Consider the following 108,986-nt stretch of genomic DNA (forward strand, 5'->3'; position numbering starts at 1 on the left):
CTTCTGATATTAAGGCGCATCTGCTCTCCAGTCTCTCCCTTTTAAACCTCCATGATGTTTAACACTTTCTTACGTTCCTCTATTACTTTCTGAATGTGTATAGCCCACAAAACCCTCCCATCAAGCCACACAGCAATAAATTTGAATTGCTTGACTCTTTTTAATTCTTAATCACACGACTTCAGTATAACTAATCTCTTTTCCGAGAGCCAATCCTTATCCGAGTCTTATTCACAAAACATTTAAATCCCCATTTATGAGACCACTCTTCAACTTATGATATTGCTCCTTTCAATTTTTTGACAATAAACTCTAAATTCCTTCCTCGCTTCCACATTGCTCTACTCCATCATCTGCAGAGAGCAAATATCGCATCCCACCTTGTACATTCTTCAGTTCATCATCAGTGAAAATATAAAGGGGCTCACTACACTCCGCTGTGGTGGTCCCTTTCCCACTGTATACCTCTCAGAACTTTCCCTATCCTTACTTGTATTTTTCTTTCTCAAAGAAAATCCTTTATCCATCTGTAATTTCTACCTGTAATACCCATTTCCCTCATTTTAAATAGTAGACCAGATACCCACATCATGTCATATGCTTACTTGATATAAAAAAATACAGCTACAACACTGTCTTTGTTTATTTGGGCTTTTCTAATTTAATGTTCTAAACATGAAACTGAATCCATGGTGCCTCTTTCTCTCTTAAAACTTTTTTGATACTGTGACGTATATCCTTTATTATCTTTACAGTATACATCTTTAATTAATAATTTTCTAGTTTATTTTGCAAATTTTAGATGTTAGCATAATTTCTTGGTTTTGTATCATCTTTCCCTGATTTGTGTGTTGGCACTACTACTGCTTTCTTACAACTTTATATTAATTAAACTCTGTTGTACAACTCTAATAAAACCTCTTTAGATGACTCACTAAGATGATTTATCACTGTTTAACAAATCTGATCTTTTACTGGTGCTGATAACTTGGATTTCCAAAGGGATTTTTTCAACATTTTAAAAGCTTTATTTCAACACTTGATTGCTTCATCACATTCCTTCGTCCACAACGGTACAATCTTCTTTTTGTTTTTGCCTCCCTAAAATGGCACAACAGACAGAGAAATTAAAATCTTTAACTTCAACATATAAATCAGGGTTCTCAAGTTTTCAAGTTTGCTCGGAGTGAGATTCGGGCGGGGCAGGGGCCGGGCCGTGTGCGCGGCGGGGTTTCTTTGGTTTTTTTTACACTAAATTCTGCTATATTTTAAAATAAATTGTTTTAGGTAGGCCTATGCAAAGTATCAACAAAGTGTAAGTGTTTGTGGCAGATTTTGATGCTTGATGACTGATATTGGGGGCTCCCATTTAAAGCACAGCCATTTTCACAGTCATGATGGATGACAGAGTTCTATTCAGAGCCAACGTGTTCCTGGTCTTGGTTTTATTGAGCCCCACCATGGAAAAAACCCTCTCTGCATCAGCATTTCAGTGTGGCAGAACTAATACCAGTTTGGCAATTGTAGATAGCCTTGGGAATCTGTTCATACCAGTCACCTTTGAAAAAAATTAACCATGGAAGCCTAATTACACTCCTACATATTTTTCATTTTTCATTAAGTTGCTCATGTCAAAGGGTGTGTGCTGAATATTTAGACCTACTACTCCAACGAACACTTTAATCGGCAGGTACTGGGCTTTTACAAGGAGTAAGAAAACTATAGTAACTAATAAAAGATTCAAATAAATGAAGATATGACCTGCTGATGATCCTGACGGTTCTCTTCCACCTCCAGCTCGTCTACAACTTCTGCACGCATTCAGAGCATAATAGGTTATGTCCGCTGTGCATTCATGGAACGTGTGCTTGCAGCTGAAAGCTATTTCAGACCTCACCCGGCAACAAGAAATTCTCTTTTCTGATTGGCTGAGAAATTCTATTTTGTGATTTGCCGATGGGTTGCTAAATCAAGACAGCTGTACCAGAGCTATAGTTCTGAGCTGTAGGAGCGCACAGTAACCTGCCATTGACTCGTTTATAGTATCGGCCATTAGAATTTCTGTGCGACGAAGTTGATCATTTCTCAGCGTGAGAAATGGCATGTGTGGCGTGTGAGCGTGTGAACTTGTTGAAATGCGTGTGTCTCACGCTCATTGCGTGAGACTTGAGAGCCCTGTATAAATCCATTTTTTTGCAATTCCTGGTCACTAATAAGCCAAAATGTTTCCCAATCAGCACTACTGAAACACCACATCAGCACTCCTCCTGTGTCACACTGTTCTATAAACCAGATTTAACCACAATAACTCTTGTTCCATTTCCATCATTTGAACAAACTAAATTTTCCCTTTCCATTAATTCTACAATATACTGTCCCATTTTCATCATTATAGTTACCCCATAACGTGCTTTGAGTGTTAAAATCTCCACACTAAATCATGCTTACCCTCGAAATTAACATCAAGTTCATCAAGTTTAAGCCATGTTTCCTGAATACAAATGATATCTGGTTTCTTATTTAGATTTTTGATGAATCCTTTAATTTTTTTGCACATTTGCTATTAAACTTCGAGCATTCCATAGAGTTTTCAGCACAACTTTTAAAAGGCAGTGCCTGAAATACCAAACGCAGGGTACACAAGTTACCCACCGTGACGACATTCCGCTTCCTGTGTTTTGACTCGTCGTCTTGGCGCGAGACTTGTTCGAGTTGTCTGATTTCGGCAGGTAAACACCAGCTTTACACAAGTGGATAAGTTTTTTAAAAATAACTTTCTTAACTGACTGCTGTAGGGGACGGCACCTGGAGCGTAACATTATCTGAAGGTTTGTTGTTTGTTTCCTGTAGAAGTTCATTAACGCGGTCAGTGCTGCTGTGAGCTAACAGCTGCGGTGCATTAGCTGAGTTAACCCGCTGTCTTTTACAGGCTGGCATGAAGGATTGTTATAGGCACAGCCGCTAAATAAATTGTCACAGTTATAGACATATGATACCATTAGTCAACACATTTAACTGCGATTATTTGCCTTTGTGTGTGACCTAACCCCCTACTTAGTATAGTTTATAGTGGGAAATAAAAGTATGTGTATTTTTGGTGCACATTAAAAAAATAAATAAAACCCTATTTTAATTTTTTTTTTTAAAGGATTGATTCATGAAATTGTGTTAGAATTATAGCAGACAGCAATACACAGCGCGTGTTTTCATGAAACATGGTGTGTTCTCAAGGCCTTCTTGTTCTTGTTATTCAAAGGTCCCCTGAAGTTGACTGATTAGGTTGAACCTCCTCCCCTTCATTCTGGCGGATGCTGTGTAAACTTGTTCAAGATGAACTGCGAACTTTTGGCAACGTGCAGTGCTCTTGGTTATCTGGAGGGGGACACCTATCACAAGGAGGCTGATTGCTTGGGTAAGTGTCTTTTTTAAAAAAAAAATAAATAACAGAAATTGAAAAAAGAAGCCATCCTTTAACAGTTGTCTGTTTGGCGCAGAGAGTGTGAAGGACTTGATCCGGTATTTACGTCATGAGGACGACACCCGTGATGTGCGTCAGCAGCTGGGCGATAGCCAGATTATCCAGAATGACCTTCTGCCTATTATTGTTCAGTATAAACAAGAAAAAGCCTTGTTCGATGCCTGCATCAGGTATGAACAGAAATGGAAGCTGTATTTTTGAGATAAAAACCTGTTCTCATGAATGCTTTAAAGATGTTATATTGTAGATAAATTGTAATAATATTGTTGGAGTGAGGGAAATATGATATTGTGTTTTTTGTTACACTGAGGTTTTGTGAACATATATGGATGTTTTCTGTTAAACAGTAGCAGTTGGTAATGGGAATAATTGAATATTTTGACTCGTCTGTGTTCCTCTCCAGACTCATGGTTAATCTTACTCAGCCCGCCATGCTGTGTTTTGGTAAAGTCCCAGATGACCCAGTCTTTAGGCATCACTTTATACAAGTTACATCTCATCTACAAGCCTATAAAGAGGTATTTCAATCACATTCGTGGAGTGAATATGTCTGGATTGGATACGTTCTTCCATTTAAAACAAAAAAAAAAACCTGTAACTTTGTCCTGTTTATTTTCAGGCCTTTGCCAGCGAGGGGGTGTTTGGCATTTTAAGCGAGACCTTGTACAACCTTCTACAACTTGTGAGTCTTTCACTTAGAGCAGACATATTTGTGTTCATCTCGCTATCTTTCAGTAAATGATTCTATTTTTTTTTTCTCTGCTTTTCTTAACGTGGCTGCCTTCGGTCAGGACTGGGAGCAGAGAGAAGAAGAAGACAATCTACTGATAGAGAGGATTTTGCTGCTCGTCAGGAATGTGCTGCACGTGCCCGCAGACCCCTGTGAAGAGAAGGTTTGACTAAATGAGATTCTGCCATTTCCCAGTGTGTGCTTTGCACTATTCCTTTTACCGCTCTCTGAGATTTAATGCCTCGTCGCCCAATCTTCGGTCTTCTCTGTGGTTGTAGAAGGTGGATGATGATGCCAGTGTCCACGACAGGGTGCTGTGGGCCATTCACATGAGCGGTTTTGATGACCTGGTCAAGTTCCTCGCATCAGCCCAGAGTGAGCAGCAGTGGAGTATGCATGTGTTGGAAATAATCTCCCTCATGTTCAGAGACCAGGTTAGACTGAGGAACATTTTTGGCATACCGCATACAGACGTCTGGTTGTTCTATCCTGGAGCTGCCTTGGTTTTGTTTCACAGACACCAGAAGGTTTGGTGAGCGCCGGTAATGCTCGTTCAGCAGAAGAAAAGCAGAGGGACTCCCAGGAGCTGGAGGCACTGAGGCAGAAGGAGCATGCAGAGAAACGCTCTCGAACCTTACAAAGAGGAAACAGGTATAGACAAGCAGGTCGTCTTTTGTGTCTAGGCTGACAGCACAGTGCGCTGGATGTCAGGCGTGCTCTTCCTCCTGTCCACAGATGGAAAGCGGATTCAGTTTCACTGTATTCATACAGCAAATTTCATTTTCCTAGAATCAATTAGATTAATTGGAAGCGAGTCAGTGCTATTATATTAGACTGATTGCAGTAAACGTTTTGAGGGATGTCTCAACATCCTAAAATGTAAGAGGAGACTTGTAGAAGGAGCCATTATACACAGAAGCACCCTTTGCTCAGGTCTCATATCCTCAAATTGTTGTCATGGAGGTTGTTTTTCATAAAAACCACAGCAGCCACATTTATGGAATATATCCCAGATAAAAAAAAAAGCAAAAGCAAAGAGTGCTCACACTGAATGCTAACTTAATTTAGGCTTTTAAATATCACAATTCGTTAAGAACATTGTGTCCATGTACTGTGTGCATATTTATTTATTTATTTTAAACCAGTTTTTGTGTTGGATGTGTTTTTCAGACATTCTCGCTTTGGCGGGTCATATGTTGTTCAAGGCCTCAAGGCGATTGGGGATAAAGATGTGGTCTATCACAGAAATCTTCTCAACGTAAGTTGTGCCCCTTCCAAAGCTCATCCCTAATGAGAAGAAATCTTAGTAGGAGTAGTGCTAACAACATTATTGTGTTTGCTTTTTTCGTTTTCGTAGTTCAGAAATTACACTCATGACATTGGCAAAGCGGTGAGGCGTGTTCCCAAGAGGAATCGAAGGATCCAGGAATGTGAGGACAAACGGCGCTCAGCCCTAAACGTTCGACTCTTCCTGCGAGACTTTTGCGTGGACTTCTTGGAAAACTGCTATAATCGACTCATGTATCTTGTTAAGGTCAGCCAGAACAGCATGAATGACTTTGATTTATTTACTTTTCCTTTGCATCTTAGACTCATTTAGAGTCTTAATGCACCGAGCATGACGCAAACAGAAAAAGTCAATCTTGTTCATTCGGCAACATACAAAGAAGTGTTGCACAACCCAAACTGCCCTCGTTGGAGTGAGCAGATGATTGTTGATCTATTTTAGCAGGCAGTAAAATGCATTACAGACTCACCTCACCGTTGAGTCATTCAATGAGTGGGAGACAGTCAAATCCGGCTTAAATGATAGAAATGGAGGAGCGAAGATGTGTCATTGTGTTTGATTCGGGACTTTTCTGACCTCATGAACTCAAAAGGAGCATGCAGTTCTTTTTTTCTGTGCCTGAAATTTCAATATATAAAAACATAATAGAATAGTGTCTGTATTTGTGACGAGGGAGAATGGGCTTCTCTTTTGTATTTCCACATCTTCTCGACAGGAAAATCTGATTCGCGAGCAGACGCAGCAGCACGACGAGACCTATTATCTGTGGGCGCTCAGCTTTTTCATGGCATTCAACCGTGGCAACGGTTTCCGTGCCGACTTGGTTTCCGAGACCATGTCGATCCGTACTTTTCATTTTATTGAACGCAACATAACCAACTACTACGAGATGCTGCTGACGGACCGCAAAGAAGCCACGTCCTGGTCCCGAAGGTAAGGTCGGCAGTTCATAGGCAACAAGCAAGCTGGGCCCCGATGCTTTTGTAATTCCCTCATGTTCATATCATTTGTTCTCTTTAGGATGCACTTGGCACTGAAGGCGTATCAAGAACTGCTGCTAACTGTGAACGAGATGGACCGCTCGCACGATGAAAGCATTCGGCAGAGTTCTAATGTTGTTAAAAGTAATAATTGGCAGACTTTGATTAAGATTATCGGCTGTAGTTGGGTTTTTTCAGTTGGATATGGGTCATTTCCGAAAATGTTTACACTTACCATCTGCTTTAGGTAACATATTCTACATGATGGAGTATAGGGAGATTTTCCTGACTTTACTGAGAAAATATGATGAAACCAAGCAGCCTCACTCCTACCTTAAGGACTTGGTGGAGTCAACGCACCTCTTCTTGCGCATGTTAGAACGCTTCTGCAAAGGTCGGAAAAACTTAATTGTGCAGGTGAGTTCTACTGTTTTCTTTGTAGGCGTGCGTCTTTTTTCTTTTGACCCTCGTTGAATTGTTGATATCTTTTGCTCTTTTGACTCTGCAGAGGAAGAGGGTGAAGCGGAAGAAGTCTCGCGGCAAAAAAACCCAATCTGTTGCAGAAACTAGTCCAGAGTTGCTGGAGGATACCTGGAAGATTGTGGAGGAGGAGCTCAGGGCTACGGGGTTTCATGTAAGTGTGAGAACCAGCCTCAAGGGGGAGCCGGGGCCTATCTTTGGCGGAGGACAGACTGTGCACAAGAGGTCTTGAGTGTCCCAAAAGACTGCGATGAACTGGTGCTAGAATTAAGTTGTCTGTGATTCACAGTCAAAAGGGACATATTTACAAACACTGAATGGTATCTTTTGGGCTTTTATCTGCAGTTGTCAGAGTCTTTAACTGAAAGTATCGTACCTTTTGATGCCACATCTGAAACCCCTCTGGAGGAGCAGCGTACAGAGGCTATGGTGCGAGTGCAAGACGCTCTGCTCGCTCGAATGGGACCAGAAGCTCTGGGGCTGCTGCGTGCCGCCAGGTCAGTTAGACAAATGGATATTGTCATGGTTTTCAAAACAACAAACCACCGTTTAGCCGCTGTAGGGTTGGCATAAAGTAAAGTTGAGTGAATTGTTATGACCTGTGTTTATGGGTTATATATTTTTTTCCTATCAGTACATAGTGAGGTGATGCAGACATTTTCTTTTTTTAAATGAAAAACCAGTTTTTATGATATATTCTGTAAAATGTGGCACCAGTGATGAAAGTTCAACTAAACCCTAAAGATATTCTGTTTGAGTTGATACAAAGACAGCAATAAGCTGATTACAAATAACTTGAACATCTTATGATCCAAAGTTTTGCAAATGAGTTAAAAAAAAAAAAATAAATCATACTTGTCGAGTTATCTAATTGGAGAATGATTTCTTGTTGTCCTGCTAAGGGAGGTGTGGCCGGAGGGCGACGTGTTTGGTTCAGCTGATGTCGAACCTGAGGAGGAGCTGGAACTCCTTAAGCAGATCCTTCATGCCAACCTGCCAAGTGGGTTGTTAAACGTATCTCTAATTGTTTGGGTTTTTTTTTTTCACCGCACCTATGCAACATTTTGACGTCAACTTTTAATTTTAGGACCGACTCCTGAGACTTTGGTGGAGGAGGAAGATGATGGGGCGGAGTTAGAGGAGGAAGAGATGGAGTCTGTTCAGGTTTCTGAACTGGAGTTCAACTTTCTAGACTTCATCAAGAAGTGAGGAAAATAGCCAGTGTGACTTATGCCTCATCTTTTTATAAAGACTCGCAAGACAATAGCATCCGAGTTGGTTTACAAACATGTTTTGGAGCCTTTGCCTTCTTCTTTTTGGCCTTGATAGGTTTGCCAACCCCAGCATTGTGCATCCATATCTTCTCCTGTTGAAATCCTATTCAAAAAACACACCCCACACAAACCACTGCATAGCTCGAATGCTACACCGCATAGCCGTTGACCTGAAAATGGACGCCCTGCTTTTCCAGCTCTCAATCTTCCACCTTTTCAACAAAATCCTGAGCGACCCTGCGGCAGCTGCCTACAAGGTAGTTATGACACGAGAGAAAAGCATGTTGCTGACACTAAAGCTTGCTGTTCATTATACGTAAGCACTTACTCCTTTTTTTTTTTTCCACTTCCCTTTCACAGGAACTAGTGACCTTTGCCAAGTATGTGATGAACCGTTTCTTTTCAGTGGCAGCACAAAACAACAAGGCATACGTTGAACTGCTTTTCTGGAAAAATGTGGGGGCCGTGCGTGAGATGACTGAAGGCTACAGCAAAGATGGGTGGGTGCGCTCGTTTGTTGCGGTGTGCGGTGACGCGTGCCTCGTTACGCTCACTGCTGTTACAGGTTAAAGATGCATTAGTGTTTATGTCTCCAGTTTAAAGTCATCACCTTTCATTGTCTTAAACATGTCAGAGAGGGAAAGAAGCCAACGTGGACTGAGGAGGAGGAAGAGGAGTTGCGTAAACTCTACATGGAGCATCGGGATTCTGAAGGTTCGCTTTACACTTGTTTGCACGTTTTCTTACTGCTGTGTTATCGGTGAAAACATCCAGCTGCACACTGTGAACCGAGACGTTGAGATGCTGTCGTTGAGGGTTGGTTTTTGTGCTCAGTGCCAGACATAGTGGAGACTCTGCTGCCGTTGCTCAGCAACAGCGACCGCACTCGGCGACATGTAGTCACACAACTGGTGCATATGGGTCTTGTGGACAACGCAAAAGAGCTGAAGAAACAGAAGTATGTACCCGTACTGTGCATGAATACATCGCATATGGCAATATACAAACCCCGCATTTCCAAAAAGGTTGGGAAGGTTTCTAAAAAAATACGAGAAAAATTAAAATCTGTGATTTGTTTGTTTGAACCTTTGTTTAACAGAGATTAAACCAAAGAAGTTATTTTCAGTGTCTTCACTGACCAGCTTTATTATATCAACAAATTATAAACATATTTGAAAGCTGATTCCAGCAACGCGCTCGAAAAAAGAAAAGAGAAAGTTGGGATAGAGGCATTTTTAACATTGTTATAATTACACTTTTTAATCAAGAGGGAACTGAATTTGAATGATTTCTGCAGTTTTACAAGAATTTGGGTCGATTCCTGCTGAATACAAGAATTCTGCTGTTATGTTGTCCTACTTTTTCAATGGAAGACAGATGGGGGCAGCAGGTAGGCTAGTCTCTGGCTGGTCTTTCTCGTGTTTGGGACACAGAACCAGAAAACTAGAACCCAAAAGTAGCTGAAACATGGACTCATCTGACCTCAGAACAACGAGTCCAACGTCTTTCTGCCCGTCTGAGACGAACTTGAGCCCAGCGATTTCAGCTGCGTTTTTGCACAGTTGATGGTCGGCTTCATTCTTGCGTAACACAGTTTCAGGTTACATTTCTGGATGAAGCAGCTGACTGTGTTGAATGAAACATTCAACAGTGGCTTCCATCCTTGGCCTTTACCCACTGAAAATTCCCTGGACTCGTTGAGTCATTTCACTGTAGATTCAGCATTGTGCACGTTATGCATGTGCATCCTCTGACTGAGTTTGGTACAAAGTCGTGAACCACAACCCATCCTTGCTTTGCGAGAGTAAGCCTCTGGCGGGGGCTCTGATCGTACCCACTCCTGACACCCTCACCTGTCGCCAATCAATCTGCTGAATGCAGCACCTTATGTTTCAGCTGTGGGATATTCTATAAACTTAGTGGTCAGTGAAGAGACTCGGTTTAATTTCTTTTCACTTCCCAACTTTTCTGGCAATAAAGTTTGTGTTTGAATATTATGAAGACTGTTAATAAAGCAATTTTTGTTTTGCCTATTTGAAGGAAAGGTACTCGAATTGTTCTGTGGACTGAGGAGCAGGAGGAAGAACTCCAGATGCTCTTTGAAGAGTACAAAGACTCTGACGGTACTGGGAGCAATGTTATCATGGTTCGAATACGTGATAAATAAACTGACCCTTCGCTGCCTGTCTCTCTGTTGCAGTTTCTGTGCAAGAATCCCAATTACTTGTCTGTTGTGATGGGACCTCTAACAAATTATGTGTCTACAGATGTGCTGGGTAACATCTTGAAGAAGATTACAGCCAAGCGGTCTCGTGCACGTGTGGTGGACAAGCTGCTCAGTATGGGCTTGGTGTCCGAGAGACGAGAACTTTATAAGAAGAGAAGCCGCAGCGCTCAGGGGAAGAAGTCTGGAGATGGAATGGTAGAGTCACTGCAGACTTATCTTGTAGATGAAGATCCTTACCACACCTATCTCACCTTTATACCTAAATCAACCTGAAATCAAAATACAGTCAAACTATTTGAGAAAATACTGTATATATGGTTAAAGAAATTGTGATTCTATAGTAAATATATTTTCTTTTGCAGACTGAAGAAGAGTTTCTTGCTGAACTAACCCAAGAACTCCCAGATGATTCTGTGGACATGGATGATGAAGATGAGTCTGAAGAGAGTGAGGGAGATGAAGATGAGCAGAGTGAAAGATCACAAAATGGTGGAAAGAAGAGCCAAAGCTTTAACCTCACAGTAGAGAGGAGAGCTGATCTAGGTGCCATGGTGCGTGCTCTACAAAAAGAAGGTGAGCCAAAGGCCTAAATATCAGATTAGTCTAGATGGAGACAGTCAGACTAATATGATAAATTCACATATTATACATTACATGGATTAAACTGTATTTCCCCAAGTATCAGTTTCATCTGCTAGACGAATTCCAAAATTACCCCTCATGCTCTTGTAGGATCAGTTACATAGTTTTTTTTAAATCGTGTTTTTTTTTTTTTTTTTTTTTTTTTTTTCTTAATAAAAGGTATGTCTGGACCCTTGTTGTGGCTGCAGAATTGTCTGAACAGAACTGCAAGTGATCGTGATGAAGATGGTGAGCAAGACTGTGGAAAGATTCTGTTCCCAAAGCCTTTTGTGTGTTATTACTCCATTGCTATCCTGTTCATTTTGGGAGGGCTCTCTTAGAAACTTGGTGCATGTGGGAAAAAAAATATTCATTTGTTGTTCATAAAATTTTGATCCATTTCCCAGGTGTGTCCCAACCTGTTCCACTGGTGCCTCTGGCTGAGGCGAGTGAAGAAGCGATGGAAAACAAGAGCTTTCAGAGGCTGTTGCGCAAACTGGGGATACGGCCTCCTGCTGATGAACAAGTGCGTGTGGCAAAGCCTTAGCACGTGTGGCTTTCAAGCCTTTCGTTGCAGGAGTGCATGAACAGACTATGTGTGTAAGGCATCACAGAACGCGTCTAACCTGCGGCGCTGTTGTCACTCTGTGACACCGACTTGATGTGTAGGAGCACACACTGATGTGGGTCTGAGCCCCCTCTGTGTGGCTTGTGTGAATTACCAAAGAAGAACAGCAGCAGGTTAACGAGGACGTCTTTTTATGCACCCATAAGGCGCAAACAGTCTGTGAAATGGGATGTTGTTTGCGTTTCCATCTGTTCATACAATGTGGGTGATATTTCATTACCATTTCAGCACTGGAGCCCTTTGTCTTGCTGTTTTTGCTGTAATTTGAGACCACGTTGGCTGAAATATCAGTTTGGACTAATGTATATCAAAGAACCAACTTTGTAATCTAAAGATTTGCAGCTGATTTATTTGTACTTCTCTGTAATTAGGAGACCTTCTGGAGGATCCCAGCAGAGATCAGTCCATCTCAGCTCTGGAGTGCAGCTGCGGCTCTGACACCAAGAGAGGACGAGTCTGAAAATGCTGAGGAGCAAGATGGGCTCAGGGACCCAACAGAAGAACAGCAGCAGCAAGAGGAGGAGGAGGAGGGGGAGGAGGTCTCAGGTGAACACAGGGCTCAGGCTCTGAGAGCTCTTCTGCTCGCACGCAAGAGGAAACGCCACACCGTCATGGATACAGGTATGTGTGGGAGTTTAGGCTTCAAGTGCCTCGTACAACAACATTTAATTACAGCTTTCTTAATAGCTTAGCATTAAGTTACATAGTGCATGTAAAACTTGCCTCTTATAAAAGCCTGCTTTATCCTAAAAGAGAACATTATGGTATCTATGGTAGCTATGTTGAAACTTCAGTTTCCTGGGATTCAAACAGACCGAATATGAGAGAAGCCTTGGACAGAAAAGGTAATCCTGTGATGCGTCTGAAATCGCTGAGGAAACGAGCAACTGAAAAAAGCAGCAACTCAAAACCATAAGGTTAAATATGGAAAGGCCATTTGAGCTGTCTTATGGGGGTGTCGTAGATTGTGATAAAAGGATGCTTGTGCTCCTGTGAAGCAAAGACAGGGGATTAATAACGGTCTTTAATGGACTTTTGGAAATAGAAAAACAAAATAAACATAAATACAGACAGGAGTTACACAGAGCTCCCTCAGGTTGCGTGGAAGTAAAAGCTCTGGAGGTCTGCTGAAACTATTTAATGCCAAACACTCCAAAGAAATAAGACCATGCACCAGCTCTTTTGTATACATGGATCCCATTTAGCGGGTGCTTATTTTTTCTTTTTTTTTTTTTTTAACCACTTTGGTGAGCAATTTATTGGCACCGTTTCTTTTTTATGGTTGATAAGTTCTGCCAATCTACGTAAGCAGGCATCGTCAAGCAGCATTTAAGATGAAACTTCTTTAAAAGTTTGGCCTCTGCTGAATAACTAAATGAATTTGATAACTTTATTCACATCTTCTTTGTTGTTGTTGTTGTTTTTTAAGCTCCTGTGTCAGATTTGACTCCTGCCGATGCTACAGACAGTGTAACCGAGAGGTGAGGTGTCGCCTTATGAATTTATTTATCAGGAAAACAACAACAGAGACCCCCCTGACTTTTCTTTATTCTTCACATGTGCATGTCCACAACAGGTCCCAGGAGAAGACCTCAAATAAAAGAAGCAGAAGCAGACTTTTGGATGACGATGAGGATGAGGAGCAGGAGAAAGGTATTGTGCTCCTGCTGTGATTTTAATGTTACTTTGATGATTACAGACAAAAGACTTTTGACCCGCCTTTGACCAAAGTTATGAAACTTAATCTCACACTTCTTTTTTTCCCCCAGGATTTACATTTTAGCCAAGACCAGTAACTGGTCAATAACTGCGTTTCATGATGGTAGAATGGAACATTTGACTTGTATATTGATGTTTTCACAGGGGATGACTCCAGCCCTGTGAAGGATGTGGATACAAATGGTGACGCAGATTCAGACGGGGAGGATATTTCTGCTCCTGTTAAACGAAGGCGGAAGATGGTCTTAATTGATGAAGAGGAGGAAGAGGATTAAAGATGGTGCTTAATGGACTGGAGACAAGGAAGTCCCTCGTGTTACTCAGAAGGATCTGCTTTTCTCTGGAGGTCTACAGTCCAGAGCAGAAAGTTCAGACAGAATAACAAACAACTCAAAGTCATAGGACGTTTGTCCTCGCTCTGTGAATACATAGATCCTATCGAGCAAATTAATTTGGTTATCCCTTTACTAGATAATTCACTGCTGTATTTGGTTAGTTATGATGAATTAGTTCTGCCAGTCGTCTGGTTCATTTGTTTTGTGTTTGTTCTTATTTAGAGCTTTTCCAACATCATGTTCCCAGTGCAAACGTTGCACAACAGGCCCCTCATCAACCAAATGATTCCATCTCTTATTTGAAAAGGTGCTCTGTCCGTAAAAATAATTTTGTTTGTTGGTTTGACGTCATTGTGATTTTTCAGCACACTCCGTGGATACTGATCAATAAAACAGTTCAGCTGTCACAACACAGAAGTGGCTTTGGTTGTTTTTGTTGTCACCTTGATGCACCGCACACTTTTAACACTAGAGGGCACATATGTTATCACCATTGTAAATCATGTGTTGTATTTAAGAAATGTAGACTCTTATTGAAGTGTTTATTTTACAGTATGTAGATGTGTTAATTTATTTGATGAGTGTTTTAGATCTTCTGAAGTAACGAGAAACGCCGCACAAAGTGAGACCAGATGAACGTCTCAGTCTTTTTCCTCCGTTTAAAAACTGGCATTAAAAAAAAAAAAAGATGTATTTAGATGACTGAGAGACTGTCTTGCACCTATGAGTCCTGTATCATGTGCAAGTCTGCAGTCACTGCCTGTAGTCATCAGCATTTTTTTTTCCAGCTGTGTAGGAGGTGGTCTTTTGTCTTCACATCTGGACCACGTTAGTAACTTCCTGTCACAGCATCTGCTCTGCCCCCATCCCAGAGACCCAAAAAGCAGATCTGACAACCTGCAAATACTGCTGTGAGGTGAGTGCAGTGATGTTTCCCGTTCACTCTGTGTGTGTGTGTGTGTGTGTAGTTCATGAATTTACAAGGTTAAAGGTACATCACTTTTTCTGCACTGAGAAATGACTCCTTGAATTAAAGTCAAAGCATTCAGCGACGGTTTGTATAATAAACAGAAGTGACTCATGGTTTTGTGAGCAGCAATGCAGGAGGCTGTATTGCTTACATGTGATCAACAGATGTACTGTTATGGTCATTAAATCAACTTTTCAGTAAATAGAGGCTGTACAAATGCAGCATTCATTTAGACATGTTCTTTTTTTCAGTCAGAGGCCAGATGAGAGTTTGAAGTTTGTACATTTTCCCCAGCAATTGTCTACACATAGAAACTGCTTCAATTCTGATCATATTGAAACTTTAAGCTTAACAGTTGGTTATGGAAATTAAATTAGTTGTTCATCCCTTTAAATGTCCTTAAAAGTGGTATTCAAAGTTTAATCAAACCACGTGGTGCTTGTAACACCTTATATTTTAGAAAGGCGCTTAAGAAAGATATTCAAAGCAACACATGGAGGTAAATCCCTGCAAAGGTTGTGTGAAGGAAGTTCCAAAAAAGACACCTCCAGAGATTCTCACTTACTTTAGGTTGACTTGGGGCACAGTCTAATGTTTGGGTAAACTGTACTTTTCAACTCAGGAAATACACTGTTTAGTTGAATCACATAATTTGTACGGAAATGACTCTCTTTCTGAGCAACTTGTCTGGATACGGGAAATAAATAGCAATGAGTTGCACCAATACACGTGGATTTAGTTTTTAAACGTCAACGAGAAAACCCTTCTTCCCGGGTAGTTACTGAGAAAAGATGTGCTCCTATAAAAGTTAACGACAGCTCACTGCTGAATGTACCAGCTCAATCCTTTGGGCCATGTGTCTTAAAAACTTAATAACGAGTTTGTAAGCGTGCAGAAATGTTCAATTCTTGTATGTGTACTTGTACAATTCAAGTTCTTCCTAATAAATTCATGTTTGATAGCTCATATTGATATAAACTGATGAGCTACAAAGACTGCAGCACCAATGACAACCTGCCAACCCAAAATGTAAGTAGTGACTTATAAAGCCACTGTAAATGTTTGTTGACATTTTTATCACAACTTATTAAGTTTATTAAGTCATGTATCATTGTTATGTATTGAAAACACAGTTCAATATAATACAATATGTTTAGAAAGTACAGCTATACTTTCAATAGGAAAAACGACACTTTTGTAAATGCGATAAATGTAGTTACAGGTTAATTGCACCTTTGGCGGATTGATATATATGATTGAATTTGCACTTGAACAGTAAAGAAGTTGTTCACTGTATCTTGGGATTCAATTCATCATTTATTGCTGTTAATGTAAGTGAAGAAACATAACGAGCATTATATTCTGAATTATAACAGTAAGATTTAGTCCGTGTGAATGCAGATTTAAGCTAGCCTGGCATTGTTTAGCTATTGCTTGTCGTGAATAAACGTTATGCTTAGATGGCTGCTGTGTTTCATATAAGTTCACTATTGTTTGTTTTATGTTAAACTGGTGGTAAAAAAAAAAAAAAAATCAGCTTGTTGGACTGTCTGGTGTAGTGATACGGCTGGTTGTTTGAAGCTGGGCCCCCCTCCCCAACCCTCGGACTTCCAACGGCCCAACTGCCGACGCTGGATGGAGATAGAGGGGAGGATTACCCCGGGGCGGGGGGAGAGAGGGAAAAGTTTTTCTCTTTTGTTTTTTTTCATAGAGCCATTTACTTCAGCGAGGAGAAGAGGAAAGTTGGGTCGGGGTGGGGGGGATTCACGTTAAGATTTTCCAGAGAGGTTTAGTTTGACTCGTGTCGAGTCATGGACGGGAAGTTGAACGGTTAATTTAAAGTTCTCAGAGGCAGCGGAGAATAGAAACAAGCCAACCTTCCTCACATCTGCCGGCAGTCACAGCCAGTCTGACTAAAAGATTTGCATGAAGCAGGGACAGGAACAAAACGATGCCGCCGCTGTCGGTCCAGAGGAGCTCGTGAGTTAGTGAAGAGCCCTGGGATAAGTTGAGATAAAAACCGGTTTTCCCTGGTACCCTAGCGCTGCTTTTGTGCTTTTTGAATGGTGGGCTGTTTTTCCTGCCTGACAGGGCCGATTGTCAACGGGAGACGTTGCAGCTGCCGAACACAGCCTCGTCGGTAAGTCGTCTCTAACAAAGTAAAGTTAAAAAAAAAAAAAACACGTACACATGTCTCTGCGTCCGCGGTGTAAATGTCTACAAAATCGAGGCTGTTCTTTGCTCTTAAATGCCAATGTTGGGATAATCTAGTGTCGGCGAACATATGAATTCGGTTAACAAATGCGAGGAAACGATTACCTCCTCTGCCATTAGTGATGATTGATTTCAGATGAATGATCCCATTCCAGATCTGACTCATCAATGCCAAACTCTACAGCTGGAAATGTTTCTCATAACACGTAGCCGTCCTGCACAAACCGTTTTACTCCCGAGGCACACAATGCAACTTGTCCTTCAGCCTTCGAGGGCATAATGATCCAGGATCATAAAGGCTGTATTCATGAGCACTTAACCAGGCATTTAGACCATGGTTCTGCAGAGATGTGTATTCATGTTAGTCACGCAGACGTTGTCCAAGATCACAAAAAGCCTATCCTTCAGCTCTTAAATACAAGTATTAGAAAGTATTCACTGCTCATTTGTGGGTTGTTTTTGCTTTTTGTTTTTGTTTCCAAGTCAGTATGCAAGTGTCTACAAGTCTACAAGTGGTATTGACTAAAAATGTTGCTGTATATGAGCATAACTATGTGGACACGTCTGTCATCCTCCTTGTGGCTCGTGTAGCTTTCAGAAAGCCCTACCCTGTGGTTCTGCTGTGGGATCAAGGGTGGGAATGCCTCTTGGATTTTTTTGGGCTGTGTGATGACAGCCTACAGATCCTGTCTTTACTGGGCCGCTTTCAGTTTGTAGTTACAGCCACTCGATGTAGAGCACCCCCACCACCATCTACATGACCTACTCTGTGAGCCTGCACCAGATGGTTTTGCCCCTTTGAAAAGGCAAAGAGGAAGCCCTTCCTTGCTTTAGGCGAAAAGAGAAGACAGGAAAGGAGACATGAAAAACAGAGCTTAATGGGAGTTGGGCTGTTCAAGTTGTTTTTACGTGTGCCTTTTAATTACCATGGGAGCAAAGGTCTTAGTTTTGTCCTACAGTGCGCCAACAACATGTTAAAGAATCTCTTTTCTTAGATTGTTGATAACACAAAATGACAACAGAACACACCATGACCCATACGAGAGAGTTGAAATTTCCAATTAATGGGAGAAAATGGTAGTTTTCAAGTGTGGCTCATAGTTGTGTTTTTATCTGCTTCAGACACAGGGAGTGTTTTCCTTAAACGCAACCACCAATAACCACACGCTAAGCTTTGAGTCTCAGCTTGTGGTACCTTAATGAAAGTGTTGACTGGATGGACTTCTTATTGAATGCATCTCTTTTGCTAAAGATGGAAACATCTAGTTTTAGCTTCAGCTGACATCTGCAGTTAAAAATGACGAGTCTTTTATTACTCCTTGTGACTATTTTGAGCTTATATTAAATTGTGGTTAGTTTTGAGCAATCAATGGGAGCCAATGACAGGATGCTTCTCAGTTTCTCCTCTGTTGTTAGTTTGTGTTCATAAAGACGTTCATACATCACAAACACATATGCACTTTTACTGTGACGCTGTTGAGTTGAGTGCACTTCAGAAGTCCTCAGGCCGGTTGGGTTCGCATGTGACCATGGGGCCAACCATTTCCTCCTGCGTCTGCATGTAGTACGTCCTGCACGTGGACCGATCTATACACTGGAGAATGATTGCTGTCATGAATATGAGTATTGTTGTGGAGGAACTACAGCATATGTGTTCATCTTGTTGTTGAGGTTAATCTTAGCTGCCTGCTCTGCTCGGAAAGTGCATCTCGAGTGTGTTGCTTTGATGGTTCATCTCTAAATACTTCACTGGAGTACTGAGTGCGATGCTCAAGAAAACCACAACAAAGCCACAGTCCAATTCTGTATATGAATATAGATATTTTCATATCAATGCTAGTTTCAGAGTACTTTCTGAGTGATGTTACATACGGGTACTGTATCGGGTTACAATCAATCGGGTTTGTCGAATACTGCTTTGATCAGGTAAAGTGTAACTCAAGTTCAATGTTTTATTGGACTTAACCAAACTCCGGGTATCCTTGCTTCTTTTCTTTAAATGGCCGATGCCTATCTGTGTGAGTTTGGGTCACACTGTCGACTCCCGGGTGCAAGAAAAGCCCTTTTGTCACATGGGAACCACAGTGAAAGCCATGGCCATAAATCTGAAACATCCATCCATAGACTACTTATCCTTCTCTAAACATTGGTTCGATGACAGGGTGTTCAGTTGGCTTGGAAAATGAAGGACATGCATGATATTTTAGGTTCGTGAGTCGCTGTAGGAGGTACAATTACTGCAGACTAGAATTTTACAAAGAGGGTTAGCTCCAAATGATAGAGCTGCTGTGGGAGACATATATGGGCACTGCATTGGAGGTCTGAACCACCGCTGCTGTGTGTATGTCTGACTGCTCCTCTGCCATAGCACGCATAGTTTCTCTGCAAATGATCAGTTTAACCACTGGCCTGTTCCTTGGACACCAACTCCATTTGTACAAAACAAACAAACTAAAAAAGATTGAAAAGTGTTGATATAAAGTTTGCTCTTCTTCTGCACTGATTGTGAATTTGCTCTGTTGCTGTTACATTGGGAGGGGGTGATGAATGTGCCGGTTTTCTCGCCCGAGGACACCTCTGCATAATTGGTGTTTACATTTCGGCTCTTTCCTCCAACCTGCTCATCGACAGCACATGATGTCTCATACACAGAGCTGCACTGTTGCACTCTCACTACCATGTGAACCGTGCCCACTAAATGCTCTTCTCCACCACAGAACCCTAATGGAGCGTTATAGAACGGCCCCACCTTGCAGAACACACTGCGCACTCCTCCCTGCATGGCTGAATCACAACTATAACTTACTGCAGCTCGTGTGTGGATGGAATTTCGCTGTGTGAAAAAGCACATGCGATGTATGGCACGCACTTATGCAACAACAACATGTGACTCTCCTTCAAAAGGTTCCTCGTTGTGTTATCTGCTTTTTTTTTTTTTTTTGCCCCCTTTTCAGTAGCTGTCTGAAGATGAAAGACTTCTATTGTTAGGAAGAGACGAGATTATGAAAGAAAACAAGGTTAGATATTGTTCAGATATAGACATGAGTGGACAGAGATACAAAAGAGTTAATTTTGCATTTAAATCAATCATAGATTCAGACAGAATTTGGGAGAGTTTTGGCTCAGAGTTGCTCAGGGTGTGTTTCGTCTGCCAGCGGTTGATAAGCGTGAGTGGGGAAAAGTCGATCTGAATTAACAAATAAAATAACTTAATGGGCCTTAAACGCTTTTTAAGGCCTCGGGATTCCAAGTTCCCATTATGTTTGTTGTTGCACATTATCAGCTCGGATACGATTGCATGGAGCTCAAATTCAGAGTAAATGTTGAAGAGAAGCAAATTCTTTAAACAGTCAAAGTCTGGTAAATGTGAAAACTGGCTATCATCTGGTGCTTTGTTCATTATGCAAGTTGTTACAGTACACAAACATGGCATGATCCCCTGCACACAAAATCCCCTCTCAGCCTCAGTCACATAAGCACAGGCATTTGTGACACAATGGTGAGTGTTACAAAGTAAAGTAAAGTAACCTGGGAGCCAAATAGATTACAAGCTTATTTTCAATGTATCACAACGCCGCTTGTGCTCCTGATGCCTTATAGAGAAGTTGAAATGAAGAATGATATTTTCTAAAGCTGCCTTCTAAGTGTCAGTCTGATATTCTTGTCGGAGGTTTTTCTTTTGTTTGTTTGTTTTGTTCAGCTTCGGTGTTGTTAATCGGAGGCTTCGTCTCTGTCTCTGTTCCGTGTCACAATCACAGGGGTCAGTTCCTGCTGAAACGTGATGTTCCACTTCCTCATCTGGTGCTCAGTTTCCTGCTATGGAACGGCAGGAAACTTAGTAGCTGCGCGTTTGATGTCTTGTTCGCCATGGTTCTGAGTAAAAGCAGTTATTGTGACGATGTGCTCAGATTTACGCGTGTCTACGCTTTTAGGCTAAACAAAATAAGGCGTCATTGCACTGTGACAGATGAAATAATTCCCACAGTTCCTGTTTTTTTGTCCCGGGCTGGTCAGCCTTGCAGCTGGTTGGGGTGTTCAGTTTAAGGTAAAGGCACGGGTTGGACTTCAGTGCATCCCACATTCTCGGTGAGGTCTTTAAAGCAAAGTGGTCAGACAGCTAAGTCGTAACACGGCAGGTTTTCGGCTCCTCAGCTGGTCCCAGCTGTCATGTCAGGGGAGCTCTCGCAGAATCCTTGGCTGTGATCACACAGCACCCACTCCTTGATTAAACACACCCAAATTAGCTATGTAGGGAACTTACAGTCAGCCTTGCATGTTCCTTGGCAGCTGAGCACTCGGCTCAGCCCCCTCCCGCAGTACAAGTGTACTGAAGGCCAAGATAATATTCCAATAGCTCACTTTTAACTTGCTTGAGTTTCTGGTTGTCATCTCTTAACTAGATTTAGATTAAATCTTATTTCTTGTTTTTTGAATAACAAGATTTACCCTTTACCAGAACTGTATTGAAATCAGTCTTTACTCATCTTTACTCAGAACATTTATGGTGAAGATATCAGCAGACTAATATTGCCTTTACTCCCCTTATAGTATGACAATCACCGCCTCATTGTTTGAAAGTTTACTTTAGTTGACTTGCATTGAATTTGTTGCCAGGCAACTTCAGTTTGCAGAAACGTCTGAATTGGGAGGTTTTTGGGGCCTCCAGGGAGCTCGGCCAGATAGTTGTGCTTTTAGGCAGGAGCCCTCCCCACCCCAGTCACTCACCAGCTCGCTGAAGGCAAATACTTGGCACCCATCTCAAAGCAAACAACTGGGGATGTAGCAGCTTCCTTGCCGCTCTCAGCCATCTTTATGTGGTCTCCTTTTTCATCCGCATGGTTTCCTCCGAGTGCCACTAGAGGTCACAGCATGGGCCTCGGAGTCTTTGTTTTGCCCCATAATGGCTCTATTCTCCCACTGCAGCATTGACTTCCAAACCTGCCAGACATAGGACACCATTGTGAGGAGGGGAGGTAACATGAGGCAGAGACATGGGAGTATATGTGTGCAGCGTTAAATAAGATTACTGTTAAAACAGTGCTGAAACTTTAACTAGCTCACACTTCCAAAGCTCCCTTTACTGCCAATAAAAACACTTTTTATAATTGCAGTATGCTCTGTGATCAAATACGAGGACTCAGTTTTTTAAATTTTTTTTATTTTTTTCGTGATACAACTTAATGTAGTTAGCCGACCACACTTTGTGGGTGTGTAATGACAGTGGTTGTAAATAATAAGCTACACTGTGATGCAAGATGTCTACTTTATTATCTGACCCCAAATATTAGTAGGAAGTTGTATTACAGTGTCAAGGACTCGGATGCTGTGTAGATTTGGTTAATTATCTCTTTATACCAAGAAAATCTAGACCCAGAGTGGCAGAAGCTCACTTGACAGGTGAATATGAAGCTCTGTGCTGGTTTGTGACTCAAGCTGTGTGCACGCACGGGGGTAGAAATGTGCATACGCATTCATTTTTGTCAGATTTGTAAAGGTGTGAGTAAGTATGGTTCTCTCGTATGAATCCCAATCATAAAGAAACTATGCGCACAGGCACGAACCTGATTTTCACTCCCCTCATTTTGCCATTGACATAATTGAGACACCCATCTGCACCCCAACCAAGCAGACATGATAATAAAAGTAACAGTAAAGAAGAGGCTCAGTTTTACTGCGGACAAAACTTCTAGAAAAAAAACACCTGAAATCAAAAAAACTTAACAACGAGCTCTGTGAGTTCAGAGCAAAGGAAAGAGGTGGAAAAAAAGTAATGGTTGGTTTATAAAGAAGCGGGCAAAAAGTGCATGGGCTCGTACATTTTCAATCTAACAGATGAACAAACAGCCTGTGCAGTATACGACCTGTGTGAAGATGCACAGACGGATCACGGTGTGTTTGCTGTTTTCCTAAACAGCCCCGTGGAAGTCTCATCAGAGAAGCCTTCCACATCCATTACACCCAACGCACGTCTGCAGTTATTTATAGCACCTACAGTTGCTACAGTAAATCAGATGCACATTGTGAAAGCTGACGATGTGAAACAAAATCAGAGAATAATCCCAATCACACTTTTTCCATGTAGGCGAAAAACTTTACCACAGGAATATGCGAGGTGCTCATTCTGTCTTTCTGAAGACCAGTTTGGGAGCAGGAGAAAGGCGTGCACATCTGGCACCAGGTGTCGTATTGGACAAAGGCCAACTGGGGTGAAATGCGATGAGATAAGCCAGCAGCTATTAACACGATCACATTCGTCATTTACTAAAAGTCAACGTGTTATGTGTTGGTTCGTTTGGTCCAGTTTTACATTTCATACTTTAGCTTCGGAGAAACTCTCGGTGCTTCTCATATGACTACAGATTACGGCGCTTTAGTTTATTCTCTTTTAAATCATATTCAGAGTCACAATGGGGTGCATTACCTCAGCTAAAAAACTTTCCTCAGAATGTTAGATGTATGTACGCACACACCTTCTTTCTGTCATATTGCTGTTTACTTGCTCCACCCGCTAACCACCATGTTGCCCACAGCACTTTGTTCAGGTTTCCTCATGACTTGTTTTCATCAGTGTGAACCCTTTTGCTGCACCCTCTCCATGGCTCATGTTAGGACAGTTTGCATAATAATGTATGCATTAATAAACCCTTGTTTTTATGTTTGTGAGTTTTATTTTTATTTATTTTCTTAAAGTTCTACATAACGTCAGTTCTGTCTCGTCTTTCGGTGAAGAATTTCAGTTTTCCCTGATAGAGACACTAAAGAGCTGCGAGTGGCTGAAGGAGAAAACAGAGCTTTGCAATGGTCTCATTTTTTCCACGTAAAGTCATTCATGGGCAGGACACACAAATTACACAGTCCTGTGTCCGAGTGAGAGAGGAAAAAAGGCAAGACAATTGTGTGTCATTTTAGTGTATATATAAAAAAGAAAAAGACCAAAACAATTTAGGTTGGGCAAACTTTGAGGTAAAGAAGGAGCGGTAGAGGATGGAAGAGAAGGGAGAGACGCTGGCAGTTATTAAGCACAAAAGGCAGGGCCGACTGTTCCTGACTGTTTGTCTCAAGCAGACAATGTGAATAAGTTGTAATTCGATCTCAGTTGCGGTGAGCTCATACAGGAGGCCTGCCAGCAGCCTCGGAGAGAGCAGTCCACCCATATGTCTTTAGCCCTGCTGCAGCCCTCTGTGGCTGCCTCCTGGCCTGCCAGCTTAAGTATCATATAATCGTTCAAGAGTGCTAGTGATTGCACGTCCGCTGAAACAGAAATCATAAAGAAGAAAGGGCAAAGAAGTAAGTGGAGGTGAAACAAAAAGGAAACATTAAGTGATTTCATCTGCAAATGCATTGATACTTTTCTGCAGTGAAGAATTGATGCTAAATGAGAACAAAAAGCTCACGTTTTACCTATAAGCTGATAAAACCCACTCAGTGAAATGTCACAGAGGCACGTGGTTTTCACAGGAGGGTAAAGGTCACGATCCCGACCTCTTCAAAGGGAACAGAGCGTGCACACGGATTTTAGTGAATGAATATGTTTGTTTTGTTTTGTTTTTAGGTCACACGGACAGCTGCACATACAAGAAGTCACAGCTGATCTGAAGATTTCACACTTCACCCCTGCCTCCGTGTGCCTGTGTTCTCTGTGTTAACCAGGATAAAGGTATTTTACTTCTTACTTGACCAGGATTTGGCCACGCTTCCTTGTTTTTCTTCTAAACTTTTGCTTTTCTCTCACAGTCGGCCGTCCTGCACAGATGGACTTGAGATAATACCGACTGAAGTTCTACCCTCATCCCGAACTTCAGCCAGTCCCAGAGCCTCCAACATTCAACCAGAATGACTGATCCCACTGCGCTGGGCCCCGAAGGGGAGGGGGCAGGCACAGCTAATGTTGATATCTGTAGTTTGGAAATAGAGAGAAAATACGATGTCATCCCTGCCGTCATCTCCTCCATGTGTTGCCTTTTTGGCATCATCTACTGCTTCTTTGGTGAGGACCCCTGCCAGCTCACACACATTGCCTCTGAGTGAACTGCAATCTGCACTGACATAAGACGCCATCAGAATATCACACATTCAGACAGTGTACACATGTGCTAACAGATGTAGTCTGACGTCCTTGATTGTGCTGCCATGGTCCCTGATTCCTTATTTTGAATCTCTCTTGTGCCTCTTCCCTCTAGGTTACCGCTGTTTCAAAGCTGTCATGTTCCTTTCTGGTCTTATGTTCGGTTCAGTCATCATTTTCCTGCTGTGCCACAAGGAGCACGTGCTGGACACCCAACTGAGTGTGGAGGCCAGCGCAGGTATCGGCCTCGGCATCGGGCTCCTCTGTGGCCTGGTCACCATGTTGGTGCGCAGTGTGGGCCTCTTCATGACGGGCCTGCTGCTGGGACTCCTTCTGGCTCTGGCGGGCCTGCTGGTCACCAACCAGTTCTACACTCCCACCACAGTCTGGGTGCCCCTGGGCAGTCTGCTGGGAACAGGCATGCTGTTTGCCGTGCTGACACTGCAGTGGCAGAAGATCTTCACCATGGTCTCTACTGCTGTGTTCGGAGCAGCCATCATGACAGTGTGTGCTGATTATTTTGTGGAGATGCTGGTGTTGGCCACGCACGTGTATGACTGCCTGCGCCTCACACCCGGGACTGAACTCTGCTGGTACAGCTGGGTCATTCTGGGCATCTGGCCCGCTCTCAGCCTTATCGGTGTGCTGGTGCAGTGGAAACTGACGGATGACAGCTTCTCACACACTGAGGGTAAGGATGATACACAGCTCGATTCAGCTCATAATCATGCATCATCATCTGTGAAAATGGATGGAGGCAGTGGGTTAGCCTAGGCACGTGTTGCCGGGTCACTTGTTTTTATTGATGATGTGAGAGAAGACAGAAGCAGTTAGATAAATTGTGAAGTGCATTGGGATATACTGCCCGACTCGTTATGAATTCTCGACTTCTCCTGGTCAGCTAAAATCTCTTCTGTGGTCAGGAAGATAAAGAAGTGCCAACATTTCTTAAGACTTCCCTGCAAAAACAGATTTAAGGGAGAAAGTAAGCATGACACTAGAAAGGAATCGTTTTGTTGGTCTGATCAATACCGGACTTTTTAAATTCTATAAACACGTTAGTCCAAAGCTCTCAAAGCCAGACTAACACGCGCAGCTAATGCAGTCGACGGTCAGATCCCTCCTGCATGTGTACGCTCAACGAGACTCTAAAACACTGTAGTCACTAAAAGCATTTCCAAACTGCTGTCTGCTCTTACAAAATCCTGATTTTTATAACCGCAGCGTCATCAGACAAAATCACCATTCAGCCTCCTACAGAGAAAGTTACAAGCTGTGCCTTACTTGTGCCTTGTTTGTTGTTAATACAATCATTGTAAATATTTAAAAAAAAATTGAGCTACTTGACTAATTTGAATTTCCCCCATTGGGGGATGAATAAAGTATTTTTCTATTCTATTCTTACATTTTGTAAAAGCCGTTGCAGTGTCGGACACACTTTGCATGTATACTGGGACAAAGATAAGATAGTCCAGTTAAATGCCCCGCCTGTACCCATGCTGACTGCCAGTGACCTTTTACAGAACTGTTGGAGAGAGTTTTAACCTGCCAGCTGCTCAGTAGCAAATCAGAGAGCAGCACAAAGAGTAATTAAGATGACAGTAAAAAAAAGATCACTGGCTGCAGATCTCGCCAGCTCCCTGTGCCTTGGCAGAGCTAAAAAAGTAATAACATACTCTTCCCATTCTAGTCACAAACTGTTCACTCGACCGCCCTCTGGCAGACGGTGCAGGAGCACTGAAACTAGAACAGACTGGAGAACAGTTTCTCTCCTGAGTCAGCAGAGCTCTGAACTCTTCTAATGAGCACTGGCACAGATCAATAAGATTCCTTTCATTATTTCAAGTATTTATTAGTCTGTAAAACTATTGGCATCTTGAATATTGATTGTGTCGTTTCAGCCATTCGCTGTGTTTTGGAGTGTGTTTGCACACTTTATATTTCATTGCACCACTGATTGCACAGTGGCAGTAAAAAGGCTTTCTAAATACCAAAAATTCTATCACTCCTGAATTGGTCTATTTCTAAAAAAAGGGTGACCACTGCTATTTCGCTAAATGATCTATCGATGCATTTGAGAAACAGCTTTGTTTTTTAACTTGTGGAGTTAAAGAACTCTGCTGGTATTTTTCGCTGGCGCTCAGAAAAACAATCGTTGCCATGTGGACACAAATGTTTCAGTGATGATTTCACAGGCATATTTTGAATCAGACTTCTGCTCCCCCCCCTCCCTCCGTCTCACAGTTGTCATCAGTCGGAGACAGAAGAGAGTCCAGCTGATGCGGATTCGAGAGAAGGACGCCAAGAAGCGACAGCAGGCAGGTGGGCAGGAAGGCACGTACCGCCGTAAACCCACCCCAGTCAAACGTTACGCTGGGGATCTGCTGGCACCGGTCAGTGTCACCCAACACAGCGTGTGCCGTAGTGTTTTGATAGCATCAGTTATTCAGACGAGTACGAGTGAAAGCTCAAAAAGTGGAGATTTGTCTCTCGATAGTACAACGTGGAAACCATCATTTGGGTGTCTTACTCTGCTCTCCCCGTCTGTTTGTCCTTCTCAGAGCTACCTACAAAGTTTGCGGGACAGGCAGATGGGCACAGGCACTTCCCTTAGCAGCCTCGGCACCACGGACCAAACCACGATCGACATGTACTACGACACCGGCTCCACGGTTCCCCTCACAGTCACAACTCCGGTCGTCAGGGTCTGAGCACCACAGAGATGACAAAGGGGCTATTTTGTGCTCTTTGGTTCTCCGACTGTCTTCCTAACTGAGTAGAACTTATTAACAGTCTGAAGGTTTCACTGCCGTGAAACAGATTTGGAGCCAGGACGGTTTTCTCCTCAGTGAGTCCTCGGGGCTCATTGAACAGATTCCTGTTTAATGATGCTAAAACCACTGCAACCACTCGTTGTTTCTCAGAGAAACAACGGAAGACAGATACTAACAAAGTAAGGCCACCCATTCACCACTGACCGCGCGTTAGATACATAAGAGCAAGTATGAGCCTCAGAAACGGAGGGATTTGTGTTTTGGTGTTTGACATTACATGTACTGTACTTCAAGAGTTAGTCATTGCCATGAAGTGTTGTGTTATTACCTGTCTTAGTTTGTAACGGTGTGGTCAGAGGATTTGAAGAAGTTCGTCATTAATGCAACTTTGGCGTGTTGTTTTTAAATAGAAATGTTGTGAGAAAGTAAAGTATGACGTGCGGACACCGTGGAGTTTGACAAAGTGAAGCAAAAACGTAAATGTTACAGATAGATGAATATATTTAAAAGTTCTGCGCAGGAGCCTCCAACAGGATCTGCATTAGCAGCACCTCAGACCTGTTCTTGCTTTTGCCATCGAGCTCTCGTCAGAATACCATCTACGAAAGGATTTAGCCTCTTGTGTATGCTTGTGGAGTAATCTTCTTCTTTTTCCTTGTTATATATAATTTATGTAATGAGCAAGTATCTGATAGTGTTTTAAAAAGGACAAAAAACAAAGCATGTTTGTTGTTAATTTGTAGGTTTTTGAATCCTTTTCCATTTGATTTTGGAATCTTACAGGAGCCGCAACTTTGTCGAGTGAATATGTAAATACGTGTTGATAGAATTTTCACAGATAAATAAATTTGATAAAAAAAACAGCTAAGTCGAGTGTTTAGTAAGCTCTGCTTCACTGTTTGTCTCCTCAGGCTCTTAGCAACACTGGCAGCCTTACTCGCTGGATTTTTCATAGGCAGTAAGGAGGTCATGGGGAGGATTTCCCCCTGCCATTGGTTGGTGTTGCCATGGTGCCTCCACAGCACAATGCAGGACAGACCAGCCTTTGATCACAGCCCCTGTTAAATATTTTTCAATTTTTTTTTTTTCTCTAATTGAATGCAAGTTGTTTTAATTTGACAGAGACAGGAGTCTTAATTGTTCAAATGTCTTTAGTTATAGAAAATATTTTCACAAAAATATGAGACCACAAGTCCATGTCGCGTGGTCTCTCACAGACAAATCATTCACTACATGGTGTCAGTGTGCACTGGACTTGCTTAAGAAGCTGGTTAAACAAAACTGAACAATAAGCGTTCGCTCCTTTCATCATATTACATCATACTGCAACGATTGCGACACATAATCTAAGACACATGTCAAAGAAAATTAACACAGAGGGCCTTGATTTCTCCCCATGATCAAACTTACGCTTGCACAAGTCAGCAGACAAAAGAGAGCCACACAAACACAGCTCGAGAGGTGAAGCCTCACAGAAATCCACCTGCTCTGGAGGACATGGGCTGCAATGAGATCCAGTGAAATGAAATCAGTTCTTTATCGTGGTCAGTGCTGATACACAAATCAATCACGGCTGTTGAGGCTGCGTGCTTGTCAATGGCCTTGAGGTGGAACCAGCGCCCCTGCCTCGGACCTCCTGGTGTCTGCCGCCCCCTGGTGGTTGCACTCTAGCATCGCATCCAGCGCTCCTTCTTGCTCTGCGGGTATCCTTTGTCAACTTTCAGCAGCTCATTCACTCGCCAGTACTCATCCCCCCTGAAGACGAAGATCTTGCCATTGTTCCAGGTGAGGGCTGCGTCAGGATTGGATGGCACTCCGGAGAAGAGCATGCTGAGCGGTTTGGGGTAGAAAGTTAAGTCGTTGTACTTCAGCTCATCAAACTGCCAGTGCTCTGATCCCTGCAAACAGGGAGCAAAAAAAAACAGCATTTGTTCAGGAATGATCATAGATGTAAACAGGTTTAGTTTAAGGGTTAGTTGGAATGCCACATCTCTCCATAGATACCTTAATGAAGACCAGCTTCTTGTTCTTCTGCAGGTACAAGGCTGCACTGATGTTAGGTGGGATCCTTTTCACCTGTTTGGGGTAGCCGAGGTCAAGCATGAATCTTGTATACCTCCACACTTTACTGCCTGTGACCAGAGAGAGTTCCAACCTTTGACTTTCAGGGAAGACAGCCGCAGAACAGAAGGAGCCCTGCTGCACCGCAGCTTTACCAAACCAAAATTACTCTACCTTTAAAGAAGTATGTCTTGTTGGTTCTTTGAGAGTGCACCGCAGCATTAAGCTTTCCAGGGAGTTCCCTCCACAGTCTGCTGATTCTTATTGGCGTGTTATGTCCCAGGTCGGAGATGGTCCAGACATAATCCCCACTAAAAGCAAAGGTTTTCTCCCATGGACCTGGTTTAACGAATGTTGATATGTCGATGCTCGAAATTGTAAAAACTTCACGAAAAAAAGACTTGAAAATCGACAAATAACGATTGCAAGAAACTGGATCTCCTTGGAATCGATTCCACCTTTTAGACCAATGATTTGCTTCCTTTGCTGTTTTAAAAAAATTGCCTTTCACAGATTTTATATCAGGAAACAAACACCTCTAACGTGAGTTCATATCATTTTGTCTACCCTCTGTAAAACACGTGTGTTTATGCTCATGGTGCATTTTGATAAGCTATAATGCATGCAGGTAGGCCAGCTGCTCGGACAACAGTTCAGTACAAACGTACCTAATATAATGGCATCGAGCACAGCGGTGCAGGGATCAGGGATACTCTCACTTCCATCGCTGCTTTCGGTGGGAAACAGCCTGTCTGGAGTTGTTGGGGTAACTACAGGGCTGGAGGTGCGTTTCCCTGCAACAACATCAACGAAACCAGTAAAGACCAAATCAACGTTTTTCTTAATCTAACTACACATGACAGTTGTTTTCACAGCAGACAAGTACAGTTGTCATGATCAAACTACACATTTAGTTAACCTCAGAAACACTGAAGTTAGTTGCTCTGATGGTTTATCCATTACATACTTTGAATGTGTTACCGTGTTACTTAGTTTGTCTCTGAGAGACTATTGATAATTAAGAGTGTCTTGACCTTCTACGGCTGAACCTTACAGAGTTTGGCAGACACTTAAACAAGGAACGAGCAGCTTTTCTCTCTGTCACTACTTGACCAATCACGGCAAACTGGCCATTTTTGGGGCCTTAACGGGCTAAAACTGACCGTTTTAGGCAGAAGGTGAATACAGAGGCCGCAGTGTGCAATATGAAAAACCTTTTGTTTTTCTTTTCTAAGATTAAAGCATGTAATGGTTTTACACTTGGAGATGGCCAAAATAACTTGTGAAAAAAAAAAAAGGCCAATGTAAACCTGTCTTTTGAACATCTGTACCACAGTTTCTTTAATCATAACCACAGTCAGGAATCATTAAACTACATTCTAACTTGTTGAGCGGCAGTGACATTAAAGCCTTATAATGAGGTTTATCTGCTGGAAAACATGCAAGCTTTATGTGTTATGGCGAGTCAGAAGTACCAGTCCAGTCTCTGAACCATTTGATGCCCCCACCGTATAATGCCTGGATGCCTTTCACGTCATCTGAATGCAGCCTGAAGTTGGAACGATAACCAGTGTAGACGGGAGCCATCAGAGCGGTTCTGAACTGAGAGTGGCCCAGACCGAGAGCGTGGCCTACCTCATGGGCAGCTACAATACGCAGATTAGTGCCTAAATATGACCCCTCAGTCCAGAACTCATCCTCATCAAAATGAACAATACCAGATTCTGGTGACTCAGCATGAGCCAGAACGTGACCTGAAAGGAGTGCAGATACACAGCAATGATGAGATGATCCAGAGGCACTGTGGACAGTTCAGTGAAAAAAGATCAGGTTATTTAGAATGGAAACAAACCCCGGCCATCAAACGGGACAGAGCAGAAGCCATCTTTCTTGTGAAAGGAGATTCTTATGTCTGCTCTGCCGTAGTCCACTTCTCTGAAAGTCAGCGCTGCCACATCACTCCAGTACTTGAAGGCAGAACGGATGGCCGCCCCCACCTCAGATTTTAACATGTCAGGTGTGTAGTTGTAGATGCGGTAGGTCAGAATCTTTTTTCTCCAACGACCTGAGAGTGAGAGAGAAGAATCCTTTCTTTCCAAGTCACCATCACAAAAAGTTTTAGAAATGTATTTTTGAGAAAACATCGAGACTGTTACACATCTCACAAATCTCTGGCCATGTTGGGATTCCTAAGAACCACTGCAGCCTCTGCAGCTGTGCTTTCCAGTGGTAAACATTACTTTCAGAAGCTGGCTTAGTTTTTATTTATTTTTTGTTTTGTTTTGTTTGGACGTTGCTGCATTTAGAGATCAAATCATTTATCTACAGCATTAATGGTTCTTGATCTTGTAGCCTGGTATTGTAACAACAGGCTGTTTATCAGATCTATCCTCTCTGCCAATTTGTGACATCTTCTCCCACCGTTGTTGATTAAAACAACAGTTTCTCTCGGCTTTAAAGCATGAGCAAAACACAAAAGCCAGTTTCTCATTGCAAGTAAAATTACATCTTTCTGAAAGTAAACCAAACAATCTACTCAACAGTAATGACATAGATAATCGCGGCTTCATCTTAAAGCTAAATTTCTGGAGTAAACTTAGATATTTGTATATCAAAATCACTGATATCTCAATTTTGGCACGCACCCATCACTCTGTACTTGTGTAATTTCTTGTTAAAAGGATCCTCCAAACCACAGCGGGGCTGTCTCATCACCTCCAGGGTAGCTTCTTCTAACTCTCCAGTAGGGGGCAGATCATTCACCCTCTGGAAGACTCTGACAAGACAAGAGCCAATCAAACATATGAAAACTGATTTTCTTTAAAAAAAAAAAAAAAACTAACCATGTCCTCTGTAGGATGTTTCTCTCAAGCAGAATTATCTAATAGTTGCTGTGGCCTAAACTTAACCAGCCAAAGATAATGTCACCTGAGCGCTTCAATGACCTCCTCCAGATAATGAGGATCCTGTGGATCAGCGGGGTCATTCAGGTAGCCATACTGCCTCAAATATGCCTGCACATGTGGACACAAACAAATCGTTTGTGCGTTTGAAGGCATAGTTTAACTTATTTAGTATACATTAAAGTGTCTGACAGTTGAGATTTAAAAAAAAAGAAAAAAAAGATTGAAAGCAAGTGTTCGAGCACAAGTGGCAATCTTACCTTGGCTTCATTTAATTCTGCCCATTGCACCACTGCACTCCGTGCTGCTTTGAGGCTGAGCACCAGCAGCACCATCATCAGCCCTAAATAGTTCATCATCAAATTTTCATGGACAGATTCTGTCCCGGATATCCACAGCTGGTGCTTTACAGCCTGAGAAGTGCTCAGCAGAGTCTCACAGCAGACTTCTTTGTGTTCTGGGCTCCCCCAGCAGTTTTAACTCAGGCGTGCATGAGTCAGCCCTGTGGCTACGATGATCCACCTCTGAAGAATGAGAATTACAAGAGCAGCCAGTTGACCTCAGCCCACATGTCTGTTAAATTGTACAGCTGTTCAGGGAAGATGTGGGGCTTCTGCTGCACTATACGCAGTTTATAAAGTCAAGCTGACAGTAGTAAGTTTCAGTTCAGCTTCATTAAAAACGGTACTAGGGAGGATACTCCCCTGACAGTATAATTTCCTTGCTTCTCTTCAGGATCAGAGGCATTCTGTTGTGTTCTGGTGTAAATACACTACAGGATGTCCTGTGTATCTCAGCGTAAGTATGGGTCTAAACAACAAGAGGAGCCTTCTGTGTTCACATTCCTACCCCCCAAAACAAATATTTATGTTTTTAACAAAATTCTGTTCAATAAAGTGTGCTGCTGAGCATTTGCAGTGTGTGGGAGCCCAGCAGTGATACCTTTCAAACACAACCCACCACAGACAGTTGGCTGTGCAGTTCTTGAGAAAATCTTCTACTATCAAAATGCATATTTATCATCATTAAAGCGGTATTCATCTGTACTCTGCAGCACGGTGCATGTGCACTAAAGTTTAAATACAAACATGATAAAATGGACAAAGTAAAGCTGCTCACAAGGAGCCCACAAATAAAAACCACCCACCCGTACTATACATGCGCTCAGTAAGTTTCATGCACTAGTCTTGACATGTTTCCAGTTGCTGTTGCTTGTAGCTGTTTCGGGCAAGACATTAATGCCCTTAAGAGAAATAATAGGCTCGCGGCACGCTAGCTGTCTCGCATCAAAGTTAGCAATTAGTTCACATAATCTAACTGCTAACACCACATAAACAAAAGCCCTTTTCTTCTCTAAATATAGGACTTGATGGACCAAAAAAAAGAGCAAGTATGAGTTGAGTATATTTTTTTTCCCAGGGGACTTTCTGGCAGCTGTAATTGATTTATAACAGGTGAGCTATGAGACAGTAATAACTCTGTCGCATAACTCGATGTGCTGATGCATTTTGTCTGTTTTTCAAGAACTGCATGTCGGAGTTTAGGGTATTAAAGTAGCGTGACTTCATTAGCACTCATCTGCTATCACCAGCACATTTTGTTACTATTTTCATCAGAGGAAGTCAGCTTTAGGTTCGATACTGAACTCATTGTTGATCAATGTAGGGAAGTTTGCAGCTGCTCAAAACAACAAGCCAAGTCAAGTGTACATGTGTGTAAAAAAAAAAAAAAAAAAAAAAAAAAAAAAAAAAAGACTTAGACACGACAGACAGCCGTTTACAATCCTGGTGCAAATGTTTAAAAAAAAGTATTAGGCAGTTAAACAGCAGGTCTAAAGATGTTAGTATGTATAATAGATGTTAAAGTATATGTAACTAGGCTTTAGCATTTATTTGCTTAAGCACTGGCACTGTCATACTATGATTTTTCATAGAAAGTCATCTCCCAGGTTCCACATCCATCAGCGGATTACGATTCATCACGCTGAAAAAGCCCAAATGTGTGAGTCTGTATTTCCCACCAATGTGACATTTCTCTGTAGATGCTGACTTAGAGAGAAGTCAACTTGTATTAGTCACTTTTGGGACAGATTACTTGCCAATTTAAATAAAAAAAATAGTACAATAAGCAGGAACAAGCAAGAAGTGGGAGTACAGGATGCTTTATTCTGGGAAAGGCTGCTTTTGGCATTGTTACGTAGCACGTATAAGAGAGTTTTATTGCTCATAAGAGATGTTACTGATCACTTTTGGGTCATTTCTCCTACGACTAAATGAGTGGTACATAACTTTATGGTTTTGTTTTTGAAACTAACAGGATACATGAACTCAAACTGCCTTCTTCGTAATTCATGAGTCAGAAACAGATGCACCCCCAGATTCTAATGAAACATATATCTGCTTTTATCACATTTGATCTTCTTCAAGTCGCAAAAAAGCAAAGTGCAGGTAAACATGTGGAAATTAGAAATCCCATTCATCATGACGACAACTTAATTACATCCACGTAGTTTCTATCGTATGTCCAACCAGTTTGATCCTTAGGGGGACATCTGTGAAAAAATAATCTTTCACGGTTCTTTCTGCTTGCCCATCAAACATTTTCCAGGAGGCTGTTTTGAGTCATTTTATATCCTGTTTACATGTCCAGTTGTTTGAAAAGCTTGCTAAAGCCAAAAAATAACAAAGCGTAGAATATTGATCATGTCATTATCATTATAGACTTAAGTGTGTGGTATAAGCATTTCTTTGTCCGGTGAAACCTACTCCCTGCTTTTTAAAATGTGCAAATCTCATGTCAATGTCAGCTCGCAAAACCACTGTAACACCCCTGTGAGCATCATCTTTTTGGCTTTTTAATGTCAAGAGAAAAAAAGGTCTTGTAGAGCCGTTTGTTGTCATAATCTGGTTTATTTGGCTTGTGCACTTTTACTTAATATGCAACTATAAAACATACAATCTCTTCTTCTCTTTAGAAATGTGCATGTCTCTTTCAAAGAGAAAAAGGTACTTCTGGAAAAATATATTCTTTGAATGAATGTATGAAAAGCTGGATATGATCTTAACATATTCAATAGAGCACTTTAAGAACTTAATCATTAAAAAAAAAAACCTTTAAATCAACATCAAAGAGAAACAAGATGACATTTAGTTGCCCTCCATCCAATGCAAAAACTGCAGTCATCATTCTGCACCTGATCTGATGACAAAACAAGAGTTAATCTAAGAAGTGCTGTGTGGCACTGACGCTTCATCAGCTTTTGCACCAAGCAGCAAATAATCAGCAGAGGTAAGTCAGTCTAAAATTGGAATTCTTCATTCATCAACAGGATATTCAGAATACACAGTGTAATCTATGAGCACGCCGCAGGGCTGCTCAACTTTAAGGCAGTTCAGCAGCTGACTGTAGAAATAATGGAAAGATTTCACAATATTATGAGTGAATGCACACATTTCATTTGCATTAATACTGTAAATATGACTTTATATAGAACGACAGTTCTGCTTCCCTTCCTAATCTTTAGCTTCTAGAGATGTCCTGAAGCAACAGCAGGTAAAAGCACAAATGCCTGCAACAACCCCTCTGCACATCCTACAGATTCCCCATCCAGCCTCACATAAAAACCTTCGGAAACATCAGCAGGTGAGACGATGTATGAATGTGTCCACAAATATTCTGGAGATTTGCAGCTGCTGTGTGAGTGTGCGAGTTTGTGCTTTCTGCATAGCTGCGTGATGCTTTCCGCTCACTCTCCTCTATTGGGGATATGTGCAGATACATGCCGTAATTACATGAACACAATAAGGCGTGTCATCTGCTTCCTGCACCTCCTCCTTTACAGAATAACCTCCCACTGTTTGGGAGGTTATTGGCAGACGCTTTCATCCAAAGCGACTTACAAATGAGGATATAACACTACAGCTAACATTAAGCTACAAAGAAGGAAAACCACAAGTCAGGCTCTGTCAGAGGTGACAGTGTCGAGATAAGAGAGGCATAGAGGGAAGCACAGAAAGAGAAAGTGCAGCAGAGGGGGTGGGGACGTGCTGGAGAAGGAGATGCTCTCTGAAGGTCTTTGAGAGTTTCTTGAAGATAGACCGGGACCACCGCTAGACGACAATCCTTTGACAACCGGAGTGACCGAGTTGTGACATAAGCCTTTGCGAGAGCCGTTCCATTAAGCACTTTGTAGGCTAACATCAGTCACGTGTGCTCTTTTAGGCCGATCGAACACCAGACGCGTTCTGGACCATCCGCAGAGGTTTCACAGCACAGACCAGTTAGGAGGTCGTTGCAGTAGTCAGGGCGAGAGATGACCATAGCCTGCACCGGGAGCTGGGTGGCGTACTTTCTTTTGTACTTACTTTCTCTTGTTGGTGTATAAAAACGGCATTAAAAATCATCACACACTTTGCAATTTTTCCCTAAATCCCCCCTTTTTTTTGTCTCTGCAAAATACAACAAAGAGAGACACCTGGGACGCACCAGGCCACAACTGTGGTGAATTACAGCCCAGGGATCTGTGCTGTACCATAAACACAGCCGAGTGTCATGCAGTAGTGTTTTACTTCATATTACCCAACAATAGATCAGGAGACCAGCACAGAGGCTGAAAGCTCACCGCTGATGTTCGGAGTGAAAGACACGGCTGCAGATGCAAAAGAGCTCCTATTAATTCAGGTTATCCAGGTTGATTGCCGTCTCAGAAACTGTTCTGAGTGAACAGTCAGTTCAACTACTTGAAAACTGGCCTTTATTTCAAGTAATACCTCTCTACTTAGCTTATAGCTCAACAGCATGCATTTTATTTCCAGTATCTCTTTATTAATTTCTTCTTTGAAATAAAACTGCATGTTAGTCATAAAATTAGCTTAAGGCGACTGACATACCAAATGTTCATTAACAACGACTACAAAAACAGTTTCGGTCTCACAAAGGTACAAAATTAACTGAACCACTTCTTCACTTTAGACTATGTGTAAGCGACAAAAGCAGATGCAACCAAATCTTTTAAATCTCACAACAGAATTGCATAAATAAGTCAAAGCTACTTTCTGAAAATACCTCAGGTTATTGAGCAACTCCACAAATAAACGGATTCCTTCTTCTGTTGACACATGTCGAAAACAAGTTTCATTCCACGATGACTCAGTTTGAGGCAGAAATATTTTTCAGGTCTGGAGGTGAAGTCTATTCCTCGCCCTCATCCTCATCCTCTCTGACCCTCACCCTCACTCTGTGCCAGGCATTACTAAGGACGCCCCTCAGGTTCCAGATGGGAGCAATCGTGTCCGGCTGCATGTTGTAACTGTTGTCAACTGCCTTGCATATAATCTCCAGCTCTTGAACCTCAGCTGGAAAAGGAGCAGACACCTCCCACAGCTTCCAGGCCCAGGCTCGCCCCGGTGGAGGCGAAGGCTCGGGACTCTGTCCCTTGTCGCTGCTCCTCAGCTGGGCCACCTGCCACGTCTTTCCTCCATCCACAGAAACATCTACACGTACCACCTCTCTGCCCCCACCGCTCCACGCGTAGCCCTTCACCGTCAACGTTTCGTCACTGCGATCGAGCACGGCGCCCTCTGCTGGTGTGGTGATGGCAGACTGAATGGGCAGCTCCTGGATGGCTGGAGCAGATTTGAAGTCCACCGTGTCCCAGTCTGTCCCGGGGGAGAACCCTTTGTAGTCGTTCTGCTGCCAGTGGCTGCTGCTCTCCTCTGCACTCACTATGATCTTACCCAGCCACTTCACATTGCGTGCTCCCACTACGCCTGGTACTACAACCCGCACTGGGAAGCCATGGTCAGGGGGAATATCCTCGCCATTCATCTCATAAGCCAGAAGCACATCTCCTTCCTCGCTGACTGCCTTGTTCAGAGGAATTGACGCACCATAAGTGGTCCCGGTCACATCTTTATCCAGTCCCTCAAACTGGACATGGCAAGCCCACTGGGCTACATCTGGCCCATAGCCAGCAGCCAGCAGCACATCCCTGAGCCTCGCACCACTCCATTTGGCATTACTGATGGCGGCTATGCCCCAATTCAGCCCTTTCACCTGTTTCACCTTGTTCATCTCACTTCGACGGTTGCCTGCACACTGCAGCGTAGCGGCGATCGTGTGCTTGGGGAACCGGGTCTTCAAGTCTTCTAAAGACAGTGTCAGCACTCCTCCTGGTAGTCCCTCCACATGTAGCTGATATGAAGCCAGGTCCACCTGAGGAACAGGCAGGTGGTTTCTTTTGAAGAATAGAGCAGAGGGAGTGATGTAGCTGTCCGAGACGATCTCAGGAGGTGGCTCAGCATTGAAGGGCTTGAGGCTGTTGATGCGCAGGGCGGGGTGACGCTCTGGGTCAGAGGAGTAGGGGTCAGATGATTTAACAGACTGCTGCTTCTTCAAGTCTTCTAAGTTCAGCACACCAACCTTGTGTTAACCACAAAAACAAAGGTTTTATTAAACAAAACGGGACTAACCGCACATGCAGCATCATGTATCATAGGCTGAACCAGTCTCTTCATCTAAACAAGCCAGTAAGGTTTGTTGCAGCATATATGATCATCTGTGCTCATAGTTAGAAGGCACTACAGGTCTTAATGGGTTAAACTGATAGAAAAAACTTAAGTCAAGCCTTTTTTTCCAATGACCACATGAGGGTCAGGACAAGGAAGACAGCACATGAAACAAGTTGATTTAAGGAGATATCACCTCCATACAATGATGATACAAGTTCAAATTCATCTATTTCTCAAAGACAGGGCAGTGTGACTGTGTGACTATCAAATAGAAGTCAATGGTGGATGATATTTAGGGTTATTTTGTCATTTCTTGCAACATACACGTTTTGCCTCATCCATGTGTTGGACACAAGGCACAAAACCATTTCTGAAACACTCCACAGATAAAATTCAACTTCACATTCACTGGCTGAACTGCTTTAAAACAAGGTTTCTGTGAGTGGAAAAACAAACCCAAAATGCATGTAATCGCTGGACCAATTAATTTTTTATATAGTTCCTAATGTTTCAGTTCAAAATAAACTTTTATCCAACCTTATATTCTGAGAGGATTTCCAGCACATGTTCCTGATTGTGCACAGCATACAGTGACCAAAAGGGTTCAAGGGAACCTCCAGCTGCCAGCAGGATTTTATCCCCACCAGGGTGCATCGCCACAAACTCAGTGATGTCATAGACACCACCTTTGTAAGTGACCCACACCCCGTCTTCCAGAGAGCGGTGCTTTGCGATTTCCTCCTGGCTGATGATGGGAAGAGGGGAGCTCTTCTCCCTGGTCTGCATACTAACATCTTCCCGCTCAGCCTGCACAGGAGAGGCAACAGCAACTTTTGTCATCCATCAAATAGCAATAATGAAAGAAAAAAACATTATTCAGATAATCACAAATTTTCATTTTTAATATGTAAACCTGCATACGGCCAACCTTTACAGTACAGCCCTGTACTTGAACAAAGTCCCTACGACTGTCAAGCAGGGAAGATAAACAATCTAAAACTTCATTTACATTTAAGCTAATAATTGAAACCTTTCAACCAGCTCAAACTGACAATCCACACAACTTTGAGTCCAGAGGCCTCAGATTTAACTGTGCTAACAGTAAGCGTTAGTCAGCCAAATGGCCTTTAGTGTTATGTAATTCTTTAAAAAGTTCCTGTGTAAATGGACTAAGATAAGGACTCAAACAAAGAAAATATCTGTATGTAACCGTGCCAGATTGCTGCAATTTAAGATCTAACAGAAGACATCAAATGAACCCTCAACTCTCATCTGTATGTTTAAAATGTAAAATTGCAGTGGGCACCTATACTCATTGTGTTTGGGCTTGTCCTAAAATTCAAGCATATTGGGTGGATATTTTGCAAGATCTGAAAAATATATTTGGTGTTGTGTTACACATGGACCCTCTCTCTTTAATCCTGGGTTACCCCAGTCAAGGTACTATTGTGGATACCAACTCTACCAGACTCTATAATATCCTCACATATGCAGCAAGGAAGAACATCTTCTTGTCTTGGATAAGCGACAAACCCCCCACTATATCGAACTGGCACAAGATAATAATGGAATGTTTTCCTCTTGAGTACCTGACCTGTCTGCTTCACTCTTCAGGGGGACAGTTTGTGGACATTTGGACCCCATATCTCCACTTTTCTAACTTTACGGTGGCTTCAATGCTCTCGAGTGTCGTCCTTGGCTAGCCCTTGGCTCTTTACTTGTGTCTTGCCCATAATAATGTATTTACGACCTGGTCATTTCTATTATTTTTTTTTATTATTATTTTTTTTTCTATAGGGAAGAGGTCTCCTTTTCACTGTATTGGTTGGGTGAAGGTGAAATGCAAATGTGTACTGTCTAGAACAATGTTGTACTGAGTGATGTTATTGTTTTATTGTTGTGTTTATGTTAATGTATAAAAAGCACAATAAACATATTTGAGAAAAAAAAAAAGTTCCTGGAAGCTTCTGAAGGAATGAGAGACAACAACCAGAGGGGACAGTGAGCTAATTCAGTACTGTGCAAAAGTCTTGAGCCACAACTCATTTATTTTAGATGTATAGTGGATGTTAAGATAGACAGATAGACAGATGTACAGATAGACAAACAAATGGATGCACATAGCAACAGGCTGCTGATAAAGAGCTTAAAAAATCATTTAAAATAGTTATGAGTAGAGTTTGGTGCCTTTTTATGGTCGAATGATTCATTGGTCAGTGTTGAAAACGGTCAGGTACAAGGACGAGACTGACAATGAGTAAAATAAGCTATAAGGAAGATCCTTAAAAACTAAATGCATAAAAGTGAGGACCGACTCAAGACCTTTGCACAGCACTGTCCATGAGTCACAACCATTCCTACTGTTAAACAGACACTGCAGCCTTATCGTGTAAATCATTGTTATATTTAAATCGAGGACATCAAGACTCTGCTGAGTTAAGTTTATGTTTTCTCATTTCAACCTACTTATTTGGTTGGAAAATAGTTTCTATATATTCTATATATAACCGCAATATAAAAGGCAAATATATCATATACTGTCTTAAAGATCTAATCTCTTCCTAACCTTCTGCTGGTGGAGGCCATAAGCAAGTACAGCCCCTGTACCAGCCAGCAGCCCTGCCAGACCATAACTGAAGCTGGAGCTGGTGATGACACGCTGATACGATCTCTGGTCCTCACTGCTGCTGCTGCTGCAGAGACGAACTGCACACGATGTTGCAGCAGGTGCCACCCGAAGTCTGAGAGAAGAAAAGCAGCCAATGAGAAACTGAGCTCACAGCGTATAGAATGTAGGGGTGGGCGATATGGGCAAAAAAAAATATCTCGATATTTTTTAGGATTTTCACGATAAAGATATTTTGACGATATTTAAAAAAAAAATTAAAACTTGCGTTAAGATCACAATAAAATGAACACAAGCATGCAAGTCTAAGCACACATGGCCGGTACAGTGAAACTGCGAATGGCTCATTAAATCAGTTATGGTTCCTTTGATCGCTCTACCGTTACTTGGATAACTGTGGCAATTCTAGAGCTAATACATGCAAAACGAGCGCTGACCTTCGGGGATGCGTGCATTTATCAGACCCAAAACCCATGCGGGGTGCCTCTCGGGGTGCCCCGGCCGCTTTGGTGACTCTAGATAACCTCGAGCCGTTTCTCAGGCTACTTCTCACTCGGTAATTCCAGCTCCAATAGCGTATCTTAAAGTTGCTGCAGTTAAAAAGCTCGTAGTTGAATCACGATCGAGCTGACGGTCCGCCGCGAGGCGAGCTACCGTCTGTCCCAGCCCCTGCCTCTTGGCGCCCCCTCGATGCTCTTAGCTGAGTGTCCCGCGGGGTCGAAGCTTTACTTTGAAAAAATTAGTGTTCAAAGCAGGGCGTGACGCCGTGGTAAGGGCAGAGGACCACTGGCGCCGCACTTTATTGATTTTTGGCGATTGAAAAAAAAAAAAAAAAAAAAAAAAAACTATATCTCGATATTGCAAAATTACTCATCGTCAAAACAACATTCACGATAATTTCGCAAACAATACATATCGCCCACCCCTAATAGAATGTTACCAAGTACGAACACAAGATACCCAAAACAATACTATGACGAACAATACTGTACCTTTCAGGGTTGAGAGGTCCAAATCGAGTCAGGCGGGTACAGCGTCTGAGAAGCAGCATTGCATTGGTGTTCTAGGAAGATATTAACAAACAAAGCACATAGTTCATCTTTTGAACTGAAATATAACTCAGAATTAAAGTGAAATATCTCCAGTAAGCTCAAATGGATTTTAAACATCGTCTACAGCGATCCACTCCAGATCGTTCTTCATAAAAGATCTAGAAACTCTTTATAAGCATCCACAGGCTACAGAAGCTCGAGGATGAACAAAATTAGTATAACGACTACGAGCCTGGTTTAAAAAGGTATGCGCCAGTTTGTCTCGTGCAGCAAACGCATCACAGAAGACACCAAACATTTGTCTGACAGCAAATGTTCATATTTTTATTTTAGGATTTAGAAACAATGACTTACAATCATTCTTGCATGCGTTTTAAAACAGCACCCCAGGGAATGTGGAAGTTGTACAGGATCCACAGTCTTAATGTCTGAAATGTGGGATAAAAGGTCACTGCAAACACGGCGTTCTTATCTTGAATTTGTACCGTTCATAGTTGATGCGTTTCTCAGTAAATCTTCTCAACCCTTACAGCAAATGCGTTCTTGTTAATTTACAAACTGAACCTGTAAACCTTTGACTCCTACTCAGCAGACCAACCAGCTGTTACTTCAATCTGCAAAATGAGCCAACCGGCTGAGGGGGAGTGAGCAGGAAAGAGGAGGAGGCTCCAGCTTCAGTTGACTGAATTACATTCAAGACCATTTACAATAAACACAGGCTGGTTGTCATGTGTAAAACAAGAACATATTAACGTGGAACAATTTCATTTTATGTGGCTTGTGACACGTATTTAGGTTATGACTCAATAATTTTTCCACCCTGCAGAGGCTCAAAAGTCTTTAAACCTGAGCTAAATTCATTGGGGATGGGCTGAGGAAAGATTAATCATTTTTTTAAATAATAAAACTTCATAGATCCATTTTATCAGGAGGAGCAGAATATGAAAATCCTAAGCACAAACGCTGCAAATTGAATTACTTCCTGCTAATGACAGATAATGTCTACAGGAGCTCTGCTTTATCAGTCATTTGCACCTCTTTTATCAGTGTCTGCAACGATAATGAAGGTTGTTAACGATTATCTTGAAGCAACTTTAACTGAGACTGCATACCTGCTGCTGCTTTCCTACTTCAATTCACTAATTTTAAAAGTGAAACTGTCATCGCCTCCTGAGCCTCACCACATTTCTACCGAGGAATTACTTTCCTTTCTGATGTAAGCATGATCATTTCCAGCCTTTTAGCCATTTGTTACCACAGCTGGATTAATAAAAAAAAAAAAAAAGAATCGACACCTGTCTTACTCAAAATTGTGCTGGGATAAAATTAAATTGCTCTTTTAATAAAACAAACCTGAGACCATCATTTATTTCTCAACAACACCTAATGTTTAAGTACACCGAAACCTTTAAATCTAACAGGATGATGCAGGATTAACCGAATGCTTTAAAGGATAAGACCGGTTTTTTGACATTGGGCCCTTGATTTCACATTATAACATGATGTTCTACTCACCCCTGCTTGTTGTTGAACATTTGGAGCTGTTCCGAAGATATTCGCGAGGCGTCTGGCTGCTCTCTTGAGATATTCGGCCATGAAACGGTTTCCTATGGGCAAGCTTATACAGGCACAAACTACGCTGTTTATAATTTATTAATTACTCTACACTAGCACTGATAACGTGGAGGTGCGTCGCTTACTTAAAAAAATCCGGGTTACTAATTTTGAATTTTAGCCGAATGAATAAATAGGCAGCAGGTCTGTGGGCTGTCTGTGGCAGCAGCACGACGAGGACGTCATAACACCCACTTTACGACGAAAAAAACAAAATTACAATAACCCGGATTTTTTTAAGTAAGCGACGCACCTCCACGTTATCAGTGCTAGTGTAGAGTAATTAATAAATTATAAACAGCATAGTTTGTGCCTGTATAAGCTTGCCCATAGGAAACCGTTTCATGGCCGAATATCTCAAGAGAGCAGCCAGACGCCTCGCGAATATCTTCGGAACAGCTCCAAATGTTCAACAACAAGCAGGGGTGAGTAGAACATCATGTTATAATGTGAAATCAAGGGCCCAATGTCAAAAAACCGGTCTTATCCTTTAAGCTCTTTGGGATAATTTTCTAACTTTTGCTTTCCCTCCGACTCACAAATGACTGGGCTGCACGATAAGACAGAGGAAATGACACCTTGAGGCACTTGAGTTGCGATTACTGTTGCAGGCATAGGACAACATAGCTGTCACTGTGTTCGTCACTGCAGCACACACTGCTGCCTTACAGTCAGGTCAGAATAGGATGACTGTATGTGAAAAAAGGCAAAACACCTTTGGAGCGGGATAGGAAACCAAGTTCTGTTCTGTGTTCTGAGGGATAAAGATGCAATCAAAGCTTTGGATGGACGCAAACGTCTGTGGTGGGACGTAATGTCTTGATCAGGCTATGCTCTTTAACATATAAAAACGGGAATATGAATGGAATATCTCATGTGCAACAGCTGCTTTGGCTGTTATGATTCCAGCTGTCACAACAGTTTATAACGGGCTGTTTAGATAATTTGTTAATATCGAAGTCACTCAGTTTTCTATTGGTGACAAGTTTCTCTCACCTTACAGAACCACAGTGGGTTAAAACAGTACCACAACAAGGCAGTACAGATTCACCTTCTATTGCAACTATAGTGGGAGCTGTTTCAGCTTTCCAAAACAGGCCGAGAAGCTGAAGCTGTGCTACACACTGTGGCATTTCTATCTTGATAAAGTTGGACTGAACAATCATTTTAAGAGTGTCTGAAGAGACTATTCTAATGGTGACAGTTTGTTATGTGCTAGACCAGAATACTAACTCCTCAAGATTGAGGGGAGTGCTAAAATAATATGATGCAGGGCAACGCAAAAATATACACTGTAGACTCCCTGATCCAACTCCAGCTGTTACATTTACCCATATCTTTTATGCATGTCTCTTGCATTTGATAGATTGTCTGATACCATCTCATTACACCACGATAATCTCAGGCAAAAACTTCATAATTAGGAGTCAGGGTTGCTTCTACAAAACACCTTCAGAATAAAGAAAAGGAAAACATTTAATGGATACTTTTAACTGTTCATTGAACAGTAAAGTTCAGAAAACCAGAAACGAAAGAAACGGTCTTCAGTAAAATGTTTTAAGGCGATTTATCCACAAAGATTTACCCGGGGGATTTTCCAAGCAATATCACAAAAGTTTTTCTTTCCAAAATGAGTAAAATAACATTTTTAAATACATAATTTGCAATGGGTTTGTTCATCATGATCATAGTCTACATTTGGCAAGTATGTTACTTTAAAAACATATATTTTACTGTTAAAATGAAAAACATAATAGATACAATAAAAAGAATAAAAGGTAAGGATTTCAAAATGGGTTTTATCCTATGTTCAGATTTCTGTTTGGAAATATTTGCTAGTTTTATTTAGCATATTTAGCTAAATATCACGCCTAATTTCAGAGAACTATCACTTTACTCACATATATGGTGCTTATGCGGATGTATTTCAGATAAGCTCATTTATAAATGCATCCGTGTGTGTGTGTGTGTGTGTGTGTACACACTTGAGCGATGGGCCGAAAGAGTCTGGAGTTATTACGATAACAAGCCACAGCTGCATAGTACTGATTATTATTTAGTCATTTGGCCTCGATACAACTTTCCAGAATCTGTTGACATTTGCGTAAACAACGTGAGTCTTGTGACTACCATCTTCTCTAGAACATTTTATATTAACTATGGCCACACAAAAACAGCTTCATAATACTTGTCGGAGGCTTCGTTGGTGTTTACAGAACAAGTGTAAGCTAGCTACACCATCTGTACACCATCATCCACCTGGCTAACTAAGCTAACATTAAAGTAAGCCCCCTTACCCGCTGTTTAAAGTATGGTTACAAACCTTAATGTTCGCTCAACCAAATCGGTGTACTCACATCTCCTGAGTCCGTCAGTGGTGTGTTTGTACCCAAATGTACTCCACGGTGCACGAGCGAAATGAGGTCTCTCAGAGGCTGTGAACGTTTGACAAACACCGCGCGGCACGTTCAACACAGCTACTGCCGCTCTCAGACCACCCGCAATGGCATGTGGTGCAAATCACAGTGCGCAGGAGAAACGTGGCAGGTTAGCCCCAAAATGATAAAGCCAAACAATTGTTTCGAACATATAGTATGCTTTAATAAGGATTGTTGTATATTCTGGCTTTATTCATTCGAAGAAACAGAGTACATCTTAATAAATGTGAAGGCTACATCCCAAATTCTATTTTGCCAGGTTGTGGAAAATCCCTTTGACTCGTAGTACACTTTCATATGTTGAAAATAGCAAAATATCTGGAACAATTAAACTTTCACCAAATGTAGACATTTTTAAATCCAGGTTAAAGACATTTCTGTTCTCATGTGTCTATGCATGAAATATCTTTTAACTAATCTAGACTGTTGCTTGTCTTTAAATTCATCTAAATGATTTTATTTGTTTCTCTTTATATTCTTTTATGTATTTTTAATGCTTCCTGCACTCCCTGCTGCAATGCTTTTATTTTATGTAAAGCACTTTGAATTCTTTGTACATGAAATGTGTTATACAAATAAATTTGATATGATTTTGATTTGAACAAACTCCGTTCCAGATATTTACAGAAACATGGTTTTCAAAAAACGATAAATGTAATGTCAACAATTACAGCTTTTTACCACTACTAATAACTACTTGCGAATGGGACATTTAAATATTCAGATGTGCACTAACAAAGACTGGATACACACAAGCTGAACGTCTCCTGCAGTAATCAGTTATACTTGAAAAAGCACAGGCTAAACTGTTTAATGTAGAGGGGTACTGCTTAAGGTACATTTTATTACTTGTCTACCCAAGACTACCTAGTCTAGGCTTTCATTCACCAAACAGACTGCAGCAAAAAGCTTAACTTTCTTTACACCTGTAGCTGAGATGAACACAAATGACACAAAGTGGTCCCAAAGAGGTGTCTTATATGTTAAAATTCACAGTCCAGCATCACCGTGAGCCCAAACCTAAGGCGTTTTGAGGCCAGTCATGCTGAAAAGTTAGTGACCTGAAATGAAAAACACTTTAAAGGAAAAGAATGACAAGTATGTGTCCACATGTAACCGCTGTTGTGTAAACGGTGGCTCAGTGCTGCTTGTTTCCATTGTTTAAACTTAGCCATTGTAAGCAGTGCCATGTTTGATGAATCCAGTCAAAACAGGACAGAGGACTGTTCTGTTCTGCACGTATATAAAGGACCTTTTTAACCTTGTTTAGGTTCTACAAAGTGCTTTGCCATGTTTTTTTTATCCACCCTCTCACACAAACACTCATACTGCACTTCTTATATACATATCTACTCTGTATACAGTATTTAAAGCTTTTCTGTACAGTCACACACGATGAACGTATCACGGTAAAAAGAAGGGCAAGGTGTCTTGCTCAAGGACAATTCGACATGTGGACATGTCATGTGGACACGTTGAAGGTTGAACTGACGAGCTTGTGGTTGGAAAAACACTCAAGCTGCTGAGCCAAACTGCACTGTTGCTATGGCAACAAGTGTTTCTCAAGACTGCATTGTCTGTGTTTTGATATAAAGTCTTCAAGTATGTTTTACAAAAGCCCTGTTACGAATCTTACCTGTAAAAGGGATTGTTTGTCTATGTTGCAACACATGCCGTCAAGTTTTTTTTTTTCTTCCAAGCGGCTGAGCAAATGTTTGCTTTCTCCTGGACAAAGATAGGAGAAGTGACACAGCTACCGTGCAATTAGTGTTAATTTTCCCTGTGACCGACCGGCTCCTTGTACAGGATGTACCCTGCCTCTCACCCGATGACGGCCGGGAAAGGCACCAGCCCCTGAATAGGATGAAGTGGGTGTGGGAAATTAATGAATAAATTATCGTTGATTTGCCTGATTCAGTGAGGGGATTTTAGCTTCTCTCAACCAAAAAAAAACTCTCGGCCCAAAAATATTCACTCTTTTATTAAAAAACAAAACAAAGAATTAGTACATTTATTGTCACTCTGCTTTTCTCTCACTGCCCATGTACACCTGACATGTCTTACATCTGACATTGTCTCTTTCTCAGGAGGTCACTGTGGCCTGGTGTTACAGCACTCGTCCCCTCTTTCAGATGGCCGCCCTTCCTGAGTCTGGTTCTGCCAGAGGATTCTTCCTGTTAAAAAGACTTTCCACGTCCCCTCCTGCGTACTAAGGACAGCAGATTGAATTGAAGAGAAGTTCCAATGCACTCTGTTGGTTTCCTTAGCTAGACACCATCCCAAAGGTGTTTGGGAAAACTAACAGCAGGGATATTTCTTTCAGAGTAGAGGAAAAAGAATAATTAGATTAAGACAGAATCGCAATTATCTGTTGTGCTCATCATTATACATATTGGTGCGCATCCTGTTAGTGTTGTTGCTCAGCACTTTGGCTTTTCCTTTGGTCCCTGTACAAAAGAAGGAAAATAGATGTTGTCAGTGTTATCAGTTCAGTCAGCTTGAGACACTGAGGTTGGGCCAGTTACCCAATAACCCTAAACCGTGTCCTATCAAGTTAATAGAGCAGAGGTACATGTTTTTCAGGTTGCTTTATAAAGCTGAGCTAGATAGGACCAATAGTGAAAACAGGACCGTAGGAATGAAACCATGAATGAATTTATTATTGAGTCATCTGAGGGATGGAAATAGATGAGGAACATTAAGTCTTTCGCTGAGAAGGAACCCAGGCAGTGGGACGCTTTTGTTCCATGACGCCCTGGTTTCTGTAAAAAAAAAAAGGGGGAAGAAGAGGAGAAAAAGAGAGTGGAAGGAAAGGATTGGGGGTGGGGTGCTGACACAAATGGAGTGGCTGGAAGAGATTAGACACACCAAGAGCGACCAGACAGCCGAGGGAAATTGATTACATGAGGCGAGATCTTTGTTGGTGACACTTATTTTTAAAAAAAGGGGATTTCTGGGGGAACGTGTCAAACTGAGGAATAAAGGGAAACATTGGAGTGACTCCTCTGGCATGTTCAATACTCTGTGAAAGCAGCAGAACGTCCTGACGCTCACTGAAACGTTCCAGAGACAAAAACATTCCCCAGGCTACTCCATAAGGGACAGATGGGGAGAGAACGCTTCGAAATATAAACAGGGCAAATATCAAGGCAGCCCTCAAAACTTTATCCAGACACTATAGATGAAAAGATTATAAACATGGTATGTCCATGATATTTTGTCTGTGCACTGTAAATCTATCAGTTTCAAGACCCTTCCCGTGAAGTTCTAACCAGGTCGAGTTGATGGTTGAACTACACGTATTTGTATCATTTTCGTTTGGTGACACACAGAAATTTCCGTCTCAGTTTCTTCTTTGCTTTCCAGCTTCTGTAAAAGAGGTTCTAGCTCTATTAGATTCTCGGTCCATTGCGCTACACACAGTGGTTTATTCAGTTGGGTGTGTTACATTAATCTACTGTTTAAAGGTCCCTGCTGTGGAGTTTTATTTTTGTTAGACAAGAGTTTAACATCCATCCATTTTCTATACCCACTTAATCCAATTTAGGGTTGAATGCTGAAATTAAAATCTTTACTCCTCTCGCACTATGTAATAAAACCTAGAGTTACAACCCTGCTGTCTGTTCCTGTTGTCCCTTTAGCACTATCTACAGGCACAGTGTGTACAGTCAGCTGTATATGTGACCTCTAATCAGGTCCCGTTCCTCATACATAAGATAACTTAATTACAGTGTTGCTGACCTGACACAAGTCTGGATTTTCTGTTTTACCAAACCGGTTTAAAATGAATCCGCAACAAGATGAAGAAACAAATACTTTAGCCCAAAACTCTGCAAGCCTACTTATAGTAAGCTGAAACATGTATCATATTTATCCTTTAAAGGTTACTTAGGCTTCCACTGGAAATGTACTGGTGTGCACTGGCATTACTTGTGGTCAAACCGCACTAACTGGTAACACCTGTTTAGCAAACATTGTGGAGCTAAATGTAAAACAAATATCCACACTGCTAATGCAAGAGCACACGTGACACAACACCTCTGTCCAGGAATCTGTTGCGAGCGTAACATACGATCACGCTATTGGTAAATCGAGTGAATAATGATCACGTTCTCAGCTCATCTCAGTTAATACAGGATTTACATGCTAACCCTTCTACATCAAAAGTGTTAGCAGCAGATCGGCCGGAAGTGGGTCATCCACTAATTAGAAAATATGTGCTTCATATTTTGACTGTTCTAATTCTCATGTCACAATGGTTTTGGACCCCTTGGTATCACTGGTATGTTTGTACTGTATACAATAGAGGCGGTTTCATTTTCTTAAGGTGACAGTAAACAGTGTTGAATTTGTATGAATGGGCAAATGTGATTTAAAGTGTAAAGTGCTTTGTGCGGTCAGTATTATTAAGTAGGCTATAAAACATTTAACTTTAGCCATGTATTATTCTGAACAATTTATAGCATATTGGTTTTAAAACAAAACAAAACACACAACTCAGGACTGCAGAGGCAAAACATTCATACAAATGTACTGAAACATCAGGCCAACAGGGTTAAAGGGTAAAAACTTACCAAAGAAATAAGAAAAACGGACATTTAAATGTTTTGAGAGTCCCGGTCAGTACACAGTGGACAGTAGATGCTTCTGTTACCCTTTTCTTATTCCTCACTCATCAATTTGCTTGGAAAACAAAATGTGGAAATGAATGTTTCGCCATGTACGAATCTCACTAAATGTGTAGAATTAGTCCTGATATTTCACATTTTCACAAAAATCCCATGTATGTTGCATTTGATGCAGGATCTGTAGTGCCTCCCACTAGTTTTGTTAACTCATTAAGACCTGAACACAAGTAGAAGTACACTCAAATGTCGCTTTAGGTTCTTATGTTTATATGCAGGACAGAATGTTTCGATCGTAACCTCCAAAAGAACTAAATGAAACCGTATTCCGTATACAAGTTTAATATGTTGAAAAAGCTTCCCTAAAGGATTTAAATACAATGTTCTGAAAAACTGGAAAAAAAACAAGGCAATACCACAAGTGTCTACGTTACAACTTGAAATATCCACACACAACGCAAAAGCTGTTACCATTTTGTTCTGGGACTTAGCGGGCGTCTGTTTAAGATTCACATTTCAGGTTCATGTATAACGGGTCTAATGTCAGTCCAGTTCTTGGTGGCAGTGTGGCCCCACACAGGGCGCCTAGATCCACACGCTGGGATCCACACGCCTGGATCCACACGCTGGGATCCACACGCTGGGATCCACAGGCCGATTCTTCTGCTGGATGGCTGACATTCACTGCTGTGTCATCTTGGCGGCTTCGGCTTTTATTAGTGAGATGAGCTCCAGGTTTATTAGAAACACAAAACGAAGACCTGCAATCTGAAGAAAACGGGTACAGATTTTAAAGTATGACAAAGTTTGTTTCATTTGAATTTTTGTCCGACTCGGTTAGCACCCTCCACCCACCTCCACTACTGAGTTGTTGTTTAGTTTCCACTTGTTGCCCGACAGGACCGGTCTACCGTCAATGTAGATGGGCCGTCTGCCCTCATTAGCAATGAAGAAGTCTCCATTATTTTTCAGTTTAATGACTCCTGTCAACACAAATGGCAAATACAACCTGATTAAACATGAGCGGTTGGTAATAAGTAGTTTCTTCATGACATCGATAACATTGAAAAGCTCCTGCCATAGAGATAACACACAGATATTGCTCCCCAAGTGGCAACATTCGTGTTTTCTTTACACAGGTGTGGATACGTCAAACCGTATATTAATGTTTATCTGATGGCCAAATTCAAATGTTCTGACTGGAAGTGCAATTTGTGCAATTACAAATAAAAACAGAAATAGACAAACAGAAATAGACGTGGCTGTCTCTCAGATTAAACATCACAACATTAAATAAACACATTAAAACACTCAAATGGAATATATTCGGGTGTTGGAAACTCTCCCGATGGTTGCCAGTAACCAACATCAGATTGTTTTGATTTTGTTAAAACACCTTGTTTTCTTGATATTTTCCAGGCAGGCCCCTCTAGTGACAGATCTACATCCACCTGCTTGTCCTTTGTCGCTCTCCCCAGTGTGATCTGTATAAACAGAATTGTGGCGATAATTAGCATCTCAGCGAAAATTCGTCTGTTGCAGTTAAACTCTGTTTGATTTTGTTCTCACCTCTCTCGATCTCATGAGGTATCGCACCATTCTTCCCCGTAACGCTGCCAGTGTCTGGTTGTCAAAGTCGGGCATGCTCATCCCTGGTGCCAAAGTACAAACGACACAAAGATGAGTTCCACAAATTTCAATTCCTCAATGCAAATATATATATGTATAAAAAATGCTTCTTAAGTTAACACACCCGTGATGCTGTCAACGAGAACCTGCCATCGAGGCAGCTCCTGCTCCAGCTGCCTGATTTCCTTTTTCTGGTGACGATCTGAAATCATCAGCTCTGAAAGGAGACGACAAAGTAAACCAGAGGCCGTATTCCAGAAAAAAAATAAAATAAATAAATCAGTTTTTCACTCTCAGTAAGAGGTCTGACTCAGCCCAATCAGAGCGTATTAAAGCAGACGCCAAATTTCGAGTCCAGTTTTGACCTTCGACCACAAACATCAAATGAATTCATCCTTGACCCAAAGTCAAGATTTGAATTTTAACAACGAGCGACCCAAAACACAACGTGACTGTCACCAGAGGGACGGCAAGAAGAATCACAGCTCTTCCTCAACAACAAATCAAAACCTTTGACATACTTTAGCTTTGACTTTCATTCGGAAAACAAAACAAAATTAAGCTTCTGAGCTTCATACTCCATTCACAAAGGACACAACCATTGTCACTCAAGCTGTGCGTGTCAAAGTGCAGTAAAAGGGTTTGCTCAAAATCTAAATTCTTACCATGCTCCAACACCTCATCTCTACTTTCCCTGTGTTAAAGAAATAGAAAACATTAGTGCTCAAGAGTCAGGGAGAATTGGCGTATAAACATACACGAATGTGAACAGAGGTAGGCTTACTTTAACTTCACATCATCAACCATCTGCTCAGCATCAGAGAAGTTGAGGACTTGGTCACCTTTAGGGAGGGGCTGTACTGCAAAGGACAATCGGTCGACAACGCTGTTAAATATGGTGCGTTATTATTGTGTCCAAAATAATATGATAACAGACAAGTTAACATGCTGTGTGTTTTTGTTTTCAACTGCAAAATAAATCAAGCCGCTTTGAAATGTTTGAGGATTTTAATGTGAACGCAGCTCACCGCTCTGATCATCCAGTAGGTAGTACTGTTTGAGCAGCTGCCAGTGCACCAACAGACTCTTGGGCGTGCGAGAAGGGTGAAAGACACCGGGGTGTTTGCTCAGAAGCTCCTGAAATATGTCCAGTTTGGGCTGACTAGTCTGTTTGAATAAAAAAATATTACACAAACCCTTCGTGAACAAAGCGACACAGTGCAGAAATGAAAAACGTGCGCTATGTGCCACGGGCTGCTAAACAAATGAGCACATGACGAACCTCCAACACAGCACCTACAAACAGTTGCTTTCCATAACTATGAACCACAATGTCTCAATAAATCAGGCATTGAAAACTTAACCTTAACTAGTCTTATACTTCCATAAAAGACAGATTCCTGGGGTATTACGTCCCTTACCGAACCAATCTTGGCCAGCAGCGACTGCTCAGCTTGACCGAAGAGGGCTTTGCTTTGGATTGCTGCGATTGCTTCCGGGTGAAGCTGCCGCATGGCCTGCCACGCCAGCCTGAACATACGGACGAGACAAAACCAGAGATGTGTTTTCACGAAGATTGAAGAACAGAGGCGTAATGAATGTAAAAAATAAATAAATAGTCTCTTACTTTGAGATGACGGGATCATACAGCAAAGCGTACCACCTCTCCTTAATTTCCCGCAAAGTGAAGCGACAACTGAACTTGACACCCAGATGAACCGACGTTAGGTCAGTAGTCTGAGGAAAAATACACACACACACACACACACACACACACACACACACACACACGGGTTAGCTCATTAGATCACAAACTGACCAAAAGAAAAAAAAGAGCCACAAAAGTGAACTAGTCACGTGAATTAAGAACAAGGTGCACATGTTTTAGCAATGACCTCAAGCTTTTCTTTCCTGTTGCTCACCTGTAACACAGCATTTATTAGTAGTAGATCATCAGTAGGCTTCCATCGTCCCAAGTCTTTAGTAATATGTAAAGGCTGCTTGCTTTTCTTCACTCTTTTGGCCATAGGTGCAGGGTTTATGACCATTGTGAGAGGGGGTGTGAGAGCACTTCCTGTTTTTGTCACCTGACAAGGAAAGAAATATAATACAAAAAAATCCATCAATGTATTCCTCTGTCCTATGAGAGTTTATCACATTTCTGCCTAAAGATCCTTTAAGAATCAGGATTATCTTTTGGGTCTTGTATACCTTTTTTTTCTCACTAGATGAAGGTTCACTTCCCGAACAGCGGACAGGCTCTATGACAGGGGGGCCTTTGACTCTACTGGATGACTTCACAAGACTGCTCTCCACAAGCTCATCATCAAACTTCTTTCTCTTTATTGACCTTATTGTGTAAGGACATTATTGTGTCGACATGTATACAGCAGATCTTTAATATTTGTTGATTATCCACATAAATACAAAGTATGTGAAGCAACATATTTTCATGTTTTACTTTTATTTTATACCTATGCTAGTTGGAAGGGTTAAATATACAAAGGCTTATGAATCAAACCTGGATGAACTTCTCCGCTTGGGTACACCACTGCCAAAGGGTTGTGTTGCCGTCCTTTTCACATCTTTTACACCAAGTGACTCCTCGTCCTCTGACCGACTCTGAACGCCAGCTACTCCCATCGGCGCACCAACCACATGATCACCAGCCTGCATCTCTTCATTCACACGAGGAAGAACATAAGGAAATAGTTCAAATGTAAGAAAATAGACCCTACACATCGGTTGATGAGGACTAGACTATTTTTAATGACCCTCAATGAAAATTTAACTTAGACATAATTAATTTATTTTTAAAAAGTCTCCTTCTCAGTCGATAATAAACTTTGTTAATGTAAACACAATTTCAGTTAAGATGAGTTAGAAACATACAATAATAATTTTATAATTTCGTAATAATAAGACTTTCGTAATAATCAGCATGATGGATTTAAGTCTCAGGCAAAACCATGTTATGCTTTATCTTTGTACCTTTGTTTACATGTATTGTTAACACAGGGCCTCTCATTTTTTGAATATATAGTATGGCTTGGAGTTTTCAATTAATAACTGCAGCAAGCTATATCATGATCACAGACAATAACCCACTACAGTGTGTGTGGCTAGACGATGTAGATTTGTCAAAATAATGTAGGTTTAAGTGGCTAGCTAACGTTAGCTTAGCTAACACAGCCAACTTGCGATTGCTAACGTTGGGTAACTAAGGAGCTAATACAACTAGCCTACGACTCACCTTTATTGGTTATTTTCTTTCGTTGTGGTGTAAGATTGGTTTATTTGGGTTTAAAATAATTTACTTTTGCCTATTAGCAATACTAAGTTGCCTCAAAAACATGTCTAACTCAAATATTTCACGTCCACCTTATTAGCATTAGCCCCTCGGCTACATAGTTGTTTTCTTCCTGTGTGGTTTGGTCGCTGTAGGAAAACAGCCTTTACGGCGCACTACTGCCGCCATCTGGACTGGAATAATACAAACCTGGGTCTTCTTAACCACTGTATTGCCTTAAAATCTTCTATTTACAAAAAATTACTTGGGTTTAAAACAGTATTCATATCATAAGACCTAGAGTCATTGTTATTAAAGGTTGAATAGTTTTAAGATATGTTCGGGGCATTTATTTCGTCAAACTCATTTTTTAGAGACATATTTTTCGTAATTTTGCCCTTATGTCAAGGAAAAAGTAGCCAAGATGTGGTTGTGAGGGGAGTATGGTTTGAAGCTTCAACTGAAAGAGTTTGAAAATATATATGTAATTAATCTTTAAGGGATTGTTGCCAGTTTACTGACTCCATTTTCACAGTTTCCAGTCATTTTGAATTTGTCAAAAAAAAGAAAAAGTTGGTTTAATGGCCGGCTGTTGCCTCAGTATTTCAAAACAGTACAAAGAGATCTGAGGATTAGTCGAAGTGTTTGATTTGCATTTGGTAGCTGCGAATGGGAAATCCTGATATACGTTTAAAAAAGGAGTCAATGTAATTTACGGATGCCATCATTAGGCTTTAAAGATAAAGCTGACCAATCTAAAAGACAGCAGAAACTAACACATTGTGGCATCAATTCCATGCCCTTCAAGCTGGAACTGATAAGCATTTGCTGTGCATTGGTGCTGTGTGAAAGTACAGAGCCTTGCATGGGGAGTCAAACCTGATCTATTACTGATACGCCTCTGAGCCAGCAATGGAGGCAGTAAAAGAGGTGAAACGGGCTGGAGATGAACATGTGGCTGACTGACAGAGGAGAGTTAGAAGTCACTGAGTCACTGGTGATGGAGTAACAGCTGATAGAAGTAACTGTGTAACTTCTGAGATGCGGAGAGCTATAAAGTCTGTTTCTTACTCACCCCAAAAGCTGCTCAGTTGATGATTGTTTAAAAAAAAAAGCACACACTGCAAAAGCAACCCACACGCTTCGTTAGGCAAAAAAAAAGGAATATTCTCAAAATATCTGAGATAGTCACATGGTGACCTTAACCCAACAGATCATCTTTTCATCTCCCTGAAATGATTTCCATCCAATTATCAAAATGAGTCCTTAAATTACAGTTTTGAGCCTGTGAAAATGGAAAGGCTTAACAAACAAACTATTTTCCTTTTCAAATTCCCATGAATTAAAGCTGAAAAATCTATACTTCAGTCACATCTTGATTGCTTCATATGTGCAGAGGTGAAATTACAAAACTTTTGAAAAAAAATACCCATGTACCCGTCAGCGTGTGAAAATCAAAGATTTTAAAAGTTTCAAATCAATTCTTTATCTCATCACACCTTCCAATAAACCAAAAAAAACACAGGGAGAGGTACTGTTGGACTCAGTTTCACAGTCCTAATGGGAGGGGATTTATTGTATTTCATGCTTAAAAGACCACGTCTCACTTTTTTTTTCATTTCCTCAACAGGAATCTAAAACCTTGCCAGTACAGTTTTATGGTATTCAGAGTCTCCTTAGAAATGTACACAGTATAGGGTAATAAAACCAGCATTACTCTAAAATCCAGTAGTATTTGTCCCTTGTTTGTTCACCAACATCTATGCCACTGGAATATTGCGAACAGGAGAGAGGGATGTGAGAGAGAGAGTTCAATATATGTAGGGAAACAACAAACGCGTGTCATGATTTCACACAAAAATGACTCACTGCCTCATCATTGGTAATGATCAGTGAAGATTGTGTGCATGTGTTTAATCTCTTTCCGGCATCTGAAGGCCTGAGGAAGTTTGAGAACCCCCCCCCCACACACACACACACAAACACTCCTCTCTAGTGAAATACTTATGAGTTCTCTAACTCCTTATTTCTTGCATATTAAACATCTTACAAGCACAGCACACACATCAAATACACGTGACTGCAACAATAAATGTTTCAAGGCCAAAACAGCATGAGCTCCTGCATATTAGATCAGTGTTCCAAATTTGCGGAACAAGTTGCAAAGCAGAAAGTGGATCCAAACATTCACCCACAGTTGCTGCACCACAGCTGTGTGCCAGGTGGTTATTCATTGGTATGAAAGTGATGGTAAAAGTGATGGCATCCATTTTCTATACCCACTTAAAGGCGGGGTAGGGGATTTTTTTTCTGGAAAATTTTTTTAGATATTGCTTGAAATACTCTTCACACCCCCATTGCAACCAATTAATTAAAAGTTTTGACACAAATATGAAAAGTTTTAGTGGCCTCTAGAACGTACAATCTAGGAAAAACAGTATCCAATCATACTGAACGGACCGTTAACGATGATTGGATTCTGATGCCGTCTATCAAACTGCAATCTGCTCCTCCCTCCCCCTCCTTCCCCCTGTGCGCGTACCCTGCTCCGTGAACGTCCAGAAGCTTGGCAGGAAGCTAAACTAGAGCCAGCTTGGCTAGCACCTAGCATTATTAAACGTATAGTTAGCATAAACTAAATACGGCAACGATCGATGCTTGCTGTCAGAACAGCGCTCGTGCGCGTTCATGTACTCTAGAGGCGTGCCTTCGGGGGGAAAGTGAAGAAAAGGGTTGGGACTTTTTACCTGTGTATTTTCAAAATGCAGCTTCGCTGGACTCAAAATCCAGGATCTCCTACCCTACCTTTAAATAAAAAAAAGAAATTACACTTTTTTTTTTTTTTTTAAAGTTTGATCGGCTTAGGACCTAATCTGATGCAGCTGATGGTGTTACAGCAGACTCAAATGCAGAGTGTGCAAGAGGGAATCAAATAAAGAAACGGGTGACATCAATAATGAAAACATGATTCTCCCGGCTTGGCCCAAAATAAACCGACAAACAGGCAGAAAAAACAATTCAAAACCAATTTTATTGACAAAAAAAAAAAAAAGTAAAGGCTTTAAAGTGCGTTAAATTAGAATAAATACATTTTTCACATCCTTAACCTTTGGAAAAATAATGCACCATCGCTAAAAGTAAGTTTCATTGTAAAAAGAAAATGTATATGCCGATGGCCCAGCGCTGCGCTGAAGAACTGAATAAAATATCTACACCGAATCATAAAGATTGAGAATATCTATGTCTGAAATGTCATTGGCACAAGATATTCCTACACAGAAATATTCAGAATAGCTGCCTGTTTTTAAAATACCAGTAGTACTACTTTGCCCCATAAACACCTTATAAAGCACACCTGCATCATCATATCGAACATCAAATCTACAACAGGTGTCTCCGTGCACCGGTCCGAGGCCCTCCTAATATTCTGCATCTTACTATCCTGGACATATAAAGAAAAGATTTTTTTTTTTTTTTTTAAATCAAAAGTTCACATGACCTGAACAAAGAGGAAACTGCTGGTGCCGAAGATCACAATCTAGAATCAGATCCAAGAGTGGATTTCTAGATTCACGAATAATCTGCTTTGAACACTTGTTTCATCGCAAATTCCAACCAATGCAACATTGTTCGACACATTTTAGTGCTTTAACTAAAAGTTATGGAGGGGTCTTGTTTGTCACTAGATCAAATTCGTTGTCACAACTCTTTCAGTAAGAACTGCTTCCCCGATGAGCCGTCAGCCCTCATCTTTCTTCCATTATCGCTTCTCATATCAGCCAGCACTCACTGGGCCACAGAGGAGGAGGCCGTTGCTCTTAACTGTGTCAAAGTTTGAAGACCCGCTCTTACGTGAGCCACCAGCCGGCTCACGGTTGGTGTGATAACACTGTCCGCTAGATCTCCTCATGGCCCAGAGGGGACCAGTGTTCACTCGTGTAACTGTCCAGCTCAGGAGAGTAGGTCATCGTTCAATAAACTGGAGGCTAATGGCATTTTCAGGAACTAGAAGAGTGCGTGTCATCGGCTTCACGGAAACTCCCTCTGGGTCCGGCTTCACATCGAACTCTATCAGCATCTAATGAAAGCAGAGTAAACGGATTAGCAACAGAGCCGCTAAAAATAAAGAAATAACACAAGTGCAGGGTAGTGACTGGGAAATCCCTGGACAACATAAGCCAATTCATTCATTAGGAGCTGGATTTGCATAATTACTTAAAGCCCTTTCTTTCAGTTTGACATTGTTCCAAGATAAAGCTCTGCAAGAGGACTTGTAGAAAACACAGCACGAAATCCTTTAAGCTGCAGTCTGCAGGATTTGTTGTTGTCATACGTAAAGTCCTAATTTTTGGCATTTTAAGAGTTTACATGATCTATCAGAACGCTTGAAGTTGAAAACGGTGACCTCCGTAGTCGCTAAAATGCAAGAAATGCTTATTTTTTAACCGAAAAATAAAAAGTTATTCAACTTCCTGTCCCGCCCCATCAAAACACATGAGAACTCGTGCACGTCTAAGTGCACGCCAGATGCGCGTACACGACCTCATTCATCAACTCACCTGTCATTTGCGATCATGGAAGACACAGTAAGTAGACTAGCCCGCAATGAAGTTCAATAGTCTAGATAAATAAGCGTGGGGACGAGCCTACCTTGTATCGCGCGTGCACAATCGGTGATTGACAGCCAGCAGAGCCCAGCTCGTAAACCTGATTGGTTACCTTTTACCGGTCCGGTCTGCAATTTTGTAAACAAACCTGCTGGCTTTGGAGGGACCTAGCGGGACATATGGGGGACCTAGAGAACTCATTTTTTTTGTATTGGGGTATTTAATGTACTACTTTCAGAATCCCCGGACAGTTCCAGGCATTATGCTTGAAAAAGAGTTGCAGACTGCAGCTTTAACTGAACCACTGTGTAAATGACTTGCACCTGAATGTGACAGTTGCATTGCCTGCATCTTATACATTTTCATGGCTAATACTGCTCTTACCTAAAAAGATTATCTGCTGAATAGACAATGCTTAGAGAAGCTGTGCAACGTTTCAGCCGTTTTTTTAGGTGAATCATATGTCAAATACCTGTTCTCAAAGGTTGAAAATAAATAATTCGACAAAGCCAAGTCAACTCACCCGGGAAAGAGCGAGGTAGAGCTCCAGCTCAGCAATACGACGACCTATGCAGCTGCGTTTTCCCACGCCAAAGGGCACAGAGGCATACGGATGATAAGCCTGGTCTTTCTTGAACCAGCGAGAGGGCTGGAAGGCGTGCGGGTTTGGAAACACTGCGGGGTCCCGTGATGTTGCAAAGTGGCATAAGGTAATCAGAGTCTGGAAGGGAAGAATTTGTGGTCAAATGCGTGTTGAATGCATACAAAAGGAGCCAAGTGTCCATCAAAGTGACAGGATTTGAGTCTAAATAGTTCTTGACTACCAGAAACATGCAGGAAGAATGGTGTTAAGACTCACATTTTTGGGGATTAGGTAGCCTCCAACCTGGATATCTTTGTCTGTGATGACCCTTGCATTAGCAGGAATAACTGGGTACAACCTGAAACCCAAAAAAGTTCAGTGTCAGCCTAAACTAAATTTGGAGACTCTGAATTTAAAAAAAAAAAAAAAAAAAAAAAAAAAAAACAATCTCCAAACAGCTGAAACCCTTTGACTTATACCTGAGAACCTCTTTGACTGTGGCCTTAAGGAGAGGCATGCGGGCCACATCTGCAGCCTCCGGTATCCTTCGACCCTCCAGCACACTCAGCACCTCCTTCCTGAGCGAGTCCTGCACCTCTGGGTGACGGGACAGCTCATATAACGACCAGGACAGAGTGCTGGAGATCTGAAACAACACATAGGAGGTTTTAACTGGCTGTTGGACTGAAAGAAGAACCCAGCGAAGAAGCTGACAGAAAGTAGACTCATTCCTACCGTGTCGACTCCCGCAAGAAGCAGCTCTGTGACGTTGCTGTAGACAGTCTTCATGGGCAGCCCCGTCTGTGACAGGAAGTAGGTGAGATAATGACCCTCCACCTTCTCTCCTCTTGCAATCTTCTCCGCTTCGGCAGCCACACGCTGGTCAATGTGACCTTTTGCTACAGACACAAGGAGATCAGAGGCCATGATGAAAAAGATGACTTAAGCCGACTGACACAAACACATTAACTGCCATGTTCAGGACTTCTGGCTCATTTTAGGCCAGATGATCTTGTAGTGCGTGAGGGTTAAAGACTTTAATTCCGCTGCTACCCGATCTCGGGTGATTATTTTAAACATGTTTGATGTCTCAGATCTGCATAAGACTTGTGAGAGCGGTCAGGATGACATCGCACAGCTGAGTGAAAACCCCCAAAAGCCACTGAGAAGAGATGAGCTTGGAAGAAGAATCTGAAAACAGCATGTTCCACCTAAATGTTTGTTTGGTTCCATAAAGTAGTTTAAACTTAATACATTCATACTTTTTTTAAGATTGTGCTTTTTAAATGTAGTTTGTCACCAAATCAATCTTGAATCGTAACTACAAAGGGTTTTGTTAAAAAAAAAAGAAGAAAAAAACTAATTGTGAACACAATTGTCACTCAAATCAGGTACGCGGCCATTTCCTACAACACTGAAACCAATCTCAAGCCTCACAGTCGCTGAGGAAAACCTACCAAAATCGAACATGTAGTCCCAACACTGACAAAAGACATTCCAGGGCTTAGGGAACAGCTGATGCAGCCAGCTCGGCATGGCCATGGTAAGAAGCGTCATTACAAACATGGTGTTGATCGACCGGATGAAACGCTCCGTCTCTTCGGGTACAACAGGAGCCAGGCAACCGATTCTGGTTTCAAACAACACTGAAGAAATACCTGTCAGACACAAGAAGAGGTGAAGAAGATGAGTAAACTGGAAGCTCTGGGTGCAAAATAGGTTAAAAACAGGCTTGAAGTCAAATCAAATTTTTCAGGTATCCCACCAACAAAGCCCATCAACACAACAGGTGAGGATGAAGTTAAACAATAAAGGGTATCTTCTCCGTCTCCGCAGGACAAAGGGTGCTCGTTGTTGAGCTTGCCGGGCATTGAAGGGCATGTATGTGTTATCATGCCGGTAAAATAGCATAGTTTTCCTGCATGTAGTTGGCCTAATTACCAATGATTACACCTTGTAGTGATGCGTAATGTTACTGCTCCCGAGACAACATGAAACCTTACCCTCAAGGCCGAAGCGATAGAACTCGCTGGCGATGTCGGTAACGAGGCCATGAGGCTGTCTGCAATGGCGAAGTTTGGCAATGAGGTCACTGACGACAGTGTTCAGGGTTTTATCGTAAGCTTCCACCACCTTCGGTCGGAGCATGTGCTTCCCCAGGAGACTCCTCACTGCCTGCCACTCCTCCCCCTCGCTACACACACACACACACACACAGGGTAAGTTAATAGTGGTATATAGATTTGGATAAGCATCTAAATGCAGATAAAACAGGATTTATACACTCATCTTCAACACCGGACTGGTATATGGTAAGAGAGTAAATAAATAACTAGAAAAAGCTGTTCCTGCGAAACAGCAGTGAGAATGCTGATAAACTGAACATGCAAAAAAGCTGGAAAAAGTTCAATTTCAGTAGAAAACCAGTAGCTGAAGTCTTGGTTGAAGGAGGTTGAAGGTAAAAAGACAATAGGGGAACGCTTTGAAACTGCTGGAAAAACTGCAGAAGACGTGAAGGGTTCATAACAACAGAAGGATTTCAAGCAGAATGAAAATAAGTGAAAATTGGAACCTTAAATTGAATTGTAAAAGTGGGAAAGTGACAGCTGGAGACCATTTCAACACAGAGATGAACTGTTCACATGAAAAAGTTCAAAAGGTTAAATGGAGCACCACAACACTGATCTTAAATGGGAAACACACAGAGAAGAAAGAAATGGTTTCATTCAAAGCAGCTAATTTGAACAATGGCCTGGAATGAAATGGGTTCACATTTTGGTTCAGGGAGAAATGAGTCTAGTACTGAATAAGTCCAACATGAAGTAAAGCAAAGCACACAAACAGTGAGGCTGTGAACTTCTGAGCCTCTCAGGGAGATGCTTCTGTCTGTTATAGAGTCTCATGTGAAAAGAAACCCAAAAGAATTGACACGGTGTCCCTCAGTGTGACATGGCTCAAGTGGTAGGAAACAGTTCAGAGCAGTGTCCATCAGGTTTAAAAGGTAGAAACACATTTCAGCAAGTAAAATGGAAAAAAGCACCAGGGATAGAGGAACGCGCTGATGTAGTTTTTATTTCAATCGACTGCAAGACGTGGGAACGATTAAAAAAAAAAAAAAAAAAAAAACACATGACATTTCTGTTCTCCAAAAATCTGTCCAAAAGTTAACACTGCAGACAATGGAGAGCTTTGAGGTGTTTCTCTTGCTTGTGAGGCTCATAGCTCAAATTCTGCAAGTCTCAGCTCTTTGGTTGTCACATTGGCTGAAAGAGGACAAATATTCCTACGTTTTGATGGTAACATTATGCCTGTGGGTTAAAAATTATGGACACAGAGACAGGTTAAACCCTTTTTTTCTGAAGAATCTTTCTGTGCTCTGCCTCATATCTACACATGACATACATTGTAATCACAGAAATCACCAAAAAAAATTTACAATAATTTTAAACTGATATTTCAAAGTTGGCTGAATATTTGAAAAAGCTGCATCATTCAGTAATAGCTGAATGTCTTGTGAACCATTTGAAAGTTTGAATGGCGTCTCTAGCTGAAAGCTGAAGTATTTAGGTTTCAAAGAGGAGGACGTTTTTGAAGGATTTTAAAGACTTTACATTCATTTCAATGACGGGAAAATTTGAATAAAAGTTTAATATTTAAAAAATTTAGAAATTCCAAAAGTCATAGCAGGGATCTCCCGAAAGAGCTGAACGTTTTGATATACAAATGGATGAAATCGCCGAAAAACGGGCGGAATAAGAGAAACAACTGAATCAGCATTCTCCCAAATAAGCCTTGTGTTTCAAGTCTGGCTATCCTATCATTTACATGGAAGAATCCTCATCTGTGTCGGACTGCCTCCTTCAGTTCATTCCACTGAAGTGAACGAGCAGATTATATCACTGGCTGTTCATCATCTTCAGTTCAACACTGAGGGAACCTCTGGTGTTTAATCACCAGAACCAATCAGGGGAAGGAAAAAAAAGAGGATAGAGATAGAGGAGATTAGACACGTTCAAAAAGGTGCACTATACTCACGATGTTAAAAGTCCGCAGTGATGTCCCCTGAGCGTCCTGTAGTCTTTCCAGGAGGACAGGTTGGAGCGCATGGGGTGCTGACCCTCCTGCCTCAGGACCTGCTCTATGAGCGCTGGATCAGCCACATGAACAGTCAGAATGGGGCCAAAGCTTGCCTTCCACATGGGGCCATATCGATTCACTCCTTCCACCTGGGGCACGAGACAAAGACTTGTTAAACCCTTCCTTGCAGGCTATATAAAGACTATAGTTCTCATATTCAGTATGCTGAGTCCATAACTTTGAAGCTCAAAAGAGGATACCTTAAAGCTTTGCAAGAAACTGACTTGCACCGAAGATGCACGAGCTCAGACTAAAATGGAAAGCTCGCACACCAAGTGGGCTTTAATAAAATAACGAGTTTTGACCAGACCAAATAAACACACATCATATGGTCCAAAATTCTTACTTGTGCATATGGTCTAACAGTGTTTAATGGAACTTGTGTGTGTATGAAACATATCCGACATGACTTGTCATTCAGCCCTAAATGCATTTAAAAAAAAAAAAAAAAAAAAACACGAGGAGAAGTTCAGATAAAAGTGTTTTGACTTGTGTCCATCTAAAATGCAACGTGTGTAGCCACTTTGTAACTTCACCTCCTTACCTGCAGCTCGTGCAGCCGTGACAGACCCCCCCTGGCTAATAAATCCCAGACAAAGCTGGGGAGTGACGGTCCGGGCATGTCGCCCAGAGTCTTCAGCGCCTTCTGCTTGCCGGCCGCCGGCCCGGCTGCTGCGCTCTCAGCCCACCTGTCCATCCACTTGAGCAGGGGGAGGGCACTCCGGCCGGTTACTCGAAGAGCTTGCTGCAGCATCCTTGTCACAAAGATCATGGAGCGCTGTTCGAACGCGAAAGCTACGGATGCCGGTGCTCATTTTGTTACCGCGGCTGGAGGCTGTATTTATAACGCACGACCTGTTCCTCGAATCCTCGGGGAAAAAAAGCTGCAAATTTTCTGATTTTGGGCCAATCATGGGTGTAAAGGCTCGCCAGGTCCCGCCCCGCCAAGATGGAACTACTAAGGCGTGAGTTGGGAGGGTGTGTCCAATCAGAGGGCTGAGCTGCGACCATCCCAAAGATAGCACACGTGAAAATCCTGGATAAATAAGACATGACTGGTGTATGGACTCAGGCTTATCTTTATCTCCTCCGAGAAGCACTTTGCCCTCCAATAATCCTTTAAATTGACACTTTTCGGGTGATCCCCTCCAAAGTCATTGTTACTTGAGGTTTCATTTTTCTGAAAGGTGGTAATCTGGTCTATTTGTGGCAAGAAGTGTGTTTCATCCTACAGACAAGAAAAGTACAAATCAGGCTGTTGATCCAATAACTAAAAGTGGCATAAATATCATTATTAAGCCAGTGTTTAAAACACAACTGAATTTCTTTAAAATATATATATATATAGCTTCCCTCTGTCTTCACCAGATCTGATTGTGCTTTGTTTACCCAGCAGCAATGACCAATTATTTTTGCTGACTTGGTGGTTTCCACGTGAGAGAAAAAAAAATCCTGACCTGATTCTGTTTGAACTGGAATTTGTCCAAAGCGCAGTATGTGTGAAGTAACAGCCCTGAAGTTGTAGGCTACTCAGAATCTGCTCTGACATTTGAGGTTGCATTAACTGTAGGCTTTAACTAGAAACCTTATTTCAGAGAAACACAGAGGACTGACTGCCAGCTACAGGAATAAAGACTGTTCAGGTTGGAGGACAGGGATGTGTTTGCTGCAGTTAATATACAACTCACAGAGTTTCACTTAAGCATTATGGTACCTTCAAACACATTAAATGCCTACAAGACATGCTTCTTCTTTTATTTCTTTTCTCCTTATTAAATGGCAAAAAGAAAAAGAAAAAAAAAGCTTGTGGCATTGATATTTGCAAATCAGAAGTTAAACAGATAAAAAGCTGATCATTATGTAGTGAATAGGCTACATTCAGGTAAATTCATAAACATTTTCCTGTGATATCTTAAGACAACCAATGCAAAGCCTCAGTGAAAGTTGACCCTTTCAAAGAAAGACCACAAAATACATGTGGATTCCCATACAGTTACACAATGCAGTAAAATCCGAAACAAACAGGTACATGGGTGACATTTTGTGCATCAAAAATAGTTGAACATCCTTTAATTTCAGTATAACTCTAAAATGGTATTCTAAAAGTAATGTGCTGTAGGACTGTTTAAAGCATTGTAGTTCTGCCGTGATGTCTGCGTGGAAACCCTCTGAGATTTAAACTTTATGATTGAATAACCACGCTTTAAGCAACCTTTTAACCACGTTAAATCATACGTTATAAACATAACAATGAAAGCCAAGTGCTACAGGGCATAAGGAATGTATATAAAAATGTACAAACTGAAGGAAGAAGAAATATGGGTTGACGCCTTAAAAATTGAGCCCGGCAGCCCAACAAGAGATCATTCTTGAAAGCCATGACATTTTTCCTGAAAAATGATCTGCGGTATCCGCAACCTGCAAGTTAACCTGCATATCACTCTTGAAGTAGTTGCTACTTTTTTTTTAATCTACAGGTCTGTTGCCCTGTGATGTTTGGACTGTCATGAATGGATAAGGTGATTAAAACAGTGATTAAGAGACATCTAATCCACAGATGTCCAGCAAGCGTGCTGCTAGGTTAAAGGGTCACTTCTGACCGGATATATGACATCTAGATTTTGAGCAGTTAGTTACTTCTCTAGCATCAGAATGCATTATGGAGCATTGCAAGTAGAACACGTACAGTGACAAACATACAAAGTGGTGTTTTTTTTTTTTTATTTTACAAAGGAGAGTTTTTGTATGTCCAGGACATTGCTGTTGCGTTTGACTGAGCTGCTTTGCCATCATATTACAGGGCAGCTGGCAGGATCCACAAGGGCACGATGCTTTAATGCTCAGCGGTCTGCAGGTCTGATGCTTGGAATTGTAGCAACAATGCGTCACAAGATCAGGCACACGATTAGTAAGCCGATTTGCTTGGTTGGTGCCTCTGCTGTCAATTGAAAAAGTTGAACTGCTCTCAACATTCCGCTTGCTATGTTACCTGTGATACATGTGAATCCGTCCTCATGACGTCACCTGTTAGTCCAGTCAAAAAAAGTGGTATGCAAACAATTGTGCGGTTTCACGAGATTTTTTTTTTAGAGGGGAACAGAGGAGGGAAATACCCCTTTTTATAGATACCCCGACTTCAGGTGTCCTTAGCCTATGACTTTGTGTTTTGAAGAAATTTTCTAAGTCAATTCCATGTGTCAGGAGGCTATAATAGTCAGAAAAAATATCACTTATTTTACTGGAGGTTGGTCTTGTTAGTATGACTTTCTCTACTTTTCCCCCTTTTAACACAGATCTCTATGTAGCTGTAACGATGTTTTAGATGTTTCCGCAGTTTCCTTTTTGTCAAGTTAAAAAGTTGAAAATAAGTTGATTTTGCTAAGTTATTTTCCTATAACATGGAGTTTTGCTTTTGGCTTTTGACATTACAGCTGCGAGAAAACTCATGCACAAAGTATGCGACAGCAACAAGATGAAGATATAACAAAGTAAGTTAATCCACTTTCCGATCACAAGTTATGCTGGATAAACGTGCAACATGGAGCAGGATAAATCTGGCATCTCAGAAAACTAATGGACACGTGGACTTCCCAAGTTAAACACAGACAGTTATCTTGAAGAATAAAAGATAAATGCTGACCTCTGAAATATTCTTGAACACATCAACAACTTTTTAGACAAGGTCACTGATGCCTTGACAGGTTCTGGTCTTACACAACACTGCAAACAAATCTCAACTCTCAAATATTTTTTCATCAGTGGCTATGGGAGAAATAGGGGGATAAGTATGATTATGAATTTTTAAAAGAATGGCTTCTTTGTGCTGTTGTGCATTGGTGCAGCCCCGCTGAACATTGCGCTATAGGGTGCGGTGAGGTTAGCCTCAGAGGGATTTCCCCTTACCGTATTGGCCATGTGCCCAATAGGGAGGCTGCTCTACCCCCAGACAAGTGAGTTAAAGTTCACGTCTGAAGTCTGCGTGTCTGAGTAGCAAGAGAAGAGTGCCTTTGTACACATATGGATGTGCACATGTGTACTCAGGTGCACATGAATGACGGGGTGTCAAACAGGATTCCTCACTCAGCAGCCTTGTTAGGATGGTGCTTTTATGGAGAAGGGGCTTCCTCTGGGAACCCCTACACTTGATGCAGTGTTTGAATAGATATGCTTGATACATCATCACCAATATACAGTAAAAAACATTGAATCAGTGGTTTTCATTGTCTTTTCTGATCAGAGAACACAGTCTCATGGCAGTTTGTGAAACATAATCAGGGCACTCTTCCACATAATGCATAGAGGAATGTTTCAAGTTTGAGAGAGCAACAAAGGTGGAATGAAACACCTCAAATAGGGTTTTAGTCTTTTTTTTTCTGGCCCTGTACTAATTGGTCAGTCACTCCTTTCTTATTCCCAGGAAATCAAAGCTCTTGGCATCTCTGAGATGTGTATTCAATGCAGGTATTCAATGCCCAATGTCACTGCTGCCGCAAATTCAGATGCTGACAGAATTGGAATAAGAATTGTGGCAATTCCACCAATGATCTTCAGCGCAGAAGGGGGCCGTAGTCTACTTAATTTTTTCAGCAGGGCAAACTGGAGAGCAAGTCTTTGCCATTATCACACTATTGCCCTTTGCTCATCATAGAAGAGTGTGTAGTTTGTGTTATTTATAGTACAGAAAAGACAGAAAGAGGCTGAGATGAAAAATGATGATTCTATAACCTTCACTAGAGGCTACATCTCCGCAAAGCTACTCCCAGTCAGCTCATACATTTCATGGTCCCTCTTGCTGTGCTTAAAATGCTCTAATTAAGTGAGGATAATGACATTGGACACTTTCATAAAACTTTTGAGGAGTGTAGCAGTTGCACGCAGATCGTCTGCAGGTCAGACTGGGCTATCTGCCTGAACCCACTATTAACTGGAAAAGCTCTAAGTGCTTATGTGTCCACATTGGGTCAGTCACTTATGATTGATTTAGGTCTGCTATTCTTCAGAAATGTGTTATTAACAGTAAAAGATTTTGGTCTCTCTATGTGAACCCAGAGGAGATGCCTAAAGTGTTGTACCGTAGGCAGAAGAAGATAAAAGTGAAATGGGTTTAATTGAAAGGACTAATCTTGAAGAATCATCTCTGATTATTACACTTGAAAAATGCTGACACAAAAATTTTAAGTTGGAATTAAACGCCGTGACCCAGAGAAAACTGATGAAGGTGTTTCGTTGGTTGATGCAAACTCATTATCAAAAAGAAAGGTGTCCAGAATGTTGCCTTAGCCCAACAGAGCTCAGTACCAGCTTTGAGTAACTGTCATGTTGTGTTTAGGGAGGACCCAGTTGCAGACACAGACGGGAGGCAAAACGTGACGTTAAAGGGTTTATTTTCCAAGATAAACAAAAGGCGCAGCAAAGCTGGAGTAAAGAAAAACTAAACTGAACATGAAACTAAGAAAATAACAAAACAGACTTAAATACTTGCGGTGGGGACTTACCGGGAAAAACCAGGGACCAGGGAAAGTGTGACCATAGAGGCGAGGAACGCAGACTAGGATTTCAGATCGGGGACCAAGACCAAGACCAAGACCAACTGAGGAGAGGGAGAGAGATGGCACAGGGGGCGAGAGAGAGCACACTAACAAAGAATACACAAGGAGAAATAAAACATAACTGAATACTTATGAACAGAACTAAGGTGAATCAAAGACTGAGTCTAAATACAGAAAACACTAAGAGTAACGAATAAAAACAACACCAACAACCAAGTCAAAAAACCTTACCAAAAACCCAGATCCTGACAGTAACTGTGGTTACGTCTCCGATAATGTAGAAATCCCATCTTATGTCCCAAAATCTTCACGTAAAAAAAACAAACAAACAAAAACGAGAGGCAATGTGAAGATGTTCATTGAAACAAACAATGGAAAATGTACCCCTTTAATGTTGGGGCAGCATATAACTTAACATTTCCAGATGTCTTGGGTGATGATATAATATTGCCGTGACTCGGATCTAGGCAAGAAACAGGTGAGGCTGTTCAGGCTTTGAGTACGTTACCATTTTACATTTATGAGATTGAAGTTGAGCCACATAGATAGTGCAATTCAGGTAGGCAGAGAAACTTTAGCATACTGTTATGTCTTTCTCAGTGCTATAACAACCGGATGTACCGCTAGGTTTCAGGATTCCTGATGATACTGTTTAGTTGCAGCACCAGGACCAAAGACTGGTGCTCTCAGAAAGTCCATGAAACACAAAAAAGCTTCTGTTTACATGTTAACACTTTTTACACACAATATGCATCAGTGAAACAGTTGGTTGTTCCATTTGTAGCTCGATAGCTTATTCTTCTCACCTAAGGAATAATACAATTTTGGCTTGTATTTAATGTTGTTTCCACTGGCCTAGTGTGTAGAAATGTTGTGCATTTTTGCAGGACCTGCCCTCGGTGTCAGAGAACTTCAGCCCAGAGTCCCCACAACAGATCTCCTCCAGCTTCTAACAGTTATCAACTCACCTTTGGGACACATTGTTATTGTGAGGCTGATAGAAAGACATGAATCAGATAACAAATTCATGCTGGGTTTTATGAAATAGAGAAAGTATGCAGACTTGTTCCTTTTAAAACCGATAAAGGCTAGGACTTTAGGGACCTTTGCCTTGCTCAACTTTTTAAGGGGTGGGTTTTCCTCATGAAATACTGACTGATCAAGGTAGAAACTTTATGTTTAAACTGCTCAGAATGTGTACCAGCTGCTGTGGATCGGAGGACTAACATCTTATCATCTTCAAGCAAATGGACAAACATAGATTCAATCAAACTTTGAAGCTAATGCGACGCAGGTTTGTTGATGACACTGGCTCAGACAGGGACCAGTGGCTTCCCTATCTTCTTTTTGCATATGTTTATGCATTCGGCAGACACTTTTATCCAAAGCGACTTATCCCAGGTAGGCAAGGGGTCTTGCCTAAGGACCCCTACTAGAGGTAGTCCCTTTCATGCGGGTGGATCAGGATTCAAGCCCTGGTTACCCCACATGACAGGCGGCCATCTTACCACTACACTATCCAGTGCACATGAGGTGAGGGGACTCCTAATTATATCTTAAAAATATGAGGGTGACAAAGAGCCTTTCATTATTTATTATGTCTTCAAGATGAGGAAGGACTTGGACAGGATTAGCCCTCATCAAAAACAGCAAATCCAGTATGACAGAGCTACTTAGGTGATGGTGTTTTATCCTAACCAGAATTTGCTTTTATCTAAGTACCAGGGGCTCCATTAAGTGAGAACTTAGGTCTTAACATTTACAGAAAGTTTTTTCCATGGCAGAGGTGTATTACCAGGATTCTCCACATCAGCTGTAGGAATAGTTCCTAAAACTGTAAAAAAAAAAAAAAAGGAAACTGTGCTGCTTTTCAGGAGTACAGCAGACAAAGATGTGGAGGAACAGTACTTGCCTCTTTCATCAACCTCTTCTCTCAGTCTGTTCCACCTATCTCAACAAGAACAGTTGCAGGTGAGAGCCCTCTATTTTCCGAATGGTTTTCATGAAAACTGTACTGATATGATATCACATTAAGGAGGATGCTGTAAAGAATATGTGCCATAGGATTCCAGAGCATCTTGTTGGTGCCCTTATTACAGAAACTGAGCCGATGCTTTCCCTTAGCATGATTGAAATTCCTAGAGTGATTGGTGTAATCTCAAAATAATGTTCCTCGACATAAAATTGTGCCTTTGAATATTGCATAATCTACAGCAGGATAGATGAACAATTTACAGTAAATGATACAGTAATGATTCAGAGAATCATTATGGAATTCCTATGATCCTCTGCACCTCAGATGGCACTCCTTTAAAATCCGACATGATTCTGTAGTGGAAATCACTGCACGGGCTCAGGGATACGTCCACAAATCTCACTCTCTGGTCTCTGAACACGGCTCACTGTGCCATCTACAAAGGCAGGTTAAAGCAAATGTTTTTCATGAAACTGAAAAATGCCTCACTTTTAACTTTTGATATTTTTTCAAGGTTCCATTGTAAATAAGATATTGGGCTGCACGATTGTGTGGTGGTTAGCACTGTCGCTTCACGGCTGGGGCCTTCCTATGTGGAGTTTGCATGCTTTCCCTTCTTATGTGTGGTTTCCCTACAGGTACTTTGGCTTCCTACCACAGTCCAAAACATGCATGTTAGGTTAATTTTCTATTCCATAAATACTTTAGGAGCGACTGCAAGCATATGTGGTTATTTATCTTGTTTGTCTCTGTCGTGGACTGGTGGTATGCAGGTCAATCCATCCCACCGTGGCTGCCGGGATAGCCCCCCTCTCTCCATGACCCTGAAATGGATAAAGTGGCTATGGAAAGATGAATTTTACACTGCACCCCAACCTTTATGGAACTGGGATTGAATATCCCGATCACATGAAACTGAACTGAAGATTCTTGCCATAGCATTTGGAGCCTCGTACGATCAGGCACCTGTTCACATCAAAGAGCCACTGGACCCGTTTGATAGAGGGAGGAATCTGACATCCCCTTATCAGTGTTAGTTGGTTGCTTCTCGCTGAAGACTCAAAACAAAATATGTCATAATATCTGTTGACACTTTGAAAATGCAGCTTATGAGCCATTTGTTTGACTTGCTTTTGTTCAATTAGTCTTATCTTGCCTCATGCTTTTATCTGGTTATCTGCATTTAACGTATTTCACAGCTCTGCGGCATCTGCTGTTAAAAGATGCAACATCAGTAAACTGATGTTGACGTTTCTGGGCTTTGCTGCTCAGACACACACCAAATGCTATCAGTGAGCTGAAGAGCTGCGCTGTGCTGTGCAAGGAATAGCTTTTGCCAAATGCCCAACAGCTGCCTAAGAACACACAGGATATGAGGATGTGGTAATGAAAAATAATTTAAAAAAAAAGAGCAATGAAATGACTTAATAATGACTTTTTTTGGCACGCATGTGGAAATTTGAACAGACTGAGCAGATAAAAGAAAAAAAACACAGGCTTTCATGTCTTGAATATAAAATAGGTGTTTAAGGTGTGGTAAAGGGCATCTGGTGAATTAAGAGCACATGTGGACACCAGATGTTCCTTACATATGAGAGAGGGGTTTTCATTCAGGCGCTATATGATGTATGTCCACCACAGTGACTGCTTACATGTGAGGGATAATGATCGGCCTTTTATTGGTGGGCTGTATGCAACACACACACCTACTGTGCATAGGAGTGACCACAAAAGTCCATGAATACCCCTTGTCGGAAACGTGGAACTCTGGACAGAAAACCATCCAACATGGGCCTGATTGTGACTCAGCTGTTTGTAGGAGTTTGATTATATCATAACATCCCATCACATCTGATGGATAAAGCTTTACATCGTCAAGTGATTCTCGTCTTCCACATTCTCTCCAATATTTTACAAAAGTTTTACAATTACACACCTTGTTTACTTTGTGTAGATGTGGTATGGCTATAAAACCTCCTGTAGCTATACTGCTCACTCACTTTGGATTTGCTTATTTTCTTTCTCTTCACTGAGAGGTCATAGCTGATTCAAGGCATATGACATGTTTTTTTGTTTTTTTTTACAAACTGCTTCTACATTTTGGTGTTTTTACGTCCTTTTTGTTGTCCCCCTATTGTCCCCCTATATCGAACCATTTAGTTTTTTCTTTTAACAAACTTTTATACGTATTACATTTCAAATAGCATTTTCTAACAAGGTAACTTCTATTCTCATAGCTCCACATAGCTCCACAAAGAGCAAATGGAGTGTGCTCTTTGTGTGCCCAAACCTGACGACTAATCCTCCTGGGGAGCACAAAGATGCTGAAAATGATGTTGGCAGTGATGTGACACTGGCTCTAAACTGAATGTTTTAAGGATTGTCACAATCCGTAAGTGGCAACTCTCGAAGCCACTGAGAAACACAGCGACCTACGTGTCAAACCGATAAACAAATAGGACAAATTCACCACCCTGGCATTGCTGCAAGTGTGAAAAAAAAAAAAATCAGTAAATGAACTGATGAAATAAAACAAAAATCTCACAGAGAAGAATGCATTTATTGCCGTTTCACCTACAAGCTCAGCAGCATTTATAGTCATCGAACAAAAGTCATATAGAGACTCTCAAAAAGATGACTGATGACGATTTTGGCACATAAGTTTTGGTCTTGTGCACGCTTACTTAAATACTGAAGCAATCATGATGTCATGAGCAGCAGGTGTAAACAGTTACTGAGAAGGCTGCAGCTGCTGCCCACATTAAAAATAATTGCTGGTGTCCATCAGCAGCAGAGTTTACTTTGAAAAGTTCTAACAGAGCGCGTTTCCTACGTTTCATAACTCGCATGTGGTGACTTGATACAGCAGGACTGGCAAAAAATAAAAAAATCGGTCCAAACGTACCATGCAATGCAGTTATTCATACTGTGTACATGATATTCTGAAATATTTTGATTTTAATCTTTGAATTTTCACAGAATTTGTTTCACTAAACGCAAGCTGATCGTTGCTAAATGAATCTTGTGTGGTGCTATTGTCTTCCGTAATTCAGTATATCCTTCGTGCTCATTTTTCTTTCAAAAAGTCAACAAGTCATACCTGAGTACCTGACCACTCTGCTTTTAAGCCTCGAAGTGTATCACAAATCTTACAAAAAAAAAAGGATTGTTTTCTCAAAGTTTCCTGATAGTTTTCTGTCTGCTCCTAGAGGTTTTTGTGGCTGCTGTACCTTCACTCGAAGGTCTAAGCTTCACTCTGAAGAGCCTGAACCCATAAGGCTGTTGTATGGGCATGCTTTGCAACATCAATTTTAGTGTGAAAGCCAGACATGGTTGAACATGGAACTTACACAAGACTGATGCAGACCAAACTGAACATGGGCTTTTAAAGAGGAGTCCAGCAAACCTTTGTAATTTCAGGAGTTTATAACAAGTGAGTTTGAATTGTGCACGAGTCTAACTGTGTGTATGTGTGCGTGTAAAAGCCATATGGGACATATAATTTATTCAAAGAAGAGACATTTTATGTGTCACCCTTCAGTTAAGATTACTTTTTAAGGACAGTACAGGCTGTTCCTCCATCTGCTTTTGACACTCACATTTAAGAGCACACAACCTCTGGTGACAAGTGAGTGCAGCTCTGCAACAACCTTAAAGAAAACAAAAGCCTTTGAACACTGCGAATCATCTACTTTCAAAGCTTTCAGTGTTCAACTTTCCCCCTAATACAATGAATTGGATACAATGCTATCTGGAAGTCAAAGGGCCAAGATAAATGATAAGTTGTATCAGCTTTGAGTTGTGATATCCGTGTCCTTCAGTGATCCATATGATTACAGATAATTACTTTCTTTACTCGAATATATACCAAAAACTAATTAAGACAGTGACAAACATTGTGATGTTTGACTTTTTTATTTGACTTCTACTTTCAACAAATGCAGTGACGCAACATTTGATACCCTGTCACGGTATGAAAAATGTGACATTTGTTTGCTTGACAAGGTGGGCACAGAGCTCCTTTACAACACCTAAACCACGAGTCTCTTAGCAGGACTAAACACACATTATCAGTGTTACTGCCTATAGCAATATACTGAGCTTGGACAACCTTATCAAAATCGCCGATGCTTGTACTGTCTGTAAGCTTCTCCCCCTCTTTGTGCTTTTTTTAGAGCAAAAAAAAAAATCAACTGCTTGTATAACACCTGTAAACAGTACTGCATGTGGACCATCAGCTATTTCAAGAAGAGGAACTCAGATATGGAAGCGTCTGCCTACATCTAACACACACCGCGAGACTTATCGTTCATTCGGAATCGATTTCAAATCATGCTTGTTGACAACCACATGTGTGAACATACTCAATTATTTACTCTGATACCCAAAGCATGCTTTGTGTTGTTAGCGAGTCCTCGTTTCCCTTTATCTCATGCTATGTTATGTGTACTGACATTCCTGTTTTTATGTGTTCTAGATGACTTTTGTGGCTGTAGTCAGCTCTGCCCAGAGGCCGCAGTGAAAAATCAGCCAAATGGCCAAACTGGTACGTTATCACAAAAGTTGATCAATGTGCCAGTCCCTGTAATGTTAGACCATACACACTGCACAGTTACACTTGAGTCGAGCTATGGTTACCTGCTTTTGTTTTTGATTTGTTTCGATTTTGTCAGATGATGCTGTGATTATGTGATCAGGATTTTATTAGAGCAGAGCAGCAGTGGGGAAATGCTTTATATGAACACGAGTTGACACGTAGTCATTGATGGGCTGATTTTTAAATCACAATTTATGACGTGTTTAGTCTTCTTAAAAAAAGAAGCGGAAAAATATGTGAATGAGAGCAGCTTTTCTACAAAGCAAAATTGAGCGTATACATGCAGGGCTAAATTGAACCACAACCACATAATCTGAGTGTGAAAAAAAATCCAGTTTCTGTTGAACTTACACAATAATTCTTAATTCAATAATTTTTGTAGACAAGCACTCAGTAGCAGCGTGCCCCAGGTGTTCGCCCAGCCGCCAAACTCCCCAGATACAAATCTGATGGCAAAAGCGGGAAGACAATTCCAACCCAACATCCACAGGGTCTAAAAGATCCACTCCAGGACATCCTCAGATGTTGGTCCACGCCCGACCAGGCAGAGGTCTCTTGGTGGCACGAAAAGCAGCTACTCGATCTTGGGTGGTTGGTCATTATGTTACGGCTGATTTGTGTATAAATGGGTAAACAAATTAGAACTTCAACGACTCAACAGGAGTTAGATGGGTCGGACATAATACCCTGATGGAATGTTACTCCGTAAATGAAAACAGTGCAAGTGCAAACACAGGAAAGGAAACATACACATATAATGTAGATAAAGAGGAAACCATATGATATGGTGTAGCCATAAAAAACTGCAAAAAACCCTGCAAACTCGAGTTGAAGTGAGCACTAAATGTGATTTCATTGTTACGTCTAGTCTTGGCCCCAATCTCGTCTTGAATTTCTCATACTGAATATAGACCAGTTTTAGCCAAAGCAGTTTAGTCTTTATCGTTACTTAAGTAGAGGTGTCTAATCAGTTAAGGCTTAAGAGTCAGGAAAGACCTGCCGCTGAATGCCAGCATGCAGGATGAGTTGCTCTGATGTGGTGGTGTAAATCCCCTGCCAGTGTTGTTAATGAGGGAAGGAAAGAGATGGGATTTGCTTTGAAAGTACTGCAACTCAGTCTGTTTTTTGCCAAGCCTGAGGTAGCAGGGCAGACATCCAACTGGAGATGTCAAGCCGGCAGCACATACGTGTCTCTACCTGAGTATTAGGAAGGAAAATAAAGAGAATTTAGAGCCGGGGACTTGGCACAAAAGGCAGGAGATGTTGTGTTACATAACTGAGTGCAGAAACAAGAGCAGCATAACCCATCACACTCTTAAGTGGAAACAAATCTAAACACGGTCAGTTGTACATTTAGGATGCGAACAGTGAGTGCTCACATCCAGACATCCTCTTGACACCGTGTGTTTGAGTCTGGTGGTTGAAAGTATAAAAAATTTGCTAAAGTCTGGGAGGATGAAGATTGTGTTGGACAGAGAGATTTAAATGAGTACACTTGCATGTTTTAAAGTCTTTATCGCTAATTTAGTGAATAGAAAAAAACACATTTCCAGAAGGCTAAAAATGAAAAAAAAAAAAAAAGCTTAATATTTTAAGTGAGGTTGGCGAATTGTTTTTGTTCTGTACAACTACAAATAAAAAAACGAAACAGTTAATTATGCAAAGAAGATTCGACCTCACAGTTTATCTTGATGGAACTGTAGCTTGTTCGCAGACGTCATTGGGAAAGGACAGGTGATGCAAATTCAAAAGCTTTATGAGTACTTACTCTTTAAATCTTGTCTGAAGCTGCTAAAGCACTATGAAACTTAAAATAAATGATGCCATCAAAGCAGAAGTGGGCTACATGAAGATGTTTACTGGTGGCTCTTTCCTCATTTCATGGTTGTTATTAAGGAGCTGCAGTTGGAACACAGACGGTCAAACTGATTATTGCAAAAGACCTACGAGAAGATTTATCAGACTGTATAGTGTTAGTTCACTCTTATACTGTGCAGCCTCACATGCACAAATATCCCACTCAGACTCACGAGATGGAAACCTCCCCTGTGCTATCACCTATTCGGCGCTATTCAGGGTTAGAAGTTTGCAAATTGACATTTAAACATGTCTGAAGCGGCTTAAAACAAAATTGGTGGAGTCTAAATAGGTAAAATAGATCTATCTGGCAACAGTTAACAAAGATAGCTTCAGAAAAAAAAGAGGGTGTACATGTCCCGAGAGGATCATCCATTCCACTGTTAAGAATGGGGGTGGATCAATCACACCTTGTGTCACGATGAACAGCTGACTGGCACTGGGGAGAATGGATTCAGTTAAGTACTAGTATATTTTTTAGCAAACACCGCACTGTCTGCAAAAAAAGTTAAAGATGAAGACAGGATGGCTTCCATGACAGGAAAACGATCCTAAACAAGCCTGAAAGTCCACAACGGACTAACTCAAGCCAAAGGTTTTGCAACAATGTCCCTAACTTCATTGAAAATCTGTGGACACAACTCAAAAGCTCAGTTTCCTGTAAGATGGCCCAAAGATCTTACAGAATAAGAAAGTTTTAGTAGAAATAAAAGGGCAAAAACTGAGCTGGCCACAAAGTCACAAAGGACCAGAAATAGCATAGTTGCATACTTATGCAACAAAAGAAGAAAAGACACACCTGAGTCTTGCCAGAACCCAAAAATATAGATATTCCAAAAAGTCAGACTATATCCAGATGTGTTGACAGATAGCTTTAAGCTAAAGAATAACATTCAGTATGACACACATCGACCAAGTAATTAGTTTTAACGCATCTTTATGTAACTTGAGGAGTAAAATACTATAAGTGGGGTATTTTTGATTTAGTTCTGCAAACAACAGTGGGGAGCTGCCTCTGTCAACGCATTCACAGAGGATTACCCTTTGACCTCAATAACATTCTGACATGCAAATGTAACGCATTTTTAGTGAATGAAGCAAAGGGGAACAGCTAAGCCACTTTACTGGTGCTTCCAAATGCTCATCATGAAGTGTCTTTTTTCTTTGATTCTCCTGCAGAGCATTTAATTAAAGTCTTGTCTGATGACCTGACGGTACTAAAATGTTAAATGATGTACTTTGGCAGGCTGAAAGGGTTTTGTTGCCGCGTGGCAATAAGTGAGAACAGAGGAGCAGCTCCCCATCGACACCTCGGATTTCATGGACTAAATAAACTTCACTCTAGAAAAAGAATCATGCGAGTATGAGCTGTATTTAGCAGATCATATGTGAACTTGTGAAAAATAAGTTCAGCTTTGTTTTGCATCTGTGTCCATCATCTGCTTAATATTGCGCCAACTAAGATCTGACCAATCAGGGATGTGGGATATCCGAGGGTGTCCTCTGGGCCCGGTGTGTTGACAGGCGAGGCCCCTGTAGATCGGGCTTGTTTCAGCATATTCTGTGAATGCTTTGTCGGATTGAAATTTAGGGAGTTCAGAGGCCAAGTCAGTGCCTTGAGCTTCTTGTTGGGTCCCTCAAGAAGTTTCTGTTCAGCTGGGGGAAGCTGCTGCACGCCGCCAGAGAATCCTTAATACTGTTGGCACAGGAAGGATATTTGATCTGCACCTAATTTTACATGGGTTGTACTTATTAAAGTAATATCCACATAAATGGCCATATGAAGTTTCAGAGGACAACGCTGTGCTGTAACAAGAGGATCATGACATTCCCCTCACCTGTGAGATATTGTGGCAGGATCTATGGATGTGCGAAGCAAATAAGTAACCGTACTACGTTGGAAAAATTGAATATGCTTTCATTGAAGTGGGATGTGTCTAAATGTGACCTGGCTTTTAATACTGTAAATAATCCCGTTTCGCTGAGGGAAAGTGAGTCTACAACACAATCTAAAAATCTCTGAAGGTTAACCACATTGGAAAATATCATAAAATCACAACATATTCTGAAATGACAAATTCAGAAAAAGATACGTGAAAAGTGGAAAAAGAAAGTTAAATTATTTCAAGCTATTACAGTTTGAGCGCTTCAATTACTCTCTGTGTGCTAAGCTCAGGTTTTCCAGTGTCTGGGTTTCGATCATTAAAGCGTGTGCTGTCCTGTTCATAATTACCACAGCCTGAAGCACCAAAAGGGCTTTCAGACCTGCGCCGTCCCGTTTCAGAGCTCCTGACAGACTGAAATACCAACCTGTAATATACAGCTAACATCGTAAAATTGCCACGTAATATGCCCGTGCTGTGTAGTGACACCACAAAGGCCAAAACAGCGTTACTGCATATCATCACATGGACATTTTAGTCGTTTTAAACTGTTTGCAATTCATAACAAAAGGACCGAGATCTTGTTTCATAACAGCTGCGTGGCTTACTCAGCGGAACTTAACCATGTCAGTTCGAAGTCAAAACGAGCCTCTAAAAACACCTCACAAGCGTGGCATGAAAAGAAATTCTTTTATGAATGACTTACTAATCTTGAAAGCTGAGGAATGACATATGCATATCACAAGAAAAAGCTAAAAAAAAGAAAGAAAAATCTTCCATTTACTAAAAAAAGAGAAGAAGAAGAAATAAAAAAAAAAGATTCAATGTTCATCTTCTGGGTAATTAACAAAAACAAAGTCCAGGTTCACTGAGCAGCATTTTCCTCCATGAACTGATGACTAAAGCTGTCATTTTCACCACGCTCCACAGCGTTTGGTCTCATTGTGGGTCTTCGATCCTCCGGAAAACTGCGAGGAAATTCTTCCCTCCGTTTCTTTGCACTTTCTTCCCTTCCTCCGTACACGTACCCAAACGACTTGTGATGATGTCATCCACCTGCCAAAGTACAATTAAAGTCTTAATTACACTGAGGAATGGAGAGGAAATTGAATACAAAATTAGAAGTTAATTTATCCAGCACTGTCTCACTCATATATTAACAATGAATTAAATGTTAGGAATGCTTCAAAGAAGCAGCAATATTTGTGAAAATACATCTATTGTCCTTCTCAAATTAAGATGACAATATTTATTGGTAGTCACATTAGCTAGAGATTAACTTAGAAATGCATATTAACTGAACAGACACTGCCATGTAAACAGCATTTTCTGATTACTTTAACCTAAATAAGGACTTATTTAGAGTTAGCAATAATTGAATTAAGCTGCGCAGAGGACACTGATCTTAGTCGCATCATGTACACACGTATACACCCTAATTCTACTATTACTTCCTACCGAAGTAGAAGCACATTGCTGCTTACATGCAGGCTCTCGGTTCCAGCAGAGTCAGCACAGACACAAAAAGAGACCAGATTTTGGGGCGAGGGGAGAAACCAGAGTGAAGCTCTCTGATATAAGGCTTAAAACAGGTGCAAACATTGTACCGGTGGAGGAGGGGACGTAATGTGAGCATGAGTCACAAATCAGAAGATGCTCTGTAACACACGAATGGGAACACGAATGAAATATCCTCTATACAACTCATGTACACATCATAATCAGAATGCCGTCTCATTCAAAGAAAGGCCAACGGTCAAAACATTGCCGTCTGTGTCAACACAGCTGCTCTGTGGATTTTGCCCTCTCTGTTTAATGTCCCATTGAGTCGCTGTGTGAAAAGATCATGTACATTGGTGTTTGACAGTCTGTGAACCTTTCTTTTCTCTGCACAAATATGACCTGAAACTTTATCAAACACCAGGCCCCAAAAAGTCGATAAAGAGACTAAACAAATAAGACAAAAAGTCAAACTTTCTTATCTTTTTTTTTTTTATGTACAGAAGATCGAATACCACATATCAAAGAATAGCTGAGGAGGTATATAAACCTCTTGCGAAGCCGTGCATTGGAAAGGGAAATTTGTCTTATTACATATATCTAATCGACGGGATCAAGTGTGAAAGGGCGCCCTATAATTCAAAGAAAGCCTGAGATTCACAACATATACCATCTTTGTGAAAGTGGGTACGATGGTGCAAATGACGGAAATAAGAGACGTGAAAGAGTTATTGATGCTCATCAGGCTGGAAAAAGACTACAAAACTCTCTTTAAGAGTTTGTTCTTCACAAATTTACAGTGAGCAAGATGCGGTGCAAGTGGAGGACATTCAAGACCACCGTTACCCTCCCCAGGAGTCAAGCAGCAAAGACCACTCCAAGAGCAATGTGTGCAACAGTCCACAATCACCGAAAAAAATAATACCATTTCCCACGGAAGAGTTTCAAGGAGAAAGCCTAAGTTAGCATTTCTGCTCACCTGCAGTTTGCTAAAGATCACAAAAGGCCGTGACAAATGAAACCAAAATAGAACTTTTAGATTTAACTAAGAAGATTTTGGAGAAAACACTGCCTTCTAGCACAAGATGATCCCATTTGTGAGATATGGTGGTGATAGTATCATGGTCTGGGCCTATTTCGCAGGATCTACGCCTAAACAACAGTGACCGATGAATTCTGAATTATAACGGTGAACATTAAAGGAAAATATAGAGAAATATGTCCCAAGATGAATAGCAACAGAGCAGGTCACTCAAAAGATAACATATACTGAGGAATGGTTAAAGAGCAATAAAAGTCAAAAGTCCTGACCTAAACCCAACAGAAATATTGTGGCTGGACCTGAAGTGAGGAGTTCATGTAAGGACACCAACAAAAAAGCCAGAGTTGAAACGGTTCTGTAGAGAGGGACGGGCTAAAATTCCTCTCAACTGAGGTGCAGAGCTGATAAATAATTACTTGAATTGTTTAGTTGTTAATCTGTTGCTGCACAAGGGAGTCAGACCAGTTACTGAAAGCAAAGGTTCGCTGTCAATAATGTTCTTCAAAAGAAGAAACACACAGAATAAAATAAAGACCCACAGGTTGTGTCATATGGAATACCATCCAACTCAACAAATGAAATAATAAAAACTTCAAAAGAAGTACACAAATAGACCTGAAACAAATTAATCAAATAAATGTGAAATTACAGTATTGATAAAGCACAATAAATGCTCTTTTCTTTTGGATGTTTGTTTATTTCAGGTGACTGAAATTTTTTGTCATTTTTATTTGACTCAGATAACCTCACTCCCATTAAAAACAGCAGCAGTCAAAATTGCTCATGGACAAAATACTTAACTCTATCACATCATTTCTGACTTTTTCAGGGCTGCGCAAACACAAAAATCCAATCATCAATTCAGATTTTAAAATCAGATTTGTGTCTCTTAAGTTTGAGGTCCAAGATTGGATACATTTATATGAAGGAAACTCAAAAAGCCGCAATCCATGCAGCTTTTTGACCATTCAGCACAACTACAGCACCTCTAACAATAGCCGCTAAAATAGAAAAAGCTAGCTTTCCAACTTTCCTGCTGCTTCTCAGTCTGTCCCTATAAAGCTGGAACAAAGGTCAGCCATCCTCTTGAGCTAAATATCATGAATTTGATTTGATATATTTAATTTCAGGCTACGTGCCCACAACAACGCTCTGAAGCATAAACGCAGATGTCCGTTTTTTTCCTCCACAATTTATCTGCGTTCTCACGAGCGTCTTGGGGTGGATATCTGTCTATCCATGGGAACAGGGAAAACGTATAAAACTCGCAGTTTGCCGATGTAGTATGCACGCCCCGGACGTAGGTGGCAGTAGCAACAATACCTTTGGTATTGTTATATGAGTTATATATATTAATAAATATGAGAAATGCCTGTTTTGTGGCTACTTCCTCCACGTCAGTTGGAAGAAAATGGCGAACCGCGGCAGCAACAACAGTACGCCTTCAAACTTTGTTTGGACAGATGATGAGGTCCAGTTGCTCCTGAACACGACACTGAACTACAAAGCCAGGAAGGCAGTGGATAATGTGGATTGGGAGAGTGTCCAAAATAAATATAGTGAGATATGTGAGTCGTTAATGGAGAACTACCCACTTAACGTGTGGAAAAAACGCACTTCTGCGTTTTGAACTGTTCCTACGGCGACGAGAGGTTGGATCGTTTTCAACATCTCCACTCTGGAGGGCGTTTGCGTTTTCTCCGTTTTGAACTCCTAAAAACGCCGTCGCCGTGTGCAAGATAGGCACATCTGTCGAAATGTTCTGCGTTTATCTGTCGTTACCGTTGTCGTGGGCACGTAGCCTCAGACTCATTCTGAGGGTAAATCTAAACTCCAGAGCCCCCTCACGAATATGACGTGGTCTGCTGTCGTTGAGACAAATGATGCACACCAAGAACTATGCAGTGCCCCAGCATGCATAGCAAGGCTCCTGTAGTTCTGATAGGGAACCATCAAATATGATCTGTACTGAATAAGAATTAAATCAGATCTGAATAATGTGGCTGGTGATGTGAAGAAAGCCCATGTTTACTTTTTCATGGATCCCTATTTGAATATGAAATACATAAATACAGCATTCTTAATTTTATTGTACGGTAAAATCTATGACAATAAGAGCTTTTCTTTTATGTTTCATCCCTTAATAAATGTCCCATGACATGAAAAAAGTTATCCCTTTAAAAATCTATTTCTTAAGGTCTCACATTTTATTGCATTTGGAATTAAAATCATTGCTCCCCTTTTCCTCCCATTTTCGTATGAGCTGCAGTATGCATTTTTAAATCCCAATTATTTTTATATTTTTAATGCTCCTGATCCGACAAATGTGTTTCTTGTAGAAAACTAAGCTGTGATCTTTCTTTATTTTTGCTATGACCTCCCCTCTTTTCATTGGGTTATTTAACCCGTTCACATTCAGACACCACTTGTTGGTTAAGTTGGCTATGTTGCATCTCCTCCATTCTTTAGGTTGTCCCCTTCTCTCCCACCGACACCTGTAACTCGAACAACAATGTGAACTCCAACTCCAAAACAATGCTTCTGATAACAACGGGCCTCTTTAATCACGCCCGTATACCACATCCTTCTCTCCACCCTAGAGGGAATGGGTGTCTCTGGCTCTGCACTCTCCATGTTCTCATCCTACCTGACAGGTCGCTCCTACCAGGTAACACTGAGAGGGTCTGTGTCGAAGCCACGTAGGCTCACCACTGGGGTGCCGCAAGGTTCCGTCTTGGGTCCTTTTCTTTTCTCCTTCTACACATCATCTCTTGGTTCCATCATCCACTCCCATAACTGTTCCTACCACTGCTACGCAGACGACACCCAGCTGATTCTGTCTTTTCCCCCTTCTGACACCCAAGTGGAGGCACGCATTGGTGCGTGCCTGGCAGACATCTCGGGGTGGATGTCGATGCACCACCTTAAGCTCAACCTGGACAAGACTGAGCTGGTGTTTCTCCCGGGGAAGGGCTGCCCGTTCCGAGATCTGGCCATCACCATGGATGACTCCGTGGTGACGTCAACTCGGACTGTGAGGAATATGGGCGTGACCCTGGACGATCAACTGTCGTTCTCGGCAAACATTGCATCAGTGACCCGTTCCTGCCGATTCCTCCTCTACAACATCCGGAGGATTCGGCCCTTCCTCACCGACAAGGCAGCACAGGTGCTCATCCAGGCTCTGGGCATCTCCCGCCCGGACTACTGCAACTCCCTCCTTGCTGGCGCCCCGGCTTCTGCCATCAGACCACTGGAGCTGGTTCAGAAAGCTGCTGCTCGTCTGGTGTTCAACTTCCCCAAGTTCTCCCACACGACTCCCCTTCTCCGCTCTCTACACTGGCTCCCTGTAGCTGCTCGCATCCAGTTTAAGACTCTGGTGCTCGCCTACAGGGCAGTGGAAGGAACAGCTCCTTCATACCTCCAGGCTATGGTCAAGCCCTACACCCCCGCCCGACCACTTCGCTCTGCGGCCACCAGGCGCCTGGCTGCCCCGTCACTCAGGGGTCCCTGCGCACGATCGACACGGTCACGGCTTTTCTCTGTTCTGGCACCCCGATGGTGGAACGATCTCCCGACTGATATCAGGACAGCTGAGTCGCTGCTCATCTTTCACCGCAGGCTGAAAACCCACCTCTTCAGGAAAACACTACCCAGATCCGCCCTCTTAGGACATCAGCTGTTTCGTCCTAGCTTCTTATGCACTTATTTGTTTCCTAAATTGTCTTCCCATTTGTCTAGGTACCTAACTGACTGCACTTACTCTAGCACTAGTTATGCTCTTAGCTGTTTGGTTTTGGAAGGAAATACACTTATGATTTCTTGTGACCTGAAGTTCTTTTGCCTACCGATGTGGAACTTTGGATAAAAGCATCTGCAAAGTGACCGTAATGTAATGTAATGTAATCCCTGTTGGAAGTAGAGGGGAAGGTCCCCCACTGATGGCAGGGCCCCTCACAAGAGGTGAATAGAGGTCCTGCATGGAGTCCCCCTTGCCTAGTCGTGTCCAACATTTCTCTGCATTCCCACTCTACCAGTCTAACTAGAACGTATGAAAAGCCTAGTAGTGGGAGGCAAGCCATAGCCTAGCATATAAACTGCAATTATAAATATCTACACATTCATAGGATTTTGTTGTTTCATAATTAATTTCATAGGTTTATTCATTTCACTGACATTTCAATTTATCCAAGTACTTACTTGTTTAAATTAGACAGAAACAGGATTCCAAATCAGAAATCAATTTAATTTTCAGCCCTTAGGGCAAAATGACACATATCTAAAAGCAACATGGGGTAAACTAATGGGCTTCATCTTAAGTACGGAGACCTGAGAGAAAAAAAACAGAGTAAACACAATGATGAAAGGCTCCACACGAACATACCAGTTCTTCATCTGCAACACGTGTAAACAGTGGATGTTCGGTGAAGTGCTTCACCATCCAGAGGTGGACTTCCTCCACATCTGTTATGGTGTACACCAAACCCTGACATGATCAGACAAACACATGGAGGTTATTAACAAGAAAAAACAAAACTTGGCAAACCTTTGATGCCATCTAACACAGATCCATTTATCATTCTCAAAGTAAACTTTTCCATAATTGAAAGGAAGAAAATAAAAACCCTAAAAAGAACTAGTTTTCCCCCCCATCTAAATGACTACTTTTTTTGCAGTGCAAGAGTTGACGGTTTCGTCATCTCTCGGGTGAAATTCGTGTAAATTGACGAAAATAGCCTAAAGACAACACAGAGGTGAATCACCTGTGTCGATATGGTTTACTTTGACTGACTGAGATAAAATGACTAGAAAAAGGATTTCTTAGAAAATGCAACATAGCACAGATTTCCACACTTGTGCGTTTCAGCACGTATATGGCTTTTTTTTTTTTACCTTTTCATTTTTTCCTCCCCCAGGCAGGCTGGGATGATAATGAAAGATTGTGTCTCCAACATATAATTCAAATTAATCACTGCTGTTTAATCATTCCTACTTATTGTTTTGGGTGCTGTCTGACCATATTTTTTAGATTTAAATCATAGTTGCTCCTCAACAATATGGCATAAACGGTCTCTATAAATTACCAGATTCCTGACAGCCTCCCGACCCACCAGCGAACCGTGGCCGAGCGCCAGTGCTGAAGCCCCACGTAGAGCTTAAACACACACAAACTCACGCAGCTATGCGTACAGAAATGCATCAATGCACTAACATTATAGGAAAGACACGGACACACACACAAAAAAAAGTCTCAATCAGACACAGGGCTTCCATTGTTCCCTCCAAACCTCCATCATCGTTTATGCTTTTGTTCAAGTGTCCCAGCTCTGCACTGACAGCTCAGACACGCAGGGGCTGGGAGAGTACAGACGTCAACCAGCCGCAGGCCAAAAATTGAGGTTGCTCAATTTGATTTCAATGAATTCATGGATTACTGCACATTGGAATTGACTGATAAAACGGGAGAGAGGTTGGAATTTCTTCAGTTCAAGAACTTTAGGGCTGTGAACTGACAAAATAGGTGTTGACTTAACTGTGATTGGGTAAAAAGAGCTCTGTCCATACAATCTTGATCTTAATGTGAACATTGGGTGCATTGAAAGCCAGTCACATGTTATTAGTCGATTCCATCAGAAAAAACATGTATGAGCCACACTTCTGCGCTGAGTGAGAGGCAGTAAACTTAGCACTTTGTGGTTTATTCTGATAAACTCTTAACATTGCACGATGGATGTGGGCGTTCACGAGGGTTCAATTCTAATTGTAGGCCTACACAGTTCTCCTTATAAAGCTGCCCTACTTCTTCCAGTGGTCCGCGAGTTTCCTCTATGGCTTATGTTTTCTCCAGCTGATCCTAATTGAATTGTGATTTAAGATAATAAGGAAAACAAACGCCTGTCTACATTCTCACAAAGAGGAACCATCAGTGCAGGACTTCATCACTCAGGCAGGCAAGAGGCCAAAAGTCACCGAAATGTACAGAGACTGAACCATTTAGCCAAAACTCGGTTTCCTCAAGGCAAGCGTGGAGGGAACTGTGCACTGAATACCACCCAATTAATATAATCCCTGCAGTCCAACGTTGTGACGGCAGCATCACTCTGTGGGGACGTTTCTCTGAGAATGGAGCAGCGAGACTAGTCGGCATAGATGAAAGGTGGATGCTGCAAACTGTAGCGCCATCCTGGGTAAAAACCTTTTCCACAGTTCTCAGGGTCTCACAATGGAGCGAAGACTTACATTTCAATAAAACAACCACCATGAAAACACAGCAGTGGCTTCAAGAAAACTAAAGTCTTGGAATGACTCGATTAGGATTTCTGCCAAGCGGGAAGAAAGAAGCTTCGAGAGAAAAAGGTGTGTCAAGCTTGTAAGATTATTCTCAAGAAGACCTGGGGTTGCCTTTGTGGTCATAAGGTGCTTTCTGCAGGGAGAATCTCATCGTTCTTATAGCCGTTGTAGCCAGTTTCTCCCCTTTTTGTGTATGCACCACAGGAGCTACGGCCAATCTCAGGCCATCGAACTCATTTAACAGGAACTGGGAACTAAGTGCTGCACACCGATTGGCTGAAAATATGAATGCGGCATTGCCCTTATACACAACAGTCCATAATGTTAGCCAGTAAAAAAGCCAACAGAAAATACAGATAAATGGGCAGACAGTGAAGCTTCTGGGTTATTGAAAGAAAAAAAAAAAAAACGCTTGAAGGTAGGTTGATCTTTATTGAGCTCCTCGGCCACTCTAAATGCACCTACGTGGCCCTCTCTGGAGGCGCCTAGCTCTCGCCATTATCATAAACAAGCTCATTCTAACTATCAACAATATTCATATGAACCAGTCAACAAGGCACACGATGTAATTAGGACATGTCATGACATTCCTCTCCCACATTAACAAGTGATTTTTTGAGAAAAGATTTCAACTAATAAAAAACAATTATCAAAGTCTTTGCCGATAAAACATCTGTTAATCATTTCAGGAACAAGTATCACTCATACGTACCCCGATTCTCAGTGTGTAGGCATATTCTGCTAATAAAGTGGGACTGATGATCCTCCATTTATGCTTAGTCTTCTTAAAGTGAGGGTCGGGGAAGAGGAAGAACATCTTACTGAGCTAAAAGACAGCAAAAAAGGAAACAGTCAGTCAACCAACTAAACACAGATAAAAAGAAAAGATACAATTTAAAAACTCCAGTTAGTTTTTTTGTTTTACATCAGACGAAAAATTTAAATTCAAACAGAAAACGCATCAGATACACATTCTAAGCTCAGCCATTATGCGTTACAACATATTGAAGGGCTGAAGAGCCTGCATTAACATTAAATTTACACACAATAAGGTCTGCACTCTAAATGTGGCCTCCGTAATATTCCGCGGTTGGTTGTTAAACACTGTGGATTGCAAAACTGGAATTTCCCTCCTTCATTTTTGTTTTTCCCCCATAAAGTTCCCCACATCTCTGTCTTTGACAAGAGCACAAATACAGACTCCATTGATATCAGTCTGGCTGATTTTTGAGGAAAAAAAAACAAAAAAAAAAATCACTCCAGTCACTTTTTATTAGTTAAAATAAATAACATCTGGTATAGACAGAAAGATTGGGGGGGGGGGGTATAATCACTGGGGACGGCTACAGCCTCAGGGGCTCCTTTCGCTGCTGATGGAAGATGGAAAAAGCTCAAGACTTTAAATTATTTTTGGGTTACAAAACGAACCAGGAAGAAGAAAAAAAAAAAGTGTTTGAGGTCTTTAGAATCTGCTGGTTCAACACGTGCGATGCGTCGCGCATGCGAGATGGACTGGGACGACACTTTGAGCATTCGTCTGGGTGGTCTTTCCTTATTTCTTTTTGCACAAACTATGAGCTGTGTAGGCCACAGCGAGCGGCAGCAGATGTTCGTTCAATGTTAAACCAACAAGATTTGATGACTGATTTATAGCTTCTTAAAGTTAAAAAAAAAAAAAAAAAAATCAAGCTCAACTTCCACTTCCAATAAATGCAGAGTTCTCCTTGGGCACTCCTCATCTCAGCTTGGCACAAAGCCTTCACCTCACATGTACAAATAATAGTCGTAGCATTTAGAATGATCTTAAACAGCATTGTAAAATCTAAGAATAAAGACGGAATTAAAGCATGTGTTTGTGTTTTGTTTTTTTTATATGAAACACCTATGTGATTTGTATTCCATAAATATATCACTTTTACAGCTTTTCCTTGCGTTAATTTCCTTGTTGATACCCATTCGGGGCATTTGAGGTGATTTTTTGACACCTAAATTAACCCTGCAACACAGTGTAATCTCGTGCAAGTTTCAACAAGTCATAGATTACCGCGGTTAATTGGAACGAATAAATTGTGTCTTGCACTGCTCAATGCTCAGCTCATGCGATGCCGTGTGTGCGTGTATGTGCGTGCGTGCGTGCGTGCCTGTATGTGTGTGTGTGTGTGTGTGTGTGTGTGTGTGTGTGTGTGTCAATGAATGCATTGTTATGAAATCCTTGGATCTATTGAGAAAATGAACCTGGAGGGTTCTGCCAGTCAAGAGACCAAGTTTACATGCTTTGCTCTTTCCACAGTTTTAAAGTAAAACCCTTTATTCTTCTGACAGGTGTGTAGACATGTACTGTACTAAACAACAACACAAAACAACTGAACAATAAGACGAGCAATTCAATCTCAGAGGTTAGTTATAAAAGCTAGCTTGTAAAGTTTGTTATTGCAACTGCTGACGATGCCCAAATGTGACCCGACTGACGGATCAGGATTAGCTTTTGGACAGTAAAGCCAGACACCCGTGTGGCAGGTGCTATAAAATACTGCAGCACTACTAAATCGTAGGCAAAGGTGACATGACTCCTCCTTGAGCTTCGAAAACTTGGAGCCATCATTTTTTAGAAAAGCAAACGACATTGGAGCTCCAGTGTGCATTATTTAGGGGAATCCATCAGCAGGAACACAACATATTATAAAGTCTTAATAAGGAATGAGCTCTTCAACTGAAACTACTTTTCAAAATCATGATTATTCAAACTTTTTTTTTAAAACTTTTAAACGACGATCCCACCAACACCACGACACATAAGCGTAAACGCGCGATTATTTTGCCATCACGTTCTCCAGCGCCGCCATGCTGTTATCAATATTGTGATAAATGTGGCATACTTGTCACAAAGTCGTTCATACATCAGGAAAAAAACAAAAACAAAATGAGCCCTGAGCGTTTCGCTTTCAAATGACATGCTAGCTTTGCCTGGATGAGTTTGTACTGAACGATACGTTTGTGGCTGCAGTCTTTAGCTTAGCATCGGTTCCTCTTTTTGGAGCACCATCAGCGTCTTAAGTCCACAACGCCAGCCTGACATGGATGAAGGAATCTTCTGCTGTTGTTTTCATGGCAGTTGGCAAAACGCTCTGTGCTTTACCACCACCTTGTGGTGGTAGTGCCTAAGCTTTTCCTACATGCTTAAAGGGATAGTTCGCCTCTTTTGACATGAAGCTGTATGACATCCCATGTTAGCAATATCATTCATGAACATTGACTTACCCCCCGCTGCGTCCTGTGAGCCGAGTTCCAGGCGAGTTTTGGCGCTAACGAAGGTAGTCCGGCTAGTTGGTTGGGGCTAAACAAATAAAGCGTCTTGCTTCTCAAAACAATATGCGTTCAAAAGAGTAATACATTTGCATCACAAAATCGTTTTGCATGAAAAAGTCAGACCTCGCATCACTTGCCGCTATTTTTGCCTCCCTTGATATCAATGCGTCCAATGTAAACTGTGCAGACCGAAGAGCAGACCGAGCACTCCCCTGCTTCCGAGCAGTAAACACCGTAACAGGTGCGGCTATCGCTAGGTGGCTGGACGCATTGATATGAAGGCAAAAATAGCGCCAAGCGATGTGAGGTCTAACTTTTTCATGCAAAACGATTTTGATGCAAATGTATTACTCTTTTGAACGCATATTGTTTTGAGAAGCAAGACGCTTTATTTGTTTAGCCCCAGCCAACTAGCCGGACTACCTTCGTCAATGCTAAAACGAGGCCGGAACTCGGCTCACAGGACGCAGCAGGGGGTAAGTCAATGTTCATAAATGATATTGCTAATATGGGATGTCATACAGCTTCATGTCAAAAGAGGCGAACTATCCCTTTAAAATGGTAGAATCAGGTGCGACACTCCACGCGCAAGATTTGATCAATCCTGTGAATATTTGAATATTGGATGAAAGGGGGAATGTCACCAAGAGGACAAGAAATTCAACATCAATCTCTTTCCTCACCCAGGTGGATGATGAATTGTAGCAAGTCATCACATTTTATTCCTAAAGCTTTGCTAGTGTGTTGAATGGAACCTTTTTTCACCTCGGCAATTCAACCACGAACAAGAAATACTTGCGTTATACAGCAACAAACACACAGATTCAAACCCACCTGTCCTTTGAAAAAGAAGTTAGGGAGGTACTTCATTGCATTGCTACGAAGGCAGGCGATGTTCTGGTAGCTTCCTGGATTAGAGGAACGCAGTGACTGGATACGGTCTTGAACATAATCTGAGACTTTCACCCTGATCTCCAAACCGAGGATGAGTTTATCTGGGAAGAGTGGAGATAACTCCACTGGATTGGAGAGTAAGTGAAGATGTTGAGACACAAACATCCTGTTGATACAGAGCACAGAGAATACTACAAGTCTCCAGATCAATGACCCAGTTACCTAAAAGGCCTCCGTATCCACATCCTATGTCTGCAAACTCGACTCGGGGGGTCTCTTTCTCAGACACATTGCCAGTTATGGACTCTGGATAAAGTTTGGACCAGTCCATTTCCTCAGGACACACCGGGCTGAGGAGAAAGAAACAGTAAATTGCTGTAAAATTCTTAATGAAACAATCTCCTACTGAAAAAAAGAGTCCTTGGTGCAAACAGCTGAAAACGGCACGCATCGAGCAACCTACACAGATACACAAACAACAAGAGCTCAAACATTTGGATCGGGTCATTTGGATTGACTGCTGACAGTATTCTGAACTTTTTAGGGAAAAAATTCCAATCCTTCCTGTTAAGAAATTTAAAAGTCAAGCTCATTCAACATGAAACCCTCAGTGACTTTTATTGGACACAGAGTAAGTAAGATAAATTAGGCCTTAAAAGCTCAACGGACTGTTGGAAACTTCAGAAGTCAGAGGGTATGCTCTCTCCAATACATCTGACAACCTTTGAAGGTCCAATTCTTTTGAGGGAGTTAGTCCAAATTCAGCATTTAACTTCAACGCTTCACGTTGAACTGACACGACGTCTTCACTGTTGAAGAAGGTGGGAAGGCAGAACTGATTCAAACTACCAGGCAGGAAAAAGACTTTTGTTGTGAGTAATTTAGAGAGTTTGGAAAATATGCCTAAAATAAACAACTTTTTAAAAGCAGACAGACAGATAAGATGTTAGAATGGAAAAAATAACGGATCCATGTACATCTCCATGTAGCAATAACTCTGTGTGTAATATCTATAGGCTAAATCAATCTTTAATAACTTGAGTCCTCATATAGAACGTTTGTTTAAATATCTAATTTTACATCTGCATTTTCATCATTGTTTGTATATTAATTACTGCTGGCCAATTTTTTATATTGAAAACTGGTAATAAACGAATAATACCAAAGCAAACTTTGTGACTTTCCTAACGTAATTAAACAAGTCTGCTGAAAAATCACATGTACGCTTTTACTACTCTGACTGCATGACGTAGAAAATGGAAACACGAGTATTTTTGTTTTTTTCTTGTCGACTTTGTAAATGCATAGATTGGCTGGCTGACTGTAACCCTGACACACATCGACACAAAGTTAATACTGAGAGGTCTGGCGTGTAAAACTCTTGTCACATGGACATCACTCACTATTCAAACGTGTGGTGCGCCATCGGGTTTGAATGGGCTCGTTGTCTGTAGTAACGCTTCTGCGGCATTGACGAGCTCATTTCGGACTGAAATGCGGACGTTACTCCCGACGACATTTTCTGTGTCTCCTAACTGTATAACAATGACAAATATACGCCGATTGACATTTGTTTCTACTTTATCTTGCTCACGCTGCGAGGCGCGCAGAAATGACGTCATTATCAAGCGCGCTCTCTGGGTTGCCAGGTTCGTTGAAGTCAGTGCCAGTGAGGAATTAGGATAGAATACAAATAAAATACGAGGATGACGACTATAATATCAAATCAAAACGATTATGTATCTGATTATGTATGTAGAAATATTTACAGCGGTGATCCACAGTATTATTATCTGCCACACTGCAGAAATGACTAAGCTGTATTATATTTATTTAGTATATTTTGCATATGCGTTAGACAAAATTTTTGTACAAGTCATTAAACTATTCCAGATTATAATGATATTCTCCATTCTGTTATAATCATTAAATTTTTAATGAACTTATAATGGAAGCAATGATGTTGCCAAAGAAGATCATGCATACCACAAAAGCAAAAACAGGAAAGTACACTTTGATTTGTTCTAAAAATGTACAGGTGGAAACTTTCCAAAGGTTTAGATGCCAAAAACGGTTTTCACTAAGTGATATATGAAATGTAACTGTGGCAGCTCTAATACTCAATCCACTTTGTCAAGATCCTGGTGACATAATTGCCCTTGTGTACATGCTGTCTAAGTGACATGTTTCTGTGTAAAGATATACAGAAGATTGCTGTTAATTCAATTCATATGTTGTTGTTGTCACATTTGGTGTGTGGATTTTTTAGATAGCCGACTGTTTTTGCAGCACACATGTGACTAAATCATATCCTTTTGTTCCTTTCAAAATACAACAACACACAAACTTTTGTCCTTCAATCAACGTAATTTTATTATAAATATTATCTTAACACATTCCAAGCAATTTTGTAACTTTCCAATTTTTAATTGGGCTTTTAAATGTCTCACCGATAAGTTGAGAGTTGAAAAAAGCTCAAATAACCAGATCATGGCAAAAGCCTCATGAATGTATGTGCGTGTGTTTGTGATTGAATTTTGTTTTTATTTTTTATGGGTACCAAAACCCAACAAGACACCGACTTATGGGGACCTTTTTAACACATTGGGATCAAGTTATGGTACATGTAGGAGTAGGAGCATGACTATTTTCACAATCAATTCTTTTTTTCTTTTTAACAAAGCAGAATAAAAACCTGCTCAGTTACATTTTGAAACAGTAGTCATGGTGGTAAAAATGGTTATATGCTGTAAGAATCAAAGCTTATTTCCCCAACAGTGTATTTTCTTTTAATACAACAATCTCCCTTTCACAAATCTCAGTGATACTCAGTCCTTATAGCTTCGGGAGAATCTGAGAACAAAATAGGAGATTATACTGTAGGTCCAGGTAGTGTTTGTATGGCACGTTAGGACATTTTTGTACTAAACCCCAATCATTACTTTTACATCCTCGTCAAAGACTGCAGCAGTTGTGTCTGTATAGCTCAGCCTCATACAGTTGTCACTCTCATGACCACCTCCTGGTTGGTACCGTGCAGGTTGGTGGATCTTAGCTGGCTGAGGATGTGCAAAATAGTGTAGCCACAGTGATGGTTGAGAATAGTTCTGACATGGCGACTCATCCTCTGGCCGCTGTCTGAGGCGGTGATGGAAGAGTTCCTCTCTACACGACCAGCAGCTTTACAGCTGGAACTGATGTGGTCACCTAAATCCTTGGCTTTTTCATAATTCAGCACTTTCCACTTCTGGTTCACTGCCCGCCAGCGCTTAAAGATCCGGTAAACAGATGATCCTTCATGGATTATAAGGCCTGGGTGTTAAGGATAAAAGATTTGGAGAGGTTGAAGCAGGAAATAGTGTTACAACAAGCAAACAATTGTTTGTTCAAGTAGAATCAGAGAGATCTAAAAGGTACAGAAGGAACAGAATGTACTTGGATTATATACTTGTTTTGGGATGAAGGAATTTCAGAGACCAAACACACTAAAACAAACGTGTTAATGGACCGTGACATAAACTGTATTGAATTGTGGAGTTAGACTGATAAAAAAAACATTGTTTCTTGACTGTCGTACTATCATTGTCCTCAGCGACACGGTGGATACATACTTGGCATGACTTCTCCCCTAATACTTGCTTTTGTATTTTCTTTTTTTCGCCCAGTATGTTCTTTAGTTGCAGAGAATTCTTCTTTTCCATAGACGACACACTTGAGCAGCCTGAAATGCATCATTTGTAGTTTAGGCTTTTACTTGTCTATTTTACAGCGATCACATTTGCATAACTCTGCCTAGTTTGTCCAGTTTGGCACACCTCGAACAAATGATAAGTAGCTCCCTTCCACGTCCCCATTTTTGACCAATAGGAGGAGGACGCTAGCCTGGCTCTCACGCAGACCCTTAGTGCTTCGTGCATCTTCGTTACACTTCGTGAGAACCAGGTTAGGAGGACGCAGCGCTTTGGGAAATAAATAGCTTGTTCGAAGATAATGAAAAAGCAAATATTCTCATTTTCACATGATTCTACAGTAATAAACATACATAAACCACAAAAACTACACTGACTTTCTGCCAATGAATCACCCTAAATCTTAGACACTGAAACTTTAAGGCATGTCGGGATGTCTTCCTAAACCTAACCAAGTGGTTTAGCTGCTCAAACGTCACTAAGTCTTAAAGAGCCAAAAGTACATTTTAGCCGGGTTTCCATTCTCTTGTGGAACAAATCTAAAGTGTTCTTTTGAAAAGCTGTGAAAATAGGTTTCGAAGCAGATGCGTTTCTTTCATCTCTGAAATATCTGGGATATTACATCATATCTGGGTAGACTCCAGTCAGTCACATGAGTTTATTGTTGGCCCGTCTCAGACTGGAAACATCTGGTGAGTCACGTCATTGTAATGTTTGCCAGTTCATATGTGATCTGCCAAGTTGTTTCAATTCCCCTTAATGAGTATCAAGTCTGTGTTGAAACTGACAAAAAAACACTCTTAAAGCGATACAATGTAACTTCTCAAAAAGCCCACTCTGGAGCTCCCCCTACAGGCTTGGAGGTAATGTACGGTTACACTGTCGTAAATACAACACCCTTTCGCTTTCACGTTTCACGTTTGTTGACGAACCGGTGAGGAGTCAGAAGGTGCAAACTATGTCGACCGAGAAGGTAAGAGTAATCAAATGTACCTGGGAGCGTGAGAGGGGTCTATTTGTTTTTGCGGTATGTGTGCCAGAAAGCAAGTCGAAGTACTTACGCTCAGCTCCCGGGGCGGTCCAGCAAAGTTACATAGTACAGTTTTTCCAACTCAGACCCCCGAAGGGCATAGGAGACAGGCCAATCGTAATATTAAAACTCATTCTAGCCGCACAATTTTTTTCAAGCTGTATTTTAAGGTAGAAATGTTACATAGTATTGCTTTAAGCCAGAACGTAATTTCTTTCTGCCCGTTAGTGAAAGATTTTTTTTTTTATTCTTGTCGTATCCATTTGCCTTTTCTTATCCACATCTTCTAAATCAAAAATCAAAATTGTAAATCAAAAATGACAATGGAAACCCATCTAATGACTGAAACTGAGTGAAATAAAATGTAGAAGGTGATGAGGTTTGAAAAGTACTGGTTTTCCATTCCCTCGGTTTTTACAACCTACTAATGAAGACATCGTTTCACCTCTTAAAATGTCATGCCATTTCTACCCTATGCTAACAAAATTAATTATTTTTATTTTCATACTGTGACAATTTCAAAAATCGCTGTGAGATAAAGTTGGAAATAATTCAAAATGGCAGCAAAAAAGTTTACATCTTACCTATACAAACTATGTCCATAAAGCCGTACATGCCGTAGCATATCTGGAACAGAAGGTCCTGCCGCTGCCACTTGGCTGAGGGGCTAAGAGATGACCACACCAACCAAGAGACACTCGCAATGAGGAATAGAGAGCCCAGGATTATGGCTGCGATCTGCACCTTTTCAATCACAGTCAGAGAGATGGCCTGCCACTGCATACAGTTAGAGTGAGACACAGAAATCCACAGATGCTTTCTCTTAGCTCTAGATTGTGAAATGTGTTTTGATCATATCATATGTGTATGTATGGTTTATCACAGTCTGACAAATGTGCCTATACCTCTGAAGACCACCAAGTTTCCATAGAAAACATATGTCTTTGTTAGCAGAACTTCACTCTTTTTTTTAATGGTTTAACTACCACAACCTCACGGAGAGTTTGCCGGCCAGCACCGTACACTAATCTCAACATAAATTTACGGAACATTTATGCAAATTAGGAAAAGTTAATTTACATATACATACTTCTGATAATTGTTTTTGTGGCCGCTCAAATTCTTTATTTTTCACTTAAACTACCATTGACCAGAGAGTTATGTAATGGCAGATTTGACTGCTGCCAAATTCAGGCATCATCCAGATGGAAGGTTACTGAGGGAGCCTTATGTGTGAAGAATTTCCCTTTAACACCTTTCGCAGCCAGAAATCATTGGACGACTTCATATATATAGACTGTGTAAAAATGATTGGCGTATTTGGAGTGGAAGTGCCTTTAACCTGCTTTTATTTTATGGACAGCGGGGGGAAAGTTGTACCTCAAATGATGTACTTTAGAGAGGAGCTTTAGTGATATGTATGGTCGGTACTACTTCCATAGGGGTGTCGTTATGTAAATCAGAGAGTGGGCCCGAGGATATCTTCAGACTACCGTTGCTTGGCAGCTTTATGTCTGTTTGTTATCTCTGTTGATTTGATTTGTTGTGCGAACGCATTGCATACGTCTTTGTGCTGATCTAATAAAACGCAGCATACACGTCCATTTGTTGCCCATGTGTACATCCGCAACCAGTTGTAATCCGCCATGAGAGACAATCACCTTACTTCTCACAATGTTTTTTTGACCCCCATAAACATTTTGTCATTGAGTTTACGATTTAAATCAGCAGTTTTACATATTCTTGGTTAAAAGCTTTAAAGTGGAAGTCCACAAACCTTGAGGTGATGTCACAGTGGTTATGTCCACCTTGTATATAAAGTGTCACAAAGTTTGGTTGTATTACTCAGCGTTTCAAAACATGCAGCATCTTATAGCTTTGATCCTGGAATCATGTATCGTACATCTCTTTCTTATTTGTTTTGTTTGCTTGGTCATGTGAAGCTTCCCACTAAGGATCAGTGTGATGACTGGACAAAGTCTGAAATGACTCAGCAGCTGCACTAATGTAAACACTGCGTGGCCTCTATTGTATACCATTACATTTACCTCATGATGCGTAACCCACAAAGCCACTCAAATCTGGCAAAATAAGGTTTGTCCATGGCTTTCTGCTCTAAGTCTAAAATTAAGGACAATATTCAACTTTTAAATTCCAGGAAGAATTTCTTTCACAATTATCATCGAAGACTCAGAGAGTAACAAATACCACTTTCAGTGTACCTGCAGTGGATTTTTGGTGCTGATGGCCAGGACCTGATACTTGAAGTAGCAAATCTCACAGCTCCAGGAGCCCCTCTCACTGATCCAGCGGATAAGGCAGGACTGGTGAGTACAGCGCACAGAGCCGTTACAGCGACAAGGGCTCAACAGCTCCCCCTGCAGGACACAAAAAGTAGCTGCATGAGACACGCATTGACAGAGGCTGCTGTATTGTCTGTTAAAGCTGTCAGTGAATTGATTTTTGAAAATATAATACAGTCCTGACAAATCTGACAAAGACATTGTTTGAGGGTATTTTAAACAAGGACTTGTTTGTGTCGTGCGAATGCAAATATAATGCAGACATCATCATATCAATTAATTCCTTTCAGTTTTTTATCTTACCTGGAAATTTTATTATTCAGATCAGTCATATCAACATGAGACGTACGAGACAATGTTTGACAGTAGTTTGAGGCCTTAACTTTACAACTGTAAATATAATTTGGTTTTATGACAGTTGTACAATCAAAGTTAAGGTTCAGCCAGTGAGCTCTTCTGGTTCTTCTGAGGTCGTGTTGTGTGAGTCTTCTTTAGTAGCAGGTGTGTTTTATTTAAACAACTATCTGACAGAATTCAATTTAAAGTTGCCACACAAGTGTATCCATATGTAACTAATAAATAAAAGAACTCTTTGAATTTCTTTGCATTCCAAAAATATGCATTATTCACTACCTGCACATGCAACCTCACAGTGATGAATGATCCATCAGTGGCGAACAGGATCCTGTAACACCAGCCTCTATTTTCAGAAACCTTAGATATCGTCGACTCTTCATCTTCTTTTTGACAGGCCCCTAACTAACACTCACAAAGGGTCCTATCTGGTGCAGCTTTACTGTCATTTCCTACTGCTTTGAACATTGTTTGTCTTTCTGTGCAGCTATTTTTCTGACAGCTCTTGATGCTTTGTTATAATTTGAGTTGAAGTAATCACGTGTACTGAAAATAGCTTGTGAGTCCTACAAAATCAGTAAAGCTAAGATACTAAGCACACAACAAGTAAGGGTTGCACAGTATGAAGGGGCACATATGCCATATTTGCACATATTTATGCAATATGAATATTCAAGGAATAGCTCCAAAAACATGTTTTTTGGACCAAATAGTCTACTAACTCATCTAACTCTACTGGCTTGCCTGCTGTGGAATATTTGAAGATTTTTGGAACGTGATCAGCGCCTAAAAATTATCTTAATTTTTGGAGGTTGTTTCCAATGGTCTAATATGGCTTATAAAAGTAAGCGCTGCTCGCAGGATATTAAACGCAAGAAGAATGCATAGTTACCCTCTGACTTGAAAGGAAAACATAACTATTTTCTTTTCTTTAGATGTCATCTACTACCAATCAAAGGATGTAATCTTCCTCAGTATGTGATATTCTTGGAACATGATACTATCAGCTGCTCAACACCTTCATCTGAAAACCGTTTGCCTCGCTCATGCAACTTCTCTTCAGCATCTAAAGAAATCACGGAACATCTGGTGCTGGTTTATGCTGCCAATATGAAGCTCCCTGAGGCTATTGGACTGACAACTGTCTCATCTGTTTCACTGTATTTTCTGTCTGTCTCAAGATGATGTGCAAGATATTTAATCATTTACTGTACTGGAGGGGGAAATGAAAAACTTTAGGGACTTGTAGTAAAGTCCGATTCTTCGAGGTTGTCTTCATTCTGTGGATTTGACATGATCAGACCCTCACATGGTGGGCAAGGTTATATGGCATAAATGTTTTAGAATATTTCTTTTTCCTTAACTTCCACTGTGTCCACCTCCTTTGTTCTCTTTCACGGAAATAGAGACACCTGAGTTGTACTTTATGTGACCTCTCTGTAGTCTGGAGGAATGATTAAAGGTTTGATCACTTGAGGTTTAAAGTCAAGGGACACAAGAGTCCTTGAGCCAAATTAATAAACACATAATATCTTCTTCATTCAAATCCCTATGAATAACTATAGTAAGCATCAGTAAAAACTTTCTTAAATGTCAAGGAATACTTTTGTAACCTTTCATTTATGACTGCTGGACTTTACTGCACAGTACATTTCAAACCCCTGCTTCTCCGCAGCCCATCCTTAATTGTGCTCTTTGTCTGCCCACTGCTACCTTCCAATGGTATAATTCAGTAGTTACTCTGGATCTTTACTTCAAAGTCAGAGCAAAACTGATGGGCACTTACAGATACTTGACCCACATTCACATTGATGAATTTGATGTGATATTTAATATGTGTTTTCTTAAAGGAGAAGTGTGTAGGATTTTGTGACATCGTGTGGTGAAGTGGTAGATTGCAACCAAGCAACTGAAAACCCCTGCCTTACTCTATCCAAACCTGTAAGGGAATCTACAGTGACCCCAAAACGGCCATGAAAATAGGGTAATGACTCGCTTTACAGCCAATAATTAGTTGATCCATTCTGGGTTACCATGGTAACATGATGGCGCAATGTGACCCACAGCGTCTTTAGATATAAACTGCTTATCCCAAGGTGCCTAAAACCATTTTATCTTAACAATTTCACACAAATAAAAATATAATTATGACTATCATGTCACATTAACATTACTCAAAGATCTTCCTAAATGTTACATACTGGAACTTGAAAAGGAAACATTATATAGAGTTTGCATTTTCAGAAAAGTCGAAGTCTGTAAAAAGGTCTCATGCTGCTGTAATATATATGATGAAGTTGCTTTTCCTGGCCCCACAGGGAGCAGTGTGATGTCATCTGAGTGATGTCACTTACTACAATAGCTCCTGGTGGCTTAAGGCTGTATCCATTTAACATTTGCAACTAGCTAGCTAGCCTTACACATCCGAATCTTAATCTGTGCTCAGAAAACAGGGCTTGACACCCTCTTGGAAGCAGAAGTCTTGGTAGCCCAGCCTTCTTCAGTTTAGACTAGTGGTTCTCAACCTCGTGCCAACCCCCCTCAGAATAATCTAATAATGAGAATCTTTGGTTTAAAGTCTGTTTAATTGGAAGTCCAGGGAATTTACGGAAGTGGAAAATTGAACTGTTGGATTTCATATTAGAAACTGAAAACAGATCCATTGGTGGGTAACGTGAATGTTTTGTTCCAAATCCTCAATGTGGAGATATAACGTTCAACAAAATATCTCAAAATCAATCATCTTGTGGTCGTTTGAGTGAGGTGTTTTTTTTCTTTCTCTCTCATTTCAATGATGGCATACCTTTCTGTTTATGCAGTACAATAGTGAATTTGGTCGGGTGACCTGCTTGTGAACTCTTACTCGTGGATTGTAACCAACCTGGGTCCCTCCAACAGACTACACAGAGCCAAAACACCCATTAAGAAAGGAACACGGAGCAACTGCAAACATCTTGAATGTATTTCAAGTCTGTGACAGTTGTGTCTCTCTGTGATCTCTGTTGGTGTTCATTTTCTTCCTTGCATTAGTAATCCCTACCTTGTTGGTTTTTCTGGTTATCTTTAAACTCCGTCTTGATGTTTTGTGTAATTTCATGGGTGTCATTTTGTCATCATTTTGATAGTCTTTGTTGTGGTTTGGTTTAGTAATGACTACAGAAGAGCTATTTTCACACAGAAAACTTTCTCTATTTCAAGCACAGAAACCACATCAACACTTTGATGTCATAACTTTACCTTTTCTGGCCCCTGGAAGCAGATCCGGCACTGAGGCGTCCGCATCCCACTCTCTGAGAGACTCGGTAGAGAAGCTGCATCCAGGCCTCCTCCCTGGAATTTGGTCTCTTCCTTATCCTCAAAAGCCAAACTGCGTGGCCGGGGGTCAGACCCATAATACTCCTCCTCATCATCCCGCTGAGAGCAACTCATCTGTGGCCAACCACAGCCTCCAATAGCAAGCCCTCTCATCCTTGTCTGTGTGTCCGTGCCTGTGCCTGTGTCAGTCCTCCTGCTTGATTCAGAACGCATCAGTAACAACACCTGAAGTTCACTGAAAAACATCCAGATCCGATACTTGAACATACTTTAGCAGCTTTAAAACTCAGGCTCCACTGCTTTGTGAAACAAAAAGAGCCTTCTGCTTGGCTTTGATATCCCCTTCTCCATCACATATGCACCACATATAATTTAAAAATTATTATTATTATTATTATTATTATTATTATTATTATTATTATTATTATTTTATTATGTAGCCATTTAAGCAGTTGATTCAACTAAACAGTTTGCATCCAGTTAAAATAAGGATTTCTGTTAAGAAAGCATGCGCAGCACATGATAGGCTATTAGATCAGCCCATAGCTCTTTGCATATCCTGTTGTTATAGCATGTGCACCGCATTCCGGCCAATAGGGAAAGATTATTTTCTCATGGACAGAGACGTTTTTTTTTTTTTTTGTCGGGATTCAATGGAGGCTGGGAGCTGTTTGGTGTGAGCCACAAAAATTAAAGTCAATGTGTTCCATCAGCATCTTTTCATCTGTGCTCTTTACCCAGCTGCTGGTATCCGAAGGTCCAAACGGGTCCTCTTGACGTTTTAAACGATGAGCAGGAACTGTCCAAGCTTTGCCACAAAATGTTTCCCTCCTCAAGTGGAAAAGCAACTAGGGTGTCTGGTATTAAATCATATAAACAACCAAGTCCTTTATGTATGACTTTCTCATTCAACCACAGAGGAGATTAAATCAAAAGAGGTGATAAACATGTACCCTTTGTTGTCTCGTGGTGGCACCCATCAGTTCACCGCTGTTTCCTCTTTTCTTCTTGGCTGTAGCCTTAGCCTATAGTCTTTTAGCCTATAGTCTTTTTTTCCCCTATTTTTTTTAGCCGGTAGATCGAGCGGGGTTCGTCCCACACCTTTTGTCCCAGCAGCTCCGATAGCCCGATTTCAAAGTTACAATCCGGTGGTGTTTTATGACAGCAATTAAGGTGAAGCAAAATCAAATTGACGGGCTATTTAGAAAAAGAAAAAAAAATCAATTTCACATCAACTTGTAATGTCACTTCTTCCCCCAACCATCTCTGCACCACAAATCAATAAGAAGAGCGGGTAGATACCAGATATGGATTCCTGCAAACACAAAATGAACCGACAACAAACTACAACTGCCTCTTACTGGTCGCTCAAAACAACCGCACATCACATCTTCACCAGTTCCTTTAAAGGCCTCCGGTAATCAGCGGGACAACAAAGTGCCTCTTCCTAGGCAGACTCTAGTAATGTGCCTTGCTCGGCTGGCCTTCTTCCTCATTTTTCTCGGGAGACTGCAAATTGATTCTAACAGTGGTTTGCAGGCGTGAAACGCGAACTTCCATATCAGTACACATCCCGTGGTTTTCCATTAGGGCACCCTCGCTCCGTGCAGCTGACGGGAAATGAGCTCCATCCGTTGTAGGCAGTGTGATGACAGAAGCTGCTGTCCAAGGTGCTGATATTCATGTGACGTAGGGGCCACGTGGTTATTCATCTGCTGACCAGAAACAATCGCTGCGATTAACCGATGAGTTGTTTGTGTGAGCATGGACTTGTACAACTATCTCCATGACAACCAATATGAGTTTTGGACCACAGGAGTGAGGACATTTTGGGAATCCCTTTAAATAGCTGCTCAGTTTTTGAGTTTAGTTAGATTCTGGTTAGGGCGAAAAAAGCCATCTGGATGATGGTTAAAGGGCAAGAGGGATACATGGAAGTGATCCTAATGTACTTATAAGGAGAACTTTGCGTTTGTGTGTCTATCATTGTACTGTAAAACAGAGAAAAGCTCTCCAGAAAACGATGTGTTCACAATAGTGTCTTCATATCCACGATTCAGAGAGGACTGTCTAATGTTTATTATTATATAAACACTTCCTCTGTTCCATCATCACAAAGAGAAGGATAGTAATTATGTGTTGAATGAGGCTCCTCTGAACAAAGAGAAAGGCATTAGGAAATAAAAATCATCACTTGACAATCATCTGAGGGCTGCTTCTTATTAGAATATATATTGTAAAAAACAGGTATCAGCTAGTTAGTTTTAGAGAGACAAGAAAACACAATGAATAACCACGGCTTGTGTTTGATTGACTAAAAAGAAGCTTGCACAATAAAAACTTGAATTTCAGTTTGTGTTTCATGCTAGTACTTGTATCAAACTCTTAAAAAACAGCGTTTTGAGTGAGTGCTTTTTATGAAAAAGGAGCAAAATTTTTCACACAGTTATTTGGCTTTATTTCGACATGAAGCAAATCTACTGTTTCAACTAAATATACGTGGGTCAGCATGATATACTTGAATATTATTTGAATAGATTCCCCCCATTGGGTGATGAATAAAGTATTTTTCTATTCTATTCTATATACTCATGCTGATTCAATTTATTTGCTGCAACTGGGCACTCATTTCATTGAGTTGATTGAACAATTTTTTTATTTTGGATGCTGATTGAACCAGTGTATGTATACACAGAATAATCCATATGATCTGTTTGAATTTTTTTCAACAAGACTGACAGAGCGACTTCAAAGCTCTGCTTTGTAGAAGAAGAATCATTTACGTTTAACTTTCTGCATGCAGTGAAATAGAATTAATTGGGTACAAATGATGATATTAGGTTAAAAAACAAATGTGAGGCCTTTGTGTTATACAATTAGGATGGCTCACCCTTCAACTGGAAGTTTACTCGTTCAATCCCCAATTAAACCAGTCTACATCTTAAAGTATTCTTGAACATACTGAGCTCCCGTAATGTGTTTCTCACTTGTAAGTCAATCTGGATAAAAGCATTTGCCAACTGAATGTAATTATTTGATTTAAGGGAAATCATCTTACATTACACTGCTTACTGTAATTCATTCATGACAAGTTGATTGGAAAGGATCCATTTCATGTAACTTTCTGGTGTCATTTGTACCAATACAAAAACATTTCAGTCATCTCAGTTAATTTCAATCAGACCCAATCCTGGTCAATGAGTCGAATCAACTCTAATAGATTATATGACCTGATCCTAAGAAGTAGAAAGCTTAATTGCTTCATGCTGAAAAAAAGGGATTGTTTGCAAAATGTTGTCATATATATTCTCATATTCTTATATACATATATATTTTTATATATATATAATTATTTATTGCCTGCAGTTAGTGTGGCATTCCACAGTGGTAAAGTCATGAGGACTGTGCACTTTGCTTAACCTGTCTTAGATTGTTGTACTTTTTCATACAGGATTATTCAAATTAGATCACAATTATCTGCAGGAAAGGTATTAGACATACAATGTTTCTTTCAGAATAATAAGAGGTTTTATGGGGACTTTCAG

At 41.2% G+C, this 108,986-nt stretch overlaps 8 protein-coding genes across 15 annotated transcripts; 2 read left to right on the forward strand and 6 right to left on the reverse strand.

The window, feature by feature from the left end:
- The first annotated feature begins 2,685 nt into the window (after positions 1-2,685).
- Positions 2,686-14,161, forward strand: timeless (timeless circadian clock). Of its 2 annotated transcripts, none has more exons than XM_075462091.1 (30): positions 2,686-2,729; positions 3,257-3,412; positions 3,495-3,648; positions 3,882-3,996; positions 4,098-4,160; positions 4,270-4,371; positions 4,487-4,642; positions 4,726-4,859; positions 5,379-5,466; positions 5,566-5,742; positions 6,212-6,429; positions 6,517-6,620; positions 6,724-6,893; positions 6,985-7,110; positions 7,302-7,453; positions 7,859-7,956; positions 8,044-8,161; positions 8,286-8,487; positions 8,591-8,730; positions 8,865-8,944; positions 9,065-9,188; positions 10,271-10,353; positions 10,498-10,652; positions 10,820-11,030; positions 11,259-11,327; positions 11,486-11,604; positions 12,078-12,327; positions 13,136-13,187; positions 13,283-13,359; positions 13,570-14,161. In XM_075462091.1, the coding sequence occupies exons 2-30, from the start codon at positions 3,331-3,333 to the stop codon at positions 13,698-13,700; spliced, it is 3,750 nt and encodes a 1,249-aa protein (XP_075318206.1). In that variant the 5' UTR covers positions 2,686-2,729; positions 3,257-3,330; the 3' UTR covers positions 13,701-14,161. The 2 variants fall into 2 exon arrangements, with proteins under 2 accessions (XP_075318206.1, XP_075318204.1); XM_075462089.1 differs by having other exon boundaries at positions 2,705-2,828.
- Positions 14,162-16,458: 2,297 nt separating this feature from the next.
- LOC142377781 (transmembrane protein 198-like) lies at positions 16,459-28,635 on the forward strand. Of its 3 annotated transcripts, none has more exons than XM_075462093.1 (6): positions 16,459-16,870; positions 24,497-24,601; positions 24,679-24,931; positions 25,125-25,700; positions 27,254-27,402; positions 27,571-28,635. In XM_075462093.1, the coding sequence occupies exons 3-6, from the start codon at positions 24,778-24,780 to the stop codon at positions 27,718-27,720; spliced, it is 1,029 nt and encodes a 342-aa protein (XP_075318208.1). In that variant the 5' UTR covers positions 16,459-16,870; positions 24,497-24,601; positions 24,679-24,777; the 3' UTR covers positions 27,721-28,635. The 3 variants fall into 3 exon arrangements, with proteins under 3 accessions (XP_075318208.1, XP_075318209.1, XP_075318210.1); XM_075462094.1 differs by having other exon boundaries at positions 27,254-27,343; positions 27,571-27,718; XM_075462095.1 differs by having other exon boundaries at positions 27,254-27,331; positions 27,571-27,718.
- A 292-nt stretch (positions 28,636-28,927) lies between these two features.
- On the reverse strand, positions 28,928-33,809 carry mmp19 (matrix metallopeptidase 19). Its single transcript, XM_075462092.1, has 9 exons — positions 33,008-33,809; positions 32,773-32,858; positions 32,490-32,620; positions 31,697-31,909; positions 31,353-31,598; positions 30,513-30,638; positions 30,019-30,183; positions 29,788-29,915; positions 28,928-29,681 (listed from the first exon to the last, which is right to left on the reverse strand). Exons 1-9 carry the CDS (start codon positions 33,104-33,106, stop codon positions 29,451-29,453), a joined length of 1,425 nt encoding a protein of 474 aa, XP_075318207.1. The 5' UTR covers positions 33,107-33,809; the 3' UTR covers positions 28,928-29,450.
- Positions 33,810-35,636: 1,827 nt separating this feature from the next.
- On the reverse strand, positions 35,637-47,047 carry suox (sulfite oxidase). 4 transcript variants are annotated; one of them, XM_075460803.1, is made up of 6 exons: positions 46,906-47,047; positions 43,289-43,362; positions 42,875-42,945; positions 41,823-41,997; positions 39,794-40,063; positions 35,637-39,167 (listed from the first exon to the last, which is right to left on the reverse strand). In XM_075460803.1, the coding sequence occupies exons 2-6, from the start codon at positions 43,292-43,294 to the stop codon at positions 37,938-37,940; spliced, it is 1,752 nt and encodes a 583-aa protein (XP_075316918.1). In that variant the 5' UTR covers positions 43,295-43,362; positions 46,906-47,047; the 3' UTR covers positions 35,637-37,937. The 4 variants fall into 4 exon arrangements, with proteins under 4 accessions (XP_075316918.1, XP_075316919.1, XP_075316920.1 ...); XM_075460804.1 differs by having other exon boundaries at positions 46,872-47,047; XM_075460805.1 differs by lacking the exon at positions 43,289-43,362.
- A 4,382-nt stretch (positions 47,048-51,429) lies between these two features.
- mcrs1 (microspherule protein 1) lies at positions 51,430-56,694 on the reverse strand. Of its 2 annotated transcripts, XM_075460807.1 has the most exons (14): positions 56,494-56,694; positions 55,762-55,918; positions 55,452-55,590; positions 55,163-55,327; positions 54,868-54,977; positions 54,662-54,770; positions 54,269-54,407; positions 54,025-54,100; positions 53,906-53,934; positions 53,365-53,457; positions 53,181-53,263; positions 53,008-53,095; positions 52,467-52,594; positions 51,430-52,379 (listed from the first exon to the last, which is right to left on the reverse strand). In XM_075460807.1, the coding sequence occupies exons 2-14, from the start codon at positions 55,914-55,916 to the stop codon at positions 52,293-52,295; spliced, it is 1,401 nt and encodes a 466-aa protein (XP_075316922.1). In that variant the 5' UTR covers positions 55,917-55,918; positions 56,494-56,694; the 3' UTR covers positions 51,430-52,292. The 2 variants fall into 2 exon arrangements, with proteins under 2 accessions (XP_075316922.1, XP_075316923.1); XM_075460808.1 differs by lacking the exons at positions 55,452-55,590; positions 56,494-56,694 and having other exon boundaries at positions 55,762-55,841.
- A 3,799-nt stretch (positions 56,695-60,493) lies between these two features.
- Positions 60,494-66,628, reverse strand: cyp27b1 (cytochrome P450, family 27, subfamily B, polypeptide 1). The gene is made up of 9 exons (XM_075460809.1): positions 66,401-66,628; positions 65,755-65,945; positions 63,723-63,913; positions 63,177-63,377; positions 62,455-62,618; positions 62,199-62,365; positions 61,996-62,077; positions 61,660-61,857; positions 60,494-60,607 (listed from the first exon to the last, which is right to left on the reverse strand). Exons 1-9 carry the CDS (start codon positions 66,626-66,628, stop codon positions 60,494-60,496), a joined length of 1,536 nt encoding a protein of 511 aa, XP_075316924.1.
- A 10,679-nt stretch (positions 66,629-77,307) lies between these two features.
- On the reverse strand, positions 77,308-96,361 carry mettl1 (methyltransferase 1, tRNA methylguanosine). The gene is made up of 6 exons (XM_075460810.1): positions 96,154-96,361; positions 94,973-95,100; positions 94,691-94,875; positions 91,263-91,376; positions 88,644-88,745; positions 77,308-82,773 (listed from the first exon to the last, which is right to left on the reverse strand). Exons 1-6 carry the CDS (start codon positions 96,267-96,269, stop codon positions 82,657-82,659), a joined length of 762 nt encoding a protein of 253 aa, XP_075316925.1. The 5' UTR covers positions 96,270-96,361; the 3' UTR covers positions 77,308-82,656.
- Positions 96,362-97,110: 749 nt separating this feature from the next.
- LOC142377073 (E3 ubiquitin-protein ligase MARCHF9-like) lies at positions 97,111-107,107 on the reverse strand. Its single transcript, XM_075460811.1, has 4 exons — positions 105,364-107,107; positions 101,692-101,847; positions 100,054-100,246; positions 97,111-98,062 (listed from the first exon to the last, which is right to left on the reverse strand). The coding sequence occupies exons 1-4, from the start codon at positions 105,706-105,708 to the stop codon at positions 97,743-97,745; spliced, it is 1,014 nt and encodes a 337-aa protein (XP_075316926.1). The 5' UTR covers positions 105,709-107,107; the 3' UTR covers positions 97,111-97,742.
- Between the last annotated feature and the right edge of the window lie 1,879 nt (positions 107,108-108,986).

The sequence above is a fragment of the Odontesthes bonariensis genome, chromosome 3 (assembly GCF_027942865.1).
Source record: "Odontesthes bonariensis isolate fOdoBon6 chromosome 3, fOdoBon6.hap1, whole genome shotgun sequence".
NCBI classification, from domain to species: Eukaryota; Metazoa; Chordata; class Actinopteri; order Atheriniformes; family Atherinopsidae; genus Odontesthes; species Odontesthes bonariensis.

Bases quoted from the DNA above. Each gene is read 5' to 3' on its own strand.
- cyp27b1 (XM_075460809.1), bottom strand. From the start codon at position 66,628: ATGATCTTTGTGACAAGGATGCTGCAGCAAGCTCTTCGAGTAACCGGC. The intron at 61,858-61,995 runs GTGAGTCTTAAC...CTTCCCTTCCAG, and splicing joins GCTACCTAATCCCCAAAAAT to ACTCTGATTACCTTATGCCA. The intron at 60,608-61,659 runs GTGAGTTGACTT...TGCTTTCATTAG, and splicing joins TCTACCTCGCTCTTTCCCGG to ATGCTGATAGAGTTCGATGT.
- LOC142377073 (XM_075460811.1), bottom strand. From the start codon at position 105,708: ATGTTCAAGTATCGGATCTGGATGTTTTTCAGTGAACTTCAGGTGTTG. The intron at 101,848-105,363 runs GTAAAGTTATGA...TGTGTCCTGCAG, and splicing joins GCTTCCAGGGGCCAGAAAAG to GGGGAGCTGTTGAGCCCTTG. The intron at 98,063-100,053 runs GTAAGATGTAAA...CTTAACACCCAG, and splicing joins TATGGACATAGTTTGTATAG to GCCTTATAATCCATGAAGGA.
- mettl1 (XM_075460810.1), bottom strand. From the start codon at position 96,269: ATGTCGTCGGGAGTAACGTCCGCATTTCAGTCCGAAATGAGCTCGTCA. The intron at 91,377-94,690 runs GTGGGTTTGAAT...GCTGTCTTTTAG, and splicing joins ACTTCTTTTTCAAAGGACAG to CTCAGTAAGATGTTCTTCCT. The intron at 82,774-88,643 runs GTATGTTCGTGT...GTACTTTGGCAG, and splicing joins GTGTTGCAGATGAAGAACTG to GTGGATGACATCATCACAAG.
- LOC142377781 (XM_075462093.1), top strand. From the start codon at position 24,778: ATGACTGATCCCACTGCGCTGGGCCCCGAAGGGGAGGGGGCAGGCACA. The intron at 25,701-27,253 runs GTAAGGATGATA...TCCGTCTCACAG, and splicing joins CAGCTTCTCACACACTGAGG to TTGTCATCAGTCGGAGACAG. The intron at 27,403-27,570 runs GTCAGTGTCACC...TGTCCTTCTCAG, and splicing joins CTGGGGATCTGCTGGCACCG to AGCTACCTACAAAGTTTGCG.
- suox (XM_075460803.1), bottom strand. The intron at 40,064-41,822 runs GTTAGGAAGAGA...TCTCCTGTGCAG, and splicing joins ATGGCCTCCACCAGCAGAAG to GCTGAGCGGGAAGATGTTAG. The intron at 39,168-39,793 runs GTTGGATAAAAG...GGTTAACACAAG, and splicing joins AAATCCTCTCAGAATATAAG to GTTGGTGTGCTGAACTTAGA.
- mcrs1 (XM_075460807.1), bottom strand. From the start codon at position 55,916: ATGCAGGCTGGTGATCATGTGGTTGGTGCGCCGATGGGAGTAGCTGGC. The intron at 53,264-53,364 runs GTGTGTTAACTT...CTTTGGCACCAG, and splicing joins TCTCGTTGACAGCATCACGG to GGATGAGCATGCCCGACTTT. The intron at 52,595-53,007 runs GTGTTTTAACAA...TTGTGTTGACAG, and splicing joins GAAAATATCAAGAAAACAAG to GAGTCATTAAACTGAAAAAT.
- mmp19 (XM_075462092.1), bottom strand. From the start codon at position 33,106: ATGATGAACTATTTAGGGCTGATGATGGTGCTGCTGGTGCTCAGCCTC. The intron at 31,910-32,489 runs GTGCGTGCCAAA...TCTCACTCTCAG, and splicing joins ACACAAGTACAGAGTGATGG to GTCGTTGGAGAAAAAAGATT. The intron at 30,639-31,352 runs GTGGGGGCATCA...ATGTTGTTGCAG, and splicing joins AGGCATCCAGGCATTATACG to GGAAACGCACCTCCAGCCCT.
- timeless (XM_075462091.1), top strand. From the start codon at position 3,331: ATGAACTGCGAACTTTTGGCAACGTGCAGTGCTCTTGGTTATCTGGAG. The intron at 4,860-5,378 runs GTATAGACAAGC...TGTGTTTTTCAG, and splicing joins ACCTTACAAAGAGGAAACAG to ACATTCTCGCTTTGGCGGGT. The intron at 10,354-10,497 runs GTACTGGGAGCA...ATGTGTCTACAG, and splicing joins AGAGTACAAAGACTCTGACG to ATGTGCTGGGTAACATCTTG.